Genomic DNA, 143,295 nt, shown 5'->3' on the forward strand with positions numbered 1-143,295 from the left:
CTCTGGCTGACCACAACAGCGTGTTGGGGGACGCGTGTCGGGTTCACCAGTGTGGGTTTGAGATCATTCCCATGAGTGTCATTATACTTACTACATGACTGCTTCCCTTTTCTCTCCTCCTGCTCTTAGAAGACCACAGGAATGATTCAGTATCCTTTCTGCCATGCAGGTTGTGCAGCACATTAATGCAATCCATTTTCTATTTTCGCCGAGTGCTTCCAGTTACGGTAAAGATGGAAAACTGGTTTCCCATCCGGCTGAACCATAGCCTGTTTGTGCAAACGCGGATCAACGTAAACACAACTGGTGGAAATGAAGTATGTTTACAAAAGTGATGCATGTTTGTAGTTTAAAGGAAACATGAAAGAAGCAGTCATTTAACTTTACCAGTCTATGGGCTTTAAAGACCAAGTTCACTCGTTTGCAATGGTCTCTGGTATAAATGAACGCCACAGACTTCTTTGGTGTGTTCTTACTGTGTTTAGTTTCTAATTCCATTTTTGGTTCTTTTTAAAACAAAGGAAAGGTTTTTCTTTATCTTGCTGACGTAGGTTTCGTTTGCCGACTGCAAAACATCCTCAGAGCTGACGCTGATGGTGGCGTCACTTCCTGCTCTGTTTATCCTCGGGCAGCAGAGGACGCTGTCGCCCTTTGCTGCCCGGAAATCAAATTTTGAACTAAAAAGGAAAACAAGAAGCAAAAAGCACAATAAAGAAGTCAGCCGTAACAGATCAGTGCACAAGAGAAAACCATGTGATGGACTGGGACAACACGAGGATCATAAACACCGAACAACAGAAATACAAAAGATGGATAAAAGAAGCTATAGCGATAAGGAGACGTGGATGTGGGACCATGAACACAGACGATGGAGTTTACTCGTTGGATCGCGCATGGGACTGCATCAACATCCTCTGCTGCGCGCGGAGAAACGGAGTAGGAAGTGACGCCACCATCGGCGTCAGCTCTGAGGATGTTTTGCAGTCGGCAAACGAAACGTACATCAGCAAGGAAAAGAAAAACCTTTCCTTTGTTTAATAAAGAACCAAAAATGAACGCCACAGAGTTGTTCTCTGTGGGGAAAAAAAGCTCTGACGCTCATGTTTCAGGACTAGGAAAGAGCCAGATGAGAGGTGAGCTGAAAACAGCATAATGTAGAGTCTAACCTCTTGATATTCTGACATCTTGCCTCTGATTGGCTAACTGCAACATGACTCTACCATTGATTCTATTAGCTTTGCAACGTTGGTTTATCTCCACAAATAACACAAGCCTGGAGGACTTCTGCCATGTTGTGAAGTTGCTAATGCTAATGGTTAGCTTCTACTAGCCAAGATGTTCTATGCTTTTTCCTGGCTGCTAAAATCTACACAGCCTTCCTCGCCATGAGCCAAGATAAATGAGTGCATCGATGCTAATTTAGCATATCACGTGGAACTGTGTGGCTTGCTCTGATCCAAACCATTCCAAGTAAATTTTCTGTCGGTGGCTAATGCAGGAAATGGGGGTAGAAGACTATTTTTATCCTTACCTTACATTTTAAACTCGGTGATCATTCATCTTTCAAAAGTAGAGAGTAAAAATTGGTTTCTCAGTGAACTTGGCCTTTAACATTTCCCCACATATTCCTGTTACAATTGTTATTTGCAAAATATGGAGTAAAATATGTATATATGTCATGTGACTAGCCAGGTGGGTGGTTAAAACGAGATTTAAGTGTCGCTGGGTGTTTGCTACTCTCCTGCTGTGAAGCAAGTGTCCATAGCATGCTCAGTTTCTGAGAAATGAGCTGAGCACACGTTGGGTGATAGCTGCTAATTTTCTCTGCAGCACTTTAGGGAGCTGCATATGCTAAAGGCTGATAAAGGTGAGGTTTAATTCTGACAAAAGACCTGCAGAAGCAACAATTGCACTGCGGAGTTCCTTAAAGATTTGACCAACCTGCATAAAAAAAACCTGCTGGAAAATGAAGCTGCAATTTACATGAGGGGCAGAGGGTCATAGAAAACAAAAGTGTAGCAGCTGTTGTGGGTATTCCAGAAACAATCCAACAGAACTTCCTGTTCCTTGCATAAACTGGAGCCCAGGGCTACATTGGTATCAGCCAGTCCCACTTCCTTTCCCCCTGCCTGACCAGTAGCATGAATAAATTATGATGCATATTGCTGGGAAAAATAACCATCTTAATCTATTGAGCTACAGATGAAGGGTGGGACAAAGTGCTCAGCATGAACTAATCATTAATGATGCAGATTCACTTCCACGCAGCAGCCGGATGGGTGGCTGGCCGACTGCTGATGCTCAGAAGGTGAGCAGAGCATTTCAACGGCCACAGGCTGATTTTCACGGCCCATCGAACCAATCGAGAGGACGGCATGAAGGGACTCCTGTCGGGTGCCACCGAAACCTTTGTGGCCTCTCTGCTGAAATGTGGTCCAGTTCCACCACACTCATCCGTCCTCCACTTCAAAGCAGAGCCAGATTAAACTTCTTCACATCAGCATTAAACCACTTCTGGGCCAAATGGCTGTAACGGCACCAGACGTGGCTCGTCTTCCGGTTCATTCTACAACTTTTCTGTTGTGCAGCAAAAAATAAATAAATAAATAAATAAAAATGCTGAAGTATTTTAAGTGTGTCTTCTCCTCAGGGGCATAGAAACAGGATGCGTGAGTAAGTCATGTGAATATTTACTTTCAGATGGTGGTGAGTTAATACTTCTCAGAATTTCACTGTGCTGCCTACTCATTAATTATTAATATTAATGATTCATTCTTCATTTTAACCCTTTAAAGAGTTCATCCACTCATATTTGTAATACATTTGCAGTGGTCTATAGGAACAAATATCTTGTAAGTCACACTCTGGGGGGGGGGGGGGGGGGGGGAGCTCTAGTGCACCTGTTTCAGCACAGACAATTCAGCTGGAAGAGAAAGTAGCTTCATTTCTGATATTTGGACATGTCGCCTCAGGTTGGCTAACAGCAACACGACTGCTCTACCGCTGACTCTGCTGTGCAACGTTAATGTTTCATCTCCTCAAATAGCACAAGCCTGGAAGAGTTCTGCCACGTGGCGGAGCTGCTAATGCTAATGGTTAGCTTCTACTAGCTGATATGTTTTCTGCCGTTTCCTAGACGATAAAGCAACAGCCTTTCCCGTCGTGAGTCAAGATGGGTGATTCCATGAATGTTAAGTTACAGTGTGACGTAAATCTGAAAACCCCTAGATTCACCGTCATCAGAGGCTAATGGGCTCGACACACGGGAGGCCACATCGCCTCTCCTCCATTCATTTTCAATCAGACATGCGCAACAAAGCGATAACCGCGGGTCTCCCTCCTACCAAGCGAAACGCGACAGAATGTGCTGTGTGAAATTTTTCACTCGTGCACGTGTCGTGTACGTGTCGTGTACGTGTCGTGCACAGGCGACCCAGCGACGCGATCCCAGAGAGTTGAAATATTTTCAACTTTTCATCGCTGTCGCTCGGACGAGGACCAATCAACGGAGGTTTCATTCACTGACCGATGAGCGGACAGGATGCTCCGTACATCTCCGAGCAAACATGAAGAAGTTGATTGTTGTTATGTTTTATAGTAAAATCAGAAGTAAGATTTCACACAACTCTAGCAGCACCTTGTGAAACATCATATCTACCACTTTATTAACTCTGGCTGTGTCAGGTTGGAGGGAATTAAGGTTATTTAAGCGGTTCAATCAAAACAACGGAAGATTCGATTTCGCCATGGAACAGAACGCATCGACGGCTTTGCCGCTGGCCGCTGTCGCAGGCCGCCTCACGTGTGTCAGGTAATAAAAGCATCAGCGACGAATTTCGCTGATCGCGGTCGTTTGTCGCCTCCCGTGTGTCGAGCCCCTAATGCGGGAGTTAAATGTAGGGTTTTCACGTTCAGCCAGCCTGTTAAACTCAGAATGACCGATCATTTTCAAAAATAATAAAAATGGTTTCTCTGTGAAAGACCTGCTCTGAAACATGCTTCCATCATCTGCACACCAAACGCCCTGCTGACGAATCTGTTCGCCAGCTGTGTGCACGCTGTGATGACCAGCCGTAGACGTCTGCTGTTACCAGAACTTTATGTATATGCTCAGACCTGAGTGTTCCCTGTGCACCAGCGCATGAGAACATGCACTAATCCAACACAGTTTTATCCACTGAAACATCCCCAATGTGAGTTGTTCACGCAGGTGCTAAGTCTGCAGTGGCAAATGAAGGGTGAGTGCAAGCCCAAAACACTGTGGTGGGTTTCTGCATGCAGAGGATGGAGTGGTACTGCATCTTGAGGGTTGCACACTTAAAAATTAGTCAACACTTTTAAATATTTTCTGTCTTTTTTTTTTGTATTAAACCAGGATGTTCAAGTTCAACATCTTTTTTTTAAGGCAGAATGACTTAGTGAAGCTGGCACATCCAGTATTTTATTTGATCATCATTTAATTTTACACAATAAATAGAGTAAATTAATTGTCGCATGTTCAAGATTAGCAGGGACTACAGATCAGCTTTGAAGTATACAAAATTCTTCCATTTTTTATCACTTATGTAAGGTTGAGTCTTGAAGAGCATACAGCCCAAAATACCTTATAGACACTCTGCAGCTCCTCTTGGGAGATCCGTAGGTATTTTCAGGTCTGAGAGAATATAAAACACCTCTGGGGAGTTTTGGGTCTGCCCAGAGATTTTCCAGTGGGACATGCCTCCAGAGAAAGGCAACCAGGAGGCATCAGATGCTACCACCTCTGCCCTGGTTTGTTGTGGCTCTAGTAAAAACAAATCCTACTAAAAAAAACACTTGGAGGGAAGCTTGAAGATTAAAAGCAGGCTACAGGAAGACAAGAACTGAATGATGAGTTAATGAAACCAATATGTTTAAGCTGCAAGGACGATTAGTGAACGAGGACAGCTGGGCAGACTTGTGAAAAACAGATGAGCATGTTATTTACGAAGCTGGGCGGTTAAAGAGTAAGGGACACAGGAAATAAAAAAACCTGGAAAAAGGGATTCAAAAGAAAATCATGGCAGCCTATAGGCCAGTTCAAACGACAGGATAATCATGCCGATTTTTGACCAACTCCTTCTCCTCACAAGCTTAAGCAATTACATAACAGTTTCAAAGATAATCTTATGAGATAATCCTGTCATGTGTGGTGAGTTACTAGTGCTCTGGACCACTAATTCTGAAAGTTGAATTGTGGCTGCCTTTCAAAATAACCAATAGCTTGTAGGTGAAATTGAAAACCAGTGAAGGGAGACGAGGCAGTTTTGGCACCCTCTAGGGTCTGTTTGTGGAACCGAAAGCAAAATCTATTTCCTTGCTGTGTCTTCATCTTTTTAACACCTTTATCTAACAGCTCCTATGTCTCCTATAGGAGTGATTCATCACTAAATTAATCAAATCAGCTGTGTTTATGATCTAAAACAAGCAGGAAACATGCTTGAACCAGACAGCAGCGCCAGGTATGTCAGCCCTTTTTTTTAAGTCCCAACAGAGCGCCCGCCATTCTGAAGTTGCAACTGGAATATTCTGGAAACAAGGGGCAATAGGGGCTGGGTGGCCTTTCATTAACCCTGTAAAGGGTCATACTGGCTCAATAAAATTATTTAAAAATAAGAAAAAGCTGCAAATAAGCTGTTATGTGAGATAAATTTGTCCTCAAACCCAAAGACCCTCATTTTTATTTTGTCTAAGGATCGGAAAAATATTCAAAATGTTGCTGATGCTTTCTTGTTGCAATAAAGGACATATATGGATTATTTATTTTATCTGATCACGCCATCTAGTGGCTGGCCAGCGTATTACACCACAACAGCTTTTATGTTTCCGTATATACGTCCGAAAGCAGCGCCTCTCGTTGATGAACGTGATCCTCTAGCTGACAAACAGAGCTATAACACGTTGTGTTGTGTTTTCATATATTTTTATTTTAAAGACTCGTTCATGAGAAAGGTCACCAACTCTGCATCAGCTGAGGTACGTCCTCAATCGTTCGAGCACGCTCTGTGATTGACATTTGTATGTAAGGTTATTTCACCAGAAACGCCTTGGTCAATGAAATTATTAATGATTTCAAATACTAATCGTCCCCAGTGAGAGTTGGACTCCGCCAAGGCTGCCCTTTGTCACCGATTCTGTTCACAACCTTTATGGACAGGATTTCTAGGAGCAGCCAAGGTGTGGAGGTCATCCATTTTGGTGGCCTGAGGATCAGGTCTCTGCTTTTTGCAGATGATGTGGTCCTGTTGGCTTCATCAGAACATGATCTTCAGCTTTCGCTGGAGCGATTCGCAGCCAAGTGTGAAGCAGCTGGGATGAGAATCAGCTCCTCTAAATCTGAGACCATGGTCTTGAATCGGAAAAGGGTAGAATGCCTTCTCCGGGTCAGGGATGAGGTCCTACCCCAAGTGGAGGAGTTTAAATATCTCAGGGTCTTGTTCACGAGTGAGGGAAAGCTGGAGCGTGAGATCGATAGGTGGATTGGTGCTGCATCTGCAGCGATGCGGGCGTTGTACCGGTCTGTCGTGGTGAAGAGAGAGCTGAGTCAGAAGGCGACGCTCTCGATTTACCGGTGGATCTACGTTCCTACCCTCACTTATGGTCATGAGCTTTGGGTAGTGACCGAAAGAACGAGAACGCGGATACAAGCGGCCTAAATGAGTTTTCTCCGAAGAGTGGCTGGGCTCTCTCTTAGAGATAGGGTGAGAAGATCGGTCATTCAGGAGGGGCTCGGAGTAGATCCGCTGCTTCTCCACATTGAGAGGAGCCAGTTGAGGTGGCTCGGGCATCTGGTCAGGATGCCTCCTGGACGCCTCCCTGGTGAGGTTTTCCGGGCACCTCCAACCAGGAGGAGACCTAAAGGTAGATCCAGGACACGGTGGAGGGACTATGTCTCTCACCTGGCCAGGGAACGCCTTGGGATTCCCCCGGAGGATCTGGCCCAAGTGGCTGGGGAGAGGGAAGTCTGGGCCTCTCACCTTAGGCTGCTGCCCCCGCGACCCGACAAGCGGGTGAAAATGGATGGATGGATGGATAATTAACCATATAATTGAATTGAATCACACATCATAGTGTGACTGGGGTTACTCTATATTTACTGTCTGGTAAAGGCTAGTTTTATTATAAAAAATACGGTACTTCAGGTCATGATAGCAGCTTGCATAGATTGCCCATCAAGCTTCTCTCAGGGGTGAGATGGTCTTCTTGAGAAAGCTATTTCCCTAACAATGTGGATGCGTTATATAAAACTCTTGTCCAAATGTATATTTTCGGCACAGATGCAATGTTCTGAAGCTGAAGCAGCTCTGGATGAGTTAAACTTACACCTCTTTTCGCTACCGCCAGAAAGGAGAGAAAAAAAAATCCAATCACCACCTTGGAGTCACAGGTACTAACAATCTCTAGCCTTCCAATCTCGGTGGGCTGGCTCACAGTCTTGCCAAATTAAGGACCTGGGAATTACTCCTGGCATGGAATAATGATGAGGCGGTCCCTATCAGGACAAGGAAGAGTGTTTATAATGAGATCGTAAACATATGCTCGTGCCAACACAGCAGCTTCCCGTCAGCTTAATTGGCTCAATGTGAAATTTTAGCTCTTGTTGGTCCTCTGCGGAGGAGGAGGGGTGTGTGTGGAAGGGAAAAGTGTGGAGGTGTATTAAGTCACTGGTGAGAGGCTGACGGAAGGACACAGACACAACTGCAATGGCAGTGTGTGATGCACAGATCGAGGTTTTCACAGGCATCTGCACACATTCAGAACGGGAATAGCATTTGTGTGGACAATGGTGAGGGCAACAGACCATTGTGTATTGTTCTTGCCTTTTGTGAGTCAATGTAATTGCTAAGCCAAGTGGGGTGCAGTGTATAATGAATTGGCACAACAGTTGACCAAGTATGATTTATGCTCATTTCTACGTGTAATCATTTCAATGGAGGCTGGAGGCTGGTGGAGAGAACGGCAATGAGCAAAGGTTAAGTTGCACTAACCTCTGTCTGTTAAAGAGCTAGTGGGAACAATTTGTAAGTCTGGTATAACGTAGATGTCATTAATCATCATTGTATGCATTGCACATGTGTGGGTACACACTTGATTCTTGCACACAGTAAAGCCTGAACTGTCCATCTAACTCGCTGGAAACACGCCTAATGTCACCCAGCCATGATGAGTTGAATTCATCCCACGTTAAGTCTTTCAAAATATTTGTCGTTCTGGCATCGTTTGGGCCGGTATGGCGCTGGGCTGTCGGGGAGCAGCAGAGTCAGGGTGTTCAGTCTCAAGTGAGTCACAGGCACCAACTCTTGAGTTGCTGGAATTTTGAACTAAAAAATTTCAAGACATATTTCCTTTCAAACTGCGCCATCTTTGCAGACATTGCAACTTTACTGGGACATTACTGAAGCACTGGACACACAAGTGTTGCATAACATCCACAAAGCACAGTACGCAGCTATTAGCCACCGTTCCAGCCGATGGGTGCGTTTCATCTGGCTACAAAGTGGAGCGTTTCGGAGGCGTCCCAGAACAATAGTGTTGCATCGCTACGCAACATTTACACTGCAGGTTTATGTTTTACTTGCTACACTTCCAGAATATGTCAAGCTCCAGCAACCTTCAAAGTAAAATGCATGAAATAACATAACATTATTGACCAAAATGTTCCCGATGGGAAGGGACGCGCTTAAGGTTGCAGGGAAAGTATGTCCGTTATGTTACATGCAGCTAGCATTATGCGCTGCTAACATTACTCGCCTCTAATGCGAGACATCGGTGTCCATCAGCCAGAAAATGTGTGCAAAACCAACTTTGCTACAAATTTGCAACATTTAAAATTCTAATTCTAGACTAAAATGAGAATTTGAAATTATGAGCATGAGACACGCAAATGAGGATGAGCAAAAACAGCAGAATCACATGTCGTCTATATGATTAATTTTATTGGACGTTTTGACTTACTCAATCTTTTCAACTAAAAACTCACATTTTCTAACAGTTTTGGGTCTAAAACTATTTTCCAAAAGCCATTGAACTTCTGGCTCTCTGAAGGAGTTTAATATTTGGAAATTTAAATCAGAATCTTTTTTTTATTTTGTTTTTGAAGTGATCTTTGGAAGGCCCCTTCACACTAATGGAACCAAAATAATAACAGTAATATTAATGAAAGCAAAAATCAGGCTGACATAGTAAATGTGACACACTAATGTGTAGTCCCATTAGAAATGGTGATTTAAATGAGAGAAATTGACACTGCGAATGTCTTTCTTTTGGTTGCAATTACACCACCAGGCCACAGGGTGGCAACGTGATGTAACGTTATGGATATGCTATTTTCTGCCCTTAACAGCTGCCCTTTGACACAGTGACAGTGTGCATAAATTGCAAGGTCGTGTGCTTGCTTCTGATGTTTACATTCTAGCAAAGAAGACAGAAGAAGGACGAAGAACGCTTTTCATTAATTAATCAAAGAACTTTATTTTTAATAAAGCTAATCAAAACAAATGTTGGTCAATAATAATCAGGTGACCGATCTGTGAAATCACAATGTATGATTTATGTGTTTAATGAATAACAGGACTAACTGAGCTAGACATCCTGACTCACATAAGGTAAACACATGACACATTGTTCATCCAATCAGAACTTCCGTTCTGTTACGGGGCAGAGTTCTGTGGTGTTTACTTAATCTGTCCACTCCGGTTGGCTAAGATTCATAAACATCTAAGCTTAATAAAACAGAACCACGCCATTTTAATTCAGTTCCACCGTAAGTTTCAACTTAGTTCCAACGTGAGCTCGACCAGCTCTCAAATCCACCATCGCTAAGTGAAGTGCAGACTGGCCAGCTGTATTTTCTACTTTAAGCTGAGAACTGTCAAGCTGGAAAAACTCTGTTGTTTTATCAACAAGACGACGGTTCCTTCAGAATAAAAGTTGAACTCTCTACGGGACGCTGACACCAACACACACAACTTGGAGGCTAGGTGCATTCAACCGATATTATGTTTTCCTTAAGTTTTCTGGAATTTAACCTCCCTTAAACTCGTGAAGCCTCCACCTGCTTGTAGTGACAGGGAGCCGATGAGCCTGTGAGCTCATTCCAAATGTTAACGGTGCCTCGCTGCTTTCAGGGTTCTGGGCTTGAGTATTATCTCTAACATCCATGTTTCATATACATTTCCCGCCATCAATGCGAGCACACTCAGCTTGTTGAATAAAAGTGTGTATTTGGTTGGAATTTGTGTCACATTCAGGAAAGCAGCAAGTGGATGAGCTGTTGATTTAACTACCCACGAAGCGTTTTCTCACTTCGGTGAAAGACGAGCTGCTTTTATGGTGCATTCGTGTAACTGCCAGGCTTCTGCGACCATAACATTTGTTGTTTCTAATAAAATAAAAAAGACGGTTTATGTTGTCACCTGCAAAACACCCCTTCTTGAGCTTTGAAATGCATCGTGACTCAACTGAATCACACCTGTCCCTTCACCCACAGCCGCCTCACATCCATCTGCGTGGTTTAATACTTAAAAATAATCCCAAATTGAGTGGATATTAAATAAAAATAGCAAAAAATGACATTTTATTGCGGTTTTAAAGGTTGAAGGGATTTTTCCACGCGTGAGATCGTCATGGTCGAGTTTACAGCTGGTGGTAAAAAGATGATTGAATGGCTATATAACGTTGCAGGTGAGTGTGTGGGGCTGGGCATGATAAATGTGAAAGCTGAAAACAGAATCCAGAATTTATTTTTTGCTCTTTCATGCATCGTCACATGGATAAGTGGTAATCCCGAACATAACATTTTTAAAGCACACTTGTTAAACTTTGCCTTTTTGCAACCAAAGGAGACAATTTGCATTCTTTTATGGGACATTCAATGGAAATCTAGTGGAAAGAGCCTCAAGCAGCGGATGATCACACGTGGACGCAACATCAAAGAAGCTGGAAAATTAGAAATTGATTTGATTCATCAATAGTAAAATTAACTGCTCCCTGTTGAATAAAACCCAGTAATGAAGCCTGTACTTAGCTCATTTGAGAGAAAAGACCAACCAAGTCACATGTCTACTAACATAAGATGCTTTGGGTATGTAAAGTGAAAGTGTGTCGTATTACCTAACAGCTGCAAACTATTTTCTTCCCAGGGGTTTAAATGGCTGCTTCTTGGTCAGGAGCCTCCAGCGTCTGTGAGAGAGACAAATGAACTCACGTCTGTTATTTTGCCTTTTTTTGTTTGATGTTTGATTAGAATTAGGCACCAGAACTACTTGGTTAGGTTTAAAGAGGAATCACTCTATAATATCCCACCTTAAAATGGAACGTTGTGAAAATTTCCACACAAACTACGGCTCCCCAACCACACATCTGCGATTCTGAGGAGTTTCAGCAAAATGTTACCTTGGATTAAGGACACGCAGCAGTTTGTCTTCTCTCTCTGATGCTTCTGACAATCTGAGTCAACTTTCTGCTCAATAGCAGCTGGATTAGACTCATGAGATCCAAAAGGAATAAAGAATTCAGAGCTTAGACGCAAGTCGGTAGAAAAAAAAAGAACAAGAAAAGGGAAAACAATCCTTTTTGAATGAGTTTTAACCACCCTAACAAAGCGCCATGCATCAAGAGGCGCTGGTGCTGAATTCCCTGTCAGTGTTTTTGTTGATAAGTGATACAGAAAGAAGATCAAAAGCGAGATGCATAATTAATGAAAAGATGGAGCACAATACATGTATTTTGCAGGATAATCAAAGCGACAGAAACTACCAAACAACAGGGGGCTTGGAATGAGTCACGTGTTTACTTCTGCATGAAAAACAGAATGATGGAAATGCAAGTTGGCGATAGTCCAAGTGAAATTTCAGTTTCTTTATTTTTGCATTCAAAACTTTAGTTGACCTTGGAACATAAATGAATGTGTAATGAATCAAATGGGTCACAGGAGCCTTTCATGCACGCCAGAGCTGCAAAGCCAAGGTTACGCCAGCTGGAGGATCCAGGCACACAGATCAACCTTTTGCTCACTTATTGTTCTTCAGCGTTGACATAAATAAACTGTCAAGGTCTCCCGCAAAAGCCCTTCTCTCTCTGCTAAAAGTCAGACTGCTGGATTCCTCACTCTGAATAAAAGTGAATCCACACGAATCCTACAAGACTTTAACGCTTATAAGTTAAATAATCATATGTGATAAATAAACAAGATGTTTAAACCAAATGTTTGAATAAGCTGTGCTTAAATCAATGAATTTGAAATGAATATTGCTCTTTCAATGATCCATTTCTATCACAAATCACTGTGTTTGATTTAACAAGTTGATTATCTACACTCATGCACATTACATTAAGATACAAATTAAGGTTAAGATTCACCTCACATAAGCGTTTCAAGACATTCTCATTCAGTGTTAAAACATCCTTTTCTCTGAGGACGGCATGGCTTTCCGAGGAAAGCCTTCCAGACATGGCACATTCCAATTTGCCAGAATGGCCAGAAATCATAACAAAGTAGTTTAATAGAACGGGAATTACTTCCCGAGTAATTATGTTTCTAGCAGAGTTCCAAACCGGCCAGTTCGGAACAAGCATCCTTGAGACATACAGTCAAAACCTGTTTGCACGCTGCAAGCTGACACAGCCAGACGGCTCCCTAGAGCCACACCCACTTTGACACAAACAAGCATTCCAGCTACTGTTGTGACCCGGAGACATCTCAAGACCGGACGGTCGTATCGGAGTTTAATTTACGAAATCCCGGTGCCGTGAGGTCCACTCGACTTCTTACAGTCCGGATCTGCTGGGGGTCTCCGCCAGGGTTTGTAGACACAACAGATTGCGTCGGATGCTGTTTTAATAATAATCAACTCTCTAGTTTATAGCGGACAACAAAATCTTTTACACCTGATTTCACAATTTCTTTCAGATACAAAGATTCTGATAAACATCTAGCTTACATCACACCACCTACACTTTCAGCCTTCTAGGCCGTAACTTTTTTAAAGTGAGGCAGAGGCTGAGGCCTTTCTTAGTGCAAGCAGGGAGCACGTCGCTATAGTAGCACTGATGGTTCATCTGATACACGTCCCTAATTATTCATAATTTCACGTTTTAGTTACGTTTAATTAGATGAGTTACAGAAAAATTCCACCACTTGAGAAATCATGACGATAAATTTGACCCGCGAATAGTGATGGGTACCGAAATCTGTACTTTTTAAGGACGCTACCGACCGAATTCCATAGTACCGACTAAGCACCGATTCACGTCATTTGAAACGGTGCCTCGTTTCGGTACCCGTCCTTCACAACGAGAACTTGCCTAGTCAGCTGCGCATGCACAAGAGCGTTATGTCGTCGGTCGCTGCGAGCCAGTTGTAAACAGAGCAGCATGGTAGATAGAACGCACGCTAAAGCTTGGGTCCACTTCACTAAATGTGATGGGTAACTGGGTGATGATGAAACCAGCGACAACGATCTAAGTGAGACATCCTCATCTTAATCTGCTCCGGTAGGTTAATATAATTAGCTTGATATGTTAGCTTCCGTTTTGCTAATGGTGCGTTAGCTTTCTCCTTGGAATTCCGAATCTCCGGTTAGAAGAACATGAACGCGCTCTAAAGTTTGGCTTCACTTTACTAAATGCGACGGGTGATTGGGTGAAGATGAAACCAGCGACAACGATCTAAGTGTGAGGCATCATCGTTTTAATCTGCTCCAGCAGCTACATAAACTGTTTAAGATAACGTTAGCTTGATAAATTAGCTTCCATTGCCGCCATTGTTATCAGCTAATGGTGCGTTCGCTTTCTCCTCGGAAATTCTAACTTCCCAGTAAGAAAAATCAAATGAAAAAGGACGGCAAAAGGAATGAAGATACACAGTAAATTTAGTTCACAGTAAAGATGTTTGCTTCAGTTTAATTATCAGCTTATAAAACTACAAGGACAATGTTAAAATACAAACTGTTGTATGTTATTTATCGTGATATTTATCAAATATGGGTATATATTGAGAAAAATATATATTTAATTATAAAAGAGAATTAAAATGTTAAACACTCAAAAGTATCTAAAATTGGTACCGTTAAGTACCGGTATCGATTCCTAGGTACCGGGAATTAGTACCGAATCGATTCAGATGTCAAAGGTACCCATCCCTACCCACAAAACATCTTTTGTGAATTCAGTATGTTTTTCTTCTAAATGCTTTTTAAATTCATTTTTTCAAACACAGGAAAGGATTTTTTTTTACCTTGCTGACAGTTTCGATCACTCCTGCGATCTTCTTCAGAGCTAGCCGCTAATGACGGCGTCACTTCCTTCTCGTTTATCCATGGGCAGCAGAGGATGGTGTCGCCCTCTGCTGCCCGCCGATGACACAGCTCCATGCATGATCTAATGTGTGGAACACGGAACCATGAAAAGAGACAAGGGGGTCCCAGACATTTAGATATTTAGACTGAGATTCATGCTAAGCATAAGCTATTAAACAATAGTGACAGAGTTATCATCTTTGCCTTCAGCTCCAAATTCTTTAATGTGACAAGACTGTGGTTTGTTTAATCACTGACACGAATGTCAGGAACCAGGAGCCTTTCACAAATGTTGCTTGACTCTTCAGTGTTTAAATCCTACTAGAGGTATCAGTAATGGTATTCATATATTACGTTGGACATATTTTGCATGCTTTAGCTGTAGAATTTGGTTTCCTTTGTAAAAGAAAATGCAAAAGTTGACCTCTAACTGACGAATCCCCAGCACCAGGACTCACATAGTCAACATTAGTATGCATGAGTGAACAGACAACAGCGGTATGAAACATTTTGACTTTGATAAGAGAAAATTCTCTCAATTGTTAAAAAAATATGTTTAATATAAAATGCATGTAAATAAAAAATTAGCTTCCTGATAAATTCATACAGTTCAAAAGGTTGCACTGCTCTATGAACCAAACTATCTCAAATCTCCCCTTTTTTCTACAGTTTACTCATACAACACTTCAATGGCTTAGCAAACAAGGAGCACAAGTTTATGAAAAAGAAAAAAAATCGAATATAGTAAAAAACACATTTACACTGAACCAGTTTAAAATGTCAGCGTCAAAGCAGTTGGATCAGCATCCATTACGCAGCGTGTGCAGGACTATTTCTTATCACTGCCATTTGTCAATAACTTATTTTGCTTGGTGTGTGTGTGTGTGTGTGTGTGTGTGTGTGTGTGTGTGTGTGTGTGTGCGTGTGTGTGTGTGTGCGTGTGCGTGTGCGTGTGCGTGTGTGCGTGTGTGTGTGTGCGTGTGCGTGTGCGCGTGTGTGCGTGTGTCCTCATGGCTGGAGCTCATGCAAAAGCAGTGGATTCTTTGGATTAAACCAAGTTAAATTCCAACATGACCATTTTTCTTTCTGATAATGTTAATATTAAAAAAAATGTTTTCTCATATATTACAAGAAATGTTCTTCATATTGACCTTCACCAATATCAAATCCGTTAATTCACTTCAATTCAAGTTTATTTATAAAGCGCCAAATCACGACAAGAGTCGTCTCAAGGCACTTCACATAATAAACATTCCAATCTAGGTCAGGTCATTAAGCCAATCCGAAATAATGTTTCCTTATAAGAAACCCAGCAAATTGCATCAAGTCACTGACTAGTGTCTAGTGACTATACAGCAATCCTCAAACTAAGCAAGCATAAAGCGACAGTGGAGAGGAAAACTCCCTTTTAACAGGATGAAACTTCCAGAGGATCCTGGCTCAGTATAAGCAGCCATCCTCCACGACTCACTGGGGATGGAGAAGACAGAGCAGGCACACACACACACACACACACACACACACACACACACACACACACACACACACACACACACACCAAGCACTGTGTCTATGGTTACATTGTGATTTCTTAGTAAATATTAAATTTGGTGAGAGATAAACTTTATTGTATTTATCCTAGTGGATCTGTAATTAAACGGATAAACTAGCAGTAGCACATCCAACGTCAAGGAAAGTAAAAAGTTATTATCAGGAGAGGGAGAATGTTTTAGTGGTTAGCAGCAGTGTGCTAGACGATGGCCCCCTCCATGAGGCCACCACAGCTCAGCAGAACATCGTTGTAGCTTCTTCTGGGGAGAAAAACACTTAGAGAGAAAATAAAGTTAACAGCTGAAATAGCAGGAAATAATACAGTTAAAGAGCAGATAGTAGAAGAAAGCAGTAGAGTGTGGAAAGTGGTCAGTGTGTCCTCCAGAAGTCTAAGCCTATAGCAGCATAACTACAGAGATAACTCTGGATAATCTATCTTATTTAGATGGAGGCATGCTGGAGGCAGGGCAAGGGAGAGCCGTCTTTACCGACTGTACACTCCACCTCCCTCTACTCCCCCACTTGTCCAGATCTAGGCTAACATCAGATTTTAACCATAGGCCCTATCAAATAAAAATGTTTTAAGCCTATTCTTAAAAGTAGACAAAGTGTCTGCCTCATGGTCTAAAGCTGGGAGCTAGTTCCACAGGAGAGGAGCCTGATATCTAAAAGATCTCTAATTTCCCTCTGGGATTAATAAAGTATCTTTGATTTGATTGATGATCTGCCTCCCATCCTAATTTTAGATATTCTGGGAACCACCAGTAAACCCGCAGTCTGAGAGCGAAGTGCTCGGTTAGGAACGTATGGAACAATCAGGTCACTGATGAATGATGGAGCTTGATTATTAAGAGCTTTATATGTGAGAAGAAGGATCGATTCTGAATTTAACAGGTAGCCAATGTAGGGAAGCTAAGACAGGAGATATATGATCTCTGTAGGAGCCAAATATGTTGTTTCCTTTTCTTTGGTCTCAATGTTTTAATTGATATGTGGGCGTGTCATTGTTACTGGTTGGAATAAAGGTAGTGATGTCATTGTTGGCGTCAGGCACTATTCCGGAAGGAATAACAGGTTTTTGACTGCTGTGGCGTGAAGACGTTTGAATGGGAAATTAAGCAAATTGCTCCTATCATTGTTTAACCTGGAATGCTACCAACAGTAACCAAGAAGCATTATCATAACAATTCCACCCTTAAGGCTGTTTTTTAAGTAATTTAATTAGTCAACATCGGATCAACACAGAGTATCAACCAGGTCCCGGTTTAGCAGTCTCAGAAGTTCGAGTAATGGACTTGACTTCAACAATCTCTCTTTTTAATTCTCATCAGAACTCTAGCTGCAGCATTTTGGACAAGCTGAAGACTTTTAACTACATTCTGTGGACTTCCTGAGAGTAATGAATTACAGTAATCCAGTCTTGATGTAATAAATGCATGAACTAGTTTTTCAGCATCACTCCTGGAAAGGATGCTTCTAATCTTAGCAATATTCCGAAGGTGGAAAAAGGAAATCCTACAAACCTGTTTAACGTAGGATTTGAATGACTGTCCTGGTCAAAGATAACACCAAGGTTCCTTACTTTGTTCTCGGAGATTAATGTAATACCATTCAGGTCAGTTGACTGACTATACAATTTCCTTTTCTGGATTTCTGGTCCAAAGATGAGAACTTCCGTCTTGTCTTAATTTAAAAGCAAAAAGTTTAGAGTCATCCAATTTTTTAGGTCCTCAAGACAAGCCTGTAATCTACCCAACCGATTAGGTTCATCAGGGTTAATGGATAAATATAACTGAGTATCGTCAGCATAACAGTGAAAGTTTATCCCATGCTGTCTAATGATTTTACCAATTGGGAGCATATATATATATATATATATATATATATATATATATATATATATATATATATATATATATATATATATATATATATATATTAAAAAGAATTGGTCCAAGCACTGAACCCTGTGGTACTCCACAAGTAACCCTGGAGTGTGAAGAAGATTTGTCATGTACATTTACAAAATGAAATCTGTCAGACAGGTAGGATTTAAACCAGCCTAGCACTGTTCCTTTGATCCCTACAACATGTTCAATACAATACAATAACTCAGAGACATCCTAGTACAGAGAAATTAAATCAGGTTTAGCAAGCCACGAACACCAAACAGCTACACGTAGTGCAACACTGAAAACAGGAAAGGAAACACCTTACCGCCAGGGAGCGTCAGCAGTCCACATAACCGGTGCTGTTAGATCAACGTCAGCTAGCGGCTACTTAAGCCCAGACCAAATGGTTCTATTTAGATGGATTTTTTTGTAAAAAGCTATAATTTTATTCTTTACACAAAAACACATTTCAAACCTGCCAACCAATCTTTTAAATCAGTATGAAGTACAGCAATTACCGTGTTTTCCTGAGTATAGGTCGCTCCGGAGTATAAGTCACACCAGCCATAAAATGTATAATGAAGAAGAAAAAAACATATATAAGTTTCATAAGTCACATTTTGGGGGGAAATTTTCCTATTTTTCTTACAAAATCTGAGACCAAGCGTTTCATGTTTCAAGACAAGTACCGGTAACAATAACAGAATAAACAATCAGGGCGCAGCAGTGCGCCACGGTCTCCAGCAGGTGATGGCGGGGCAGGGGAGCTCATTCCTGGTCCGGAGCTGGCCCGCAGCAGCGCGGTATACATAATTTGTTATGCAAGTAATTTTGGTATATAAGTCTCAGGACCAGCCAGACTATGAAAAAAGTGTGACTCATAGTCCAGAAAATACTGTTCGAGAACCTTAACTTTCTTTAAGTTCACCAGAATAAAGCAGATTTTATATTAAAGAACAAACCCCAACAAACATAAGCTGTGTCATATTTATTTCATGAAAAATTTTTATTCTACATCTTATTTGACTCCTTGGTGCTTTATTTATTTGTTTAAAACACATTCATTGTTTATGTTGATTTTCACCTAAGTACTATGTGTGGTCAACAAAGTGTTTTTTAAAGTTCTGTATTTATTGAAAGTTTTCAACAAAAGTCTTTTGTAACAAATTGCTCGCCGTTGCATAACGTAGAACCATATTTGGAGCCTGTCGCTGTTTTATCTTTGGTTAAACGGGTACGTCGGGACTGGTTTCTCTGCGGAGACAACATGTCTGAATGCAAAGCTACTCCTGACTGTTGAAGGAGAGTACGTGCACACACCCATCATGTAGAAAATGCCACCAATATGTCAAAATTGGGCCACAGTAGAATAAATGAAGGCAAGAAATGATGAAAATTTGCCCCAGGCAGTCCTGCAGGCAAAAAGATCAAATGCAGCATCTACAGTATTTCCCCCGTCATGTTTCGCCAGTGAGTTGGAAGAAGAAGGCAGAGAGGTATCAGGAGGGAGCAGTCAGAGGACTTTGTCACGTGATTGACTTGCTCATATGTGGCCGATTGCTGGGATAGTTAATTCATGGGAAGATTAAATAATTGATTTGTAGAGTAATTGGTCCATGCATTTATTAATGATGTGAATTTCTGACACCGCGGTGTGAGCCAACGCTACCCTGGGGAGACCATTTGTGATGTTCGCTCCAAATCATGGAGCTAGCTCCACACCACTGTGTGTGCAAAGCTTAAGAAAATAGATAAAAGCAAAGTTTATGTGCTGTCAGCAGCATAACACCTCGACATATAGTAGCTTTTTTTTTTCAGAAATACCTCCAATCTGACAATTCCTCCTTCCATCCCACACCTAAACCCTGTCTGTCACTGTGCGATGAGCAGTGTAAGATGATGATGAATTGCTTTAGCACCTCTCCGAATTCAAAGCTTGTACTTTTACCAAGCTAAACTTTGCTCTGTATGTGGCCTGGCGCTGTGCCAGTCAGGCTTTATAAATGTCCAACTGCTAAGCCCGAGGCTGGTAATGAGCTAGTAAGCAGTGGAATCCTCATTGGAGAGCAAGACGGAGATGAATCCCTGGACTTCCAGACTGAGAACACCCACTCACATCTGCAACATCTGCTTTGTTGCTTAGCTGAAATCCCTCCCACCCACCCTCCCTCCCCCACCCCCAGCTGCTCATCCTTCTCTCTCCACCCAAACCTGCACACCCACGCAGTCCCGATATTCACTCACACACCACAGATGCTGTCAAAAGCCTAAATGCCAGACCGACTTCCACCTGCCGGCTGCAGAGGCCCCCCACCTCTCTCTCACACACAGAGGAAGTGAGGGGAATACAGATTTACAACACAAACATGCTCACACACACACACACACACACACACACACACACACACGCACACACACACGCACACACACACGCACACACGCACACACACACACACACACACACACACACACACACACACACACACACACACACGCGCACACATTTGTGGAAACTGACATCCAGTATTTTCTTCTCCCTTTCTTGCTCTGCTTCTAAACTGTTTGTCAGCTTTAACATCACTTCCCACAGCAATAGATGACCTTTTATTGTTACTCCTACGTGCAATAGCTTTGTTATTCCTTTTGGATCCATTGTTAATATTTCACTGGTGTGAAATTTTATGAGTGGCTGAAACAAACAAAAACAAACAATTAATGCATTCACAAGTATTCAGCTAGTATTTGAATTTTGCATTCAAATGTTAAAGGTCTGCTTTGTATCATTAAACCTATTTAAATTAATCAGAGGATAGTTTTGTCAATGTGAAATATGAGTGTTTCATGCAAAACAGCATCCTGGACAAGCCCCCAAATTGTCATGTTGCCAGTTCGCATGTTTAACCTCAGCTTTCCACCAGGTGGCACAGGAGTTAAGTGCTCGCCCCGTAATCGGAAGGTTGCAGGTTCGAGCCCCGCTCAGTCTGTTGCTGTCGTTGTGTCCTTGGGCAAGACACTTAACCCACGTTGCCTGCTGGTGGTGGTCGGAGGGACCGGTGGCGCCAGTGCTCGGCAGCCTCGCCTCTGTCAGTGCGCCCCAGGGCCGCTGTGGCTACATCGTAGCTTATCCCCACCAGTGTGTGAATGTGTGTGTGAATGGGTGAATGACTGATTGTGTTGTAAAGCGCCTTGGGGGGTTCCAGGACTCTAGAAGGCAAATACAGACCGTTTACCATTTTACCATTTACCACACGTGTATTTGTCTCGTTACATCAGCAGCTAACACCCGCCATTTTGGCCGATGGGTTCCGAGAAGCTTCTGGATGAGTCCCGGGATTGTGGTGTTGCATGGCTCCACCAAATTCACACTTCAGGTTTATTCGTTACGAGCTACGCTTCCAGAACATGTTGAGCCCAGCAGTTCAGATCGGGCCAGCTAGGAAGTCAAACACAGGAGCAGATTAAAACATCCGGACACGTTTAAAACAAAGCAAGTGTAGATTTTCCAATGCTTAACTGGTAAAAATAAAGTACATCATTCCCAGTGACACCTCTGTGGCAGAGGTAAGAATAACCGAAAATAAACCACAGATCTGCAGACTTTCTCCTCCTTCGGTTTCGCGTGAAATGCCATCACCGCGTGTGATCTTTCAATTGTCCAGTAAATTTGTGACCTCACAGCATCAGCTGCATGGAACATGTCTGCTTCTGAAATGCTCCGTAGGTTGCAGAGAAAACGCATCTATCACATTTCACGTCGCTTTTACGTCTGGAAAGCCAAGGTAAAAGATCTAGGGGTGTAATAATGTACTGGAAAAGAGACAAAGGGTTTTTATTCCAAATATTAATGTGAGAGACTAAAAGAAATAAACTGTTGGTAAGAAAACAGTAAAAATGTAGCTTTTAGAAGGAGTGAAAACTATCATTAATCACCCCCAACCCAACTGGCACCTAGCGGGAGGCACATGGGCATGAGGAGCCATAAAAACCTACACGTAATTAACATATAATGAGATAAACAAAGTCCATGTTGGGTCTTTATTATATTGGTTTATTACTGTGGTTTATTTATAATTTTACTGTTTATGACTGTTTCTGGGAATTCACATTCCATTGATCAATTTATTAGTTTAGAGGAATTACTAAATAAAATTCAAATGTTACAAAAAGTCATTTTCTAATAAAAATATGGATATTTTAACCTGGCTTTTGTTCAGTTTTCTAACTTTTACAAACATGATGAGTTCTTCTGAAGGTCAAACATTTGAACTTTAAGGTCATAAAGTAATAAAATGCTGGGGGGGGGGGGGGATATCTAAGACAAGATAATGCAAATGCCAGTCTGTTCAGGATCCTCACGGATGGATGCTGTTTTGCATCTTCACCACACATGATGAGTTCAGGAGAGGTTTTCAGTGAATTCCCTCCAAGTGTTGATAGACACCCCCAGAATGAATGGGGTGCATTTTGGATCCCAGCATCCATCACTCGTGACGCATGGCCCTGCTTCATGTCATGATTCACACGTTCACTTGGACACTTACTGGATGTGACCTGGAAAACATTCTTTGTGCATCAGTTCATTTGCCAGATTAGAGCGGTTTAAATTTCCTCGTGACCCAGATAACGGAGTGGACCTGCTTCTCGGTCGGTACTGGAGCTGATCGGGCAGCAAATCAAAGATGTTTTGAACTTGCTACGTACTTCGGTGCTTCATGTAGCATGAGCTGCTAACTGAGAGCTGCATAAATACATGCCTGCTTATAGTGAAGCATATAGGTTGACAGACTGCTGCATGCGGCCGTTTGTAATGGCAGCAAGGGACTCATTTCCGCTAGGTGTTAGAATAGATGAGATTATAGCGTTGTGTGTGTGTGTGTGTGTGTGTGTGATTGTGTGACAGAGGAGGACGAGGAAAGGGGGCAGCGCCATTAAAGCTGGATGGATTAGTGGAAAAAAACGACATTCTGTCATGTGAGACAGAGTTAAGAGGGGAAAATGTGATGTAGGCGAGGGTGTGTGTGTGTGTGTAGCTCGTCTGTGGAAGGGGCGAGTAGCGGGGCCCCTCGCTGAGGAAGACCAGCAAACAGCTTTCTACATCCTCCCTAACGCAACTCAAGGTCAGCAGTGCTTTGTGCTGCTGAGGCTGGAATCTGAGCCGACTGCTGTCCTACCAACATCTTTAGTTTTGTGTTCATTGTCCATCAGGACTGTGTCCCTCAATCCTCTGCAGTGATTAAATAACTGAAAGGGAGCGTGAATTGGGATGATAGGATTGAGAATGACACAAAATGATGTGCAAGCCAGCGTGTCCTGGAATATTTTGAGGTTATGAGTGGAAAACAACAGAGAGGCAGATCTGCAGACAAAGATGGATGCGACTCCATTTTCACAAGTGCCTCTGTTTACCTTTTTTGGAATATTCTTGTTCGTCAAAGCTACACCTCGTTGCTTCTTGCCACAGGAGCTGCACTGATGTCGAAGGCATCCAGGAGGGGAGGAAGGGGGGTTGTCAGTAAAGGTTCTTTGTCGAGGAGGACAGAGAAAATAGAGAATCAATCAAAAATGTTTTGGCACAATCAGTGATCTTAAAAGTGTGTTTTTAAGATAAATGCACACTGCTGCTGCATTGCTGCTCTCCACTGGGTTCCTCCTGGACAAAGATGCTCAAAAATATTAATAAAATAATCCTAAGAGCTTTCTTCCTTTTGTTTCTGCATTAACCCTCCCTCTGTCTTCATGGGTGACCCCGCCAGGAAAGCTGACCATTGAGCAGGGTTGATGGTTTATCCCTTGGGTCCATGTGGCAGGGGTGAGGAGTGAGCACCACCTCACCCCTGCCACGTGGACCTCAAGGGATAAACCATCAATCCTGCTCAATGGTCAAGCCAAGGTGCTGTCTGTTGTACCGGTCTGTTGTGGCGAAGAGAGAGCTGAGCCGGAAAGTGGGCGACGGTGGCACAGGAGTTAAGAGCTCGCCCCGTAATCGGAAGGTTGCAGGATCGACCCCCGCGCAGTTTGTCGCTGTCGTTGTGTCCTTGGGCAAGACACTTAACCCACGTTGCCTGCTGGTGGTGGTCGGAGGGACCGGTGGCGCCAGTGCTCGGCAGCCTCGCCTCTGTCAGTGCGCCCCAGGGCAGCTGTGGCTACGTGGTAGCTCATCCCCACCAGTGTGTGAATGTGTGTGTGAATGGGTGAATGACTGATTGTGTTGTAAAGCGCCTTGGGGGGTTCCAGAACTCTAGAAGGCGCTATATCAAATACAGGCCATTTACCATTTACCAAAGTGAAGCTCTCGATTTACCGGTCGATCTACATTCCTACTCTCGTCTGTGGAGATCGCGGATACAAGAGACCACAATGAGTTTCCTCCAAAGGGTGTCTTAAACATAGGGGGACGAGCTTGGTCATCTGGGAGGGGCTCGGAGTAGATCTGGTGCTTATCCACATCAAGAAGAGCCAGTTGAGGTGGCTCGGGCATCTGTTTAAGATTTTCAGGCAACCAGGAGGAGACCTAAAGGAAGACCCAGGACAGGCTGGAGGGACTATGGTTGGCACAAGTGGCTGTGGAGAGGGAAGTGTGGGCCTGGTGGTGACGCCACCAGCATCGTCAGCTCTGAGGAAGTTTTGCAGTCGGCAAACGAAACTGTTAACAAGGTGAAAAAATACTTTTCTGTTTTAAAAAAAGAACCAAACATGGAATTTGGGGAAATAATTGCCATATTACATTTGAACCATAAAGTAAAATTAATAATAATAAGTTAAAATCACTGTAATTTAATTATGTTTGATTCTTTATTCATCTTGTTTTGTTGTGTGGTCCTCTTTTTCCAGAGAAGTTCAGTTAAAGCAGAATGCATGCTGACGACAACAACAACAACAACAACAACAACAAATCAGACAGGTGATCGGAAAAGAAGGTCGAACTGTGTTAAAACAGAAAAAAGTCACCCTTCAGCCTTCCGTACTTTATGCAAGGTCAATGCACTGCAGCATCACGACACACACACACACACACACACACACACACACACACACACACACACACACACACACACACACACACACACACACACACACACACATCATATCCTCACATAAACCTTTGGAGCACAGCTGGAACATTTTCATCATAACCGTTTTGCCTGAAGTGGGATAAAACAATAATATTACAGTTGAACTGTTATTGTGATTATTAATACACACACACAGCAGTAAATCCAGCACACAGCTCCAATCAAGAGGCGATAAATTTGATGTTGATTTTTAAGATGAAGGGACAAGCCGGCTGTGGCCCGTGTGGGACACAGGAGGACTGAGAACAATGGGCGTGAGGGAGATCTGTGAAAGGGAATTGTTTTCTGGAGACAGATTTGTAAACCGCTGCAGCAGCTTGTAAGCAGCTTTCACTCAGATGAAACAAAACCGACAAGACCAACGGAGTCGTACATCTGCCGGCTTGTGAGAGCTTTCGGTGGAGGAATTTGTTGAATTTAGCACTAAAAGTTTGCATTATCTCACTTCTTTTTCCCGATGGAAGTCAGAGATTCCTCCTGGACGGCCTGACTTGATGTGCAGCGCGGGCCCTCTGCTGCTCATCGGAGCTTACCGAGTGTCTGGGTAAGATTTGGGCATTAGCAGAGTGTTACCCGAGAGTTGAGGGAGCCGCGCGGTGCAGGCAGGTCTGCAATGATGATCTTCACTGTGAGTGATGATGAGCGCTTAGGTAATCCCCGCCTGGGATCACGAGCAAAGCACACAGACCTAACAAACAACCCAGTTTGGCACAGGGAAGTACAAAATACCACCAGGATCATTCACAAACACACAGCCCAGAGCACTTTGCATGTGTCTTATCAGCCCGGCTTCTGAGAGCATGCTGGGAAATCAGAGGAGCACAATCAAACCCCCATCTTACCAAACTCATAGCACCCCGAAGGTTGTTATGATGATAGTCCCCCTTCTGCTCCTCCTCTCCATCTCCTAACAGCTTCACTCTTTTATCACGCAGGCAATCAGATAGATAGCAGTGTTCTGAAACCCGTCCTCCAGCTCAGTAATGGGGACCGCAGACCGCGGACCTCGCTAATGCAACCCCAAGCCCCGGCCGTGTCAGCCGAAGCCACCCCTGAAAGAAAAGAGAGAGGGAGATTGCGATAAAAGCAGGTAAGCGAGGAAAGACGATCGCTGGAGGTTTGTGGGAGCAAAACCGAGGGGATGACAGCAGTCGGAGGTGTGTTTCCAACCATGAGAAAGTGTGTTTCACACGTAGAAGGGAGACGGAGTTGTACTTCCCCAGATAAAAGGAAATATTTTCCCTGTGTGTCTCAAACGTGTCTCTTTAAATGAAAGCTAAATCCATCACATCAAAAGGGGAGACATCTTGCTTTCACCCCCCACCCCAAGCTGTACATCTTCTACCCCACCAATTGTCATCCCTTCCCCATGACCACTAATTCTCCATCTTTGATCTGATTTTTTTCTCATCACGTCGTCGGGGGAAGAAGATAAGACGCGCGTGTTTGAGTTGGACCACATGACACCTAATGGGAAGTCACGTGTGTCTGTGTGTGTGCGTGTGAGTGTTGCCCAAGTGTCCCCGTACAAGTGCGACAGCAGTCTTCCTGCTATGCTTACGAATAAAAACGATATTAATCCTACAAACATGGAGGAGGGGATTACTGTGTTTACTATGGGGCATGTCTGCAGGAACCCTCACCATGGCAGGGTGGTACGTTCAGATTTCCATGAAGCTTTATGAAATTAAATAAAAGCTAAGTGTGTGTGTGTGTGTGTGTGTGTGTGTGTGTGTGTGTGTGTGTGTGTGTGTGTGTGTGTGTTCATGCAACGCTGCCATATGTCGTTTAGGTTATTAGAGGAAAAAATAGGAGGCATAATGGATATTGCTGCTCTATTTTTAGCACAAGGCTTCATCCCACTGCTGCTGCTTCCCTGCTCCAGCAACTTGCCAACGCTTCATCCATCTTCTCAAAACCCTCATCATGATGAGAGAGAATTTGGGAAAGAGAGAGAGAAAGAAGTAAAGAAACTTAGAAAAAAATCTGAGAAGCCAAGCAACCAGTTCTCCTAAATGGGTCGGTTTGAAAGCAGAGTGAATTTTCATACAGCTTTTTCAAAAAGGGGCTTTTTAGGACTGAGGATTTTAGGAGAGTAGATGCTGCTGAGGGTCTTTCTCTCCACACTGCTGGTTTGAGGTTCAAGGGAGGGCCTTGAAGACTACTACTGCCCCCTGGTGGTTGCCTCAAGGAAGGTGTGTTTTGTGGTAATGCATGAAGGGTCTCACCTCTGAGCATTTAGAGTTTTAAAACGTGTGGGTTTAGTCTCCTCGTAAAGGCTTCCTGATCACGGCTTTGAGTAAGACGTGGGTGTCACTCGCTGAACGAATGAGATGTCTGACCCCCCCACCAACCCTCCCCTCTCCAGCCGCCCTCTGCAGAGCCTACACAAACACAAATGGGAGGGAGAAATCAATGAGGATGTGCCAGACTTGGCTCTCTCGTCCACAGAATCGGAGCTCTTAAAGGCTGCTACCTCGCCTCAGTTCAACCTCAGGTTGTGTAACAACAGAGGAGAACTCTGACTCATCACCCTAAAGCGTGCAATTATGCAGATATGGTTTAGAGTGGGATTAAGTCATTTAAAGGTGTGGAACACTGCAAAAATGTTTTTTATTAATATTTCTGATTATAATCGGTCACTTTGAGCATTTAGTTCTGGCTGAAGATAAAAATCTCTACACCTATCTCCTGCACTAGCTTCTGAATATTTTCGGTACGACTTGAAAAGCCTGACAGATCTATGTCACACTGTCACTGAACATTCATGGACTCGCCCACCTTGACTTGCAACAGGGAAGTTTGTTGTTTGTCCAGGAAATGGCAAAAAGCATCTCGGCTAGTAGAAGCTAACTGTTAGCATTAGCAACACCACCACACAGCAGAACTTCAGGCTTGTATTATTTGTGGAAATAAAATGTTGCAGAGCAAACCATCAGTGGCACAGCCGTGTTGCTGTCAGCCAGTGCGAAGCAAGCTATCCTAGTTCTCCAAATACTGTCGTTTGAGGCTCAGCTCTGATGTGGCTTACTTCTGCGTAGTTCCTGAAAATGGTGCACCAAAATTCTAAGCCAACAGCCAGCTGGCCACCATGGATGAGGGCCTCCTGACCAAACCCCGACAAATGGGCATACCTCCTCTCCCAGACATACCCACAACGGCCCCCAAGTCCCACAGTCAGTTGCACCAGACCAAAAGAGGGAAGAGGGAAGAAGCAGCTGGGATGGAGCGTCCACCATCACAATCACTCACTGATGGAGCAATGTTGTGTGTACTAATGTAGGTTGGTGTGTAGTGATGTATTTGTCCAATATGCATTAAAATTGCGGGAAGTGATCAAAATAGAGGGGTGCTTGCAAATAGCAGAATCCCCCATCCTATGGAGTTGTTGAGTGAATAGAGTAGAGGCCACTCTGTTACTGTGAATATGGAAGTCCTTTGCGATCCCCTTAGGGGCGCCTCCAGAAAATGTTGATAGGGGTGGCCAGATGGGGCCAAAGAAATATTTGGGGTGGCACACCAAATTGGTCCTTGTGGTAACTTTGGTTGAATTTAGTCTGTGGCGATGTGCTGCATTGCGCCTTTATTCGTTATTATTTAAAAAACAGTTCGTATCCAAAACGTTTCACTTAAATTTTACAAACACAAGCATTTTAGAAAAGTTCTTGTCAGTTATTTAAAATGTTATCCCAAATTTCATTTAAAAATGTTTTTCTGTAGGTTAATTCACCTGTTGCTGTGTTCACAAAAAATAAATAAACAAAATGTGTGGAAATAAAAACTTTTTTAAATGGCGAGCTGCAGAAACATATGTATTGTTTTATTCTGATTATTTATTTACTCATTAATTGTAATATTTTTATTTCATTTTACAAATATGTCTTGAATAAACAAGATCAATTTATGGTTTGACTGAACATTAATATGATTTGCTAACACTGCTTTTTCCTGGGGGTGGGGGGCATTGGGGGGGGGGGGGGGAGCAATTTTCTAGGCGTGGCCACCCCTTGGGGGTGTCCTTGTATCCCCTCAGCTGAAATAACGTAGCCAAGGTGGGTCGAAGAGTGTTGGTGGATAAAGCTCTTCTCCAGCTGGACATGGCCACCTCCAACTTAACCCTCTGGAGGCAAGCGTTGCGGATTAGCAACGTTAAACCCTACCTACCTGGTTACTCCACATACATATTTCATGAGCATTTTTTAGCTCTGAAGTACCCCTGAAGGACTTAGTTGTTCGTCCTTTTATCAAAACTCATTTTGAGCCTGAGAGGGTTAAAGTAAATGAGGACATTAGTAAATGAACATCCAATGGTCCAGCATGCTCTAGACTGGCTGGCAGCAAATTTTCTGCTGCTGAATGATTTTAAGACCGAGTTTATTGTTTTTACTCCTAATGGCTCGTCTTCCTCCGCTCCTGATTTTTCTGCTCTTCCTTTTAAAATTAGTCAAACAATTGTTAATCTAGCAATTAAAACGGATGCAGCTCTAAACATGGATCACACTGCCTGGCCTGGAGAGATTAATATCTTCCATGAAGCCATCAGGATGTCCTGATGACATTGTACCAGCCAGACTCTTCCGGGAGGCTCTTCCAGTGGTAGCCCCTTATGTGCTCAACATTATCTCCAGCCTTGTTTCGGGAATTATACCCTCCTCTTTTAAACATGCCGTGCTTTAACCACTATTGAAACAATCTGGCCTAGACCCAACTGTCCTCGGGAACTTTTGCCCAATTCCAAAGCTCCCCTTCTTGTCAAAAGTGATGGAAAAGGCTGCTTATAATCAAATGTTGCCCCATCTGAACAATTTTGGGGTCTTGGATCAATTTCAGTCTGGTTTTAGACGATATCACAACACAGAATCCGCTCACATCAGGGTTTTTAATGATATTATTTTAGCCACTGATTCCGGTTCCCATGTTGCCCTGGTGATGTTGGACCTCTCAGCTGCATTCGACACGGTTGACCATGACATTTTATTGTCCCGCCTTGAGAATTTGGTCGGCATTAAGGGACCTGCGCTTGACTGGTTCCGCTCCTATTTCTACAACAGGTCTATTAGAGTTAGGATGGACGATTGTTCATCTCCTTCTGCTGCTCTTCCTTGGGGAGTGCCACAGGGGTCTATTCTCGGGCCCTCTTTTATTTAGCATTAATATTCTTCCTGTGGGACTGATCTTTAGGAAGTGCAACATTAACTTTCATCTTTATGTGGACGACTGCCAGATTTATATTCCACTGAAGACTTTTACCTCCATCCAGCCGCTCCTTGATTGCCTGAGTGAGGTTAAAGACTGGCTGGCAGCAAATTTTCTGCTGCTGAATGATTTTAAAACAGAGTTTATTGTTTTTACTCCTAATGGCTCGTCTTCCTCCGCTCCTGATTTTTCTGCTTTTCCTTGTAAAATTAGTCAAACAATTATTAATCTTGGAATTAAAATGGATGTGGCTCTAAAAATGGACCCTCATGTTAATCACAGGGTTAAATCATGTTTTTATCAGCTGAGACATCTTTCCAAACTAAAACCCATTCTGAATCGGTGACACCTCGAGACAACCATTCACGCTTTCATCACCTCATGGTTGGACTACTCGAATGCAATTCTGTTTGGTATTTCAAAAGCTGCATTATCCCGCATTCAGCTGAAACAGAATGCGACAGCAAGATTTCTGACTAATTCGGGCCGTCGGCAGCACATCACTCCAATTTTAGCAAGACTTCATTGGCTTCCTGTGCACTACCGTATACGTTTTAAAATGTTATTGTTTGTTTTTAAGGTGCTGAATGGCTTAGCACCACCTTACATATCAAAGTTACTCACTCCTTATGTGCCGGGCAGGACTCTCCATTCAGGTGACCTACACCTACTACAGATTCCCCGTCTACGCTGCAAAACCCGTGGTGAACGAGCTTTATCTGTCTGCGCTCCTAAACTCTGGAATGATCTCCCATTGGATATCAGACTCTGCCCCTCTATTGGGGTTTTTACGTCCCGCTTAAAGACTTACTTTTATTCCCTTGCTTTTACTGCCAAGCTACTTTATCTAGGTTTATTTACACTTTTTTAAACCTATTCTACTGACTTCTCTTGTTTGGTTCTTTGTGCTATGCTCTAGCTGTTCTACTCTTTTATATTATTCTTTTAACCTTATATGTTTTTACCCCTGTACAGCACTTTGGTCAGCTCACATGCTGTTTTTAAATGTGCTCTATCAAATAAATGGAATGGAATGGTAGCATCTCTCAAGATGAAAATGACAAGGTCCTTCAAAAGAACAAAATATTCTAATTATAGAACATATTTTCATAGTTAAAAATATGGTTAAAATGAAACACAAATTATGATTAAAACATTCAAGGAAAGTGAAAGAGAAAATGAATAGGAAAGACGGAAATCAGTGGATCCCGGAAAAGGCGTAATGGGTAGAAAGAACAGAATAAGGAGAGGGTGGTGATGAAGGTCACACCAAAGCCTGAGCAGGTAAGTTTTTGGCTTTTTAAAGGAGACCACTGAGTCCACTGATCTCAGGCCTACTGAAGGCCTGGTCCAAAGCCTTGGTGGTACAGGTCTCTAATTTCTTGGTTTGAGTCAGGGAGAGGGAGAATTGGCGTGGATGGCCTAGATGGAGATGGACGGAGAAGGAGTCTCTGGGCGCCACAAGGACCTGACAATCTTCATGAACATGAAAAAGACTTTTCCAGCTCTACAGAGACATGTTTCTTCGAACACTTTTGGTTAATCCAGGAGACTCTGCAGATAAGCTGGAGGTCTGAGGCCCTGTCCACACGTAGCCGGGGATCTGCCAAAACATAGATATTTTTCTACGTTTTGGCCTGTCATCCACACGAAAACGGAGTTTTTTCACACGAAAACGGATCTTTTTAAAAACTCCGGCCAAAGTGAAGATCTGCGTTTTCTCCGTTTTGGGTGTCTGCGTGTGGACGGACAAAACCGGAGTTTTAAGGTCCGCAACGTCACTTTCCGCGACAAAAAATGCTGACATCACGTGTGCGACCTGTGTTTACACTAGCCGACAGCATGGATGCCCTCAGAGCTGCGCTCGCTTTATCAATTGTCCAAGCGCTGTTTGCTTGTTTGTGTTTGCAAGCGGGATTACTGCTCCTTGCGGAAGACCACAGACGAAGGACGAGGTTAAGAACGGGGGAAGTACTGCCGCCTACAGGTCTGGCATGTCCTTAACAACGTATTTATCCAGGTACGTGTGGACAGAGTTTGTTTTTAAAATGAGGTGGTGTGGATGCAAGTTTTTGGAGGGGCGGATATTCGTTTAAAAAAAAAACGGCTACTTGTGGACTAGGCCTGAGAAGGTTTTTTTGTACTTCTTTTGAAGGCTGATTATTTTTAAAGCCCGCTGTGTGAACAACAGGCTTTATATGTTACTTTCTCACAATGTAAAAGGAAACTAAAGGTTGTGCACAAACAGAAGCAGCTCTGACGGCAAAACACAAACACAAATAGGTTTATCAATGAATTCAATTTATTTTGTAAATGACTGAACTTTGTTCACCTCCTCTCCTGCATCTGGTAATCAATCAATCAATCAATCAATCAATCAATCAATCAATCAAAGCTTTATTTATAAAGCGCCTTCCGCAACCCTGTCAGGAAGCCCAAAGTGCTGAACATTGTTCAGTTGAAGGTAAATATATTGAATAAATCAAAAATCAAAGCAATTCAAATTACAAAATAGGTGAAACATTCTAGTACAGGACAAATGTGTAAAACAAGGGATTTAGTGAACCAATGAAAACCGTGGAATGGATTCAACATAAAAGAGGGACAAAATCAAACATGTTCAGGGAACGCCAAGCGGAGGAGGTGGGTTTTTAGACGACTCTTAAAGACTGGCAGAGAAGGGGACAGCCTAACTGAGGGTGGCAACTGGTTCCAGAGTGACGGTGCTAGGACTGAGAAAGCCCGGTCCCCACGAGTACGACACCTAGAACGAGGGGCAGCGAGCAGGCCTTGGTCAGAGGAGCGCAGAGCGCGTGATGGGGAGTGTCTGTTCAGGAGCGAGGCTAGATAGGGGGGAGCACCACCCTGGGAGAAATGATAAACAAAGACGAGGATTCAGAAGTGTGAACGATAGCAAATCGGAAGCCAGTGCAGGGAGGCCAGAACCGGACTGATGTGGTCCCGTTTCCTGGTCCCAGTCAGGAACCTGGCTGCGCTGTTCTGCACAACCTGTAGGTGGCGCAGTGATGACTGACACAACCCTGCATAGAGAGAGTTGCAGTAGTCAAGCCTAGAAATAACAAAAGCATGCAGTACCCGCTCCAGGTGGGCTCTCGACAGCATGGGCTTGATTTTTGCAAGGCGTCTCAGGTGAAAGAAACTGGACCGGATCACAGAGTTGATGTGAGCATCAAATTTAAGTCATAATTTAAAAAATCATTTTTTCTCTCTTTCCAACAGAGTCTATGGGTAACTCATTCATTCACAGGCAGATTCTGGACTCAGAGGGCAGCCACATACACAATCAGCTAAAATAACTGTTCTCCAGCATGAAAGTCAAAGCACCACTTTTAAATTTTGTTTCTCGGCTGATTATTATTCCAGAAACAGGAATAACAACATGAAAACATTGATTTAATTTGTTTTATAGACATGTAGAAGGACAACAAACTGCTTGCTCTGACAAAACTAATGCATGGGTCACAGAGTGCTGTTATGGATCATTTTCCCACACAATAACTTCAATGTTTTCATGTTAATTGATTTTCTCTCTCTTCCTTTTTATAAGAGCAAGGACAAAAAGTCGAGCACTAATTTGCAATTGATTGCTGGGAATTCCCTTTGAATTTCTGTGCTGCACCAAAAAAAAAACAAAAAAAAACCCGAAGATGCTGAATAAACAAGAGATTAGACCTTTGAAGGGCATGTGCAGATCTCTGAAGCTGCTGAGAGCACTGGTTCTTTTGTGACTCTGATGGATCTGTTCAGGATGCTGTTTGAGCCAAGGTGACAGTTTAGAAAGGCTGCAACTTTGAAAATAGATGAAGCTGTTGTCTCCAAAAATTAAACAATTACAAATCCAGAAAGGCCTTGACTTTAAGCTACATAGACTTTTGGTATTTAAATACGTTTTCATACATTAACTCGTTCACGGCCAATGACGACCAAAGTTGTCATTTGCATTTTTTTACTGTGTGGGGATCGGAACGAGCCCCCGCACCGCGAGAACAAATATCCCAGCTCTATCGCTTCTCGGCCTTTTGGCTAGGATCAAGTGTAGTATCTGTTCCTATCAGTTTAATGTCTGATACGTCCCCTATCCGGGGACAATATTTCTAATTGAATTTTGGAGTAGGGAGATGGAATAGGGGCTTGCTCGTCCACTCCACGCATCGACCTGGTATTGCAGTGCCTCCAGGAATGGTGCAAAAAAGGAAAAAAATACGGAAAAAAAAAAATAATAATTCCAACATCTCAGCTCTAAAGCCGATCTGCATCCACGTACGTCACACGTCACGCGATCAGGAAGCAGAGCATCCATGTGTTAGGAGATCGTTTTGGGCCGTTCCTGTAAAAAAAGTGAGGCGCGAACCGGAAAAGCTTCTGCCGATCACAATTCAACAACGGATTATGAAAGAACGGATAACACTAGAAACGGGCGAATTCTTCCTGATGTAAGAGGTGAGTCTCTGCTTTGTTTTGGTTGTTTTGGCGTCGACATCATCCTGGCGCGCAACGTTCTGTCACTCATAAAAAACAGTAAAAACTGTGAGAAACGCTGGCAGCGAATGAGGTAAGATAAAAGGATAGAGCTGGCCACGCCCACCCGCGCCATGCTCAGGCTGCAAATAGGCTGAGAAGCTCTCATATCCAAGAGGGTATGACCCGACCAGGATTAGAACCCCAATCTCCCAGTCCCAGGGCGGACACGCTACCGCTAGGCCATGTGCTGGATGACACCATCTATAGGCAACAGGCACGGCAATCCCTGTGAGTTCTCTGACAGCCTTTATCAAAAAGGATGTTGGACTCAAGAATATGGATCTCCAGCCATGTTTCAGTAAAGCACAAAACATCCCAATCTCAGTGTGTCTGCTGTGCTTCTTTTGGCTTTTAACATGCATCCTTCAAAACAGTCATGGGTAGAAATGTTTTGTTTTTGCCCTCTTTGCTCTGTTTCGTTCCTGTCGACATATCTGCTGTATGCCATCTGGAGCTAGAAGCAAAAGTAGTTTTGCAGGTTTTCATGACCGTGTTTGAGAAATGTTTATGTTGTAGATATCTAAAAATAAAAATCTTAAAACAGGAACATTGTCCTCCCGACCCTGCAGATGCTACGTAATCTTTATTCTCTGTAAACATTGCTTTCCTTTATTCTGCCCCGGTTGTGGATGTTATTTACTGTATAAAGCCAGGACTGGATTCAGATGCAGGCAGGCATGGATGAACACTCGAGCAGAAACACACACCACCTTGTTTTTCCCTCCATACAACAAGCGCAATCCATCCTGTGATTGGGAAATGTTCTTTTTTCTATTGAAAGAACAGGTGGCCATGAGATAGTGGTCTCATTTTTCACCGCTGTTGCACTCCATGAGTCCAAACTAATGATCAAAACACTGAATTGCTTGAAATCATCTCTCACCCCTTAGTGATAGATCCAGGAGCTGATGGGAAGAGGGTAGATGTGTGAGTTTCAGCAGGTGCGTTTGTGTAACCGCCCAGTTTCACGTCTGTATGTTTTTATCAACATGTATTCATAAACAGGTCCTCGGGAGTTAGATGTAGGCCCTATGTGTTGAGAGCTACCTTGGTAATCAGTGTCCTCTAGAGGAAGCAGCTCTAGCCAGACGCTGTGATGGATGTTTGCTCTGTTCCTTCTCTACACTGATGGTATTCTCTGAGCAGTTTGCTCTTTCCTCTTTAGCACACATACAGAGAAAGCCCCCCATCTTGTTCGTTGTCTTTTTATTTAGCTTTTTTTTGCTTTAATCTAGGCTTGTCTCGTTTGTGCTGTGCCATGCTCAGTGGCGGTTTTACCATTTGGCATAGGTGGGCGGCCGTCTGGGGCCCCCTTATGTTAGGGGACCCCCTAGCCCTGACTGCTGGCACCCCTCTGTTAATGCCACAATGGACTGTTCCTTTAAGACGCCGATACACAAACAGGAAGTGATTGGTATTCACTCCACTCCAATCCAGTTGGTGGCAGTAAAGCTTGGTTTATGCTTGACACATTCACTTTCCGCGCGGTGATGCGGCTCGCGGATGGAACGCGCTTCACAACTCGCAGCGTTTATGGTTCATGCGGCTCATTTCTGCGGTGAGCCAATATTCTCCCAAACTGTAGGGGGCAGCATGGAGCTCTACGGCATGCATCCAACACTACACCATAGTAGAAGTAGAAATTACTGTTTACAACATGGCATTCCAGCATTTTTAACAGCGTCCTCGTCTTTTCCGACAGTGCGAGCTATTTCTCTCCAAGAATTATTAACAACATGTTGATCACGGTGATCTCTGAGAGCTGAATCATACAAATGTCTGTATTTACAAACCTCTGCCATACTACTTCTCGCCGGTCCGCCATGTTTTTCCGCGTCCGTCCGCGTGGTTGCGGAAATTCTGGGCCGTGCGGAGGCGCGGTGGAGGGGCGTGGTTGTTAAAATGACTCAAAATGACGCCTTGGAGTACCGGCCTTTCTGTCATTCTCCAGAATCCACAGATGGCTAGTTCGCCCCTGCTGACGCCCAGGGCTGGGTGCCAGATCTCTGGACCTCTTTGAGACTGAGTGAAAACATTTGGTAGGTACTGATATCAGAATAAAAGTATTCAAATGTCCCATTGTGCGACCGCGGGTCACATGACTGAACCCAAGTCATGTTAGGAGTGGAGGAGACGCTCTCCTTTCAACAACACTTCTCTGCAGTTTGCAGATGAAATGCTAAAAACTTCTGCGGCTAAATGCACCACCAGCGAGAAGATTTGTGCAGCGAACAACCAGTCACATGATCTGTTTACGACGTGGTTTCGTGTCACAGTCGACGCGCCGGAGTCATAAACGTTTTAAAGCGTCTCCAAATAGAAACGCTCTCCTGGTGTCTGACTGTCTGTGGACGGTCCTCTTTAGGTGGAGAGTCGTCATCGTGGAGACTTGCAGACCCAACCAGTTCTGACTGGTGACAGATTTCAGTCGGAGGACAAATGTGTGTGTCCGTCTGACAATCCTGAGTAGGATCTGTCTCCAGACTCCCCACAGGTGTGTGTCTGGTGAACTCCCTTCAGAAGCAGCCTGGAGCTCAGAGCAGAGACGGTCTTGGAGCTGCAGTCTCAGGGCTTCAAGCTCTTCTTCATGCTGCTCATTGATTCTGACTTTCTCCAGCTGAAGGTGTGTGATTGCTCTATGGAGGCTGGTCTCTGTGTCCTCCATAGTCTGCAGCTTGCTCATGGGGTCTCCGTTCTTCTTCTGCAGATCTCCTGTTTCTTTGTCTAAACTCTGATGAGCTGAGTCTTTGTGCTGGAAGTCTGGCTCTAACTGCAGGCTCTGCTGGTTTAAACGTTCCTGCAGATCTTCACAGAGACTTTCCTTTTCCTGCAGCTCCTTCTGTAAAGTCTGCAGTCTGTTCAGTCTGGTTTCTGCGACATCCTGATAATAATCCAGTCCCTGCTCTAATTCATTCATTTCTATCAGTAACTTCTCCTTACTGGCGTCTTTTTTCTGCTGTTTTTTCTCTAACTGGACTCTCCGCTGCTTTTCTTTGTTAAAACATTCTTGCAGTTTTACACAGAGAGAAGATTTCTCCTCCAGCTGTGCAGACACCTCATCCAGCTTCTTCTTCATGGGGTAAAAATTCTCCATCTTGGTTTTAAGATCTGTGTTTTCTTTCTCTAATTCTCCAATTTGCTTCTTGAAGTTCTGATTGATTAAATCTTTGTTGCAACAGTTCTTCTGTTGGTCTTCTAGCTGGCGTCTGAGGTCGGGCTGGTCCTCTAAATGCTTTTGGAGATCAGCACAGACACCTTCCTTTATCTGCAGCTGAATTTCTAGCGCCATAATTCTTTTGTGCTGGCTTTCTGCCTCACTTTGATGGAAACCCAGTCCCTCTTCCAGCTTACTGATTTGTTTCTTTAAGTTCTCGTTACTTATGTCTTTCTCCTGGTTCTTCACTCTTTGGTGGACTCTGATCTGAGATTCCTGTTTTAAACGCTTCTGGAGAACTTCACATAACTCTTCTTTCTCCTTAAGTTGAATATTTAAAGTTCTCACGTTTTCTTCACGGGTCTCTGATTTGCTCTGGTAATAATCCAGTCCTTGTTCCAGTTCAGTCATGTCTCTCTTGTAAGAAGCACAGTCAGACTCGGCCTTAATTCTGTTTTCCTTCTCGGTCCTCAGAGACTCGTTTGCACGTCTCAGATGCTTTTTGAGTTCACTCACCTGCCTCAAAAGTTCTGCCATGTTTTCATGTTTTTCACAAGCAGCTGATTCCTGCTGGACGTTTCCAGATCCAGGAGTCTTTTCTAGTGGTTTCATATCATGTTCGGAGCTTTCTTGGTCAGAATCTCCGTCAGAATCAAAATTTATTATCAGATTGTAATCCACTTCTGTCTCTTCGAGGCACATCTCATACCAAGACAGTTTTGTTTTACTAGAGACGTTTTTTCCAGGCATTTCTGGGTCTTTGTGTAAAATATTCTTGTGTTTGAGAGAGAAAGTAAAAAACGCGATGGGTGGGGCCAGGCTTCACAATGAGCTCACCCGAAACTCTGGCTGAATAGGACCCACACCCACCCTCACACCTTGGCTCATGTGTTTATGTAGAAGATCATCAGGGGGTCTTTTGTTCCCTCTTCGGGGGGAAACTCCCACTGGGTTTAAATCTGGGACTCTCCACCATTTGACCTTAGAACTGAAGAAGCCTCTCGGATGAGAGGCGAAACGTCTTCAAGCAACTCAAAGAAGTCCAGACGCTTTTCTTTCAAAGCCCATTAGACCACCGGAAGGAAACAAACTGCTTTTAAAACTCTCTGAAGGAAATTTACAACATAAACAAAGCTCTGGGCTAAAAAGGAAACAAAAGGGTCATCCAAGTCCTGGGAATCTATAACAAAAGGAATTTCTGATAAATAAAACGATATTCTAATAACAAAAGGCGCAGCGCAAATATGGCTGGAATAAGGCTAAATGGTTAAACACAGAAGCTAGACCAAAAGGGTGAGCAAAGTCTCTCATTCAACGAGGGCACACAAACTACTATTATCAATATAAACACAAAATATACCACTCAGGTAGCGAAACAAACAAATACCACTCAGGTAACAAAACTAGGACCACTAAGGTGTCACACAAACAAACCGTTCAGGTAATCAAACGAGACTTAACGTCTTTATATTGAGGAGAGGGAGAAAGAGGAGAGCAAACACCTCCGTGCCAACGCCCATCTGTAAACTCCCCAGAGTGACAGGCAAAGCTCCCTTTTAACAGGGATGCTCAATCAAACTGACAGCCTGCAGCTGCGCAGGCAGAGCACTGAGGGCCTCTAGCGGCCAGAAAGTGACAGTGTCTGTCACCCCCCCCCCCCCCCCCCTCAAAACAACAACTAAAAGGAAACAAATGACTAAAGTTGTTGTTACTGAAAAAAAAACTAATGAGAACTCCCGCTATCTAAACATACAAACAAAACTACCTAGCTAACTTTAAAAGCAGTTTGTTTCCTTCCGGTACAAAATCTTCTTTACTCCCTCAAACACCATCGTGCTCCTAGCGAAGCTGGGGGATGTAAAAGAGTGGGGGCTCATCCGGGATTTTTGTTATTTATTACATCTACAACCCATATTTTCATTTGTACTGTGTTTGGAACTAACCTTTTTATTATTCTCTTAGAGGCGAAGCAGAAGCCATGTCTACCTTTGACCGCTCTGTTGTCGCTTTATTGAGTTTCTTTGGCTGGGGCATTTCTCAGTTTTCCCACCAGTGGGCAGTATTACCCCTTGAGGTTTGTTGCTTCTTCTTTGGTTGTTTGGTGTGCGCTACACTGCCCCCTTTGGGGATGTGTTGTAAGCAGCAGGAAAAGTCAGGCAGTGTGAGAGAATGAGTGGAGCAGAAAACAACCCGCACAACTTTAAGCCCAGTTTACGTCGTTGGGGAGTTTGTTGAACCATAATCTGTAAGTAATCACCGTGTAGCTTTGTTTTCTGGAAGATTTGTTACTTTCATGTTACTTAAAAGCTTATTTGAATGTATAAGGATGGTGAATGAAAGCATAAGGAAAGCTATGTTGCTAACCTGTTTTTGGTTACAAAATATGTAAATACTGATGCTTACATGTTACTTTACTGTATGTTCACAGTCTTACAAATTAAAAGAGGAAAAAACGGTCTTCAGAAAAAGACAAAAAGACAAAGCGATGTGTCCTGTCGTTCCTGGAACCATGTCCTCTTATGTTAAGCTCGCTGCATAGCGTGAATAGCCATACATTCACCCGAGGGCAGTAGAATATATATATGTATATATATATGCATAAGGGGTTGAATCAACTAGTCGACTAGTTGACTTCACTGCTCTGTAGTGACTTTTTATGCCTGTCATAGACTAGTCGCTGTCACGTGATAATGACCGACAAGATGCAGTCCTCAGAAAAGACAGCAGGTGACGAGCCCCTGCACATTGGGAGGCGACGCGCTGTGCCAGAGCGTCGGTATCTGACGCCTGCGATAAATTGGACATTTGACCAAATTGTGACCTTTACCCTCTTGCAATTTAACCTTCCCCTCACCCCCATCCTAACCTTAACCAGCTTGCGCATGCAAAGCTCTGATTGTTGACGCGCTCCAGACATCTGCGTCTTGAGCACGGCCACATTAGGAGTCGCCACCTCAAAAACAAATTTAACACCCGATCGTTCATGTCGGCTCATTTCCTTTTATGTTTTCTGTCTTTTATTTGTGCCTGATGCGTTTCGCTGCTGTGGAGCGGAGCGCATCACCTGTTTCGTCCTCCGGTGACGCAGCTCACCGATGCGGCCGGCGCATTATAAATTCTATATATAAATATACACACACACACACACACACACACACACACACACACACACACACACACACACACACACACACACCAACTTGTCCATTAGAATTTTTGACAACGCTGCATCTGTCTAGGTTCAACCACAAATGCTCGTACACACTGATTGATATGTAAGTAATGTCTAACGCTATTGGCTGATGCTGAGTGATGCTCAATACAAACAGCATGGGGGCTGTTGCCTACATTATATCACAGTACAGGGTAAGACTAGCACTTTTATGGATTTCTACAAAACAATTCACATAATTCTTGAATCTCTGGATTGCTGCTTTATTTTCATTGTGTTTGGTCCAATATTATTTTACTAACCTTTACACTTGAAAAATCAGTTGTTACTTCTGAAAAATATTAAATTGTTGCTGTACTAGAACCCTGAATGCTCAGAGAAATAAACATTTGCAGCTGGCCACATTTATCCTTGTAAATAACCACAGAGTTCCTAATAAAAAACACAACACTGGCGAGTTTGTAGAAACTGGTTTAATAGTTTGGAAATTGATGCTGTTTTGGACTACAGCAGTCCACGTTGTGCTTGGACTAGACCAGCAGCTCTGTAGGAGGTCAAATATACTTCTCCAAACAACTATTTTGAAAATCTGCCAACGACGAGTAAGGTAATTATTATTTATAACTTTTACACATAAAGAAACTTCAAATGGCAAAAGAAAATCCTTTAAGAGAAAAATATAAGAGGCCACAGCCACAGTAATTGTTTTTTCAAGTCTCTGTTGACACCGACACCTTCACATAGTTTATTAAAACTCCATACAGGCAGTGGTGACAGACTGAGTGAAATAGGGGAAAAAAGTCATTTTGGGGATGTGTTAGGAAATTTGATATTTTATTTATTTGCCTTCTCCCGAGTCCTTTCTGTTGCAAAAACTGTGAGAAATGTCAACGCTCTGCCATGAAATCATTCTCTGGAGACTGCAGTGATCTCAGTTTGATGACACTGATGGAGGTGGCACGAGGCGAAGCTTTGATGTGTGAAATAAAAGAGTTTCACGTCATGCAAACTTGACATTATGTACATCATAAAACATAACCCTCTCTTCGCTCCTGCTCTCTTGATTATCTGCACTCCTGCTACTCTATATGGGCCGATGGGATTAGTGATGGCGGCTCCCATCTGTTATCTTTACAACTCATTTGTTTACTCACTGGTTCACATCGGGGTTTTACGGCTGCCGGGGGCTTTTTGTCACCGTGGGACTGGGCCTGGGCTGCAAGGTTAACTCAGTCCAATGATTCATCACACATCCCACTAAGTACTTGTGATTTGCAACATAGATTATTTCATTGTTGAATATAATAAATTAAATAGTAAGACAGAAATAGCCCAAAGGGTGAAAAGGAAGAAAACAACTTTGGTTTTCACAAACGATGCATCATTAAGATGATTTCTAAAGACTTGCTGTTCGTACTTTGGGCCCACGTATCCATTTGAAACCAATCATATCAACTCTAGCTCACAAGACGGAGATCGAGGCTAAATTATCACAAGTTTAACAATCTGTAAATGTCTGAAAAGAAGACATCCATCAGTGGCCACGAAGACTTTCATTAAGCTTTATTACCTTAAAGTACTGTTACTTTACCACTTTGCTTAACTGAGTCATTTCAAGCTACAATGGCAAATCTGCGGAATACGTTGGTTTAAAACATTTATTTCATGCCAGTAAAGTTCTAATATAGTACATCTGTAAAGTTTTGTTGGGGTTAAAATAAATTGTGGTTCTCAGCCAATAACACGGCTCGGTTCAAAGCCAATGATTGGACCATCCGATTGCGTATCTCACCAAACCGCTTGCACATTTTGCGACAGAACACCAGTGGTGTGAGAGGTTCTCCACTCAACATTATCAGAGAAGAAGAAACAGCCACCTGACACCACTTCAATGTAAGGATGAACTACCAGAGTCCCAAAAAGAAAAACACCATCTGAAACAGAAAACAAAATACATTTGGACCTAGAAAATACTGACTGGTGTTTTGTGCTTTCTTGTTTATTGTTGCAATGTGCGTTCCAGTATCAGGCAGGCGTGGTCTTCAGCGATAGCCAATGGAAGAGGTGAGAGTTCTGTGACTCTGTTTGTTTCACAGCTAGCTTGCTTTACAGATTAGCCATTGCAGCTTTAAAGACTGAAATCCAACGTGTTTTTGATTTTATAAAGGCTTTACCAAATTCTGTGAAGATCCGTGGCCTTTCATCTACTATCGTGTACAATCCCAGTTTTCCACAACGATGGGCTCTTTTCTCCCTCCTTTATGAACTACATCCACATGATTGTTCTCCAAAAAATCTTTGCAATGACATTGTCAAGTTTGCAGATGACATTATTGTTGTTCTTGGTTTGATTTCCAACAACATGGACAGGAGGGGGTTGAGGAGCTTGTTTGGTGTTTGTCAGCAGCCTAAGCAGCAATGTAGCAAAAACAGGTGAGGTGATGGTGCACTTACCTGGCTCTTTATTGGATGAGAAATTGTGGAGCTGGTAAAACTTTTGATTTCTTCTATCGGTGTGTTGTAGACGGCTGTAATGGTCTGGAATGTGAATGGCTCTGAAGCAGATAAAAAGATGCTGCAAAGAGTGCTTAGATCTGTTCAACAATGCCCATTAGCAAAGGAAACCATTTAGGCAGAAGTTTGAACAGCTTCAGAGTTCAGAAAACACTCGACAAGCTTGTTTGAAGTTTGTAGTTTACATTGTCCTTTACCAGAACCAAAATACCCCCATATTATTTCCTTTAAAGAGATACTTAGCAAACTTTTCATATTTTTAAATCATTTTCTGTAGCCAGTATGAGCTAAAATGACCCTTTTACAGCGGTAATGCAAGGCCACCCAGCCTCTACCGCCCCCCTGTGGCCAGAACGTTCCGTTTGCAACTTAAGAGTGACCGGTCCAGTCTGTTGGGAAAAAAAAGAGTTTTCATACCTGGCGCTGGTCTTCTTCCAGCACATTTCCTACATGTTTTAGATCATGACCACGGCTGAATTTTGTGATGAATCACTCCTGCAGACACTAATGAAGGCTGGGAGACGTTTCAGCTGTTATGGGCTCGACACACAGGAGGCGACAAACGACCGCGATCAGCGAAATTCGTCACTGTCGCTTTTATTACCTGACACACGTGAGGTGACCCGCGGCAGCGGCAAAGCCGTCGACGCGTTCTGTTCCATGGCGAAATCGAATCTTCCGTTGTTTTGATTGGCTGTGTCAGGTTGGAGGGAATTCAGGTTATTTAAGCGGTTCAGAGTTAATAAAGCGGTAGATATGATGTTTCACAAGGTGCTGCTAGAGTTATGTGAAATCTTACTTCTGATTTTATTATATAAAAAAAACAGAGAATGGGTTCGTCCCATATTACAAACCAGGAGAGGGCTACTCTCTGTCTATCAAGACATGCTTCAGTTTATCACACGGTTTGGACCTCACATTAAGATGAACACAGTCACAGAAGGAGAAACAGAGTCCATGTTTGCTCGGAGATGTACGGAGCATCCTGTCCGCTCATTGGTCAGTGAATGAAACCTCCGTTGATTGGTCCTCGTCCGAGCGACAGCGATGAAAAGTTGAAAATATTTCAACTTTCTGGGATCGCGTCGCTGGGTCACCTGTGCACGACACGTGCACAACGCAAAGTTTCACACGCACGTTTTTCGCGTTTCGCTTAGTAGGAGGGAGACCCGCGATTATCGCTTTGTCGCGCATGTCTCATTGAAAATGAATGGAGGAGAGGCGATGTTGCCTCCCGTGTATCGAGTTCATTAGATTGAGGTGCTAAAAAGACGAAAGCACAGCGAGGAGATTGGTTTTGGTTTTACAAACGGACACTTGGGGGTGCTAAAAGCAAGCTGAAGCTGCCTATTGCCTCCCTTACATTATTTTCTTTTTCAAAGAACTTGTGTCAGCAACACGTTTAAAGCCCAGCATGGTTTCATTTGTTCAGACCAAAGAGATTTATCAGAGTGTCTTTCCAGCAAGCGCGTTAAAGTAAATATTTTTTCATTAAATATTCAAGAACAACCTGACAGACATTTATCTGGTGATTAGTACCAACCAGAGAAGTGCCAGCTTTGTTTACTTGGTCTCCTGTAATTACCTGAGATCTTCTGTGTGCCTTTTTATACGTTACCAATTATTTTCACCAGCAAAATGTCACAATCTTGCAGAACGCTAACAGCCCTTCCTCCTGATTTGACATTTGAGCCTTGCTCGTGTCAGACGATGTTATTAAATATTGACAAGATGTCATGTAGTTAGACTCTGCTTGTCATTCTGGCTGACCACGTGGAAATACTTTTGAAATGATGGTGCAACGTCAGAAAGCAGAGTCTCGAGGAAGTCTCCACTCCGGATTCAGTTGTTTGCAGAGAAGAACCAAGGGGTCACGCCCACACACAACTCCCTGTAAGTAGTGCTGGCTGCAAAAGCCGCAAACTACAATCCCCTGTTGCTGCAGTTGCAGTCTGAGGGCAATCAGCACACAGTTAGTGAAGAATAACACTGCCGCTGCGACTGAGACTTTGATGCAGCTCCTGATTGTTTGTATAAAATAATGAAGCGAGGAAAGAACGCTAAAGCAAAACAGTTTCATAGAAAAAGGGACCGGAGGATTGTGAATTTTCCTTCTTCATCTGGAAGGTTTTAGGATTCAGTCTCCAACTTGATTTTAACAAAATGATGTTGATGCCTGAGAACTCATGGACAGAAAAGAAGCTTTACCATTATCTCAGCAGCGAGGATATAACTTTGGCTTTTGAACTGCATGTGGAGGGCATGGTTTTCTGTAATCTCTGTTTGCTGTCAACAGATAAATGTACATGATACTCTGGGGCGGCTCAAAGCCACTAGATTCCTTCCTGTCAGTTCATGTTCTGGCACACAATCCCCGGTTAGAGCTCAAGTAGCAGCTGGATAGCAGCAACAAAGCCAATCCATTAATTTTACGATGCAAAAACAGAATCTTTTTTTTTCGCAGAACAATCAAGCTTCTTTATTTAGATCGGGCATGTTGCTACGTTATATAGCTGAGCTTTGAAATGTAGCAGGAGACCACAAGCAAACAAGGACACATGATCCCTCGGATCTCTTTGCCATGAATTTCTCCAGCCTTATGGACTCCTTCAGCTTTACCCAGCATGTTTCTGGCCCCACACACACCAGGGGACACACTCTAGACCTTGTTTTTACCCTGGGTCTAAATGCTGACAGTGTTTGTCCTGAGGATGTTTATATTTCAGATCACCATTGCATTTTCTTTAACTTGTCAGTTTCTGCGTCCCCACCTCCTGCTCGCCGTATGGTTAGTTCTCGTTTTCTTAATGAGAGCACAGCTAGCTAATGTTCTGCTGCTTCTGATCCACCCTGTTCTTCTGATAACGACGCAGATTCCTTAACTTCTCAGTTTAACGAGCACTGCCTCTCCATTCTGGACAACATCTGTCCTGTCAGAACCAGATTCTTTCCAGCAGTGAAACCTACTCCCTGGTTTAATGACAGCCTTCGCAGCCTGAAGCGCCAATGCAGAAAAATTGAGCGTTTGTGGAAGAAAACCCATCTCCACGTCCATCTGCTGCACCTAAAGGATCTTCTGACATCCTTTAACTCTGCAGTCAGAGACACCAGGGTTTCCTATTTCTCCAACCTGGTGTCCCAGAGCAAAGGGAACCCCAAGGTGCTGTTTAACACCATCAGCAGCATCGTCTCTCCTGCCTCTCCTACAGCCTCCATCCACTCTGTTGCAGACTGTGAGAACTTTCTGTCTTTCTTTGTGGACAAAGTCAATAAGGTTAGATCTAGCATCTCTCCTTCAGCCTTATCGCCGCCTCTCCTGACTCCACCCAGGCCCATCATCCTAGATAGCTTTGCTCCTGTTTCTTTGCCTGAGTTAACCAAACTAGTTAACTCTATGAAGACCTCTGCATGCCCCCTCCACCTCTTACCCTCATCTTTGTTTAAAAGTGCTTTTCAGTCCATCGGTCCCAGCGTGCTCTCTATAATTAATGCTTCTCTGGTCTCTGGTCAGGTCCCTGCTTACTTTAAGAACGCTGTAATCCACCCGCTTCTTACAAAACCGAGTCTCGACCCCTCTCTCCATAGCAGCTTCAGACCCATCTCTAAACTTCCGTTCATCTCCAAGATCTTGGAAAAGGTTGTGGCTAAACAACTCACAGCTGCTCTTGATGAACATAACATCTATGATAGCTTCCAGTCGGGTTTTCGTAGAGCTCATTCTACTGAAACAGCTCTTCTTAGGGTCTCTAATGACCTTCTGACTCACAGTGATGCAGGGGACTGTTCTGTTCTGGTCCTGCTGGACCTGACTGCAGCCTTTGACACAGTTGACCATCACCTGCTACTGGAGAGGCTGAGAGACTGGGTAGGCCTATCAGGATCCACTGATTTCCCTCTTTCCTGTCCACTCTCTCTCTTTCTTTACATTTTTAATCACAATTGTCTATTTTTGCTCATTTTAAATATATTTTTAAACATTTTCTAAATGCTTTTTTATATTTTTACATTATCTTTTTGTTTTTTTGTGAAGCGCCTCATGTTTTTTATCTTGAGAGGCGCTATATAAATGATATTTTCTTCTTCTTCTTCATATATTTAGTCTGGTTAAACCAGCAGAAAACAGAAAAAATAACTAATTCCCTCACTTACAAGGTTAGAAATCATTCCAGTAAATTTACTAAATCTGACTTTAACACCTGAAAATGTTAAAATATGAGTGATAATTGGCTACTTTTGACTTGGACCTACTGGAGATTAGCCAGTGATGCGTCTTCTAAATCAAGCTGGACAGAAAAAGCGCCTCAGCCCGCTGTGAGATGGGATTTTGTAGTTAAATGTAAACCCAGAGGCACGTTTTAAATTAGAAGTCGATTTCTTAATTAAACCAATAGCACGGAGCCACAGTGACAGCTCTGTGGTGCTCTGCCTCAGTAGAACTCAACATGCTGCCAAAGTTTCTTCAGAGTAATGATTAATGCCTCCAATTTCTGCCATCTGCAATGAATGAAGCATCATGGGTAATTAAATAACTGTCTAAAAAGCACTGACAGCACTCGTAAAATCACAGGGCCATAATTCCCATGACGCCTGGATTCCCCCTGACTTAAACACTAATTAAGCATCAATAACTTGGAGATTTATGTTTTCTAGAGAAATCAGAAATAATCAAAACACAAGTCGTCGTCTTCAGTGCACATTTTTTTATTGAACAATTTCTCAAGTAAGTCCCCAGGATTAACAAACCCCCATGCTTCAAGCACATGTAACCCTGTTTCAATATTTTAAACATAATAAGGCACAAGAGACAAACATCAATCTTAATTATTACTTTTTATTTCATCTTAACGTCTGCCGCCAGGCTCGGCAGGCGCCTCCACAGAACTGAACTCACCTCACTGACGAAGAGCGTAGCTTCTTCTAGTCGGCATCATCACAAAAGCATTGCACTGTTTCAGGAAGAGGGATGAGGGACGCGCTGCAAGGTTTATGCTTCCTCCATGATTCATAAATAGGTGTTGTTCCAAAACAGGGAATACTCCTTCAAGCACAAATTTACGGAACAGAGGAAGAAATCCTCTCAGGGTGGCGAGTGGCTGAGAATATAAAATTAAAACGCCCACAAGAAAATGTTTCCTTTGCTACAATTTAAATCAAGCCTGTTATGTTTTATTGCCTTTCCTCTCCAGGATAAATAGGGTAATAAAGAAAGATGCCCATCCCGGTCCCGTTGGCATTTCAGGCGGTCCTTTTGGAGCAGTAAAGATGCCCACTTGATGGATGCCACAGCTCTACACACTACGGGCCGACAAAAATGAGAAAAGCTCATGGATGCGACGGCTGATAATTGCAAAATAAATAAATAAATAAATAAGGACAACTGCAACACACAGAATGAGTGAAGGTGGCTAAAAATAATACAGCTCCATGCAATCCATCTGTTAAAAAACAGCAAACTCTAGGACAAGTAAAAACAGAGAGAGATGGAGGAGACAGCTGCAGCAACCTGAGATGGAGAGCTGACGGATGCTGAAACAGAAAAAGAAAACACCAAGAAGCTGACAGACTCTCCTCTTCTGGGTTTTCACTACACCGGTCTGTAAAGAAGCTCCCCAGAGACGAGTCGGCGTTTCAGCTCCTTCCACAGCAGATCTCTCTCTTTTTGTGCACCCTTCATGAAGCCACGGTTCTCCTGCGCTCGTCGAGACAGGTAGGGCATCACTTCGCTCACCGGACCGTAGGGGACGTACTTGTAGACGGGAAAACCTGCCCGGCCTGGGATCAAAGGAGAGGGACGGACAACGATGACTCCCTTCATCTTTGCTGCTTGTCTTTCTTATGCTCAAAAACTTTCCATAATAAAAAACTTCCACGTTCCATTTTAGATAAGCTAAAAGAAATAAGCAGGACAAGTGGATCTATTTGGCTTTTTTCTCTACAATCCTCTTAAGGCAAGCCTGCAACACCAACATTCTCAGTGTGCTGCTTTTCTGTCTGAAGAGCTGCCAGTCCAGCACACAGAGACCGTTTCCCAAAGCTCGCTTACTTAAAAGAAGAATAAAAAAAACCTTCTGAACTAATGCAAAACATCAAAGAAATAAAACTAAACATCCACGGAGCCCTCCCGCCACTAGCATATCTAGAAAGAGAATCATGAAAGTAAAAACAGCACATTTGGTGCATCAGTGACTGGCAAATAATAAAGATCTGGGTTTTAATCTGTTTCTTTGTTTTGGGGATGCTCTTTCCCAGCAGATGTTGAGTTCAGTACCGATCTACTAGCCCGGCCTGCCAGACTCGTCCTCTGTTTAACTCTGCACAGAGAGAGTCTGGTCACTCACAGGCAGAGAGGCACATGAGGGGCGGGACTAGGCAGCTCAAAAATGACCAATCAGAAAAAAGACGGAAATCCCGACTGCCGCACGACGAGGTAGATCTCTGGTTGTAGTAAAAAAAAATAGCGTCTGGCAACGGCTCAAACGTCTTTTATGTTTTTAGAAGAAATGCTTTTAGCGCTTCTACTTGTTGTGGTTTTAAAGACATCTGGGTCAATTAGAGCAGAGGAACGAGCCGCAGCGAACTCCGCTCCAGTCGCCATGTTTATGACAAACTCTGCGCTGTGGTGTGTGACGTACGATAATCAGCGCTGATTTATTTTTACCTTTCCAAGGTGTGCTTTACTGTGTCCTCGTTGTGTGATGCCACCATTACGTTGGCCTTTTTATTGAGCGCCATCTCTTCAGCACATAGTCCAAACACCTTCCAAAGATTCACAGAAAAGGAGACTTGGCTATCAGTGAGTGGGTGGTCCCAACATTTCTGTTAAACTGTAAAGCATCATAAAAAATCTAATCGAACTAAAACAATTATCAGGTGATAGACGCTTTAAAACCAAGCTATTGTTTTCTAAGTAGATTTCAGTGATTTTGTAGGTAGAAACTTTACAGACTTCCCTCTGCAGCCCTCTGCTGACCACATTTCAACAGTTTTGTTGGACGGGTAGGTGCTCTCTACCTGCTTGTAGACCTGTATTTGTATAGCACATTCTTAGGGTTCTACAACCCCCTAAGGCGCTTCACAACACAATCAGTCATTCACCCATTCACACACACTGGTGGGGATGAGCTACGATGTAGCCACAGCTGCCCTGGGGCGCACTGACAGAGGCGAGGCTGCCGAACACTGGTACCACTGTTCCGTCCAACAACCGCCAGCAGGCAAGGCGGATTAGGTGTCTTGCCTAAGGACACAACAGCAGCATTCTCTGGTTAGAGCCAGAATCGAACCTGCAACCTCCCGATTAGTGGACAGCCCGCTCCACCTCCTGAGCTGCTGCTGTCCCCTTTTTAGTTTGCCGACCATCAATAAAAGATAGAAGAAGTAGAAAAGGAAGAATTTTGCTTTTTGTCGGGATCATCGTAGAGCCTAGAGCAGGCCTATTCAATTACTTTCCCTACTGGGCCAGATTTCAAAATCGTGGATCAGCTTTGGGCCGGATACCCAAATCTTTATTATATATTTTACGGACAATGTTTAAATAATACATTTTAATATGTTGACTGATATTACCTCTACCACTAATACAACGACAAAAAAAAGCAATGCACAATGTCTTTTATTGCTTTAATGATCTGTATTAATTTACCAGCTGCAGAGCTGGTAATACAAACATTTGTTTTATTAACCTCCAATAACTCCGTCGCAGCTACTAATTAAACATTTACAATAACCATAGCTCGACCATTATTCTTGCAACTTTAGTGCGAGAGGTGGCACTTTTTGTTTTGAACAGGAAATGGAATATTTGGCTCATAGGAGCTGAGTGTAATGCACAGACAGTAGTGCAGAAAGGATTCAGTGAGAGAGGAGCGCAGGTTTGTTTTGATTGCATTCATATGGGAAAAGCTGGATTCACAAATATAGGTGGATCCAAACATACTGAGAACAGTCACAGCTACATTCCTGAGGTTTGGGAACTGATGGGCATTGATCTGACTCCAAAACTTAGCGGGGCCATTTGTGCGCAGCTCTTGTGGCATCATAAGTGATGACTGCATGTCCACCAACTCCAGGAGGAACTGTCCCTCATCGATAGAAGAGACCACTTTCTTAGCTTTGATGGACAATGTTTCCTCAGCGATGGCAGGAAATGGATCTTTCGTCAATTGCATCGCCTCTGTAGGAAGTGACAGATCCTCCAGGCCACTGGTGAAGTTGTCCTTCATTTTCGCGACTAAACCAGTCATTTCTGCCGTGACTTTCAGAGGAGAGGTGGCTTTACAGAGTGTGGGAAAATGTAGCATTCTTCCACCAGTCAAGTCAGTTGCGAACATGTTTAGTTTTGCCTGAAAGGCGCTTGTTTGCTCCACAAGCTGGGCTGGGTCATTGCTGGGTCACTGCTAACATAGACATGAATATGTAGAAGCCACACTATGGCAGCTCCAGTAGACAACACCAGTCCACGGGGCGTCTACGTATATATGTCCCTGATTGCTAAAATGGTGTTGTGTTCAAGTGCAATATCAGTGTGGGAATTTAGAAACTTACATGCTTAAACTGTTTTTCAACAGTTTTTATTCCGTTGGTGGTTGGGGGATTGGGTGAGGTGGGCCAGCTGGGTAGGGCCCGCAGGCCGGATGTGGCCCACGGACCGCCATTTGAATAGGCCTGGCCTAGAAGTAAAATGATGAGTTTTGTCTTTGGAGGTGAAGCAAAGCAGAGAGAACACCCACATGGCCTACGCTAGCTTGAGGAAGCAGAAGGAAGTTATGAAATCATGCAACATACGCATAAAATCACCTGACTTTGTCACTGGATCTAGCTGTTCTACTTCTACGGAGGGAAAAAAAGCCTAAATGTGTGTTAATTTGTGGATAGAGTGACTAAATTGATCAAAAACGACTTGTGTTTCAAAGATTAAGTGCACTAATGCTAAAAATGATATGTGCATGCTTGCAGTAAATTCTCTATTTGATTGGCGATTACCTTCACTAAGGTGTCTAGACGCAGTAAAATCCTCTCCAGCTGTTTCTCTTCCTCCGTTGTGAATTTCTGCAGCAGAGGCTCCAGTTTACCGAGCTGAAGCAGCAACACAGAGACTGAACTGTGAGACGCTACAAAAAGAACCAGATGTCAGACAGTATGCTGCATCTTAGTGTCAAACCATATTCACCGCTTGAATACGTTGAGTTTAGGATCAGCACACAGGGATAAGTCATAGTGTTTAAACCACCTGTCTTCTACATCTTTTAAGCCACAAAATCCAGCTCTAGCACGTTGGTGTGTAGAGATATTTGACCTGTGCTGTCTGGAAGTGGATTTGTCAGGCCCTGCTGCATGTGGGATGAAGGTTTCATGACTTGCACATCATTTGCAGGCTTTATTTGGAGTTTTTGGGGCCAGGATCTGTATTGTGTATTCTTAGAATGATTCCTGAGCAGATTTTGAGTCAGATGTTTATATCTAAACTAAATACATATTTATGGCAAAAACCTTAAAGTCAAGCAATGTTTATTTCACCTGTCAGTAGTTCTTATGTGCTGCTCAGTTAAAGCACTTTTTTCCATCAATCAAATTCAAATTTAGCTTTGAATACTGATAAATGTGTCCAAGAGAGAGTTTATTTTATTATTTGAAACTGTAGTTGGAACACTCATTGTGCCTCCCTGAATATAGGCACGAAGTAGGTGGATTTCTTTATGAGTTACGGCTTCTCGCTTGAAGTCTTCTTCATAGACTGATGAAACAATCACGTAATGGACTGGGACCACACGTGCATGGTGGGAAGAGAAAGCGACAGGTACAACAGATGGACAACAGAAGCCATCAGCATCAGAGACCACGGAACAGCAACCATTAACAGAGACGAGGGGGCTCATGGACTAAGAACTTGGGACTCAATCATCAAAGGCACACCACCAAGCGTGCGTGGGAGTGCCCGTGGATCTGACAGCTCCACCTGCCACTCCCACGTGACGCGCACCGAGGATACCAGATTTAATCCACGTCATCGCTCCAACAGATGACAGCCCATGAAGACTGCTTCAAGTGGGAAGCCAAAACTGTCGGCAGACAAAACAATGCACCAGCACTTAGTGCCTATTAGACACAATCCCCTGTTATATTCTTTGAGCCTCTCTATACTTTTAACATCTCTTTATTAAGAGGAAAAACCCTTAGAGATAATTTGTAGAAAAATGAGAAAATGACTGTCCTGCTGGCTGACGTCCAGGTGCTGCGGACAAATGAGGAAAACGGCAGGGAACGCAAGCGGTGGATCTCTCTGGCGTCCATTAGTAGTCTGGATATTCCAAGTCCATCCTGGAACGTGAGTGATTCAGCAATCTTTGTTGTTGCTTTCCTCTTGTCTGACAAAGACATTAGCAGTAGCTCAGGCTAGCATTATCAGTAGTCAGGCTAGCGTTAGCAGTAGCTCAGGCTGGCGTTTGCAGTAGCTTAGGCTAGAATTAAGAGCAGCTCTGGCTAGCATTAGCAGTAGCTCTGGCTAGCATTAGCACTAGCCCAGGCTAGCGTTATCAGTAGCTCAGGCTAGAATTAGCGGTAGCTCCGGCTAGCATTAGGAGTAGCTCTGGCTAGTGTTAGCAGTAGCTCAGGCTAGCATTATCAGTAGTCAGGCTATAATTAGCAGTAGCTCTGGCTAGCGTTAGCAGTAGCTCAGGCTGGCGTTTGCAGTAGCTTAGGCTAGAATTAAGAGCAGCTTCGGCTAGCATTAGCAGTAGCTCTGGCTAGCGTTAGCACTAGCTCAGGCTAGCATTATCAGTAGCTCAGGATAGAATTAGCAGTAGCTCCGGCTAGCATTAGGAGTAGCTCTGGCTAGCGTTAGCAGTAGTTTGGGCTAGCATTGTTCTCCTCACATGGGACAGTGCTCCGCAAACCTCTGCTGACCAGAAACAACTTTTATCCATTTAGTGGAGCAGTTAGGTGCCCTAGAGGGAGCTCCTTACCTGCTTAATGACTGTTAGCTACTGTCTGTGCCATAGCTAATATAAAATCCAGCAGTTAGCCTTTTCAGTTTGCAGACAATCAATTTAAAAAAAAGAAAAGAAAAAAAAAGAAGTCTGCATTGTTGTTGAGATCATGGTGAAGCCTGGAAGTAAAAGAAACCGAGATGCTTTGGAGGCAAAGCAAAGAGCTAAAACCAGAGGGAACATAGGAGTGGCTTACATTCATTTGAGGAAGCTAAAGGAGGCTATGCTATCACAAGCTGGTGTTGACCTGGCTTTGTTGATACTGGACTTGTAAGGAATAATATTTTTTGTCCATCAGCGTGGATCTTTTTCACTCGTGTTAGCCTGTTGTTAGTGCTAGCTACAGCAACCTGCTGCAGGGTTGTTTATGAAAGCTGTAATTCCACTTTCAACCAGTAGGAGCAAGAATCTGGAAACTCCTTAGTGTTACTTTAAGGGTGTGTCTAAGCTTATGACGTGTTAAACCAGCTTTTCCCAGACTGAACCGTTTATCTGTGTGTTACGTACGTTCGCCACTAGATGGCCCCCGCAGATCCCTCCTCATCCGGTTCCCTTCACAGCTGTTCTCAATTTAATCATCACCTGGTCACTGTTAAAAGGCTCGCCTCTCCTTCCATTCAGGAAGAAAGTCCAGGGTAGGGTAGACTCCTAGAGTTTATACTATTACACTATTCTCTTCTCCTCGTATGTTTTGGCAAAACTCGTCTCTCTCGCTAGTCTTCGGATTTCGAATATTTAGGATTTGACAATTTGGCTTCTTGACTTCGGAACATCCTTGACTTTGACTTTGGATCTCCCTGAGCTTTCCTGTTTATCAGGACTGCTCTTCTTATTGGTATTTGTACCCGTTCTGGGTTGGCGTTTTCCGTTCTCCCCTTTGTATATAGTCCCTTTAGCTTTATATATATATATATATATATATATATATATATATATATATATATATATATATATATATAATTATTATTATTGTTGTTGTAAATACCCTTTTTGTAATAAAATCTTCCGTTTTAGCGACACAGCACTTTGTTATTATTTCACCCGCACACCTCTTTTATTACTCCCTCTTCCTCATCACTCCTAGAGAGCCGGGGACGTAATACTGTGGTTATTACATCATTACTAATTTACGTATGAGAATAAGTCAGAGAACAAAGGCTTTTAGTACGCTACGTTAGACACCTCAAGCTGCCTATAATCAAAATGGATGTGGTTTTAAATTCTAGAACACCTTTAAGTTCTAAAAATAACTAAAAGCTAAAAAGTGATTAAAAATCTAAACCAAAAACTAAATTTTTAAATTCTCTGACACAATGCATTTTATCCTGCACTTTTCTTGGTCTGTGCAAGATTGAGGACAAGTTTGCAAGATCAAAAACATCAGAGCTAACTGAATGAGTTCCATTTTGGCTGTAGCAACCATCTTGAATTGTGTGGACTTCTAAAGTTTACCAGACATTATGATTTACTGACCTCCACATTAGGAGCGACAAGTAGATCTGGTGCCTTTGATCTGTCATCTATAAGGCTGTTCCAGTCAAGTATGTCGATGTGCCTGATGGGGACAAGGACAGAAAACTATTCAAATAATGTCATACCCTTAAAAATACTTTAAATAAAATAAGAAAGTATATATGTATGTGTATATATATATATACACAGTATATATATATATATATATATATATACAGTATATATATATATATATATATATATATATATATACAGTATATATACTATATATACAGTATATATACTATATACACAGTATATATACTATATACACAGTATATATACTATATTTTTATATATATATATATATATATATATATACTGTATATATATATATATATATATACAGTATATATATACTGTGTATGTATATATATATATATATATATATATATATATACATGCCACCTATATATTTAAATAAATTCACCACCAATCTTCAACCTTAAAAAAAACATTAAAAAATGTGTTCAAATGTGTAATGTTTCAGTTATTTTATGTCTTTAAACTTTTGTTTTAGATGAATTAAACTAAAAATGTGTAAAAATAAAAATCACATGATTGAATGATTATATCAAGTATCCTCACTGCTGATGTCAAGGTTTTTTGATACTATTGTTGTTTTGCTTATTATCCCAGAAGTAAACATCATCTACACAAATATGTTATTTTCACTGCGTATATATGACATCCATCCTGGAACTCCGTGTTCTTGCTTACCCCGTGGATTCTGTTTTCTTTCCCGTAAACCAACCACAGATGTCTCCTTTTGCTCCGAGTTTGGTCAAGAATTCCTGGAATGATATAAAGTCCCAGGGCCTCATTTATTAAACATACTGCGTAGGATCCACACCAACATGTGTGTTGCAGTAAAAACATGACAACAGAGACGCTGTGGAACAAACGTGAAACACGCAAACCCTTAGATAAATCTTTTTTTATAAACAACAATCCGTTTGAAAACTTGCCCAGTTGGACACACTTTATTTCCAACTAATAATCAACTCAAAGCGCCGCAGGGAAGCTTTTGCAACGTAACACTGCAACGGATCTGGGGCTCCTGGTGCTAAATCATGCAGCTGGGAGGAAGATGAAAATATTTTTTCACCTGCCATCAAACTGGTTACGGACCTGTAAGTATTTATCGTTAGAGAACATTTGTTCCCGCTTATTCTTCAGCTCATGCTGTCTTCTAGCAGCTCTGTTTTCTCCTTCATTCAGCACGATGCACAAGGTTCAAACTAGTGTTTATATGTACGCAATAAAAATACTGATTGCTAAGTTAAGACTACCGAAGTGATTGCAATAGCCAGGGGAGACCCTCAAGCTTGAGTATTGTTGACGTAGAAGGAAGGGAAAACTATGTTTCTGGGGTACTTCGGTTTGGCTAAAGCAATTATTATGAATAGGATTTAATGTGAATGTGGATTTATTCAAAGGCTACGCCAATATTCATCCATTTTTCTCCGCTTATCTGTAGTTGGGCAGCGGAGGCAGCAGCCTAAGCAGGGATCCCCAGATTTCCCTCTCCCCAGCCACTTGGGCCAGCTCCTCCGAGGGAATCCCAAGGCGTTCCCTGACCAGCTGAGAGACATAGTCCCTCCACCGTTTCCTGGGTCTTCCTGTAGGTCTCCTCCCGGTTGGACATGCCTGGAAACCTCACCAGGGAGGCATCCAGAAGGCATCCTAAGCTGGCTTCTCTCGACATGGAGGAGCAGCAGGTCTACTCCGAGCCCCTCCCGGATGACCAAGCTCCCTATCTCTAAGGGAGAACCCAGACTCCCTGCAGAGAGAGACTCAATCCGGCCGCTTGAATCCACATTCTCGTTCTTTCGGTCACTACCCAAAGCTCGTGACCATAGGTGAGGGTAGGAACGTAGATGACCGCTAAATCGAGAGCTTTGCCTACAGACCTGTACAACACCTGCATCACTGCAGATTTGGCGCTAGACTCGTTTTCCCGTCATGCTTGAGCTATAAATGATGCTCTGATTGACTCACGCTGTAGCAGCATATGGAGACATCTCTTCGTGCTGTTCGGCTGACATTAAGACTCGTGTGTGATGCGGTTAAATATCACTGAAGCTAACGGGTAAGTAGAGACAAACACTACCTGCAGCTGTGCCAGCTCCAGTCTCTGCTCCAAGGCTTCCATGCCACCTTTTCCCTGCTGTGATGCCAGGAATGTGAACAATCGCTGCCATTTCACGAGGACCTCTGAGAACTGGAACTTGTTTTTAAGAGAAGAAAGAAGGCTCTCATTCTGTCGCACTACTGCTGTTATACTTTGAGCTTAGATTGTCACGCTGAGCTTTTAATCATCATTTAGAGCCTACCAGAAATTGGGGTCGCCCTAGTGCGGTCATTTTGATGGCAGAAAAACCGTCCATCCTGTTCCCACCTATGGATGGAATCGGTATTTCATGACAATGCAAAGGGTTCAAAGGTTAATAATTCATAAAATAAAGAAACGATCAAAAAGGAAAGCACGCTCATGGATGAAGGAACATTTTTTCACCACCATATGATTCAACTTAAGCGTATGACTTCACAATTAAACAAGCGTTCTGGAAATGTGTTCTGGATTTAGCTCAGGTTCTGTTTACCCACCAGATGCTTCGATGCATTTTATAAAGGTTTCCATATGCTGGTCACATTTGGCCTCATCAGCGTAGAAATACGTGCAGGCCCGGTTCCGTTCCCCGTGACTGTCACCCAACTGTCTGTGCGCTCCGGAGTTCTTCTGTTTGTAGTCCTCGCCTGGGGAGGAAAACACATTTGCATGCCTGTTTCTTCTAATTGCGTCATGAGCTGCGTACACAGACGAGAACAAAGCAAGGCGGCTTACCTGTGCTTTCTTTCCCTGCAGCAGAGACACACGAGCTAAAATAGGAGGAGAGTGAGAAGATACAGATCATTTGCTCCGTATTGGGGTCATGTTATAAAAGCGAGTTGCATCAGAGTTTGCGACCTGAACTTAATCTGTGAACTTTCGGGCCTCGTGGCGTCTAGTCACCCTAAACAGTGCATCAGGCTGAACTGCTTTACTGTTTGCTGCTGGCCCCACTCCCGTCTGGAGCATCACTCCACACTTGGCCTGTCTACCCCTCATCGTGAGGCTCTGGGGAGAAAACAAACAGCCGACTAAACGGAAAGCGTCTAAAATGCAGGAGAAGTGTTTAGAATTATCTTATTTTAAGCTGTTTGTCCTTTTTGACGGAAGATAATGGGATCATGCTGAAATGCAATCTAGCCAACAGTTTGTGAATTTGTGCTATTTTTAACAGATTTTGGTATCTTGCATACTGTTGAGAAAAATCTTTTAATTTCTTTAGATTTGCTGTTTTATGGTTCATTTGAAGCTCAAAACCTGATTAAAAAACCCCACAAAATCTGGTCTAGAGAGTAAAAACAAATGTTTTAAAGACACTTGGCAGCTTTTTCATATTTTTGAATTTTCTTGAGCCAGTATGTGCTAAAATGACCCTTTGCAGAGTTATTGAAATGTCACTCAGACCCTACCGCCCTCTGTGGCCAGAGTACCACCCTTGCAACTTCAGAGTTGCGACGTGTTGGTGGATGGAGCTGACATCTGCTTCCAGCACATTTCCTGCATGTTTTAGATCATGAACACAGCTGATTTGTTTGATTTAGTGATGAATCATTCCTGTAGACACTAATAAAGCCTGAGGAGCAGTTAGATTAAGGTGTTGAAAAGACGAACACACAGCGAGGAGATAAAGCCTAATTTATACTTCTCCATCTGCGTCGGGACGGAGACACGCGATGCCGTTACACGTCGACGCAAGAACCCTCCAGCAGGCTCACAGAGGAAGACAGAAGCAAGCCTCAAGTTTTAACGATCCGTCGAAAAAGAGAGAGAACGCAGGGTTGTGACTGGTGAGGATGCTGCTTCCGGTAAATTCATCAACAGCACCGTCTTTGCCGCTTCAAAAGACAAAGAGGTATTTAGCGGCAGACATGGCACAGATTGAAAAGCGCATCGCAGAAAAAGTCTGAAAATAGGAATGTTTATCCACCCGTAACTGAAGGAATGCAGATATGCGGCAAGCGTTTTATTCGTGGACAGAAAAGATGAGAAACGTGAGTTTGGAGGTGCCGATGACATGAAGAGGTGGAGGGAATGAGGGATAAATGTGTTAAAAAGTCTCCAAAATACATTAAAACAATGTAAACACACAATCGTGGGCCAGATACGTGACTTTAACGGTGGCGGGACACGCTACGCCCTCTGCTGTCTTTGCAGGGAACTGTTTTGCAACACCACCCAGCTGACGAAGAAGTCTGAAAGCAAAACGTTTCTGTCAATGCGTGTGCGTCTATCCCTCGTGGAGCCGACGGAGGAAATACGTTCCACTTCTGCTTTGAGCACAGAGCATTAATAATGGACACTAGGGGGTGCTAAAAGCAAGTAAAACTGCCAAGAGAGCAAAAATTTAGATGTTTTTATTTCAGAGAGCACCATCTAGGGGCAGAAAGTATGTACTGCATCTTTATCCCTTCTCCTTACTTTAGTGATTACGTCTGGAAGCAACTCCTTTTGCTCATGAATGCACCTCTAGCTGGCCAGCAGAGCTAAAACACATTGTTTTACATACATGCACACTGTGATCGACATCTGTTCATAAGCGGACGTTGAACGCTACTGGCTAATGCTGAGTAGGGCTCAATTCAAATTATGTGGGGCTCTACAGGACCAGAGGCGGGCTTAGTAAAACTAAATTGTTCTTTATCATTTCACAGGACAGGGTGAGGCTATCACTTTTACAGATTCCTGAAAAAAATCTTGCACATTGCCTAAAAGGGTGATGCTCTGAATTTAGACACACAATTAAAGCCTTTTGTCTTAGAAGACGTCACATTTTTTCCAACAGAAATTGGAAATGGGATGATACAACTTATACACATTGGCTGTGTCTCAATTCAGGGTCTGCATCCTACGTCGGCCGGTTACGTCACAGCGCCGCGACTCGGCCTGTCCCAATTCGAAGACTCCTTCAAATGCGGTCGACGAATGCGGCCTTCTTTTCGCCTGAATGAAGGATGGGTCAGGTGTATCCTTCAATAGGTAGCATTTCCCAAATGCCTTGCGGGCCGGCCGGCAGAAAAACTTAAAAACAATGGCGGACAGTGAAGCGGGAGCTGTCGGAGAGGATTGGGCATATACATGTCAGTATAAACTTGAAAACTGTTAGGTTAAGGACTTTTGGTGATACATGAACGTTATTTTAGTTAGAAATGTTACAGTAAAAGTGCTTGTATTGCGGTCTCGGCTCGTATGTTCGGCCGCTCGGTGTCGTACTTCTCCCGCTACGTTTCCCCCTGATTTTAATAGAAGTTTGTATTTTAGGACCAAAAGAGAAAACCAGGGAATTTATTAAGCTTAGGGCGGAGATGGACCACATGATCACCGGAGCAAAGTATTCGGCGGCTGTGGCATGGAGGTACAATAACATCTCATATTTTAAAAAAACTCGTTTGAGTTTATTTTTTTCTGCGAAAACATGAAAGGAATAACCCGTTGTCCTCTTTTCTCTTCCTGTTTCTTTTCTTACATGTTTGTTAAGACTATTCTGGAGAAAATGGGCATCCAGGGGAAGGTGCCAGCGACGACCAGCTTCTGGAGCTGATCAGGGAGGACATGAGGCTGCAGAGGGAGGCAGAGCTGCAGAGGGCACAGGAGAGAAGGAAGAACTTTGACAGCTTTTTACTTTGCTAGAAAAAATGGTTAAGGAAGATTAAACATGTACATGTAAAAGAAATATCTAAATAAAATCAGTTCTGCATTAAACTCTTGAATTTTATTTTGGTTTACAAATGAGAATTGTTTAATATTACAGGGTATCTGCTGGGCCTTAAAGTCTTAAAAGGTGATAAATCGGTTTTGGTCAAATTAAGACCCTTAGAAAGTATTAAACACTATTATCACATCTTTGCTCAGGCTCAGCTAGTCTAAAGTATTTTCTCTGAATTAGCTCTCCAACAGTCAAGGAAATGATTAACCCCCAGAGACCCACGTTGTAATATTACAACATCAGATTTAAGTCCACAAAAATAAACCTTCCCCATTTTTTTTCTTTTTAAAACCACATTTACATTGCTAATAGGTCCTATTGTTCAGTTCTGCAACACTATTGGCTGTTAAAATGTGTAAATAGGCCCGTTTATCTGGCCTCCTAGAACAACATGTGAAAGGTTAAAAAAATATTTTGCAGTTTTCTAAATTTGGGTTTCTGGGGGTTAAAAAGCTAAATAAAACGTTGAGCTCCATCGTTTAAAGTTCCTTCTCCCTTCTGCCCAGCGGTTCCACGGTTGCTAGGCGACGGACCGTTCGCCGAGGGAGTTCATGAAGGCTAGGCCTGTCCAAATTCACCGCCGTTAACATCCGGTCTACCCAGCCCACGTCGGCCGGGTAGACTGGGTCCTTCGAAGGATGCAGACCATGAATTGAGACACAGCCATTAACTGATTGAAGATTTGTTGGCTTACAGGAAATGATAGAAGCATAAAACTGGAGAACATCCTCTGCAGTTGCTGGGCGCTGCAGTCAGCTGTCGCTCTACAGCAACTCAAACGTTTACACCATGAAAGCTTTTAAATTTAAAACATGTGACATTTCAAAAACAGTTCTATAAAATGTAAAAGGTCATTGCTTAGGAAATGCTAAATATATCAGAGATTTTTATTTTACTTCTAAGAAATAATCATCAAAAATGCTCTTTATTAACTGTGAAGCTGACACGAAAATGGGCCACAATGCCTATTTTTTATTTTGAGCTGTGAGATGTTCTAATTAGTCCAAATGCATGAATGCTCAGAGCTGCATGAAGTAACTTTACTGCTGCCACCGTCTCCAGAGAGCCTGCTTGCATAAGGTTTGCACTGTTGTCCAAGTTTACATCAGAGAGCAGATCAAAAAGCTGCTGCCTTGTGCGGCCCATGTGACGAGATGCCTAACAAGCGATCTGTAATTATAGCGGCTCATACCAACTCACACAAACATATAAAGCACCTAAAACCGCTAACTTCTTTTTTTTTTTTGTTGCATATGTATAGAAATAATGCAAATGTCATACTTTATCTCTTGATTCTCATTTCGGCTGATGTCTTCCTCAACGCTGTAGTCCAGGACCGAGCCAACACCAAAAGCCTGGTTCTTCTGGATCAGAGGCTTGATGGCCACGTGGTCCTCTCCAGCAACAAACTGGCCGTAGAACGTGATCTTCATGAGCTGATCAAAGGCTTTTGGACCTAGGATCTTCTTCCCTAGATCCATTATCTAAGAGGGATAGAGGACGCCTAGAATAATCAGCTGGGGGCTCGACTGGCACATCACAAACCATTAAAGTCTCACACTGAATGTTGAATTATTTATTTAAGGTTAGATTTTCCTCACTCGTCGTTCCAAAGATCGTGGCTTGCCATGTTTTGAATTGACCAAATGAAACAGGAAAGCTGATCTTTCATAAAGCAAATGTCCTTTTTTCTAAGGACTTGCAAAGGAAACAAATTAAATGTTGGTCAGAGCATCAGATCATTGCTTACTGTTTAACGTTTGTTCTTGCTACGTGCTTTCACAACCACAGTCCACGATTCCAGCTGTTATACAACAGGCTCACCATGTGTGCATGCATTTTATGTTATAAGCAACACACCAGGTGTAACAACATAAACGTGTGTTATTAGGAGCAGTGCCTGAGGAGATGCACCAGTTCTGCTATCAAAGATTGATGCCATCTTTAGATGCTGGTACGACTCTGACCTGCTGATATAAAATCTGTCTGATTCTCAAATTTAACATTTTATTTGGTTTTTGTTTTTGGGTAAAGTAGGAAAATCAAGATTTTCATCTGAAAAACCTTTAAGCAGAAGATCAGCTATTGCTAGTTTTAATCTGTGATTTGTAGGGTTGTCTAAAATGATTGGCTAACCATTCTTATTAGATGATATTAGCATTAAAATGTACTATTGACATTGTTGTTTACTCTTTTAATGACCCAACCTTTACATACCATGCACGTTTTAAACATCAGCCTCTTAAGCTATGTCTTCTCTCACTTAAAATGTCAAAATTTGGCAGATCTGAGATTTGTTTTTGATATATTTTTGTTTGTGTGGCACAGCGGGCCAAACTGAATGTGAATATGTTTGAAAAACAAACAAATTTGCTTCCCAAAAAAGCTGTGAAGCAACTGCAGCTTGTTCAGAATGCTGCTGCTAGAGTCTCAACAAGAACTAAGAGAACGGAGCACATCACTCCTGTTCTTAGATCCCTGCACTGGTTACACTGGTCCCACTAGTTTATAAATAACTCAGTGGCATGGGACCAAAATACATGTCAGATCTCATTCCTGTACCCCCAACAGGGCTCTGAGATCCTTAGGAAACAATCAGCTGGGAGAACTTCGGGTCAGAACCAAACAGGGTGGAGATGCTTTTAGCTACTGTGCTGCTCAGAGATGGAATTAGCTTATTAGTGTTATTTAAAACAAAACTTAAAAACCTAATGAAATGTTTCCTATGCTGCATCGTCTCCACTGTAATCTGTGATGTACTTGCTCATCCTTAGTTCAGTCTTTTCCTTTCAGCTCTGAATTCTGTTATCTGTGTATGTTTTTAATTAATGTTCTCGTGTTTGTTGTTGTGCCGTTTAATGCTGACTGTAAAGCACATTGAAGTGCTCCTGTGTTTGAAATGTGCTCTATAAATAAAGCTGCCTGGCCTTGCCTAAACTGTAGTAGTTGCTGTTTTGCACTGATATCGTTTAAAGTGTAAGTATGCAGGAGGTACTTGATGTTGGTTACCTAAAATAGTACTTTTCTTTATGAAATGGGGACCCCACATATATTGGTATTATCAGTATCGGAAATGAAGCGTTACTATGTGTGTATAGTGGTAAAAAGCTAATATCAAACATCTTTAGTGCCTTGCAGTACGGCATTAACAGACCAAATAGTCAGTGAATGCTTATTTTGCTTACCAATTAATGATTTGGTTCACCTCAATTTTGAATTGAATTGTACCAAATATAAATGTTTATACTAACATGATCCAACTAATAAACATATTTATATGCAACATCCAACTGCATGTGAGCACGACAACGACGCTGAAACTACCAGTGGACCTGCACGGCCAAAATCTTTTAGGTTGGCAGGAAATGGAGCTGCCAAACAAGTTTGGTGCTCACAAAAAGTGTGTTTTTGGCACAATCTCCATCCCATAGATAGCTCATTACACTACCACAGGAGTGGCATTTGGCTGTGATGATGCGACACAGATGCACTGAGGTTGAAATGAAAGGTTAGACAAAAACAGGCTGTAACTTGATGTGTGGTAGTGCAACAAGTCTGCTGGTGGCCGATGGGCTGCAGACTGCAGGCAATAGGTGGGGCAGCAGTAGCTCAGGTGGTAGAGCGGGTTGCCTCATGATCAGAGGGTCATGGGTTCGATTCCAGCTCCCGCCAGGGTTGTGTCCTTGGGCAAGACACTTCACCCAACTTGCCTGTGTTAGTGGTGGTCAGAGGGGCCGACGGCGCCAAATGTCAGCCTCGCCTCTGTCAGACCTCCCCAGGGCGGCTGTGGCTACAAGTAGCTTACCATCACTAGCAGTGTGTGAATGTGAGAGTGTGGAAGCATCTTTGGGGGTCTAGAAAAGTGCTATATAAGTTCAATGCATTATTATTATTATTATTATTATTATTATTAATAGAGTGTTCTTATAGCTGCAGTTAGTTCATGATTTAAATAAACGGACTAGAAAACCTACACGTTTTATAAATGTTTCTGGATGAATTATGGTTTATGAGCTGTAGCCCTGCATGCCTGCTCTGTTTGTTGACAGCTGTTATCTGGATTTTACAGAACTGGCATAATACCGTTAATCGTGTTGTTTGACGATACGTTAGCGTCATTATTTATATATCGAACGTGTGTGACGCTTTATTTTCAAACATCATTACCTCCATATTGTTATCAACCAGGAAGTCATAGGAACAAAGTTTGAAAACCAGCAAACTTCTGAGCAGCTCTGAGGAGGCTTTGCTCCTGTAAGCCTCCCTGGTCCGCTCAAAGTCTACGGAGGTCTTATTGGCACTGGGCGGAGAGCAGGTGCGGTCTCCGCCTGGCTTCCTGGGAGAAGAGCCGCGGCGGCTTCCGTCCGAGTCTGACCGGATCGTCGAGGTGGGTCAGAAATCGCTTCGAGTGCCTCTCTGCAGCCGCCCCAGAGAGGGCTGACACAGTCCTCCTGGCGCTGAACATCCAGAGGAAGAACCCGACAACGCACGGAACTCAACAAACCACCGTTTTAGCTTCGTGCGCGCGACTGTGTAAACAAACAGTTCAGGCTCGCAAATTAGAGCCACCTGATTGGTGGAGAGGTGGTGACGTACTGCTTCCTGCCTAAATAAAGAGTAGAGGAGTTTTCTGTGACTGGGCGACCGAGCGAAAGGGGGCACAGCGGATGTAATTTTGGGGGGAACAGGGGGGACATGTCCCCCCCACTTTTTCCAAAGTCAAGTATTGACCCCTGCACTTTTTACCATCCAAAAACAATATTACGCTATATTAAATTGACACTGGTTGAGCTCTAGGACCAAGGGGAAAACAGTCAATTGTGTTGAAGCCTGTTTCCCATTAGAGCATACTGTAAAGATACCCCCCCCCCCCCCACCCACCCACCCCCCCCCCCCCCCCCTCCGTGTCCCCTGCACTTCTAAAGTGAAATTTACGTCCATGGGCACAATAATTAAAACACACATCTGATCATGTTGTTTTCGTTCTGTTTGCAAATGTAGCATGTTCCTGGACTCAGGCCCTCATAGAGCTTCCTCTTCATGCAAACATCGATTATCTAATCCTTTATTATCTGGGTTGTTGAGAATCTGGCCTCTTCAGTTTGCTTTCATGCAGCTTCAGCTCTTTAACCCAGTCCTATTTCCGAGATAAGTGCCCCCAAATCAAGTATTTCACTTGTTAAATGACCTTTATGTCAGTGACAAGGAACGTGCCATTCATTTTAAAGGGCTAAATACTAATCATTAATTACTTCAATAGAACACATGTTCAGTTATTAATGAGAAATGTTGCTGACTGTGAACATAATCATATAAAAAGGAGAACACCAGTACTTCTGCTGATGGGAGTGAACGGGGAGTATTATTGTAGCTCAGTGTTTGTTATCTAAACCCAACATTTAAATAAGTCTCCTCCCAGAGCCAGAGGAGAAAACTTTGTCCATTTGTCATTTCTCAGCTGGAACCAGAGGGGGGAGCTAGAGTCCCACATGTCCTCCGCAAAGACAACACGCTTCTGTTTTCTCTTCATTCAGGAACTAAAGTCTGTTAGAAACTATTTTAAAGGAGTTTAACATTTTATGAATCCATCTGTTATCAATGAATGCATTATTTTAGGTTAAGTGAGCTGTGCGTGCGCGTGCGTTTTTCTCCATTCACAAACTATTCCTCAAAAGATTTTGCATCATAGTGCTCCTATTTAATAAAAATAATGTTGAAACAAAAGTCCTGTTTTTAAAGAAAATAAATAAACGACTGACCCTTTCCGACCATCAGAGCAGACCGTGCTGCGCAGGCCTGTCTGTGCAGATTTGGTGGCGGAGGCATGGCGCACAAAGCCAAAGATAGAGTAACAAATCAGGAATTTCCCTTCTGCCACTCCTGGGAGCGAATGAGAGGACCTGAGGTGAGGAATGAGCGCCTCTCCAAAGCGAGGTCGTCTTCATCAACTTTCTGAGAGTTTACCAAGAGTTTCATCTGTCCAGAAAAGTTGTGGGAGACATTTTAAAGTTTTTTTTTCTCCCGCAGCCTGAAGTCATCTGACCCATGGATTCACACAGAGTCCGTTCTAGAAAAGCGCAGTGCAGGAGCATCGAGACAGCGGACTGAGTTGGAAGTTTGGACCTTTTTATTTTTAAGACAAAAAGATGTGGTTGGAATCGCTGCTGGTTTGTTTTTGCTGCTAACGTTTTGCTCTTGTTCTGAATGTTGGCCCAACCTCATCTGGAAGGAATAAAAGTTTGATCCAGAAATGGGATTACGCGCGTGAAGAAAGTGGAATAAAACCAACGAAAACGCCAGTTTGGATACGGAAAATGCGGAGAAAAAGCTGCGTCTAGAAGGATGCTGCTGCGTTTACAATGGAAGTGAAGAACTCGTTTGCACTTTCTGTGGTGGTTTGCCTTTACTTTTACTCTGCTTTTAGCCAAGAACTCAACCCCAAAGGCAAGAATGTGTGCAAAGCACCTGGGTAAGAACCAGAAAATCGCAGTGTGCCAATTTTCTACACGTTTTTATTTATTATTACTATTATTTTAGCATTTGGCGACTTTCTTCCCAATAGTCCAGATAGTGTGTGAATGTCGTTACTTATGTCGCATTTCTTTGCAAACAAAAGCGCATCTTAGACGCAAAAGTTGCGCTTTGTTGTTATCTTCAGCCATTGGTTTTGAAGTGAAAACGCCTGAATAGTGAACTTTGTGCAAACTTTGCTGAGATACTTTTCTGCACACTGACCTATTTTTCACGCATAACGCTGCAGCGGTCCCAGCAGGAGGAGGGGTCCGTTGAAGAAAGCAGCCATGCAGATGTTTAGCCGACATCTGTTGCACTTTTCAAAAGCAACCTTTCTAGACTAGAGCAAGCCTTTAACTTCTGAAATGTGGCAAAAGTCCACTGTTACACTTACAGCAACGTTCAAGCCTGCTCAACCCCCAACAGTCAAGAATGAACTGATTTCAGACCAGAAAGCGGGATTTTAGGGTTATTTTCTCTCATTTGCTGATATTTGGTGTGCTTCATTAAGTGCATCCCTTGTTTCCCATCTCCACTTGGATCAAAGTGATGGAAGCTTATCTAAAAAGCCACGCACTGCTACTTCCTGTGCATTAGAGAAAGTTACAGCATCCCAGAAGCTGCTCTTCAAATGATATATGTTTAGTGACATCAGAAGGATCTCTGTTGACGATTATGTCTTTCCCATTGTTGCTCTAAATGTTTGATGTTTGCACTCAACATTCATTTATGACGACCTCTCCACTCACTCCTTTTCCTGTTGCTTGTTATGGTTTTATCTCATCCCCTGAATCACATGAATTAGGACAGCATTTATCACAGCGTTGTCGTCGTGTTACTGACTCGGCTGCAGCTGGAAGGGAGACGTGGGATGTGATGTGCATGCTATCCTAATATGTTTGGCAAAGAGTTGCAGACGTAAAATACAAGTTGAGGTAAAAAAAAAAGAGCAGTCATGTGAAACGTTCAAAAAAGAAAAGAGAAATGACAAAGGGCTCCTGAAAATGGGACAACAAAACAAGTTGTTGTTTTTATTATCACAAATGATGAAAAACCATCCCGATATTATGACACGTCAAAGAGCAGAACGTGGATGGATGTATGATCTTAGACACGTGGCTGCTTTGTCAGGATAAAAAACAGTCCTCCTCCCTTTGAAAAAAAACACCATCTTCAAAGAATTTGGGGGAAGCTGACGTGTTGCAGGGGCCTAAAGAGGTCGCAGGCGTGAGAGGAAGAGGAGACACATCCGTCCTTTCCTGTCAGCCTGAAACTGTCTGCAAAAAATGACCATTAGGTATTCATGCTCTCTCCCCAGAGGCTGTGGAGAGCCGGAGAACATGATAAACTGCACACATTCAGAGGTTAAGCCCTTCAGAGCGCGTTTATCTCATGCAGTCCTGGAATTACCCAACACTGTCCCAAACAGCTGCCTCGTGCATGGTGCTTTGCGTGTCTTTGGAGATGTCAGCTGCATGATGGAGAGCTTGTGAAATCGAAGAGGCGTGATCTGGGTGTGGATGATGCCTCTTTGATATGCATTTGTTTTGTTTGTTTTTTCTCTTTTTTGCCCCAGCGCTCTCCATCTCTGCCCTCTCATTCTGTCTCGTAATGTTTTCCAGGTCATTGGGATGGCGTTGCTGCAGTGGATGGAGGCAGCAGGGGGATGAATGTGTGACACGTACGTGCAACAGTGCAAACGTTCATCACAAACGTGTCAAATGGCTCATTGTGTACCACAGACGGATAATTTGGCTTTTTGTTTTTTCACCTCAGCTCTCTGTGAAGGCAACTTCACCTGCAAGGAAAACGAGGTGTGTGTCAGGCCAAATGAATGCCGTTGCCGTCATGGTTACTTTGGAGCCAGCTGCGACACAAGTAGGTTTTCCTGTTCTTTCCACTCCTTTTAAACACAGAGGTTCCGTGTTTTCATTTTTCATGGCTCATGCTTGAAGACCGAGTAAATTGCACGTACATGGTAAAGGCCGTTTAGTCACTACTTTTAGTTGTGACAAGTTCAAGTGAGCGATTGGACCAGCAGTCCCGGCCCAATCGCTCCAGCGTCTATGGTGCCTAACGGATACTCGCTGTGCTGATGAACGTTTGATTTGTCTGCTAACTCTGAGCGAACAACGATGAATCGACTGGCCTTTAAATTCCAACCTCCCTATTATGTTTGTAATTGGCTTGATCTCACTGGAACCAGATATCTGTAAAATGAGATCCCTTGTTGCAGTTTATGCATCAATAAAGAAATGTTTGTAATCTTGTGGTGAAACTAAATGTGTGCAGAAGACAGAAAGCACGGTCAACATAAAACGTGTCTGATTTTATCGATGCTTTGTGTCATTTACATTCTATCGTGACAGCAATAACACCATTTAGGGTCATTTCTCATATTTATGCAATTAGCACTCAAAGCTGTGGTCCATAGCGTGATGTCATAACTCGTTCGCTGCCGGCCGTTTCCTGATCGCTAAAGCCCTCCGCTGACAGCGTTTCTCACTGTTTTTACAGTTTTTTTTAAGAGTGACAGAACGTTGCGTGCTAGGATGACGTCGACGCCAAAACAACAGAAACAAAGCGGAGACTCACCTCTTACATCGGGAAGAATCTGCGCGTTTCGAGCGTTATCCGTTCTTTCATAATCCGTTGTTGAACTGTGATCGGCAGAAGCTTTTCCGGTACGTGCCTCACTTTTTTTACAGCAGCGGCCCAAAACGATCTCCTAACACATGGATGCTCTGCTTCCTGATCACGCGACGTGTGACGTACGCGGATGAAGATCGGCATGTTTGTTCTCACGGTGCGGGGGCTCATTCCGATGCCCACACTGTAAAAAATGCAAATGGCGACTGTCGTCATTGGCAGTGAATGAGTTAATGAGCAGGTTCACTGAGAAGCCATTCTTTACTTTTTAGTTTTGATAACAATCAGTCTTTGTTTAACATGCAGGCTGAACATGAAAGTAGTCTCCTACCCCTATTTCCTGCATTAGCTTCTGATCACAAAGACATCAAACTCTGCCAGATCTACATCACACGTTCACTTTAAGTCTCTTTCTGGCACCATCTAGTGGCTGACAAGCATATCACACAAATGATTTCTTCTTGAGTTTTTTTAAGTTGGCGACTTCATGTTTCTAGTCTATTTATGTCTTCCTGTAGCAGACAAACAGCTAAAACACGTTGTTTTACAAGTATTATTCTCATGTCATGTTTTCATATATTTATAGACTTACTTGTCTTTGAAAAGTTCATCAGCTCTGCATCGGCCGAGGTATTCCTTAAATTTAAAGCACGTCAGCGGTAGTTTACCGCTATTGGTTAGTTCTGGTCAGTGCTCAGTTTCCTATTGCAAGGAGCTCTGCGGGGCAGGGGGCGTGCTCAGAAGAAAAAATTGACTTATTGCTTACATTATGTTACAGTACATGCTGAGATAATCACTTTTACGGATTTCTGAAAAATCGTACATCATTTCCGAAAGGGGAAAACTCCGGAAAGAGACTTTAACATTCATAGACTCACCCGTCTTGACTCATGATGGGGAAGGCTGTTGTTGTCTAAGTGTCCAGGAAACAGCAGAGAGCATCTCGGCTAGTAGAAGCTAACTGTTAGCATTAGCTACTCCACCACATGGCAGAACTCCTCCAGGCTTGAGTTATTTGTAGAGATAAAACATCAACGTTGCAAAGCAAACAGGGTCAGATGGAGCTGGCAATCCGCTGTGGCGGCTCTCCTGCTGTGCTGTTAGCTGACTTTATCAACTCGTTTAGCAAGTTCAGTCCTTTCTTTGGGAGATTCCCAAACCAGGTTACCCGGGTAAAACCCAAGACAGACTCAGTCAAAGCTTTGCAAAACGTTTCCATCACTGATTCTCTAATTTGCAACAAGATGGTTTTCTTAAGCAGTTCAGCCTTTGGTGGCCTCTTACGTACATGTTGACCCTGCCCAGTTACCTGTAGGAGTCTACCGATTCAATACTTTCTCCTTTAATCCTCGTTGGGGTACACATTGTTGTTGTATTACGTCAATAGGTTTAGCTCCAGGTGGAATTCCTCACAACAAGACACGCTTTTGTGGATACTTAAATCTATTGGTCAGCTGTCTAGGCTCGCATAAATTATTTGTTTCGCTCTGGAGGCCGGGTGAAGGACTTAGGAGTAAAATAAATTAAGAGTGATTACCCATTTTATATCATATAAAAATGTAATCATTTTTGGAGTTACTTTAACATGTTTAAGCTAAACTGCCATAGTTCTTGGAAACTATATCCTGTCCCTGAGGTCACAATCCTGCATGTTTTTTATGTTTCTCTGCTCCAACACAAGGGATGTGAGTGACTTTTATTAACTGGCTTTTGTAGATTTCAAGGGCATGCTCAACTTCAACCATCAGTCGGGTGTAAAACACGTAAAACCTCCAGCGTAGTTGGCCCTTGAGGGCCACTGGAGCTAACTGCTTTAGAACTTTGTATTTAAAGAGTGTTTTTTCTTTTTCCACTTCCTGTTTACTTTCTGTTTTAACAGAATGTCCTGCCCAGTACTGGGGCCCAGACTGCAAGGGAAAATGTAACTGCTATCCTAATGGCCAGTGTGACGACGTGAACGGGAAGTGTACCTGCAACCACAACCGCTGGGGAACTAACTGCGAGAAGGTTTGTCTTTGCCAAAAAGGCAAGTGTGACCAAGAAACAGGGAAGTGCATCTGTCACCCTGGAGTGTGGGGCCCGCAGTGTAACAACAACTGCTACTGCAGCGTCAACTCCGTTTGCGACGTGAACACGGGGCGATGTCTGTGCAATCCTGGCTGGACGGCGAGAAGCTGTGCAACCCAGTGCAACTGCAACAACTCCCCATGCGACCAGTACACAGGGCGCTGCCAGTGCCGGGAAAAGCTGTGGGGTCCACGGTGTGAGAGGTACTGCCAGTGCATCCACGGCAAGTGCAACCAGGCGGACGGCTCGTGTACCTGCACTCCAGGATACCGCGGGAAGTTCTGCAGGGAACCATGTCCTGCTGGATTCTACGGTCAAAACTGCAGGAACAAGTGAGCGACGTGTCTGATGTTCTGTTTCCTCATCTGATTTATGTTGTCGCACAGTTTTAGGGCCGTGATAGAACGTGCACTTAGCTATGTGCTGCAGCTGAGGACTGTTAAGACTGCTGAATAACACTTAATGGAACAAAATAAACTGAGATTTGGAAGCTGTTCTTCATGTCATCCATAATTATTGCACATAAAAGCCATTCAGATGAACTTATTTACCTTCCATAGCCTAGCTTATGCTCGATCAAAAAAGAAAAATACACTTTTGTCCAAAAGATTCATGTTAATTCCTTGTCTGGTTTCCTTGTTTTCTACCAGGTGTGGACACTGCAAAGGCCAGCAGCCTTGTAAGGTCACGGAAGGACACTGCATCACCTGTGAAAGAGGCTGGAATGGGACACGGTGTGATCAGCTTTGCTCTAAAGGCTTCTTTGGGGAAAAGTGCCAAGAAGTGTGTCCTGCGTGTAAGGACGGTTACCACTGCGACCCCATCCAAGGCAAATGTGCTCACTGTAACCCTGGCTGGATTGGAGACAGGTAAAGAAAAGTTGCAAACAAAATGTCTTGTTTGATAAGTACTTAGTACTCTTTTGAGGTATTTGAACTATGGTTGCAGCTGGACATGACCCTCTGGGCGGGTTCTCCACAGAGGCGGTTTTACCTTTAGGCATAGGTCGGCGGCCGCCCTAGCCCTGACCGCCGGCACCCCTCTGTTAATGCCACAATATTCTTATTACCAACCTGTGGCCGCAGACGGGATTGGACATGCTTCTCATTACATAATTCCTGAACCGTTCAAGATATCATTAAAATTCCAAAAGTTCTGAAAAGATTAAAAATGGGGCGTTTCGTGCATATACAATACATTACGGTATCCACCGGGATTCCCTGTCTTGAGCGCAACGAATCACAACAGATTCAGAGACGTGCTGAGTTTGTCATCCAAAATGCTCCATTTTATAACTTTTGAATGGCTGATCAGATTCAAAAGATCCCAATGGTTCCTAAAAGTACATAAAAGCAGCTTTCCAACGATCTATAGCATGAAGCAATCAGAGTTAGGGAACATATCGCTACGAGGGGAAATCCTGCTGTACAGCCTGATTGAAACGGAGCGCAGCGCTGCGGTGAAAGCGGATAACGGAACGGGGAAGCTAATTAGCATAAAAACCAGCATGAAATTATGGAAATGCCTCAAAGAAAATCAACACGATCTATTAGGTGTCCCAGAAGGCTTATATCTGAAGACAGTGACCCTGAAGAAGGACAGATCTCCGGTGAACCAGGATATGAATGTTTGTTCAGTCTTTATTTGTTTTTTTTCTATTTAAACAACCCTCAACTATTTGCTAATTGTAAGATTCAGCTTCATTCCAGCATTATTTATCTTTTTACCATAAATAATTATTTTTGATAAAACAAAAGTTTTTGGTATAGCAGCACGGTGTGCCAGAGAAGCACCCCATGGCAGTGTGAGGTGCGCTGGACTCTGCCTGCAGCTGGAGAGAAACTGCTTCAAGGTCTACCACATCAAATAAAAACGTCTGAAAGTTTACAAAAATAAATGGTTGTAAAAACTGCTAAAAAAGATACCAAGGTTCAAACTTTTTTAAGATTTGATGCATTTCAGTTCAAAGTTTAAATTGTTTGCTCAGTAATTTTGAAGTTCCTGTTCAGTAATAAATGTAAGAAATTCAAATCCGTTTTTTGATTTTTTCACTTTTAAGCTGATTTTTTAATGGCTTTAATAGAAATAAATTCTAAATACAAACCATACACTGAAAGCTGAGGTTGTTCTGAAAAAAGGAGAAGAGTTACACACACTTTGTACTTTTTATTACAATTTTACAGCCATAAGATTAAAAACATACCAGGCGGCCCTGTTATAATTATGGTCATAACAGGGTTATTAAGACGGCGATGCACAACCAGGAAGTGATTGGTAGTCATTCCACTCCAATCCAGATGGTGGCGGTAATGCAGCAAACTGTTGTTTGCCAAGTGCTATAAGACCACAAATAAGAAGAAGAAGAGAGGTGGGAGCGTTCGTAACAAACTCAAAGCGATAGTCAAAACATTAAGCATGACATGGAGTTATCCTAGTGGCTCCAATAAGAGAAAGAAGCAGCATGCTTCATAAAAGCTTTTATTTTCACTTCTGAAAGTGACGTCATTTTTTTATGTAAACATCAAAGGACGCAGAAAGGAAAGACAATGGAAAATGTTTAGAGGGAGGAAAACATCGAACAAAATGGAAAATAGAAAAAAATATAACTAAGGCTAAAGCACAGGAGCGCTGACAGGAAGAAGAAAGCAGAGCAAATATTGAAAGCGCTCAAAAGGAGAGAAATACAGGAAAAAAGAGGAGGACTAATAAAAAGGGAAAATAACTCGTGTCAGAAGAGGCGGCAGTTTCGCAAATCCAGTTAAAGGTAAGAGTGTCAAAAATTTTGTGTAAGGGGCCCCATGTCTGTGTTCGCCTTGGGCCCCATGTCTGTGTTCGCCTTGGGCCCCCAAATTGCTAAATCCGCCTGTGGTTCTCCAGTCATTGGAATGTTGTAGGTTCGATCCTGGCTCCCACCAGAGGATGCAGCTGTTGTGTCCTTGGGCAAGACACTTAACCTTAACCTGCTTTGCCTGGTGGGGGTGTTCGGAGGGACCGGCGGCGCCAGTGTTTGTCAGAACATTATTTTTAATTATTATTCCTGATTATAATCGGTCACTCTGAGTGTTTCAGCAGAGAATGTCTCTACTAGAAGCTAACCATTATCTGTAGCAGCTGCACCACACAGCAGAACTCCTCCAGGCTTGTGTTATTTGTGGAGATAAAACATCAATGTTGGAGAGAAAACAGAGTCAGTGGTGGAGTTTTGCTGCTGTTAGCCAGTCAGAAGCAAGATGTCCAAATATCAGGAAATAAGACTCCAGATTCTGTCGTCTGAAGCTACTTTCTCTTTCAGCTGAATTCTCTGTGCTGAAGCAGGCACACCAGAGCTCTTTTTCCCTCAGAGTACGACTCACGAGGCATCCATTCCTATAAGAGTTGAACTGAAACTCATTATTTTGCTGCGATGTGATTCACTTCTATTCAATTCAAGTTTATCTATAAAGCACCAAATCACGACAAGAGTCGTCTCAAGGCACTTCACATAATAAACATTCCAGTACAGGTCAGTGCTTTAAGCCAATCAGAAATAATGTTTCCTATATAAGGAACCCAGCAAATTGCATCAAGTCACTGACACAGGCGCACCAGAGCTTTGTTTCTCCTGAGAACAGGTTAAAAGGCATTCACCCCTTCTATAAACCACTGCAAATGTACTGATGAGTGAACCACACCTTTAAAATATCTAAAATAACAATTCTGGAACGGAAACCTTTCATTCATGGTGCTGGAAACCAAAATTTGATACCTATTTGGTACCGGTAGCCAGGTAGCGCTGTTCCTTCAGCTGCTGCACGCCACGTGACTGGGGGATGCTGCTCTCTGGAGGACTAAGAAAACGAGGAAAAACATCTACATTTTGTCTGTATTTTATGAAAATAGACAGCAACAGAGCAAAATGTAACATCCAAGATGAAATTTGTGTCACTAAATGGCATCAATATGTGAGCCAGAACATGCACTGTCTTTGTTGCTCTCTTCATTTTTATACGTGTGTTTATTTATTGATTTATTTTTTATTTTGGATTTAAACCTTTTTATTTCAGGTTTTCAGAGTAGATGTTTTAAATTTCTTGCACCAAAGGATAGATGTTTGTTTGCTGTATTTTGTTTTGTTAAAACTATTAAAATACCTTTCTTCTATTGAAAATAGACCTGGTTACCACAAACTAGATATAATTAAAGTGCTAGTATAGGAAAATAAAATCTAAATGCATCCAGCCTTACTTATTCAGAACTTCGTGGTGAGTTTACGGATCGGTGAAGAAGTTGCATGTGTTGTTGCAGCTTAGTTATGATGCAAGATGACAAATATTAAACCTTTTTGAATTTTTTGGTCCAGATTGGCCAATCACGTATTCATTTTGGGTGACTTAATTTAACACCCGTGTCTTTCTTATGCATTTCTGCGCAAAACATTCTTTAACGGATGGTGGGGGAGACCAGGCAGGCCCAAACGTATCGCAAGGGTCTGCTGGGAACGTCTGGCAGAGTCTCCTGTCAGAAGGAGCTTCAATTCCCACCTCCGACAGAACTTCCAAAATGTTCCGGGGGAGGCGGGGGACATTGAGTCTGAATGGACCCTGTTCCGTGCCTCCATGGTTGAGGTGGCCGACCGGAGCTGTGGTCGCAGGATCGTCGGTGTCTGTCGTGGTGGCAACCCCCGAACCCGCTAGTGGACACCGGCGGTTAGGGATGCTGTCAAGCTGAAGAAAGAGTCCGATCAGGTCTTTTTGGCCTGTGGGACTCCAGAGGCAGATGACGGGTACCGGCAGTCCAAGTGGAACGTGGCTCAGGTGGTCGCCGAGGCAAAATCCCTGGCATGGGAGGAGTTCTGTGAGACCATGGAGCAAGACTTCCGTACGGCTTCGATGAGATTCTGGTCCACCATCCGGCACCTCAGGGGCGGAAAGCAGTGTGCTACCAACACTATCTATAGTGGGGACGGTGTGCTGCTGACCTCTACTCAGGACGTTGTGGATTGGTGGGCAGAATACTTCGAAGACCTCCTCAATCCCACCGACACGTCTTCCAGTGAGGAAGCAGAGTCTGGGGACTTTGGGTTGGCCTCTCAAATCTCTGGTGCTGAGGTCACTGAGGTGGTTAAAAAGTTCCTCTGTGGCAAGGCTCCAGGGGTGGATGAGATCCGCTCGAAGTTCCTTAAGGCTCTGGATGTTGTGGGGCTGTGTTGGCTGACGCGGCTCATGGACATCGGGGGCAGTCCCACTGGACTGGCACACCGGGGTGGTGGTCCCCCTTATTTAAAAAGGGGTCCACAGGGTGTGTTCCAACTACAGGGGGATCACACTCCAGAGCCTTCCTGGTAAGGTCTATTCAGGGGTTCTGGAGAGGAGGGTCCATCGGATTGTTGAACCTCAGATTCAGGAGGAGCAATGTGGTTTTGGTCCTGGCCGTGGAACACTGGACCAGCTCTAGACCCTTAGGGGGATCCTGGAGGGTGCGTGGGAATTTGCCCAACCAGTCTACTTGTGTTTTGTGGATTTGGAGAAGGCGTTTGACCGCATCCCTCGGGGGGCCCTGTGGGGGGTACTCCGGGAGTATGGGGTACCAGGCCCTCTGATACGGGCTGTTAGGTCCCTGTATGACCGGTGTCAGAGCTTGGTCCGCATTGCCGGCAGTAAGTCGGGCTCGTTCCCAGTGAGAGTTGGACTCCGCCAAGGCTGCCCTTTGTCACCGATTCTGTTCACAACCTTTATGGACAGGATTTCTAGGAGCAGCCAAGGTGTGGAGGGCATTCGTTTTGGTGGCCTGAGGATCAGGTCTCTGCTTTGTGCAGATGATGTGGTCCTGTTGGCTTCATCAGAACGTGATCTTCAGCTTTCGCTGGAGCGGTTCGCAGCCGATTGTGAAGGAGCTGGGATGAGAATCAGCTCCTCTAAAGCTGAGACCATGGTCTTGAGTCAGAAAAGGGTAGAGTGCCTTCTCCGGGTCAGGGATGAGGTCCTGCCCCAAGTGGAGGAGTTTAAGTATCTCGGGGTCTTGTTCACGAGTGAGGGAAAGCTGGAGCGTGAGATCGATAGGTGGATTGGTGCTGCGTCTGCTGTGATGCGGGCGTTGTACCGGTCTGTCGTGGTGAAGAGAGAGCTGAGTCAGAAGGAGAAGCTCTCGATTTACCGGTCGATCTACGTTCCTACCCTCACCTATGGTCATGAGCTTTGGGTAGTGACCGAAAGAACGAGATCGCGGATACAAGCGGCCGAAATGAGTTTTCTCCGAAGAGTGGCTGGGCTCTCCCTTAGAGATAGGGTGAGAAGCTTGGTCATCCGGGAGGGGCTCGGAGTAGATCCGCTGCTCCTCCTCATTGAGAGGAGCCAGTTGAGGTGGCTCGGGCATCTGGTCAGGATGCCTCCTGGATGCCTCCCTGGTGAGTTTTTCCGGGCACGTCCAACCTGGAGGAGACCTAAAGGTAGACCCAGGACACGGTGGAGGGACTATGTCTCTCACCTGGCCAGGGAACGCCTTGGGATTCCCCCGGAGGAGCTGGCCCAAGTGGCTGGGGAGAGGGAAGTCTGGGCCTCTTGCCTTAGGCTACTGCCCCCGCGACCCGACTCCAGATAAGCGGATGAAAATGGGGCGATGGACATTCTTTAATGCAGTTCCGTTCAAGTCTCATGTTCCCAGGTCTGAAAGCAAAACTTTAGCTTTTTCTTTTTTCACGTGACAGGTGTGAGGTGCGCTGTCCCAACGGCACCTATGGAGAGAACTGCGAGAACAACTGCAGTCACTGTTTTAACGGCATCTGTCATGTTGTCACTGGAGAATGCCTTTGCGACCCGGGCTTCTATGGCATCTAGTAAGTCACGAGACCCATAAAGGAAAAGAAACTGCATGTTCATGCCCTCAGCTGTTTAAGCATACAGAGTGAAATGATTTGATAGTTTCACATTATGTTTGACTTTTTATGGCTTTAGGACTTCAGGTAGAAACATTATTTGTGTTACTTGGGTAAAAAAACATTAAGCGCTTTGCTTTTGTCTCTTTTCTCTGCTCAAGCTGCAATATGACTTGTCAGCCTGGTCAACATGGCGTCAACTGCAACCAAAGCTGCCCCTGTCATCACAAGAGCTGTGATCCTGTGTCTGGTGCCTGCCATCTCCGTAAGAAACTCCTTTTTTATGGCGTCCCTGTACTTTGGATGTAAAAACTGGTATTTTTCAAGGAAAGAAAAGTGCTCCGTACAAACTGAAGCACCTCAAATTCATGAATGACAGCAGTTGCGGTTGCGCCTGAAATGTCTAGCGGCTGGCTGTACATACTGTGGAACAACAAATGCTGCTATTCAGGTCAATGTGTCTGTTGGGAGACTCTGGGGCCCTGATAACATTTCCAGACCTAAACCGGTGTCCTTTTTACGGCTGTGTTTGTTGGCTTTAGTCCTGACCAGCCAGTGTGTGTGTGTGTGTGTGTGTGTGTGTGTGTGTGTGTGTGGGTGGGTGGGGGTGGGGGGGATGAGAAACTGGAAAGAAGAAGAGAGATTAGAAAACCTGAGGGTTTGTTTGGGATCGAAGCAGTAACACACACAGAGATGCCTGGGATTCTGGCCAGTGGTCGTGATGAATGGTGGCAGGTTGGTCAGTACTATTGCTGGACCTTGTCACTCTTGCATCACCGCCTCGCTTGAAAGTTGGTAATTACAGCAGCTGCCACACCCTAACTGCTCAGCACGATTTATGATGGTTACCCCTTAAATGAAGAATTTACTTCACTTCTAATTCCCATTTGTCCCTCCAAGCACAAAATATTGTGCATGATTAGGCAATGCAGTTTTTACTATATTATATCTGGGGTGTGTTCCACTTAGGAGAGGGAGGGGTGTTAATAAATCATCAAGGACTTATGATGATGATGGGAGTTTGGTGAAGAGGGGGTGAAAGGAGGAAGCTTATTGCAGGAAATTTACAATAAAACGGAAAGTGGTTTTCAGTCTTGGCTCAATCATTTTTTACAAAAGCCATCGCATAATAAAAATCATGTAATGGAGGGTTTCAACCCTAAAACTGTACAGAGATCCAGTTTTTAAAGCTAATTAAGGTTAAAAAAGGCAACTTTTTCTTTTAAAACTGGCATTCCCTGCAGAAGTGGCACACCCAGCACTCCCTGTATTTTATCTTTCAGAGCCCAACCAGCGGATGGGTGTGATCGCCGCTGGTTCCCTGGTCTCCTTTTTACTGATTGTCCTTCTTTCACTGCTGTTCTGCTGCTGCCTCTGTCAGCACAAAGACAACCCCAAGTGAGTGACAATTAACAATTAGGCAGATTTATTCTCTACAGGCATGGTGCCGTTTAATAAAACACCATGATGTGTAAGGGGTTTCTGCTGTGTGGTCAAAAATTCAGCTTCCTGTTTGGTTTCTTTTGTGGGTAAAAATAATAATAATAATAAAAACGTGTTGTAGACAGCCAAGTTTTAAATGCCTGTTTTAAATGGTTCATTTAGATTTCCATGCCATCATCCCCTTTTCAGCATTAACTAAGAAAACTCTCCCAACAGCAAAAAAGCCAAACGGATTTTGTGTGGACGATTCAGCAGAATCAGCACCAAACTTCCCCGTATTCCACTGAGGAGACAGAAACTGCCCAAAGTAGTCGGTAAGACCCAAAACTTCTCTGATATCTCACCACATCGCTTCCTGAAGCTTTAGCTAATGTGTTTGCTCTTATTTAGTATGTTACTGCATATAAAGTGTACTTTTTCTGCTTCTTTAACAGCTAAATAATAGCTATGGTGTAAAACTCTAATCCAGACCTACAATTTGACTTGTTTAGAGACAATGACGGCAATTAATGGCAGTTTGTGCACTCAGTGCAACCTTTGTCTGCTGCATAGATGAGGAACGGGGGTGAAGAGTGTATGGTGGCTGCCAGGCGAGGAGGGGATTTCATTTGAAAGGAATGCACTGGTTTCAGACCCCCCTTATTATTCTTGGCACTTTCAAATGCCATGTGTTCATATTATTACATCTCTAAACGTGGTGTTTTTTTCTTGACCCATTTCCATCATTCTCCTCTCCACGTTTTTTTTTTCTTGCACTGAGAAGGAGGCTATGTTATTAAATGTGGTTGTTGGGGGGCCTGTCTGGTGGTGAGTGACGTTCTATCAAAGGCAGCACTGTTTGGGTAGATGCTGCTGCTCCATGCGGAGGTCTCGTGGTGTGTGTGACAGGCCTGACTGTGACCGCAGTCTCTTTTTTGTTGTAGACAGAGGAGATGAGCTGATCTTTTAAACCCCACAGCAAACAGTTCATCGTGGTGGTTTGTTTCATATCTTTTATTCAGAATTCAAAAATCCTTTTATAGATTACAAACCTTAAGAATTTATTGTTCTTTACTAATACCGTAATTACATGAGAAATAAGTTTTTTGTCATTTTCAAACAAATTACTACACGCCATGCTGTGGCAACACTTTACACAACAAGAAAATGATATTGTAATGCGTTGCATATGTAGCGTTGTGGTTTTAGGCTCTTTTATGAAAGAGGAACCATGCTACGTATTAATTCGGAATATTAATTTTTAATAAACCAATAACCAAATTTTATATTGTTAAGAAGACTCAAAGGTTGTTTTCATCGATAAACTGACGATAATATCTGTGTGTCTGTGTTTCAGTTCAATGAACAAACAAGTTTGGGAATTAAAAGTTTTAATTCTTCAAACTAGACTAATGATTTTGAAATTGACAAACATGGGAATAACAATCAACATTGGCAACTTGTGGGACAATCGTTAACAGTTGATATGATCAAATAGACCTTGTGGTGAATTTATGAAGATTGAGAATGTTGTGACATGAATGCGTGTGTGAGTCTGATTTTGCTTCAGGAAGAAACAGGTGTCTGAGTGAAGTGATGGTTTGGATAAACTTAGGTCTTATCAGAGAACTGCATCAAACGCTAAACACCGTGCTCTGTCTCACCGAACTCTTGTGGACCCTCTTTCGGATCCGGGCCGTGGAGGATGGTGATGGTTCATCCAGATGACACCAGCGGCTGACAGGGGAGACGTAGGTGTCGAACGGAACCGGTCCAGAGTTGCCCTCGGTACACGTTGATGGTAAAGCGTTTTGTCGATGCGTTTTCTTAAGTTAATTCACTCAGAAATCAAAGACTCTGTATGAGCCTGCGTTAGAAGTTGCAATTCAGCTGTCCTGTCTGGCTTGGCAGGAACAGCGTGAGGGGGGGGGGGGGGGGGGGGGGGGGGAACGAGCCAACCGGCTCCCCCCTTCGGTTTCTTCAGGTCCTCTCTCTTTCGTTGTCAAGCACGAACTGCAATCATAAGACTGAAACTTACCAAAAGCCTTTCTCTTCTCAAAGCAAACGTGTGCGTCAGCAAATGTGTTTTGGAGTTTACTGTGAGAATCTGTGTGTGGGTGTGTTTGAGTGTGTGTGTGAAGGTCAGTAACAAACATCCTCAAACATTATCTAATTAAGTGTGGATTCATTAATCCATTATAATTACCCAAAGCATAAGAATCCTTCATTTGATTAAACACATTTATAATGAGCAAAATGATAATGATTACTTTAACATTAAAATCAAGAAACAAAGTTTTAAGACTTGTTATGACTACTTGTCCATGAGAACTCCTCCTTCTGGTACTGCAGGTGGCAGATGTTATGGTTTCCTCCCAGACTCGCTGGCGTTCAGGTCTTAATCTGTGGGTGAAAGTTCTCAGCGACCCAGCTTTGACCCAGCTGAGTCCAACACCACCTTTGTGACAGAAAACCCATATTTCCTCACGTTGCACATATCAACAGCAAAACAGATTTCTGCATTTTTATTAGTTTTACTGCAGATTTTTCTTATTTTGCACGAATAAAATCATATTGTACAACATTTTAGAGACTTTCATGTAATCAGATGTAATGCATCTGTCAGATTGTCCCACCGACCAAAACAAAGGCACAAAAATCCATCATGGAGCAATAGAAAACAATTAACTTTTGTCTAATTTTGTCTTAAATGGATAAAAACAAGATATAATGCCAAATAAAGTATTTATATTCTGATTTTAAGACATTAGCCTCTATATTATGATTAGCACTCTCCACTGAAATCTGCTTTGTCAAAATTGTCTTCCTCCCTCTGGTGGTAGATTCTGCAGGTGCTGAGTGACAATTTAATTTATTTTTATTATTTGGATAGAATTAACTAATATTACCCCACAAAATTTCTTTATTTAACTTCAACATTTTTTCCTGATGGTTATTTAATTGATCAAGCTTTAAAGACTAAGTTCACTCTTTTTTTTCTTAATACATTTGCTCTGGTCTCTAGCATAAATGAATGCCTTGTGAGTTGTTTCTGTGGGGTAAAACCTGCCCCCGGGGCAGAAAACAGCAGAATTAGGAGTCTTACTGTATTTATGATATTCGGACATCTCGTCTCTGCTTGGCTAACAGCAACAGGACTCTTTCACTGCCAGTGTTCGCTTAGCAAATTTGATGTTTTACGTCCAACAAAAAACACAAGCCTGATGGAGTTCAGCCATGTTGTGGAGATGCTAATGCAAACTGTTAGCTCTGCTCTCTCTTGGACACTAAACCAACGACAGCCTTCCCCGCCGCGAGCCCAAAAACGTGACTCCATGAATGTTCATTTAGCAATGTGACGTGCAGTTGACTGGCTTTTCTAATCCGAGCGTTTTCCCGTCTGTTTTCTATCAGTGGCTGACTTTGGTCTTTAAAAAGTTGAAAAACAGAAATAATTTTACCACTCAAATCCATGCAAATTTGGCTTGAGCATCACAATAAACTGTATGTGGAAGCTTAAGACATTATTTAGCCTTTGGTTTGTTTTGGAGTTAGTTTTAATCCTGATCACTTTGTTTTGTACTAACTAGGACAACTTATGCTAATATGGATATTGGAAGGGGGTGGACTTTAAAAGTGGGATTGTTAAAAACTTAGTTTTTTGCTTCTCCCTGTGGAAGAAAGTTTTGCATTTTCTAAAAAATAATAGCCAATAGTCGACATAGTTACTTTCTGCACTGTAGCAAAAATAAATAAATAATTTAATAAATAATTTGAGCTGCCTTTCGGCCTTTCTTTGTCCCAACCCTGTTACCAACAAAGTTTGAGTCTCAGTTAAAAGCAGGGGCGGCGTTAGGCCCGGCTACTTGAGCTCAAGCCCCGAAAGTTTTATGAAAAGCCCCGGATCTAATTCGTGGAAGTAACATGCAGTACCAAAGTCCAACAGAGAGGGAGCAGCTGGCAGTAGTTTGTATACAGCCTGCCTGAGCCTCCACCACTGAAGAAGAAGCCCTTCAGCAGCCAGCTTCTTCTACACTCTCTGCCTGAAACGCATGAGTGAAGATGGACATAAGGACGTTTTTTAGACCAAAAGTACGGCGACAGAACCCCAGCTTTGATGAGACTGGTGTTGACTCAGGTTTGTGAGTCTTATTAGAAAATATTTGTTGTGCTGCTGGTTTGCCTAAAGTTAGCTTACTATCAGGTAAAGTTGCTGGAGAAAGGAAGGGAATATTTACAATCATCTCACACTAAACACTAACAGGAACAATACTCTGCCCTGAATATGCTTCATATGTAGCTTCAGATTAAAAATTATGTGGTACAAGACATATATATATATGATGTTGACTAGTGTGTGTCATGTGTGTGTTAAGCCCCGGATCTTCTTCAGTCCTAAATCCGCCCCTGGTTAAAAGGATAAAATCGGAATGGTCTCCCTCTGTATTATGAAATGTTATTAATGTGGATGAAGATATTTTATTGGTTGGAAAAATAAATTGTTTTGAAAACCATCTGGAGTAATGTCGACAGGGTCTGAACTGTATGTTCCTCTTCGCTCTTCCAGCTGTTTTCCTGTTTCAGACAAAACCCATCATTTTCATCTCAGTTGAACTAGAAAGTTAAGTTGATTTTTGATGGTATGAAATCGTAGCGATATAATGATTTAAATAAAATGTAACATTTTTGAAGTGCATCTTAAATGTTCTTTAAAATGGTGGAAAAACATCATCTGAGATCAAAAAGTTACTTTGGTTACCCTTCCTGGTTTTCAGATAACTAGCAGGTGTTTAAAAATACTAAATCAAGAAAAGTGGGCAGGCTTCCCAAGAAACGTGCAGTTTTGGAGTCACGTGACTCGTTGCGTACCTCAAGGAAAACTTAGAGGAAGACGTGCTTGACTGGTTATTTTTAGTTGCTGTGGTAACACCGATCCAACTATTTTAAGGATGGTTAATGTTTGTTTATGTTGGGGTTGTACTCCTGTTTGTCTGGACATCGCGTTCATCGACTTCTACAACAGGAAATGTATATGATAAGCATAGAGATCATATAAACGTAGACGCAACATGCACTGGGGCTTTCTATTGACACTGGTGTAACTGTGGGCCGCCATGTTGGATGGGTCAGCAGTCGCCCCCAGTGCATTCATTGGGCTAGAAAAGTCAGTAATTCCACATAATCTGTTTTCAATAGTATGCTGGTTGTTGGAACCATAGACTGCACAAAAACAGACACAGTTGCTCACTCAGCATTGACTCCGATTAGGTTTTGGAGAGTGAGGGACCCATCCAATGTGGCAGCGAAGTGGTTATACTCCAGCTCATTGTCGTCTCTAGGTATTTTGTTTTAATTTCATCTTTTTCCCACCTTTTGGGGCCACTAGCTGTTTGTTGCATAAAAATAGTACATTCATACTGATTTCAAAATTAAAATTTCTTCTTCTAAAGTAGACCTGCTTTTTATTCCATGAGCTGAGCATGTGCTAACGGCCAATCACCGGATACACAGCAGCGTTTGAAGCTAATGGCAGCTCGTTAACAAACATCCACAAATAATTAAGACGCATTTTGACCTAATTTATCTACTGACAATGCAAAAAATAATCTGGTAAGTATAACTCACTCAACCTGGAGGTAAGTGGAGAAAATTTAGAAAGTTTACATAACTATATTGATGGAGTTTTTGAGTTTTTCGTTATGGGTCCAAAGAAATCAGCAGCTGAGCCTGAAACACCTGGGACCAAGAGGAGCCGTCCTCAGGACTCGGCTGAGGCCTCATCTCCCCGTAAGGACATATTAGAATTATTAGATTCTATAGATAAACGGCTTCTGGGATTTGAGGGGCGACTTCATCTGCTTGAGGTTCTACAGCAGGAGTTTCAGAACCTCCGAACATCTTTGGAGTTCAGCCAAGAGCAGGTTGAGCGACTCGCTGCTGAGAATGCGTCTCTGCGGGAGTCCGTTTCTTCCCTGGAAGAGGGAATGACGCGGATCACCCTGGACAGCAAGATTCTGAAGGAGATGGTTTTGGACCTTCAGGCCCGTAGCATGAGGGTTAATTTGGTGTTCGGAGGCCTGCCGGAGCAGGCGGGAGGGGCGGAGAACAAACAATAAAAAACTTTCTACAGACCCAAATGAAGATACCCGAAGAAACGGTAAAAAACATCACCTTTCACTGGGTACATCGCCTTGGAGCTAAAAGAGTGGACAGCAGAAGACCTCGTCCTATCGTGGTTAAATTTGAACATTTTAAGCAGAAGGATCTTGTTAAAAGCCACGGAAGAGAGCCCAAAGGAAAAGTCTTAAATAACCCCGTGAATGACCAGTTCCCTAAGGAAATCCTGGACCGGCGCCAAGTCCTCTTTCCGCTGCGCAAAAAGTTTATCCAGGATGGGAAGAGGGCTGTCATCTCGGTGGATAAGCTTTATGTGGACAATAAACTTTACAAGGAGCGAGGAGTGACTGACTGGCTATATTAGCCCAACATCAGGTCAGACATTAGTTATTCTTATCAGGATTAACTGGGTTTGAGCACGTCAGGAATAAACAGCTGCTAAATCCGTATTCTAGATGATATCACCTGTTCATCACCTTTTCTTTTTAGTTCTTTCTTCTTCTTTAACCTGTATAATTCTTTCCTTTCCTCTCTTTACCTGCTTCTGTACCTGTACATCTGTATAGCACAACCACACAACTTCCCAACACTGCGTCAGACTCAGCGCGCGTGCGCACGCACACACACACACACACACACACACACACACACATATATATATATATATATATATATATATATATACATATATATATATATATATATATATATATATATATATATATATATATGTGTGTGTGTGTGTGTATATATATAAAATCCACAGCACAATATCATAATTTATGTGTCTATAATATAATAATACAGCCTCAAACACGATTGGATCTTTATTATTATTATTATTATTATTATTATTATTATTATTATTATTATTATTATTATTAACTTTTCTGTTATTTATTAACATACTATTTTATATATTTAGTTACTTATTCCATCTTATTCACATGAAGGCGTCATATTTTAGCTACTCACACACATCTATGGGTGCACTAAGGTTTGTCTCATGGAACGTACATGGAGCTGGCTCCAGAGAGAAAAGATTAAAGATTTTTGATCAGCTAAAGAGAGTGCAAGCAGACATAATATTATTACAAGAGACTCATAGATCTGCCATATCCGCAGATGAACTTAAAACACCTGAGTTTCCCAGCATGTTCCCTGCCTGCTATAACTCTAGGCAAAGAGGTGTAGTTATTTTAATACACAAAAATATCAATTTCACAGTATTGGACACAGTCTCTGATCCAGAGGGTAGATTTATAATGTTAAAAATATCTGTACAGAACCAAAGCTTATGTATCGTCAGCATATACTGTCCAGATATTGATGACCCTCCATTCGTTCACAATTTTTTCTCTGTACTCTCCGAACACTTGGACTGTCCACTTATACTTGGAGGTGATTTCAATTTTTGGATGAATTCCTTAACAGACAGGCTCAGTGCAGCTGGGACTCAGTGCAATTGGCAATCCACTAACATAGTTAAACAGTACATGAGTGATTATGGACTTTGTGATGCATGGCGATCTCTTCATCCTCACCGTAGAGAGTATATATTTTTTTCTCACACGTCCATCACTCTCATTCACGTTTGGATTATTTTCTAGTCAGCAACTAATTGTTGGCTGACCTTTCAGACACTGAGATACACCCCGTAGTTGTCAGCGACCATGGTCCGTTTTCTTTAACTCTGGTAAACAAGAAGACAATCCCACCAAACAAAAACTGGAGGTTTAATACATCACTGCTTAAAGATGGAGGTTTTATAGAATTCTTTAAAAAGGAGTGGGCTTTATATTTAGAACAAAAATGGTAAATGGCCTGTATTTGATATAGCGCCTTCTAGAGTCCTGGAACCCCCCCCAAGGCGCTTTACAACACAACCAGTCATTCACCCATTCACACACACATTCACACACTGGTGGGGATGAGCTACGATGTAGCCACAGCTGCTCTGGGGCGCACTGACAGAGGCGAGTCTGCCGAGCACTGGCGCCACCGGTCCCTCCGACCACCACCAGCAGGCAGTGTGGGTTAAGTGTCTTGCCCAAGGACACAGCGACAGCGACAGACTGAGCGAGACTCGAATCTGCAACCTTCTGATTACGGGGCGAGCACTTAACTCCTGTGCCACCATCGCCCATAATGACCTGCCTGGAACATCAGCATCTTTTCTCTGGGAGGCAGGAAAGGCAGTGTTGAGAGGTAAAATAATCTCTTTCTCATCACATAAGAAAAAAATTCAACACAGAGTACACTATACAGGTCATTGGATGTTCAAGTTGGGGTTTGTATCGTCTGACACCTGTACACACTGCACAAACAACATTCCTGACAATTACATTCACGCACTGTTTTCCTATACACCTGTCCAGGGATTTTAGGGTAGAGTATGTGAAGGCCTGTCAAAGTGTCTGAAATGTCATATCCCAACCACCCCCTCTCTTTGTTTACTGGGAAACCTGGACGATGTCCTGATTGAAACATCTTTGGCTCACGTGGTTCTGACTGCCTAATGCATTGCCAAGAAAACTGTCATCTTGAATTGGAAAAATAGAGAAACTCTTTGCATTAACCAGTATAGAAATCTTTGGTTAGATCATGTTACACTTGATATAGCCTCTGCTTCTACTTCAAATCAATCTCTCTGGGCTCCTGACGGGGGACCATTGATATTGTCCTGCAGGATGATGTGGGTGAGGGGGCGGAGGGTCTGAGTTTGGGGTATCGGGGGGGGGGGGAAGTAAACAAAAAAATAAATAATAATTAAACTTTCTTCTTCTAAAGTAGACCCGCTTTTTATTCTGATCGCTGTTTGAATGTGGGACTACTTTGTTTTGAGTGTAATGGGAAAGTAGTAAAGTGGCTTTCACGTTTTAGACCAATGCCTTGTTCGCGTTTAGTAGACAGGAAGCTAACATAGCGGTGCACTCGGATTCGGAAATAGCACCAGTTGTGATTTAATGACCTTAGAAACTTGGAGAACAAAACATATTTTTAAAAAATGTGTTTGATGTAATAAGTGAGGGGACAAGTTTCTGTCGAAATATATTTAAATAAAAAATGTTCTTACCGGCTAGTGTTTCCGAACCTGTGTGTATTTTGAAGTTCCCACGTTTCAGCAGCTCTTTCACCATTTAATATATCCCTGTTCCCATCAACTCTTGCTGCTGGCTCAAAACTGTAAGGCTGTGCAACTGAAGTATTTAATATAAATGTACATTTGTGTTCAGAATCTGGAGCTTTTTTCTGAGCAGAGTCAGGGATGATTCCTTGAGCGACGTCACGTCCGGTTTCCAACAAGAGGCGCTGGTTTCAGACGGATGAGTTACAGCCTAGCTGGAACAGTAATAGAACCTTTTTTTTTGAATATCTTATAATTTATCATAAAGTTTAAACATGTTACAATAATAGGGCTTCAACATGTGTTTAGTGTGGAAAATGACCTTTAAAACACAAGTTTACGGTTCAGATTAGTAGGAAGATGTTCAGGGTTCTTTGGTATTCATTTAATAACAATCACTATTAATATAACAAAAGCAGACTGGTAAACCAAGTTGAATCCATTGCAAATCAGCCTTTCTTCTCTCCTTGCAGGCTTGTTGTATCTAACACCTTTCCATTCTGTTGGGCTACCCACAGAAGCGTGATCTGGCAGCATTTAGAAACCAACTCTGTCAGGAGCTCAACAGTCCTGAACACATGCATTCCAGAGGGGGCCCAGTGGGGCTGGAAACAGGAAGTGGTCAAATTTACTCCAGCTAGTGTCAGAGCGGTGATTTATTCACACCAGGGTCAGTGTCAATAAATGTGGCAAGAAGAAAAACTAAAATATGAATAAGGGTCAGGCAATAAGGGAGAGAATTCAACGTTTACTCTTGCTACACAGTTGGCTTCCAGAGGCAATTAAAGCAAATATTTTGCCGCCTATTGCCCTTATGGAAAAACTAAGACTGTTTACTTGATGTTTGGCATTCCAATCAAAGCTTATTTACTCCACACCCGGCGTATCCATGTCTGTCCAGCATTCCTTGCATCCTCTGTGTCTAAACGCTTCCTTGTGAATTGGTGCTAAGAGCAGCACCATCTGTTTTTTCATCTTTATTTGTCCAAGAAAAGTTGGCTGGAGTTTAAATGGTTTCACAGCATCACTGAGTGAAGTTGAGAGCTATGTAATAAAGCAGGAAAAGGCTTTCTCACATTCTAAATTCAAACATAAAGGCAATGTTTTTGATGGACAAGTAGATCAAATTTTGGTGATAAGAACTGAAGATCTGTCTGGCTAATTTGACCATTTCCAGATTTCCAGACCTGGATAAAGTATGAAATTAGGGGTTTTCTTCACAGACACAGCCTCTCTAGAGGCTACATCAGACCCACAGAACAACTGTTGCATTGGTGCTCTGCAGCTGTGATGGCCAATTATACTCTGTTGTGTGTAGGGTTTCTTGCAGGGAGGGATCACAGTGGCGTCAAGTCTGCAGAGTAATCTGTCTCTCCAGACCCACAGACTCGAGGGAATAGCTTTCAAGGGCAGTTGTCCAACACAGCATGCATGCAATGCTGCAACAGGCAAATGTGTTTGCTTACTCATGTGCATGACTGATTTCTTTGCATAAATTAGCTACTCTACACTCTTCAGTTAGAATTTGAAGCATGAAAAACTTGACATATTTTCTGAAATGTATTTGTTTATTGCAAGTTTATTACTTCAAGGTATTTTAAAATGAAAACATTGTCTTTAATGTTAAGATTTCTTCTTTTCTGACCTTTACAATTTGCTATGAAATTTTAATGGCACTAACTTAATATTTTAGCATTAAGTTCAATAGAAAAAGATTGTGCCAGCATTACTCTGTTCCTGAGTGCAAATCCCGGGCAAGCCCCTACTTTGTCATGACCCGGCTCAAGGCCATGGCAAACACTAGATGCCGTCACTGAAAGCCATTACAAGAATCTATTAAATAATATGAGCAAAAGAAAGTAAACGTGGAGCTATCACAGCAGTCGGGCGACTGGGAGTTGAGCTGTGGCATGGGTGACTAGCCTGGCTTGCTAGACTCGTCTTCTATTTAATTCTGTACAGAGAAAGAGTCTGGTGACTCACAGGCAGAGAGGCACTTGAGGGGCGGGACTAGGCAGCTCAAAAATGACCAGTCACAAAAAGACGGAAATGTCGACTGTACCGCTGTAATTTTTTAGCTGTAAAAAAAAAAGATGTCTGGCAATGGCACAAACATCTTTTATTCTTTTAGAAGAAAGGCTTTCAGTGCTTCTACTTGTTGTGGTTTTAAAGACATTTAAGTCATTTAGAACAGAGGAAAGAGCCGCAGCAAATTCTGCTTCAGTCACCATGTTAATGACAAACTTGGTGTTGTGGTGTGTGACGTACGCTAGTCAGCGCTGATTGGCTCGGTTAGAATTCTCACGGGGTGGGGTTATTTGAATAGGAGAGTTTCCAGACCCTTTCTCTATGCAGAATTAAACAGAGGATGAGTTTAGCGGGCCAGGCTAATGCGTGACTTCCCAGATGTGGAAATGCGAGCGCTAGGTATCTGGGAAAACCCGAGCGCTAGCAGAAGTGGAATAGGAGTGTGGAGCTATTCCAGTAAGTAAGAAAAGGCACTTACTGGGTGTAGAAGATTTGTTGGGAGAATTGGCTGGTTGATTACTCTGATCATAGGTTCGAAGAAACGATGACTGAGTGGCGTGAAATGGGAGGTGATTTCCATATATAGTCATGATTGTTGACGTAGGTGGGGAGTGATGAGAATCCCGGTGAGGGGCTGCTGGGAGTTGTGGTCCTAGGCAGAAGCCGGTTGGCTGGAGAAGGATGGTCTGGAGGAAGAGACTCTGACAGAGAGCCAAAGCTCCCACACCAAATAACAAATATGTGCACGAGAAAGAGAACAGGGCCCGGGTATCTCCAACCATCACCAGTGGGCAGTCTGCTCCTAGTCCTGCAGCACGAAGCTGGAACTCAAAAGCCTGACGAACAGGCCGTCACAACAGGACATTTGAACCGTCTACAGGTGGTTCAGAACGCCTATGCTCGGCTTCTGACCAAGTCCTCCAAACACACCCACATCACCCCGCTTCTCCTCCAGCTTCACTGGCTGCCAGTCAACTTCAGGGTTCATTTCAAGATCCTGGTTCTGGTCTATAGGGCCTTACATGGACAAGCACCATCTTACATTGGTGATCTTCTTAGTCCCTACACCCCCAGCAGGTCCCTGAGGTCCAGTGACCAAAGCCTACTGGTTGTGCAGCACCAGGCTAAAGGTCAAAGGTGACAGATCATCTGCTGCTGTGGCCCCCAGACTCTGGAACTCTCTCCCCCTGAGCCTGAGACCAGTGGACTCAGTGGTCTCCTTTAAAAAGCAGCTGAAGACTCACTTGTTCAAGCTGGCTTTTGTATGACCTTCTTCACCTCTCTCTCTTTATTCTGCTCTCCCCACCTATTCCACCTTCCTCAGGATCCACTGGTTTCCCTCTTTCCTGTTCACTCTCTCTCTTTCTTAACATTTTTTCATCACAATTGTCTATTTTTACTCATTTTAAATATATTTTTAAACATTTTCTAAATTCTTTTTTATATTTTTACATTTTTTGTTTTTGTGAAGCGCCTCGTGATTTTTATCTTGAGAGGCGCTATAGAAATGATATTTTCTTCTTCTTCTTCTTCCTATTCCTCTTCTTTATACCCTTAAATCAAAGGTCTATATTTTAAAATAGTGTCTACTTTGAAGTATTTTTATACTTTTTCATGAATTATAATTGTCTACTTTGCATGTGTTGACCTTCAATTTCAAGGCAGTTCAAGTTTTAGCGACTAGTTTCCCCCTAGAATGTCAGAAACACAAATAATACTGATTGGATTTATGGAACTATAAACTTATGTTTACTTGTCTAACAGCTGTTGGAACATTTCTAAGATGATGTCCAGCCGAAGATACTTGTTGGCTGTGCTTTTTTCTGTTTCATAGAGAAACTCAGACCAAGATCAATATTCCATAGATGTCTGCTTTTATCTGTTCTTCAGCTGTCAAACAAGCTTGATAAATTAAAGCTTGGCAGTTTTTCTGAACACTTCTATTGTAAATAAATAATCGATTCAAAAAGGAATTGTGCTTTTTCTTTTGACACGGTCTCATAAATGGGAACAATGCAGCAGCAGATTTCACACATTAGTTTGTCTTTTTGTATGGTTGCTTTTTTCTACTTTATTTTTGGCCACAAGAGGCTAGAAATTAGTTTTGGACAGATCTTGAAACGCTTCCGCTGAGGGTTTATCTGAAGTTTAAACAAACCAATGGAGCCTTGTGTCATCGGGCATGTAAACAGGAGCATCAGATGTGGTTGTTCATGTCGGGTTGCGACACTGGCCTAAACGGCACCGTTCACACCAGATGGAAAGATAAACCCCAAGTATGTCTCAAAAGCCGGTGCTGTCCTCAGAATGAAGAGTCAGCAGAATGCTGATGGGGGCAGGAAGGACAAGAGGGAGACACTGAGAGTGAAACTTATACATGAAGAATGGATTGACTAGCAGAAGGTTCATGTTGGTGCAAAACAGAAGGCAGTAAAACACAATATAACGACATTAATGTTGCACAACAGCAAAATCCAACTCTTTGTTTGGACCGTATATCAAACTGTCCAGTTTATGGTTGTTGGAACGAAAGATTGGCAACTGTCTCAGTTCAATGAATTTTGAATAAAACCTTTTAAAATATACTCATTGTGTGCAGATGTTAGACGTTAAAGATTGAAGCTCACCAAAAGAAATGCAGCTAACCATACTAATGAATGCAAATACCACTGATACGTAGGAATTCTTCAATTCTTACCACACGCACGCACGCACACACACACACACACACGCACACACAAGTTTTTAATGGGAAATCAACTTTTTTCCAAAGAATCCAATAAAGCCCAAGCTTTTATCAAATCAATTGGATCACTGAGTGAGAACAGACTGTTGTTTTTAAAGCACAGAACAAAACCCTCTAAATGACCTTTTGGTTTCTGCGTTTGTTTTTTGTTCTCAGTTGCACACCATGACCCAGAAAACACCTTCAACTGCAGCTTCATCGAGCCGCCGTCCGTGGCCGAGCAGCCGTCCCCCTCCTCCTGGTCGTCCCAGGAGTCCTTCTCTTCCTTTGAAAGTGGAGACGAGGGGCCAGTTTACTGCGTCCCTCATGAAGGTTAGTCACCACATAAATAAATATGTAAACAGCTGGTTATCTTTAATGACCCACCTACATTCTTTGGCATTAGGGCTTTTAGTGCACACACACACACACAGAGAGAGACAGTGATCTGTACAAGTTTCTAAATAAGTCAAGGTCCCTTGTGCAACCGTGCAGTGACTCATGTACTTCTGTAAATCTCCTTTTTTGAGCTAGATGGCTTCTAATCATGTGCCATCTTGGCCCCGCTTTTCCTCTGAGAGTGAGCCAAGTATAAACAGGAAGTGGATTTGTGTAGTCAGCATATGGCGCAGATTCATACAATGACTAACCTCTTGGAGTTTGCTGGAAAACACCGCTCCACCAGCTTCTATTTTGAAAGCATGACATCTTGAATTGTTTTTTATTAGAGGAGATATTTTTGTATTTGTTTGACATGGCGCCAACGGAGAAGTTTGGGTCACTTCTCAGGACTGAAACATTGTAATCTCAGTAAAAACAATCCCTCGACAATGAATGCCAGTCAAAATCAGTATTATGAGCGTTTTTTAATTATTCTTGTATGATTCAACAGACCATCTAGTTTTGCACAGTCAGTCTGTAAGTGGACTAAACTAACAACTGCTCTTCTGCGTATGACCAACAGAATCTGCAAGTGAGAGCAAAGAGAAGCCAATCCCTGCAGCAGAAAAGCTAGAGGATGGCCTCGATGAGGAGGATGCAGGGGAGTACACCACCCTGACAAACACCAGTGTTAAACCAGAGAGCCGTGAGCAGTCCTTAATCAAGTCCTCTGACAGCGAGGGTTCCAACAGTGGCTCTGAGTCTGCACCTCACTACGCCTGCATCAACCGCTCTCCCAAGCATGCAAAGGAGGATGACTGTACTCCTACACCAGAGGCGAAGCACAACGGAAAACCACCACCTTCACCCGGTAAGCCAAAACCACGCCCACCAGATCCGTCTACCAAGCCTAAAGTCTCATGGATACATGGGAATACAACAGGTCCCCCACAACCAGAGCAACAAGGAGGAATCAAGGTTCTTGCAGTTTCAAAGGAGAACAAGGGAAAAAGCCAAGACCAACTAAAGAAACACGAAGGCAAAGCGGCAGATTCAAATGGCTCCCCCGGCAAACACAAACCTCTGCGAGGCAAGAAGTCTGGGGATCAGCAAAGTAGTCCATGTCACAAGGTACACATCAATGGTGTCGTTCAAAATGCCCTAAAGAAGATAAGTAACTTCCGTGGCTCCTCACCTGAGAAGAATAATGTTGAAAATCCAAAGCAGAGCACTAAGGAGCCACCCAAGAGCCCTAAAGTGATCCATCCTCACATGAACTCAGAGGCTGCCACTCTGCTTGCTGCTCAGCTCAAGGAGAAAACTCAAAGCATCAACAGGAATGAGGGGACAGGACTAACAAAGATTAATGGTCTCTCTCTTCCAAAGGGTGACCATGAGAAGCCAACACCTCCACAGAAAGCCAAGAGAACCAACTCAGGTGGACTTAGCCAGCAGGGCTCCACGAAGCCTCTGCTGCCCACCTCAAGCAGCCTCCAGAAGATGGTGGCGCCTGTCACCAACAGCTTCGGGACCCCCGAAGCCAAGGGCCCGGAAAAGCAGGACTTGAACGGCTCCAGAACAGGGGACCTGTTGGATTCTACACCAAAGAAGACGCCCATGAAAAAGCCACCTAGGAAGAAAGGCAAGGGGGGTACCTTGGATCCCCCTGAAAGTAAAACACCCCAGCAAAAGACAGCCATTATGCCACCACAGGTGGTGAAGTGAAGTGAAGTGACGTGCTTCTAAGGAAAATGCACACGCTTGTGATGATTTTTTCCAGAGACTGACATTTAATTTGACGGTAGCGACCACATAGTCTTTCTATGAGCGTGTGTGCTGTGACTGAAGGATGGACGTTTCAAGATCAGTACATTCTTTTAAACTAAAGGGTGCAATTGAGTCATGGTGGGGAGGTGTATTATAAAAACATTCATATACCATTATATTACACTTCAAAAATCCTGTTTTGTATAATCAGTATGTATCAACCTCATGCTACACCTATTTGTAAGCCAAACACAAGTGACGCAAAGACATTGTCATCCATCTCTATGCAATTCATTCATTCATTAGCTGTTGGATACTTTTACAATGCAAGTACAACACAAATAGATGTTTAACTCCAAAATTACAAACAGCTATTTCTCCACAGGTACAAACCATAAGCAGAGTGCCAGACGCTCTTATGATTGCAAGCTATTATTTTATTCTTACTTTTAGTTTTTTTCATTTTCTATCGCGTTCTACGCCAAAGCCGCCTTCGGGGACAATCCTCATTCTCTCGTTATGGATGGATGTTTGTTTGATTGTTAAAAATAAAACTCAAGAGTTTCTGTCAGATCTATAAGCTGTCGTTGTTTTCAACATTTTTCACCCTCTAAATAATTTAGATTTTCTTTTTTTGTAATTGAAAATTAACTCATTCGCTGCCAGCGTTTCTCACCGTTTTTACTGTTTTTTAAGAGTGACAGAACGTTGCGCGCTACGATGATGTCGACGCCAAAACAAAGCGGAGACTCACCTCTTACATCAGGAAGAATCTGCGCGTTTCGAACATTATCCGTTCTTTCATAATCCGTTGTCGAATTGTGATCGGCAGAAGCTTTTCCAGTTCGCTCCTCACTTTTTTGTACAGCAGCGGCCCAAAACGATCTCCTAACACACGGATGTTCTGCTTCCTGATCACGTGACGTGTGATGTACGTGGATGAAGATCGGCTTTTGAGCTGAGATGTTTGTTCTCAGCGCAGGGGCTCGTTCCGACACCCACACAGTAAAGAAAGGCAAATGACGACTTTAGTCGTCAATGGCAGTGAACGAGTTAAAATGTAAATTTCAACAGTTTAAAGGGTGAGAGTGTCAGGATTTATTTTGAATCTTTAATTCCTGAATAAATGTTTCTGCTGATTTTTAGTCTTCTGAGTACAGTGGCAGGACTCATTGTCCTAATCCACCCTATGCATCCAGACGTAAATTCTGCAAGACAGACGTGTTTGATAGCTGTTACTCTTGATTTCTTCCCAGATCGAGTCATGTAGGGACCGCGTGTAAAAACAAAGGAATCAGGTTCAGTGTGGAGTTGTAGGCTTTTGCGAGATTTTATAAAGTTGAACACAAAGCTGATTAAGTTTGAGTTCATTCTTTATTACCTGATTAATGTCAAGAGAAAACCTTTTTTCTGACTTCTACACATCTGTTTTTTTTTTGTGTTACTGTTTTATTTACAACATGTTAGGAATACAGTGCATCAGAAAAGGGCCGTAGGTGGTATCTTGTGGGACCATAAACAACTGAACAAGGATATTTTAAAGGCTGAAACGTTTCCATCAGCTCGAGTGTGGAGTCGAGTACACATGTTGATGGAGACATTTTCCTTTCGGACTTCTCCGTGAACTGGAGAGCGTTGCAAAGTTGGACAACAGAAGGCATAGAGCTTTTCTGGGGTATCCTGCCACCATTACATTCAAGTCTCCGGTCCAAGATGGTGCCTTTCCTATTGTGTTTATATTGCTTTAATGTACTTCAGAGACTTTTTAACACGGACAAATTTGTCCCTCATTCTCTTCCACCTCTTCATGCGGTCGCCACCTCTAAACCCACGTTTCCCGTCACTTCCGTCCACAAATAGATGCTTGCTGCATATTTCTGTACTCTTTCAGTCACGGTGATTAGACACTTGATGTTTTTGGACTTTTTCCACGATGCATACTTCGATCTGTTCCATGTCTGCTGCTAAAAATCGTTGTTTTTTTTTAATGGGGAAATGGCGGCGCTGTTGACGAATTTAAAAGAAGCAGCATCCTGACCAATCACAAGCTTGCAATCCCTGACCCTTTCAATGGATATGGTAAATGATAAATGGCCTGTATTTCTATTGTGCCTTCTTAGGGATCTACGACCCCCCAAGGCGCTTCCCAACACAATTAGTCATTCACCCATTCACACACACATTCACACGCTGTTGGGTATGAGCTACAATGTAGCTACAGCTGCCCTGGGGTGCACTGACAGAGGCTGCCGAGCAGTGGCGCCACCGGCCCCTCCGACCACCACCAGTTAAAAAGTTGGGCATATCTCCGCCACCCTCTGTGAGCCTGTCGGAGAGCCCATGTGCCGGCACATATTGGCGTACCATTTCTCCGCACCAACGCAGATGGAGAAGGATAAATCGGGCTTAAGGCTAACCATATTTCTGCAGGGTCATGTGCCCTCTGGCTCCGCCCCTACATCCACCAAACCACAAGACTAAACCATAAAACACCAAACCAATTAGTGTTTTCACCAGGATTTTGCTTTAATTCACATTGAATTCACTTTCTTTTCTTTTACTGACGATTTTTTTGTTTTTTCCTTCGATCGCTCAACAGAAGCAATGAAAGTTTTCAGACTTCAAAAACAGTTCGTCAGAGTTGAGTGATTTTTGTGAAAGGTGTGTGGAAAAATGTTCTGCCATTTCATGATAATGTCAATCTAGCAAACTCATTCTAAACTAAGAAAAATGCTTCAGTCGGCTTGTTTGGGGCTAAAGTTGAGACTAAATGGTACTTTTGGAAATACATGTGCCTCAACAGTAAATCAGTTGGGCAAAAGTAACTTTCTGATCTTTTCACCAGTGGGTATTTCTAGTAATCATTTGAACCCTTATACGACCTTAGTGTTCAAAGGACAAAAACGTTAGAAAATTAAAGGGTTATATAAGGGTTAAAACAGTGTGGGAAGCTAAAGTTGGACTAATTAAGCTTTTAGAGAGGGAAAATGTTTAGTAAATGGGTATTTTATAAGAAGGTTTTACAGAAAGAGTTATAAATGATGAATGATAGAAAGAAGTAAACTCGTGTTTGGAGAGGACAGATTTCACATTTTCTGACACAACTTGGTCTTTTATTGAGGTACAGAAGATTTCTTGGTTTTTTACTCCTTGTATACACTGTGTACTTTTTATTATCTGTATAAGCTGTGCTTATATGACTCTTCAGGTTCTGTTTTCTTTGGTGTCAGTAAATGGCTTTCATGAGGTATTTTGCTTTTTGGGGTTTGTTTTTCTATGCTGTTTATTTTGAGCGCTGAAGCAAATCAGCAGTATGAGTTCTTCTCTTCTGTAAAGTTTACATTGGCTTTGTGATTGTTCTCTGTTGATGTTATTGTTTGTGTAACACTTAACTGCATGACGCAGAGTGTAATTATATGGCATTATGGCTGGAGAAGAAATCTGTAACGTTCCTGTTGCTTTCGTTTGTTATTGCTGCCTCACGTGAAGTCTCATAAATCAATATTGTACAATGCAAACACAATACCACTGTTCAAACAATTACAAATGCTTATGGTCATGATATTTTGTAATTATTATAAAAAGTTAAACTTTGTCTCAATGGTGCTTGCTTGCTTTTAAACGTGATAAGATGCAATTTTTTGTTTAAAAGGGCCTGAAAAACTGGAAATCACCAGCTGTAAGGAATTTTCTGTGATTTTTACATTTTTTGCAAATTTGAAGGCACACTTGCTCGTTTAGCTTGCTTTTAGCACCCCCACTTTAGTAGAATCAAAAGTGTGGCCCCCGCACACTCTCTATTGGACGCTCCTATAGAGAAACCTTACATAAACAAGAGCGTGTACACACACAGGTGCTCACATGGTGCTCTCATAAGTATGGACTTGGGCACATTCAACACACATCTTAAGGCTGTGGTTGGCACTAAATGCACTGTGGTTTATTATCGTGACTGTTCAGTAAAACAGAGATTTTATATTTCCTCATCAGGTTGACGCAGTGATAGCTTGCTCCAGTTGTATTGCTATGTGTCCCTTTTTCTTTTTTTCTCTCCTTCTGCAGGTCTAGAAGCAGACTTTTGTTCATCATTGATGGTTTGTTTTTGTGGAGCCCTCTCCCTCCTTTTGTCTCTTCCTTTCTCTTTCACCTCTGTCTCTATGTCCGGTCGAAATTACAAGCATTCAAAAAACAATAGCAATAAAGTTGTAAGTATCAGGCGTGACATTAAAAGCAGAAGCTGTGATGCTCCACCTGAGAGTAAATCTGTAAGGCTTGTCACCAGCATTCAGACATTAATGAAAAAGGTAAATAAAATAATTAAAAAAAAGAACCAAAAGCGAAACGTATCTCCTCGCTGTTCATTCGTCTAACTGCTGAAATGTCTCCTCAGCCTTCATAAGTTTCTATAGGGGCAGTTCATAACTAAATCAAATCAGCTGTGTTAACGATCTAAAATATGCAGGAAACATAGCCTGGCCTGTCAGACTCATCCTCTGTTTAATTCTGCACAGAGAACGGGTCTGGGAACTCTCCTATTTAGTTAACCCCACCCCCTGAGAATTCTAACCCAGCCAATCAGCGCTGAGCATTACACACCACAACGCCGAGTTTGTCATAAACATGGCGACTGAAGCGGAGTCCGCTGCGGCTCTTTCCTCTGCTCTAAATGACTTGAATGTCTTTAAAAACACAACAAGTAGAAGCGCTAAAAGCATTCCTTCTAAAAAATAAAAAAATAAGATGTTTGCACTGTTGCCAGACGCCTTTTTTACCACAGCTAAAAAACTACTGCATCGCGCGGTACAGTCGGCATTCCGTCTTTTTTCTGATTGGTTATTTTTGAGCTGGCTAGTCCCGTCCCTCATGTGCCTCTCTGCCTGTGAGTAACCAGACTGTTTCTCTGTGCAGAATTAAACCGAGTACGAGTCTGGCAGGTCAGGCGACAGGAAACAGACTGCAGCACCAAGTATGTCAGCTCCATTTTTGTCATAGTCTTAACAGACCAGACTCTGAAGTTGCAAATGCGGCATTCTAGCCACAGATGGCGTTGTGGTCTGAGTGGCATTTCATTACCCTTGTAAAGGGTCACTTTAGCACATACTGGCTCAAGAAAATGATTTGAAAATATGAGAAAGTTGCATAGTATGGCTTTAAATGTTAAACTGATGTTTTCTCATTTGGTTCTTGAAAATCAAACTAAAGATTAAATGCAGCATATTTAAAGCACAGGTTACAGATTAGTCCTTATCTTTTTAACGTTATCATAAAAACTCCTCCCCTCTTTTCGCTCATGGGGTCAGGACCTTTGTGACCTCATTTCTCAGGTGTGAAAGGACATTTAATGAGTCATGCCAAACACATCTGCTGAGTAATGCATTAAGTTGCTGACTGATACTTGACCCTTTCTTGTCTCGTTGGACTCAAATGGCCAATTCTCAGGGATGTGTACGAAGCCCTTAGGTGTTATTTCACTGCAGCTCTACAGAAAGCCTGGAGGAACCAGGAGACTGTTGATTGGCTCCTTCAAGCTGCAGGACAAGAGCTCTTTTCATGGACCTAAAACAGTAGAAACTTTGTGCTGAGACCCTAATCACGCGCAGCGTCTGTGTCCTCTTTTGCAAGGGAAGTATGAAGTTTTAGCAGAGCTGGGCCACAAGGTAACAGAATGACCAATCATGGATTGATCAATCGTGATACACAATTTAAATCACAAAGTGAAGTGGTTTTATTTCTGATTCTACTCCTTCAACATGCACCACTTATGTATGTGATTATCTGGAGTGTAGGAGTGCAAAAAATGATCCCAGTGGCCAACGGGGTCTTTGAAAGATTGCTTAAGGCTTTATTTGGTGGCAAATTCAAACTATTCCTGGACATTATCACCAGTTTTCATGCAATAACATACTAAACCCCAAAAATCAACCAATACCCATTCAATCTCACTCAGTTTCAGTTTATTCTTCCTCCAAGAGATACTGCACTGGCTGTTCAGTCTTTAATATAATAAAACTGTCTTTTTATGGTTCTGTCTTTTCAGATCCAGCAAATATTTCTGTCAGTTTAGTTTGAACTCATCAAACCCAGTTTTCCCCACCACCGCCTCCTCCCTAAGTGTCAGATGTTTCATGTGACATGTTGAAGTCAGATTTCTTCCAGGAATGGAGAGGAATGTTGACACAACTGCCTCCATCTGCTCATCCTCAGCTCGCAGATGAAGATTCTCAGCTGAGCGTACCAGCACATGTTCCCTAGCTTTTCATCCTCAACATGCTGCGGGAAAGCCAGGAGACTGAAAATGTTCCCGGTGTGTCGAGCGTGGAACATTTCAGGACAAACTATTTGTGAATAATTTCTAGGACTTTTGATGGATAATTGCTCCTTTTATTCGCTGGTTGACAAAAATGGATGCGAGGCTTGTGAAAATATTTATGGTAATGATCTCTCCGTTCTGCCTCTGCAGTTGGATAACAAACATGTTGGCTTGTTTGACTTCAAGAAGAAGAAAATATCACAACAACTCAGCTTTTTTGAGACTTTTCCTTTAACGGCAAACATGGGGACGGGGAATCGGGGGCACCAAGACTGCCGGGCCAAACATCAGCTGGTCCTGAGGTCTCCTCCGCGTACCGTTGTCTGCAAAAAAAATAAAAATAAATAAATCTTCACCAAGGATTTCAGACTCAGGACCTATGAGTCAGCCAAAAGCACTAGACTGCAAAAAGACTATTCCAGTCTCTGTGTTTCCATGGCAACAAGAACAGATTGGAACCACATCTGGTAGCCATTTCAGTCCCTGCAAGCAGAGGAAGAAAGAAATTTATGAGTGAGGGAGAAAAAGACAAATATTTTCTGCAATGCAAAGCAGAAAAAGAGCGGAGTCGAGTTATGCTTGATGGTTGAGAGCGAGTTGTGAATGCCCACCGTTCAGCAGAGTAAGATGAGAGAGACGAGACTCATTGTTTTATAAGAAAATGACTTGTCTGTATCTAGTTTTCTGTATGCATGCCACTACTTGTGCCTTAAACAACCTTAATATAGATTTGATGTTTTGCAAGTGAAAGTGTATTTTGGTAGAGGTTTAAAATAAAGATTTGTTATCTTGCTTTTGTTCTGATTGCATGTCCAGAGGCGATATATAATAAAAGATCCTGTTTTCATCTTCTACCCCAGTCGACGCCGTGTCTGCGAGAAACACCGTCTAATTGCAGTCCTTCTTACACGATAAATGTTGTTTCTCAGCCCTTTGCAAATGCAGAAACTATGAAATGACATTTACTGGAAACGGAGCTGCTGATCTAACCGAGCCAAAACCACCAAGAGCTGAGGTCAGCCTCCAGCCAGAATGATGGGGGAGCAGCGCCAGGATCAGTTGTGTGTTCGTGGATTTCCAGTGGCATCTGCACACACTCTGTGATTTGAAAAACTCTCCCCATGAAAGACACAAAGCTACGTCGCGTTGGCACATGGCTAAAATAGGCCGCTCTTATTGTACAAATTAAAGCGGCCACACAGCAGCCTGACCTCCCAAAGGCACTCCAATGAGCTCGTGAAGGAAGCCCTGACACTGGATGAGCTTGTTTTGGATGAAGAAATGTTTCAGCACGGTTTGAAGAGTTATTTATGAGACTGTAACAATTGCTATTTGTGCTTTTTACCCTTTTTTCCTCAAGTCCCTTTGTGATGAACTGCATCATTATTTCACTGCTGTTAGAGAGGAAAAAAAACATTTTTATTTGTTATTTTTTAAATGATCGGTCACTCTGAGTTTAACATGCAGGCTGAACTTGCAAATAGTCTCCTGCATCTACCTCCTGCATTATCGTCTGATAGAGAATAAACGGTGAAACTCTAGGATTAGAAGAGCCTGACAGATCTACATCACACTGTCACTTAACATTCATGGACTCATCTGCACTTGCGACGGGGAAGGCTGTTGTTAGTTTAGCATCCGGGAATCAGCATAAAACCTCTCTGCTAGAAGAAGCTAGCAACTCCACCACACAGCAAAACTCCTCCAGGTTTGTTATTTGTGGAGATAAAACATCCATTTTGCAGATCAGTGGTAGAGTCACGTTTCTGTTATTCAATCAGAGGATAAATATCCAAATATCAGGAAATAAGAGATGTCGTCTGAAACTACTTCCTCCTCTGGCTGCTTTCTCCATGCTGAAACTAATGCACCAGAGCTTTATTTCCCCAGAGAATGACCTATAAATGGTCTGTATTTGATATAGCGTCTTCTAGAGTCCTGGAACCCCCCAAGGCGCTTTACAACACAATCAGTCATTCACCCATTCACACACTGGTGGGGATGAGCTACGATGTAGCCACAGCTGCCCTAGGGTGCACTGACAGAGGCGAGGCTGCCGAGCACTGGTGCCACCGGTCCCTCCGACCACCACCAGCAGGCAACGTGGGTTAAGTGTCTTGCCCAAGGACACAACGACAGCGACAGACTGAGCGGGGCTCGAACCTGCAACCTTCCGATTACGGGGCGAGCACTATAAGGCATTCTTTCCTTCTAAAGACCACTGCAAATGTATTAAAATTTTGAGTGAAGTTCCACTTTAAGGGTTCTGGAAACATGGAAGTACAAAATAATTGAAAAACCACTATTGGAATCTGATTTTTGCTTTTTTTTTTATTCCAACCGAGATGCCTCTCCTTACATGGACAAATGTGCAAATGGGAATTGAAATTGCCCTGGATTTTCCCACTTTGTCAGCATAATTGCAGTGAGAGCATCAAGGGAGGGAGCTGGATGGCTAATAAAAAGCAAATCAGTCAAATGCTGTTTCTCAAGCTTCCTTTCTTATCCTCCCTTTCTTCTTTTGTCTCTCTTTCCTGCAGCCCTTTTCCCAACATTCACTCCTTCTTTCTGTCTATTTATTTCCTTGCACACTCACTCTCCCTGCACTAAACCGGGACTTCAGTCTTCATAATGTGGCTTATGGTTTCAGCTTTCACATTATTCCACACGTTCACCCCGTTTTTCCCTCTGCCTCCCCTGCTCCTCACTCACTCCATCCTAAAGTAGCCAGAGGAGAGATACTGGGATGGAAAACGATCACAAGGCTCGATGTGTCTGCCCAAACTCAAGGAAAATAAGCAGATGGCTTGTGTTTTTATGCAGTGAACCCCAGCTGTCCCAGCGCTCGGGCCAGTCTGTGGCCAACCAACTGTAGCTTACAGCAGCTTTGTTATCTGAGATGCAAACTTTTTCTCCAGTAGCTTGTAGCCAAACGAGTCCCTGAAACACATCAGTGCTGTTTACCAAAGAGAAAACACGATCAAGTTTAGTTTTATTTAAACTTTGGTTTTACTTTTTCCGTTAACTCTCTTGTCTTGAACATGTCTGTCCACATCCCTGATGTGGGACAATTTTCCTGACAGAAGTGTTCATGAAGGCCAAGTTACTCCTCCGAGCTGCGGAGCCATAATGCTGCTGGTGATGATTGTGTTCGTGTGTACTGTGAACACATCGACAGTATGCTTCCTGGATGTGACCCTGATGACATATTCCACCACCCACATCAACGCTGGAGCCATTGTGGGAAAGCCATGTGTTTATGATTAACCAAGATCTCTGACCCTGGGTGGCACGTCACTCCAAATATCCTGATATCAGGAGTTAGCCTTGCAACTATTGTCTTTGGGCAGGACCTCCGCTCGTCTTGCCTGGTGGTGGTGGTGGTGGTTGGAGGGCCATGCGGAGCAGACTTTGTCTATCCCAGGGCTGCTGTGGCTACAATGCATCTGATCACCACCACTGCTGGAAGGTGTAAATGAATGGGTGAATGACTGATGGGATGTAAAGAGGTTTGGAGTTATTTTTCCTGAACCAGATCAAAGATGTCTGCAAACAGAACCAAATCTCCATGTTTCACAGATTTGGTACAATGTTCTGTTCTTCTTGAGCTTTGTGTTTCAACATTGAGCTGATGATGCACACAAATAATAATAATAATAATACATTCAAATTGTTCTCCCAGAAGCTTTGATGCTTTCAAAAGTTGCCAGTTTTAAAGAGCAAGTCACCCCCTACCAGAGTATTACTCCACTCCCACTTCATGTTTGAAAAATGCAACAAATGCTGTTGCCTGGCAGACAAAGAAGGAGGAGCTGCTAACAAATACACACACACACAGGCTCACGACAGCATTGTGACATCATAATGTACCAGTTTACATCATAGCATACCTCTTAGCCAATAGCGGTGGCAGATTTAAATTAAAATACAGTGCAGAGTTTTTACCTGACGACGGCACAACACTGCCAGTTTTAGGCAGAAAATTTAAATTTTAACTAAGATGCACTGAAGTTCCAAATTATTGACGACACATGTCTGCAGCACGATTAGACACTCGTTTATTTAGTTTATCAGCAAAAAAATGTTTATTTGGGGGTGACTTGCTCTTTAATCTATCTAGGGGTACCATCCTTTTTGTCCAAACCGGTTTCATTTGAATGTTTTTGAAAACCACTGACTCACAAAAACAATCAGTCCGATTTCCTTCTGTTTATTATTTTTTTTATTTCGTATGACGTTTGTCATTTTGAAGTCATTTCAGAAACCATTGTGCATTTTTGTTTCTTTAACGATTTTAGTCACGCCTGCACATGTGACCCTCACATCCTGGTGCAGCTCTGGAGCCATCACGGGAAGCCATGTGTTCATGATTAGTAAAGACAGCGGAGCAGTACTTGCTGTCTGTTGGCCCCCCAGCTCCTCTGATGTGACCAGCAACTGGACATTCATCGGTGCAAATCCCATCGTACCATTCCCACCTCCGAGGAATACCTCTGTCATTGGTGCCCATCAACTCATTCCATTCCCCAACGACGAGTGCAAACACTTGGATTGTCGTCAGTGAAATTATTTTTAATCGACCCGCATGCCAAACCCAAAGCTGTCACTGCCGCACTTTTCAGAATGCTCTCTAGCCGCTAAACGCAGCTGTGGTTCTGTCATGCGACGACAGACGACAACAGTTTGGTGTTTGCTGTTGCTTTAGCAATCTGATCCGTATGAGACCTCCACAGGGAAACAGTTTTCTTGATTCATCTCCCTCAAGGGGAGTCAGTCAGGGTCACACACAGAACAGTGCATGATGGATCAGCAGTGTGACTCTCTGTTTTTACCCTAAACTCAGACTGAGGAGCTGGATAGCTCACCCAGCGGCCCACAGGCTGCCCAAAATAAATGCACAAGAAATTAGTTTCCAACCTAAATCAACAATACGCAAAATGTGATTTTGTTTTATGTTTCAATGCAACTCCGTTACTTTATCAAACCCCGAAGCATGGAAGTGATAAAACATTCAATTCTGTTGTTGACAAATAATTTTTCAGTTGGTGTTAGCAGGAGCAATTTCAAGTTTTTCCATTTGCGTTTGTGCAGTTTCTGTGTGCAAATGTGCCTTTTACGCACCCATCATTCGTGAGTTTCTGTCGAGATTTTCATTATCGCTTCTAATGAGCCAGATGGTGTTAAGCAGGAAAAGTCTGCTTGGCTTCAGACACTGACATATATTTTCATGAAAAGAAAGTTTAAGTCTGTCCATCATCACTCACTTGCTCGTTACTCGTATCCTTCAAGAAAGTTACAGATTAGTAAGACAAGAAAAAAGAGGCAAAGCGTTTCTCAAAAAGCAAACGAGCTTTCCTCCTTGACTGCAGGATTAGATCGGATCTCCCAGGACAACAAAGTTCTAAAGGAGACGGTTCTGGATCTCCAATCACGCAGCATGAGAGATAACCTGGTGTTCGCAGGCCTTCCAGAGCAGACTGGAGGAGAAGCGGAGGATTGCGAACAAACCGTCAAGAACTTTCTCCACACCCACATGAAGATACCTGAGGAAACAGTTAAAAACATCACCTTTCATTGGATACATCACCTTGGAGCCAGGAGAACAGACAGCAGAAGACCTCGTCCCATCGTGAATAAATTTGAGCACTTGAAGCAGAAAGATCTTGTTAAAAGCCGCGGGAGAGAGCTTAAAGGTAAAGACTACAGTGTAAACGACCAGTTTCCTAAAGAAATTCTGGATCGCCGCCGAGTTCTCTTCCCGCTGCGCAAGACGTTTATCTAGGATGGGAAGCGGGCTGTGATCTCCGTGGATAAACTGTTTGTTGACGGTAAGATCTACAAAGAACGAGGAGTAACAGACTGGCTTTATTAGACAAACTCCAGGTACAACTTTATTATAATTAACAGCACTCACTGGGTTTGAACATGTCAGGATTTATAGCTGCTAGATCCGTTTAGAAATGTTTACCTGTTCCCTCCCCACCTCACACCCACAACACTGTTTCTTTTCTTTCTTCTTTTTTCCTTTTTTTAACCTTTATCATTCCTTTCTTTCCCTTTTTTTAATCTGCTTCTGGGTCTTTACATCTGCATGGCACAATTTTTTTTCCGTTTCCACACTGCAGCACACAACTTGCGTGTACACACACACACACACACAGACACACACACACACACACACATACACACACACACACACACACACATACACACACACACACACACACACACACAAACACACACACACACACACACACACACTGACTCCATACGCAGCCACACAGATAAGTAGCCTAAGGCGTTTCATTGCACAATCAAAACACTGTTGGGCTTGTCTTGTTATTATTATTATTGTTGTTGTTTATGTTATTTATTATTATTTATTTATACTTTATCATTATCAGCATTAATATTTTTATATTAGTGTTGTAGGCATTTTTTTATTATTTTTGTTGTTGCTACTATTATTATTATATTTAATGTTGCAAATGATTATAGTAATAATTATAATAATACCCTTATTATTTACACTCTATTATTTACTATGAGATTAATGTATGCGTTTAATTACTTATTTTATCTCATACACATGAAGGCGTCATATTTTAGCTACTCAAAAACACATCTATGGGTGCACTAAGGTTTGTCTCATGGAACGTGCATGGAGCTGGCTCCAGAGAGAAAAGATTAAAGATTTTTGATCAGCTAATGAGAGTGCAAGCAGACGTAATATTATTACAAGAGACTCATAGATCTGCCACATCCGCAGATGAACTTAAAACACCTGAGTTTCCCAGCATGTTCTCTGCCTGCTATAACTCTAGGCAAAGAGGTGTAGCTATTTTAATACACAAAAACATCAATTTCACAGTATTGGACACAGTCTCTGATCCAGAGGGTAGATTTATAATGTTAAAAATATCTGTACAGAACCAAAGCTTATGTATTGTCAGCATATATTGTCCAAATATTGATTACCCTTCATTCTTTCATAATTTTTTCTCTGTACTCTCCGAACACTTGGACTGTCCACTTATACTTGGAGGCGATTTTAATTTTTGGATGAATTCCTTAACAGACTGGCTCAGTACAGCTGGGACTCAGCGCAATTGGCAATCCACTAATATAGGTAAACAATACATGAGTGATTATGGGCTTTGTGATGCATGGCGATCTCTTCATCCTAACCGTAGAGAGTATACTTTTTTTCTCACAGGTCCATCACTCTCATTCACGTTTGGATTATTTTCTAATCAGCAGCTCATTGTTGGCTGACATTTCAGATGCCGAGATACACCCCATAGTTGTCAGTGACCATGCTCCAGTTTTTTTTAACTCTGGTAAACAAGAAGACAATCCCACCAAGCAAAAAATGGAGGTTTAATACATCACTGCTTAAAGACGAAGGTTTTATTGATTTTTTTAAAAAGGAGTGTGCTTTATATTTAGAACATAATGACCTGCCTGGAACATCAGCACCTATTCTTTGGGAGGCAGGAAAGGCAGTGATGAGAGGTAAAATAATCTCTTTCTCATCACATAGGAAAAAAACAGAAAACAAACGTATTCAGGAGTTAGAGGAAATCATCAAGTCTTTAGAGGCATCCACAGAAGAAGAGGCAATGAGCAAATTACGTAAAGCTAAATTAGAACTTCATGAAATTATTGAAAAAAAGACACAATTTTTAGCACAAAGACTACGAATAGAAAACTTTGAACTTAGTAATAAATCAGGTACATTTTTAGCTAGCCAGTTAAAAATAAATAGAGAAAACTACCATATCTGCTGTTAAAGACTCAACCGGGATTATAGTTTATGACCCTGACAGCATAAACAACACCTTCAGAGACTTTTACCAAACTTTGTACTCAACACAGATAAACCCATCAGATAACGAGATCAACGAGTTCCTTGACAGGATAACACTTCCTAAATTATCAGACAGCCAAGCTACAGTCCTGGACTCACCACTAACCTCAGCGGAGCTCCAGGAAGCCCTTAAATCCATGACTATTAGGAAAGCTCCAGGTCCAGACGGGTTTCCAGCAGAGTTCTACAAAGAATTCTGGATCATTCTGGCTCCAACATTTTTCAGAATGGTGAGGGAAATCGAAGAGAGCGGCAGATTACAACCAAACATGAACTCAGCCAATATTAGTCTCTTGTTAAAACCAGGCAAAGACCCAGCATTTCCTACCAGCTATCGTCCAATTTCTCTTATTAATGTTGATCTCAAAATAATTTGTAAAGCCCTGGCCAAAAGATTAGAGAAGGTAACCCCCTTCATAATACACCCTGACCAAACTGGTTTCATCAAGGGTAGACAGTCATCCAGAAACTCACGTAGATTACTTAATTTGATAGATTTCTCTTACAGTAGAAACATAGAAACTAGTATATTATCTTTAGATGCAGAAAAGGCTTTTGATAGAGTTAACTAGAAGTTCTTATTTGCAACTTTACATAAATTTGGTTTTGGGAACTTCTTCATAAACTGGCTACAAACATTATACAGTTCGCCAACTGCACGTTTCAGGACGAACGACCAAATATCAGCTAGCTTCTGTCTTCAGAGGGGGACCAGGCAGGGATGCCCACTCTCCCCCTCACTGTTTGCTATTTTTATCGAACCACAAAATAAACAAATAATGTATTTGCAATTAACTTTCACAAAGTAATGCAACACAAATACAGCTAAAACAACATAAAGCAAGCTTTGAAGTCATTAATGCTTGCAGAAGAACGTCTGCAGAACTCCTGCAGTCTTTCTGAGTAGAGAAAACCTCACCCTACCCATTTTTTTTATTTTAAGTTTCACAGTAACTAGAGCATTAATCCACCTGGGTGTCTTTTCTCGCAAAAGAGCCGCAAAACATTTTTATAGACAAATCCAAGCACAATATTTAGTTTAAGGTGTTATTTTTATCAAGTTTGCATAACATTTTGAAATGATGATGTTGCAGTTTGAATCTAAAGCTTGGCGACAATTCACAGATGAGACTCAATGTGCTCCATGCAATGGACACTAAGATGACTTTTTAATTTATGTGCAGACTGAAGCACAGCAGGCTTTGAGATACACACACACACACACACACACACACACACACACACACACACACACACACACACACACACATTCTTGTATTTGTACACACGTTAGGACTTTGTATTGACTTCCATTTATTTTAGTGAGTCCTCTATGCCTAGCCCAAACCCTTACCCTAACCCTAACCAGTGCATTCCTAAAGTTATCTGTAGCAAAAACTCGATTCACATCGTATCTGTTAACCTCACCCCTAGGGACTACTCCGTTTTAGGACAGAGTTTTGGTCCTAACAAGGACCATTGGTCTTAAGAAGAGTAGTAAATATCCCAAATCCGGTCTTCACAAGGGTACAAATACATGCACACACACACACACACACACACACACACACACACACACACACACACACACACACACACACACACACACACACACACACACACACACACACACACACACACACACACAGATAAATCAGCAGCTAGCATAACCTATATTTTGAAGAGCTTTAACACTCCAATAAACAGCAACCCTACAGGGCCAAAGACACAAGTCAAACATTTCTCACAAACACTCACAGATGATTGGGCACATCATAGAAAAAAGCCACACAAGCTAACGTCCCGCTGGCTGGTAAAAAGCATCCGGTGCTTTGGAGAAACAGGAAGTGTGCGTCTCTTAATAACAAGCCCACTAAAGTGAGTGAGATCTAAGTGAGGTGTTCAAGCGTTTGATCTTTTTCCAGCTGTGAGTTTTACAAAACTGCTGCTGGAAAAAGTTGCTCAGTAGTTTTCATCATCTGTTTCTAAAGTCTTACCCGTCTAGTTATAAATGGCTGCAGTTTCCCTTTGTCAGCACATTAATAACAAACACCCTTTTTTGACAGACACCACGTGATGTGAGCTGAAACATGCTGATTGTGAGCACATATGGAACACATCCACACATATAGACTCGGCACCCCACCCCCACACCTCGTTGTAGCTGCTCTCCTTAAACACAACTGCTTTTTCCCCTCCTGGATGCTTTTAGACTGAACTCAAACCGTGAGAAGGACTTGAAATTAGGAGCCATGATGAAAATGTAAACTCCAGAAGGGCAGAGCGATGAAGACGTATGCTCTCATAATAAAACAAACATGTTTTTATTGTCTTTACACACGTTTGCAGAAGAGTGAAGAGTCTGAGCTCAAAAACTGCGTTTCTGGAAAATAATAAAAAAAAAGATGAAGATAGCGAGATGGTTTAGCTTCGTAATTCCAGGCATGGATGTTTATTTTTGTTGGAAAACCTAACTGTCTGTGGCTAGAAATTGGAAGTACATTTTATTGGCCAAACTGCCAGGAAGTTTACGTGCGGTTGTTACCACCCTCTTGTGGTGACCTACTGCATTTACTTTGCTCGCACAGCTCTGGAGCAATGGAGTAAACTTGGAGGGGAGAGGTGTTGTCCTCTTTCAAAGTGTTGACATACAACGAGATGTGCAATAGTGTCAGAAGGTTTGTCTTCAGGCAGGGGATGGATTCTGTGCTCTGAAACAGAAAAAGAATGTCTTACAAACAGGATGTAAACCAGCAGACAGGCTCACGTGTATACTGTGGGATATGAGCGGTGAATTCAGAAAACTAATTAAATGAAGTGAAAATTGTCAGAGTTGCAGATTAACCGCAGTAAATAGAATTATTCGATGTATAATAACATGTTTATTAAAATTACATTTGAACATTTTAGTTGTTACTGTTATTTTTTTTAGGTTATAATGTTTTGTTGCTGGTTTTTTATTTTTATTTTGTTTATGAGGTCCTAGAAGTAAACAAAAACAAAAAAAGGCTACATAAGATAAATACACCCAAAAAAACTTTTACTAGGTTACACATGAATACTGATCCAGTTTAGTAATGTAAATGCTCATTTGTTTTGGACTTTTTTAAAGACATGTCTTTTCTAAAGGGTTTGACCAGAGATTATAAATTTAATTGTTCCAATTTTAGCTTAAAGGGAACGTTTTATGCCAAACTTTCCTTTTCTGATCTCCTATCACGTGGGTCTATACTGCCTGTATAAACACTCCAAACTTGATACAAATCCATCCATCTGTTTTCTATCAGTGTCTGGTTTTAGGAATTGTGTGCCTAAAATGAGCCATTTCAAGAAATCCCCATTTGTGATGTCACAAACTGGGAAATTAGACTGGAGCCACCTCTCATGTGTAAGAAGGAGCTGCTGGAGGAGCAGCGGCTCGACTCCAAGCCCCCCAGATATCTGAGCTTCTCAGCTTATAGCAGCCTGAGCAACACGTTCTCACACCTGAAGCGGCTAAAACTGACGCGGGGGTGACCAAGCGTTTGTTTCCGACGCGTTGGGGCTCCCAACGTATCGTGGGGTGATGCGCTTTGCCAGAGCGTCGCTTTCCGACGCCTGCGGTAAAACGGAGATTTTACCAAATTGTGACCTTTACCCTCTTGCAATTTAACTTTCTCCTCACCCTCATCCTAACCTTAACCCACTTGTGCGTGCAAAACTTTGTTTCTAGTTGTATCGTCCATCTCAAACACAATTAACAACAAGTTTAGAACAAGAAACTGGGTTAAGGTGAGGATGGGGGTGAAGGGAAGGTTGAATGGCAAGAAGTTAGAGGTTAGATGTTGGTGAAATGTGCGTTTTCCCACGGGCGGCAGAAAGCGACGCTCTGGCACACCGCATCACCTCCTGATGTGTTGGGACTCCCAACGCATCGAGAACAAACACTTGGTCACCCATCGTCCTTTTTAGCCACTTCGGGTGTGAGCACGAGTTGGTCTGAGAGTAGGGTGTGTGGGCGTGCCCAGCTCCAGCTGGTTATCTTAAAGTGACAGAGCACTGAAACGGTTCATTCTGGATTCATTTGGTGCATTCTAGTGCTGAAAATAACAAGAATAAAACTGTTGAAACATCTTTTTATTAGACTTATTTTTTTGTTGCAAAGAACACGTTTCGTAGCAACCATTAAACAACAACTTACGATTAAACATCCACATCTCTTTAAAAGCCTAAAACATCCAGTTCATAATCATGAAGTTCCTCAGAAGAGGTAAGCATCTTCAAGAAGCAAGAAAGTCAGCTGTTGTTTGTTTATGACACTGTAACTCAAACAGAACCACTACAAGTCAGAAACTAATTCATGTATTTATATTTTTATCTACTTGTCATCCCACCAAAACCATCCATGCAGCACAATATCTCAATCCAGAATGACTTCCTATCTCTGGCTCCTTCAAAGGCAGTTCGAAATCTGGGTGTTGTGATTGATGAACACCTGACCTTTAAAGATCATGTTGCCTCTGTTGCCCGTTCATGCCGCTTTGCGCTGTATAACATACGAAAGATCAGACCATACCTAACACAACATGCCACCCAGCTCCTGGTGCAATCTACTGTCATCTCCCGCCTCCATTACTGCAACGCCCTTCTAACTGGTCTTCCAGGCTGTACTGTGAGACCTCTTCAAATGGTCCAGTGGTGCGTCTGGTCTTCAACCAGCCAAAAAGAGCACACGTCACCCCTCTGTTCATTGAGCTCCACTGGCTACCGCTAGCAGCACGCATCAAATTCAAATTGCTAACACTAGCATACAAAGTCCGAGATGGTACGGCTCCCATCTACCTGAATCCTCTTGCAAAGGCTTACGTCTCGGCCCGGCCGCTCCGGTCATCACAGGATGGTCGGCTAGCAGTGCCTACACCACGCTCAGGACAATCCAGACTCTTCTCATGCATCGTTCCACAAATGTGGAATGACCTTCCAAGCACTACCAGAACAGGAGCTTCCTTTTCAATTTTCAAGAAACTCCTGAAGACCCTGCTCTTCAGAGAGCATCTTCTAAACTAGCACCCTCCCTGCACCCGTCCCCCCTCTCTACTGTCCACTCCTTGTTCCCTCCTCTCCATGACTGATGTCAAGTTGTTGTTGTTGTTATTGTTGTTAGCCTCAAGGGCAACATGCCAATTATCACTTGTAAGTCGCTTTGGACAAAAGCGTCTGCTAAATACATAAACATAAACATCTTCATTATCATTTACCCAACAGATAATCTTTATGGATTAAACACATTCTTGCCCTTCAGCAGGCTGTGGCGAGCTTCAGAAAACATTTTAACTTTTGTTTTTGCCACAATTCTAATTTAGATGTTTCAGTAAATAAAAACCTAAACATGAAGAGCTGATAACACTTGTGGTGCAAATCTAGTCTGAAAATAATGTTGATGTTTTTTATAAACACGATTGTTTAAGAGGTTCTTAAATGTAGCAAATAAACACAATAAGGAGTTGGAAAATGCTTCAATTTATGCTGAAAATGTGAAAGTGCATTCAATGTTGGATTAACTAACATGTTTTCATATAATTCATCACTAGCCATGAAAATGGTACAACTTCTTTCAATACAGCAATAAATAGGAGTTTAATGTTGGACAAAGAAGAAAAAAATGTGTAACGCTTCCTTTTACAGTCCCCTAATTACTAAATACTAAATACATGGTAATTACATAGTACATTAGAGTGTATTATTGTGTAATTAAAGTGTATAACTGTAATAAAGTGTTATTTCTGTGTAAATCAGTATTTACTGGGAATGATTCATAACGATAGAAACTAGAATTAAATCTTAGTTACATGGTAATAACTGTTTAAGAACTCAGAAACAACAATACACTTTAACTTACGATGTAATTAACATGTAAGTATTTAGTAATTAGGGGACTGTAAAAGGAAGCGTTACCAAAAAATGGATTATTTTGTTTTCAGACATGTTTTTTTATTAGTTTTGAGACACAAATGAGGAAAAGTTCTGTTATTCCTAACTCAAGTCTGCTCTAAGTGAAGTTTGGGTGTTAGCGGATGAGAGCATCTGGTTGTGTCTCAGAGGACACATCCACTTGAAAACACACTGTGTGGGATAAAGTGATAAGTGAGCAGATGTTCTGTGGATTCTGTGGAGTCTCATCGACTTCTGACGTGGAGGAGACCATGAACTCTAAAACCGGGGGCGGTTAGATCATCAAACATGGTTTTATTAGGCACGTCTGTAGCAACGTAACTGTATATGTTAAACAGTTGGGGAAAACGACAACTCACTTCTCAGATGGGAAACATTCGACACAAAATCAAGAAGAAAAAAATGGAACATTTCAACTTATTGGAGCAAGACTCCCCCGTGTGAAAGTCTCATGGACCTGTCCATCCTCACAACCTGGTCAAGTGCTTAAACGGTTACATATTCTTGCTTTTTACCTGGGTCAAGCCCAAAAAGTCCACTTTCTTTTTACAATGTGGGTCTTGCTGGTGCTCGTGTTGGCCCTTGCTGCAGGAGCATCAGAAACCAACGACACAGCAGCTGAGAGAAAATCAGTCATAGCTCGAGGTAAACTCCTGGTGAGTACAGATGCAAACCTGACAACTTCAAAGGGTCATCACGACAGCTCAGAGTGTCCACCGGACATGATGTCTCTGCAAAGGGACAGGAAGAGACAGAGGACACATGAAGGGGGGAAACGGGATGAGTTGTCTGTTGTTGTGTCAACTTGCGAAGAACAGTGAACTTAAATCTGCTTAAAAAATGCATCTGTTGTTCCTCCTGCAGGCTCCTAGTGTGGTCGGATGAGCCATAAAGAAAATGCCGGAGCTCCAACACTTTCTGCTGGAGCGATGGGCTTTGTAGTATCCTTTTGCTCTGAAACGTCCAGAAAAAGGAAAGATGCACAAAAATAAAGTTCAGAGCAGCGTAAGAAAAACGGAAGGTGTTCATACGTGTAAGTGAACCAGTTTTTCCTTGATCTGCTGTTTTTTTATCCTCCGTTCAGCCACAACTTGGAATACGATTCATCAGAGGAGAAAAATCCCCGTCTGATATTTTATGATGACAAGGATACAGTTGTACAGGTGAAGGTTCTTTCAATCTTCTAACAATGGCAGCATCAGATGGATGTTCAGTTTTGAAAGTACTGATCTGGTGTCAGACACAAACATCAACATCAAGGGAGAAAGTTAGCTTGTTCCATGCTCAGAAACATGGAATTTTATAGGAGTGTTTTTGCAAATAAATTCTTCCAAGTGTTCATTCTTTGTTAGTTTTCCATCATGGAGTAATAAAAACATGTGAGAGTGCAGATTTTAGTCTACCAAACACACTCAACACCTAAATCCTCCAATCCTGAAGCCACTTTCTCCATCCTCCCACCTTCTCCCACGTGTTTGTGTGCTTCCTGAAACATCAGACCGTCCCTGTGGACAAAATGAAGGCAGAAGAGATCAGCAGCCTGCTGGACTCACTGGGTTTCTACAAGAGGTCCCAGAAAGGGGAACAGGTACCAGAGGAGTTCCAGAACTTCCCCCTGCACGCCCCCAGGGACGAGCTGTGATGACCCCTCCTGGTCAAACCCTGCAGCTGCACCCAGACCGCTTAATGACGAGTGGGGCTTCAAGGCTGCACCTGGAGCCAGGCTCCTCTCTGAGGACTCGCTGGCTGTCTGCAGCTTGCAGGGTGTTGGTCATCAGAGATGCATCATGTTTGCTTTTAATACATCAATAAATAATGCAAAAGAAACCCGTTTTTTTTTTAGCAACACGCAAACACCACAAATGGTTTCATTCTCTACTAATTAATTAATCGTCACAAATGGCCACTAACAGATAAACTGTTCCTAATCCTCATCCCGCCTCCTCCACAATAATCTGATTAGCGGCCGAGTGGAGCTGCAGCTCTTTGTGTGTCTGCACTTGTGTCTTGATGAGACTGAGGACAACGGTCATCAGCAGAAGTTCGAATTCTGTCCTCTGTGATGATTCTTACCCACAATGTCCGTCTTTTACTCGCCTACACCGGAGAACCTGCAGACGGGCCTGGCCTACATGAGAGGCTCTGTGTTCGCCAACAACAGGACGGCAGACGTTGACCTCACCAGGGAGCAGGAGGATGCAGCGGGTTGGTTTTCTTCTCACTTATAAACAAAATCACTCATTATCTTCATTTTGTTTTTGCTGTCTGCAGAAGCACACATCTCAGCTAGTATTTATGCAGCCAAGCGGTTTGTTATTGTCTTTTTGGCACATCTGTAATATGTTTGTGGAAACAACTCATTATAATTTATTTAAATTTTCAAAGATGCGGCCAAATTTTGCACCTATTTAACAATCTTCACATGCACTTAACATCTGACACGTTCTGTTTATGAAATGTCCAAAATATTGTAGTGTATAAACGGCAAGGGTAATAATTTTAGGTTGTGTAAACCTTTATTCAGGCTCATTTTGTGTTTGTCTTGTTCCATTAAAAGGTATAAAGTGTTTCTATTTACTGTTATTTATCTTTCAGTGGCCAATGAGTTAGTTTCTCACCTTCCCCTTCAAATGCTGCTATACTTCAACATGTTTTACTTTCCATGCTGGTGGTTTTCTTCAGTGTTCATGTTAGAAGTAAAGGTAAGTCACGGAAAATGCATGGAGGGGGGGGGGGCAAAATCTTTATTAGTTCTGTTTTTATCTGAAAAAAAAAGCTGCAGCCAGTTTAGTATAAAGACTAAAACATCTGCCCCATGAGCAGGTTTAAATACATCAAATATTACAAAGTTTCTCGTAATTAAATAAATGTCTGCAATCGAGACAAAAGCTAAACATGAATCCAAGACTTTGGCGCCATCTACTGGTTTCCAAGCAAACATCTCTTCACGACTTTTATTCTATACGTTGTTTTAAATAATGGATTCATTTCATCCATTTATCCTGTAAATAAATAGCAACAAAAATAAGAGTTAAAGTTTAAGATTATTAATTAATAAAACAATAAAAACTATATAATAATAAGAATACATCTGACTACTATCGACACTATCTGACTTCAGGACTCCATTCTGCCCATCAATCTGTGCAATATCCAATATCTACATGCTATCGACAATAACTGAAATGTTCAATATGTATAAAGTGCAACTTTGCACCATTTGTTTATTTATTGCTTTTACTGTTTCTGTTGGACTGCAATAAAGGTGCTGCTTTTAATGTCATTCTACTTTCATATAGTGACAATAAAAGGCAATAATTCATTTTGTTCGTAAAGGGGTTTTATTTTCGACGCTCAGGTACACGGTGACAATTTAACTAATGATAATAAAATCATTTTACTAAACAGTTGAAGTAGAGGAGAGACTTGCTTCAGGCTTACTCACATCCAGCTCTGTTCTCTTCCCAGTTCCACCACCTTGCAGGGTACTACCAGGCTCTGCTCATAACTGGTCTGGTTCTGGTCACCGTCGTTGAAGTGATTCGGCTTTATCTGGGCTACACTGGAAACCTTAAAGAGAAGGTGACGCAGACTCAAATCTACACTGAACGCCACAGAGTCTTATTAAAACATAAAAAATGCTGTTTTGTGTTCTTTTTGCATAACAAATGATTTGTGTTGATTCATCGCTGCAAATGTGAGAGCAGCTGAAGCTTCTGATGGCTCACTGCTCTGAACTCGCCCTACTTTCCTCCCTGTCATCAGGTGCCAGAGCTGGCAGCCTTCTGGCTGCTCTCCTTCACCTTCCAGCTGCCAGTGCTGCTCTTCTTCGTGACCGATGAAGGAACTATCATCCTGCCTCTGGAGAGAGCCATCCACTCCATCTACCTCCTTTTCCTCTTTGCTCAGATCCTAGCATCCTTCTTGGCTCTCAGGGCCATGACCCGAAAGCTCACCCTTCTTTTTTACCTACGCCAGTTTGGTAAGGTGGAGAGCCTGCACCACCCAGAGATGAGCCCCGTCTGTGGGCTTGCCTACAACCGCAGCGTGCTGCCCAGTTCACCCACTCCTGAAGTCTACCATTAAAGACCAACTTCACTGAGGGTTAGGCTAACCCTAACCCTAACCCTAACCCTTAGCTACCAAATGAAATAGCCAATCGTAGGAGAGCCCTTCTAGCCAATCAGAGGTGAGAAAGGCAGGACTTTCCTTGGAAATCTTACTATTTCAATATCCGTGCACCAGGGCGGACTGACAGAGATGAGGCTGACATTTGCACCATCGGCCCCACTGAACACCACCAACACAGACACGTCGAGTAAGTGTCTTGCCCAAGGACACAACAGCAGAATACCCTGGCAATAGCTGGGATTGAACCAAGCCCCCACAATGAAGCAAAACAGGAAGTGAGAAAAATTGCAGTTCCACCCTCATCCACTAGGGGCTGGTGTCAGAAGCGAGCAAATCCTCATTGACTCCCATGTTAAAAATACCAATTTCACAGCAGAAATAAACATGTTTACAGCCTGGTACCAAAACATGTTTTAGGTTTAAATGATCTAGTTTACACTCATGACAACTCTGAGGGGGTGAATGTTTTTCTCACTTTTCTGTTTAAGTGTATTAAAAGCCTAAAATTTTGTATAATTAATGAGCATCAGACCCACGTGACCACAGAGCTAGCTCCGTGGAAAGGCCTCAGTAGAGCCTCGGTCTGGCCTGGAAAATGCTCCGGGATTTTGAGTCTCTGTGTGTGTGTATTCTTGTTTGGATATTTTTTGTACAATTGTTGGACAAAATGACTTGCTGTGGCATTAATTGCACTAATAGAGCGTCCAAGGAGTCTCGACTTCATTTTTTTCGGTAAGTAAAATTATATTTATGTATTTTAGGTCACTGCCGAGCTGAGCTTAGATTTTAACATGTACTGTTTAACCATGAAATTTAAATGTAATAGGGTAAAACCCAGTGCATTTAACATAATGCTGCACTTTAGAAAATGGGTTGAAATATAACATGTTGGTGGAGCTGGGTTCCCACTATCGGTATGGTCCCCTGCCCTCAGCGGCAGCTCGGCGCATCTCTGACCGCAGCGGCGCCTGTCTGCTGTGCGGCTGCTGGCTTGTGGAGGTCTCGGGAGACCTCTGTCTTCTACCACTTCTCCCCAGCGGTCAGCCCGGCGTATCTCTGACTCAGAACCTCTGGTGTTGTGCACAGTTAATTCCTGTTGTTGCTAGGTAGCAACCTCTGTTAGCTTAGCTCCCACCTCCGCGTTAGCTTTGGGTTAGCTTGAAGCTACATCGTTTCAGTTCGGCGGGTGTCGTTATTTGAGCCCAGCCTTACAGCCCCACCCTCAGCTCCACCTCTTTTCCCTTTTATGGAATTGTCTGGGCTTGACGGAACCTGTAACACGGTCAAAATGGCGGTGGTGGCCACCTCCCATTTTGGCACAAAAACTTATAATTGGAGCCTACGGACAGGAATTGTCCAGTATATATGTTGATGGGTTGAACCTGCAGTCTTCTACTGATACTGGGAAACCCGTTCTACCTCCAGAGCTGTCGCTGCTCCAGTACTTTTCACTATACTTGGGAACAAATTCATTCCCAGAAGTTATTCATCTCCTAAATGTACACAGAGGAGCCACTTTTTTTTTCTTTTAATATTTTCAACAAGGTTGAGAAGAAAAATTAGGTCAAAGTGTCCCACACATAAACAGTTTCGCATTTTAAAAGCTCCTCTTTTCCTTGATTGAACACATCCCTGCCTTGTGTTGGACATTTCAGCTTCAGAAAAAATGGCTCAGTAAAAAACTGTCAAACATTTATGACCACAGAGGGGCAGTCAGTGACCAGAAGAGGGGCGAGAAGCTCCTGACAATGCTGCAGAGCCCAGCCAGGACAGATTATTATGCAGCACGTGTCTGGATCGGGAAACCCTCTGGCAGAGGCATAAAGGTTAGACCTGTCTATGGCTGAACATCGCGTATTATTTAATGATTTATGACGCCAGCTTTAGCATACATGGAAATCAATAGCATCATTTGTCAAAAGGCTGTTTTTCCCCTCAGCCAAACACAAAATGTTGATGTAGGTTTTACAAGCTTGTAATGTGAGGTATCACGTCTGAGGAAACTCAAGCCTGTCTTACATTCAGAAATAAGCTGCAGTAAGTGCTGCGCCGGTAGCTGCCTAACAGAAAATAAAAAATGTCTATAAAAGGAGGTGGAAAAATTCTACTTCTCATTTTGCATAGAGCAGAAAAAAATAACCAAAACTCAAGTTTGATTCTCTTTCATGTCTAAGAAGGCATGACATCTGTCGGGCATCACGCAAGGCTCGGTGTAATTCATCAGTAAATGTGGCTCGGAAAAGCTAAAATGGTTCAGCACAATCACAGCAGCATTCAACCTCATCTGACTTTCATTTGTGTGACCTTTACAAAACCAAAAGCTCGTTCGGAAGATGAGTCAGGTAGGTGTTTAGCTACAGTCACAAAAATCTTTCTTTTTGCATTTTAAAAACTTGAAAAGTGTAATTTCAAGTTTCAAATTTGAAGAGATGATCCACATGGAAACCGTTTTTTCTACTTACTTCTTATCTCCTGGCTGGCTCGCCATTCTGTAATGATTTAGATTACATGTTATTTAATGAGCCATAAGGCGTAGGATTCCATAGGAAATATGAAATCCACCTTACGGATCTGTGAGGTTATTTAAACCAGAAGATTGGATCTTTTTAATGCAGGGATTAGATAACCGCTCGTATTCACTCAGAGACAACAGAAGAGAGAGAGTCAAGTTTAAAAGTTAAGAATTTTATTACTAATAAATTAATTTAGACTGACTTTAACACTAAAAGTGTGGTGTAACTAAGGTGAATGAGACGGTGAATGGGATGACGTGTGATGTTGCTCTGAACCAGCAAATCCGAAGAAGCGATTAGTTCTGATGGGAACTGAAGGTGATGTCTTCGCATTAAGCTTTGGTTAGGAGGTTCATAAACACATTCAACGCCATTTGTCGGTCTACATACCCTGAGTGGAAGTCCCCGTCTAGATCAGGAGGTGTAAAGGTCCAGCTTGACCTTGTGGAGCAGGAGCCTGTAGAAGCAGCCACGGCAGCCGACCACCCGTCTTGAGATACTTCTGGGTCACGACAATTTGTTGGCGTCTGGTGAGACCCGAACCTGGGTCTTGATGGTTCAGCTTTTATTCTGAAAGGAACCGTTGCGGCAGTGGGAACAGCAACAGATTTTATCCAGCTTGTCGTTGGTTCTTTCGGCTGAAGAGGAAAGTTATGGATTGGCCACTCCGACAACTTCTCTAGAACGCTTTGAACTGGCGTTAAAGATGGCGAGGGCATAGTTTTATACTTCGTATGTTTTGGTTTATGGTCGAATGAAAAGATGACAGATTTACCAAGCACCACCAAAACCACGCCTCCGTCAGATCTGGCAGATTCTGATTGGATCAGTAATGTGTCATGTCTTTTAACGCTAAGTGAGATCAGTCCTAGTGGAAACATTTAAAGTCATAGTACCTTTATATTCTATAGGATCATAATAAAGTAATTAATATTTTCATTTCACAGATCGGTCACATCTTGAGCTGAAAATAAGCAGGTTAGAAGGAATGCATGAGACCTTGAGGCCACATCTCATGCAGATAGTTCTGTGTCAGAGGAGGGGGGGGGGGCAGTCATTTCATTCTGTTACAATAATCAGTCACTCTGAGTTTAACATGGAGCTGAATGTGAAAATAATCTTCTACCCCTATTTCCTGAATTACCTTGTGATAGAAAATAGACAGGAAAATGTTCAGTTCAGAAAAGCCTGACAGATCTATGTCACACCGTTAAACAACATTCATGGACTCACCCATCTTGACTCATAACGGGGGAGGATGTTGTTGGTTTAGCGTCCAGGAAACAGCAGAGAACGTCTCAGCTAGTAGAAACTAACCATTAGCATTAGCAACTCCACCATACAGCAGAGTTCCCTCAGGCTGTATTTTTGGAGATAAAACATCAAAATTGCAGCGCAAACAGAATAAGTGTTGGAGTTGCATTCCTGTTAGCCAATCAGAGGCGAGATGTCCAAATATCAAGACTCCAAACCCTGCCTTCTGAAGCCACTTTCTCCTCGACTTCTCCGTTCTCAAACAGGACCACCAGGACTTCCCCCCAAAGAACAAATGACAAGGCATTCATTCCAACTAGAGACCACTGCAAATGTATTACACATTTGTAAAGTGACCATTGAAGTTAATGTATTAAAAGTACAACAGCAATATTTTTATACCAGTAAAATTAAGAAAATATTTCCAAACCTGCTAAAGTATGTGACAGGATTTTTTCTGCTGTGGGTTCATGGACATATTTACATATCCGGGCATAAAGATTTGCATATATATTGTTCCTCACATCCTCTTCTTCCTAATCTCTGTGGAATACTGATTGCAGAACCTGCTAACTTAATATGTATTTAAAATAATATGGAGTGCAATGATGAAATGTGATTATCTATGCTACTTTTCAAGTATTTTCTACGTTATTGGTAAAATAAGAAACGTTAACTCATAAACAATACACCTAAATAAATTGAACGTGTGTGATGAAATGTAAAATTGTTTCATGAAATGATTCACAACACTTGTTGTTTTTAGGATATTGGTTTATTTTGAAATAAATTATAAATTCACATTTGCTAAATGTCTTCAAAGGACAGAAACAACTGAAATGTAAGTCTTATTTTATAGTTCCATTTGTAACAAGTGCCTTTCAAAGCGATACACATCCACAATCCCTACTGGTGGTGTGTCAAAGTCCAACTGGGCAACAGCGATGAACAAAAAGGTTACAGGAAGGTCTCATAAATAAAAATCATGGTAAGAGTTCAACATTTGTTGGACCTAAACATTAAAAAGTGGAAAAACCTGTAATTAAAGACCAAGTTTTAAGGGAGAAATAAATTAAATTCTTAGGCCTGAAGGTGGCGGCACGCTCTGTAAAACTTTGCTCCATTAATGGAAGAGATTTGGAAAATAGGGGTGAAATTAAAGCAGAAGTGAGGGAAACTCTGTGAAAAAAGAGATATGACTGAAGCTCGTCTGAGCAAATGAAATGCTCTTAATTCCAGACAAGACATTGGTTTGTACCTGATTTGGAAAAGAGAGCCATGAGGTTGTAAAGTTTTCTTGACGATAAAATGTTATAAAACTTCACTCTTTAGATCAAACGTGTCAGACACAAGGCCAGCGGGCCAGATGTGGTCCGCCACATATTTTAACGTAGCCCGCGAGATTCAAGTGTCTTAAAATAAGTCTTTGCTGCTTCAAAGCACACATTGACTATAAACTACATTTGTCATAATGCGTGGTGATTGTGTTTCCAGTGCAGTGACTCGCCACCAGGTCACAGTGTATCCACTTCCATGTTTAATTAATGCAACAAGTGAAAATAACTGTCGGCAGCAAGTGCACGAGCAAAATACTGTATTTGTTATCTCCCGCTTTATATTAAACAAACTGTCCACCCGAGCTTTTGCGCTGCACACTTCGCTGCCTATGACTTTGAACATCAGTTGAGAGTGGTTGAGAGTCAGACTTATGCAGACTGACCAATGAAGAGAGGCCCGACCGCAAACATAGCGGAGAGCGCTGCGCGTTGACCGCACCGGTGAGGTGGTCACTGGAGGATGAAACAGGTGATGCGCTCAGCTCCACAACAGCAAAATGCATCAGGCACAAATAAAAGACAGAAATCATGAAAGGAAATGAGCCGACATAAATGATAGCGTGTTAAAGATGTGGCGACAATTTGATAATGTTACCGCGGCCGTTCTCAGGACGCATCTGTCTGGAGTGTGTCAACGATCAGAGCTCCGCGCCTCTCAGCTCTAAAAAATCCCCAGAGAGTCCACATAGATAATGTAATATTACCAGGATCGTTTTTGGGCTAAACAATGGCCTACAGTCCATCTTCCCTAATGTATTTGTGGCCCTGCGGATTTTTCTAACTCTACCAGTTACAAGCTGTGAAGGGGAAAGATCATTTTCACAAATGGCAAGAAGAAAAAATGAACTGAGAACAACACAAACTCAGCAGCGCCTCAGTGCACTGTCACTGATGGCTATTGAATCTCAGCTTGTCAGGAATCTGGACTTTGATGACAATGTAAATGAATTTAATAACAGAAAGGCCAGAAAGCAGTTTTTCTGAAGGCAAGCGAGGAGACCAACAAGAGGAGACAAAAAGAGGAGGAAGTAGCCAGGAGTCAAGAGGAAGAAGGAGATAGGAGACAAGAGGAGGAAGGAGGCAAGAGGAGGAAGGAGACAAGAGGAGGAAGGAGACAGGGGACAAGAGGAGGAAGGAGATAGGAGAGAAGAGGAGGAAAGAAACAAGAGACAAGAGGAGGAAGGAAACAGGAGACAAGAGGAGGAAGGAAACAGGAGACAAGAGGAGGAAAGAGACAGGAGACAAGAAGAGGAAGGAGACAGGAGACAAGAGGAGGAAAGAGACAGCAGACAAGAGGAGGAAAGAGACAGGAGACAAGAGGAGGAAGGAGACAGGAGACAAGAGGAGGAAGGAGACAGGAGACAAGAGGAGGAAGGAGACAGGAGACAAGAGGAGGAAAGAGACAGCAGACAAGAGGAGGAAGGAGACAGGAGACCAGAGGAGGAAGGAGACAGGAGACCAGAGGAGGAAGGAGACAGGAGACCAGAGGAGGAAGGAGACAGGAGACCAGAGGAGGAAGGAGACAGGAGACAAGAGGAGGAAGGAAACAGGAGACAAGAGGCCCCTAAGCACATTGTGCCCAGGGGGCCCTGCAATGATAATCCAGCCCTGATCATCCCAAAATGTCCAGGAAGAGAAAGATTGGTAGAAGGAATGTTTCAACAAAGATGGAACATGTTGATGCTTCAAGGAGAAAAACCGGAATGCCTTTACAGTCCTTAGTGTCCATGCTACTAGCATCAGCGTCTGCAGCGTTACCTCCCCTGCCTCGGACAAATTGAAAACACTCCTCTTACTCAGCACCAAGGTTACTCAAAAATTAGCTGACTTTGAAGCCCAGAAATGGATTTTACCAGCTCAGTAATCTGTTTGCTGCTGACTTAGAAAGTGCACCGACCAACTTCCAGGCCAAGATAATTTAACTCCAGTTGAGCGACACGCTCAAGTCACTATGACTCTGGCTGCTGCAGCTTTTATCTCCCTCCCCGACACAACTGCATGGTCCAGATGCTCTCCATGTCCAGCAGCACAAACGTGTGTGATCAGCTGTTTCTCACTGATGAACTCCTTCCTCAGCTCAGAGCCCGACCCCACAGGTGCAGGTCTGGCTGGAACAGGTGAGCATCACAAGAAATCAGAGTGGAGAAAACTGGGATTGAATTATTTTCATTTTATTAACCTTTTCAGCTCCAAAACATGAAAGTTAATAGGTGAGATTTTGCATTTTGATTTAAGATAATTACTATTTTTATTTATGTTGTTTGCCTGTGAAAAAAAAAAGATTTCACCTACTTTTTAAACAGGAAATATTACAGATTGATGAATAGAAATAAAATAGAAAATCCCTTAATTGTCTCTCAGTGGGGAAAGCTTGGTGTCACAGCAGCAATAACATTCATTACAGGAGCAACAAAGGCGAGTAAAAAATAAAGAATAAACAGGAAAACATAAAATAGAAACACTTAAAAGATTCAAAAGATAAAAAATTAGAAGAAATTGAATATATGCAGATTTTAAGGAATAAAAATATTTAAACAAAATTGAGACATAAGTAATGAAAACCACTGATGTGTACTTTATTTAAAACGGACTTGCTCGTGTGTAATTTGGTTATTCCACATTCAGTGTTGCTGCAAAACTAAGTTTGTTTCCAAATGAAAAGGTTCAACTGTTCACATCTGCAGATAAAGGAAAAAGTGCACATTTGCCGTCACTTTTTTTTAAAATATTGAGTTTGGCCCGCAACTTCGTCCCACTTTTTCATTTTGGCCCAGTGTGAATTTGAGTTCGACATCGCTGCTTTAGAGTATTAACATCATTTTATTTGCCTTTCTTTAAGTTGACAACAATGAAAACGTCATTGTTTAAATTCTTTTCCAAACACGGCACAGTTGGTGCCATGTTGGTGGCGTTACTTCCTTCTACATTTATTAACAATGGATGGATTACACAGAAGGAATGTACAAAATATGTTCAGTTAGTAAAAATGTTTTAAAATAACCTTCGTTGTGTATTTTTCCCCCATCAGTGTTCTTTCACACACACCCCTCTCCAGCCCAGACACTTTCTGTTCACCCACCGAGCTTTTCCTTGTCTCCATATCACCATCAACTCCTTTCCACACAAAGATGCAGATTAACCAGCTGGAGGGGGAAAAGAATAATACAAATGTTCTCTTTAGATGCAGAAATCACATCTGTAGCACAACCTCACATCTTCCCTGCCTCATCAAAGTGCCCTTCTCGGGTTTGTGATGAACTCCAGTCGTGTTGAGATAGTCCACCATCTAAACTTTAGTTCAGTTTGACTTTGCCTTCCTGCAGCAGCACAGCTCATAATCATCTGGGCTTCAGTGAGCTCCTCATAAGGTTAATTAGGACTGGGTACAGCTCAGAGGTAATCACAAAATGTGACCGTTGAGGCTGCGCTAAGAAAGCAATATCCAAGACATCCTCACGCCTTGTTTCTGTAATCCTTCATGGTGGCTTGCCAGTGCCATCAAAAAGTCTGGAAAGGCTCCCGTTCTCTTAATCCTAGATGGGAACACAACGAGCGCTAACGCTGCTGCAGTTCACAGCCATTCGTGAACCGTGATGACAAGGAGCCGATACACACCGTCATTGTTAGAGGATTAGTTAAAAACATTAAGCAACATTTCCCTTATTTACAGTAGGTGTTTGCAGATAGATCCACTTTGAGTTAAAACAGTCAACTGATCTGTCTGCTATGAGCGGTTTTACATCCTCTGAGCGAGACATTCATTCATTCAATCATTCATGCAAAAACATTCAAAATAGCTAAAAAACCTAAACTTTTCTACTTTCCAAATCACCGAGAATGGACAGAGAAGAAGTACTTGTTCTTTAGACATGAGGCATGTCTACAAGTTGACCAAATCCATGAAAACTAAACATCATGCAGGATCAAAGGGACATGCTGCAAGTTGCAATGCATGGATAATCGATAATAAATGAATAGAAATAACCCTAAACAAGTCCTGCTGTCAATTGTTCAAGATTCAATGGTAGTTTGTTTGTTTGGCCAGCTCTACGTGAGTCTTATGGTGCAAAAATAAATAAATAAACAACCTCAGTTGTTTACTTCCAACACATCTCTGCAGCCTCTTGCTAAACTATAATAACTCATTTCAAGTTACAACTGACATAGAAAACACTGATGAGTAGTTTTAGAACCTTTTGGGTTTTGTTGTATTTCGGTGAACGGTCTAGGACATCGCGTAATCTTTCCGCCACATAGACTTGGCAGCAAATAGCACTTGCAAACAAGTAGGGATGTAATGTCTACCTTGATTCTGAGAAGCCTTTCCTCTGACCCAGCTGCTGCTACCACTCATATCACAACCAGCACAAGTGCCTTTTAGGGATACGGAATACATTTTGCCCCAATTACAAACTCTAAACGATACTGAGCAATGAAATTCAAATCTCATTCATAAACCCCTTATGTAGCCTTCACCTTTGCAGCCATAAAAATATGCAACATCATCCTAGCAAGGCAGGGCATATTGAAACCTGAACTGAAAGTGGCAGCGAGAAATTTTCAATTTGTGTCTGATTATCTTGGTGAGAGGGGAATAGCAGGCCAATCCACTTCTCCCAGTGGTTTAAATGGGTATTCGCTCAGTAGGGAAATGAATATTTTATCAGTGTCAAATCTGTACCACTCTATGGCACATGAGAATGTAATGCTTCATATTATTTAGTTTATGTTGGGTGTTAACTGACAGGAACTGAAATTATGTGCAAAGTTAACCAAGACGGCTCTTTTCACCAGCGTTTGTTTAACGCTTTCTGTTGGTTTGCCACTACAAATGCACAAATGTCACACCTTACCGAAACAGACGAACCATCTAATCTGAAAGGCTTTGAAGTAGCAGTGTCATGTTCTGTGTCCCTTTGTTCCCCAGCCCCTCCAGTTCCCACTCCAGGTTCTCCTTTTGTGTTTCATAGCGCCCTCATGTGTCCTTTGTCTGTGTCTCTGTGTTCCTCATTTGTCCCCTGGTCTTCAGCCTTCCAAATATATCTCTCAGGTCCTGTGTTCCTTTAATGCCGGGTGGCCACTGTGCGACTTTTTCACTTTTTTGAGCCGATTTTCCAGTCGTGCGAGAATCCACGACATCGGGGCGAGTTTAGCGCCGAGCGGTCGTGTAGTGTACAGGGGGTTACGAGAGGCGATTAACACCACGTGACCAGCTGCCGATCAGCAGTCGTGAGCTCGCACGGACTTCTGGCGTGTTTAATATTTCGCTCGTCCCTCGTGAGGGTATCACACTGTTGAAGCGGCGCTGCGAGCAGCTGCGACCCAAAATGTATCAGAACCGCTCACGGCGCATGCGCAATCATGCATCAGCGCCGCTCCCCCCTGTTTCCCTAATAACACACGCTGTTCGTTTTTGTTTCTACACGTTTTTTTACTCACAAAGATTGTCAAGAAAGCGTGTTTGTCGTGTTCATGTCAAATTAAACTGATCACAAAACACAGATTTACTCTCTTTATTTCGTTTTCCTCATCCAACCCCCATAAATCCCTGTGTGTCTCCCTGCAGCACTCCCGAAGGACAACAGGCAAAACAAGACAAAAAAGTCTGACGTGTTGTGTAAAAACTGCTATTTTTAGCATATTTTTAGGTCCGACGTGTTGCTACCAGACCTACAGTGTGAGCAGTCAGGTCGCATCCGAGACCTGGGTCGTGCAGTGTGAGCACATGACTCGTGAGATCTGCCCTGCGAGGAAGTCGTACAGTTTGAGCTGAAGCTGAACGCTGCGAGTGAAAAAGTCGCACAGTGTCCGCCCGGCTTAAGTCTTCTCCAGTCATCCCTCTGCAGTGTTTGTAGTTTCAGCTTTTCATTTTATTAGTCTCTTTTATATGTTTTGTCCCACCAGTCTTTGGAGTTCTCCTTCCCTTTAGAATATTAGTTATGGGGTTGCTTTTCTTTTTTTAGGTTTTTTCTTAGGTCATGTGAGTTCCCTCCCTGATTAAGTATTGCTTTCACCTGGTCCTCTCCCCACACACCTGCAGCTCATCTGCCTCCCATCATGCCCCAGTTTATTTAAGCCCTGTCTTGTCTCAGTGTCTTGTCGGTCCATTGTTGTTTGTCAGTGGTCTTTTGGTGGTCTTGTCAGTCTCGTCTCGGTCCTGTTCCTAGCTTCCAGTGTTTCTAGTTCTCTAGTGTTTTTGATTACTCAGTTTAGATTTTTGATTTTTGGTTTTTGGCTCCCTGCTTTTGGATCACTACCTTAATAAAGGATTTTTACTTTATCCTCCACCTCTGCCTCGTTCATCTGGTATCTGCATCTTGGGTCCTAAAACATCCTCCTACACCAACTCGTGACCAGCAGAAACCGTAAAGAACCTTGGAGCGATTATTGATAGCGACTTAAGCTTCACCAGCCACATGACGGCAGTCACAAAGTCAGCTTTATATCATTTAAAGAAGATTGCAAAGGTTAAAAACTTCATATCACCTGTAGACCTAGAAAAGCTCGTCAATGCTTTCATCACGAGCAGGGTGGATTACTGCGACAGTCTTTTCACTGATCTCCCTAAAAAAACAATAAAACCTCTTCAAATGATCCAAAATGCAGCTGCAAGGCTATTGACCAGAACCAAAAGAAATGATCACATCACACCAATCCTAAAATCTTTGCATAGGCTAGCAGTAACTTACAGGATTGACTTTAAAGTTCTTCTACTTGCTTTTAAATCATTAAATGGACAAGGATTGCTGAATATAGCAGAGCTGTTTGAAAAGTATTGCCCTTCAAAATCACTTAGTTCAGCAGAAAAATCCCAACTGGTACAACCCAGAGCCCGCACCAAGCACGGAGAGTCTGCCATTAGCTGCTATGTGGTCCGTCTCTGGAACTGTCTTCCAATAGACATTAAGACCTCTCCCACCATTTCCATTTTTAAATCCTGATTAAAAACTAAACTTTTTTATGATGCCTTCCATGAACCTATCTGTGGTCTGCTAGGTTTTTATCTGTGTTGTTATATTTATTCTATATCTGTTTGGTACATATGCCTAGTCTGTGCTGCTTTATTGTTCTATAATTTTTCTGTAAAATTTTTACTTAATATGCTTTTATTTTTGTGTACTATGTTCCGTATCAGTACTCCTTGATTTTATGACATAACGTGATGTGACATTTAATCTGTGATTCTTTTAACTATCAACCGTTTTGTGTGTGAAATGGGTGAAACTTGACTTGACTAATATCTTAATTTCATTTGGTTTGTAAATACAAATTTTTCATCTTACAAATCAAATCAAGATTTTTTTGGCACACAATCCTCCTGCCTACTGTTGCACACCTTCTCAGGCCTTTTATTAGAAGCATCAGAGCTCACCGATTCCCCATTTAGGAAAGTGAGAAAATCACAAAGAAACAACCGTGACCTTAAAGCAGCTTTACCTCTGTACTATTTTGGGGATTTCAAATTCAAATTCAATTCAATTCAAAGATACTTTATCAATCCCAGAGGGAAATTAGAGTTTCACTACACACAATTCTGAGATCAGACATACATACATAGACACGTGACAACAATTGGTGACTGTGGTCATTCGCAACCCGAGTCACGTTACCTTAATAGTGATCAGGGGGGTTTATATGAGGACTGGGTCAGGTGGAGGAAAAAACGTAAGTAAGTAATCGCTTCAGCCTCACAGGCTCAAGGGCACCAGAATCAGATAAGAAATTGTTTTGGGGCCAGACAGAGATCATTTCCTCTCTGTCTTAAAGTTCCACTGGTCCTCAACCTCTCGAAATCCTAATAATGGCGTAAATTAATCTATCCCAATCTGTGCTGATTCGTCCACTTGCTCCTTGATGGCATCCATCTTTTGTGCCAATGCATGAATCTCAGCCAAAGTTCCAAGCTTACGACTCATCTCGACAATTATATGAGTTTGTGCGTTCACAGCGCGGTGCAATCCATCCCTGAGCTCCGGGAAAGAGCCAATATTCCTCGACAGCTTGTTAATTTTCCGGCAAGCCAGGTAACCTCCCAGGCCAAACAGATCCGCCTTTAGTTGTTTCCTTCTTTGGAACCCCGATTCCTCCGCCGGGTTTGGGACGGGGCGGGGCGGGGCAGGACGGGGAGGGGTGGGTCAGCGTTGGCCGGTGTGGAACGGGTCAAACTTTTCTATCAGAGTTTGGGCTGGAGTCTGTGACAAACTTTTTTTTCATTGATCCTATCGTCTAATCTCACAGCTGGAACAAGCATCCTTAATAACCTGTGGACATGGAGCTTACCAATGCTGCAGTAAAACAAAAGGTATAATTTCTTATTAATAAAACCTTGTTGCAGCACTAAAGCAGCAGAAAAATGAGATTTTGCAATAAATATGCAAAATATTTACATATGAATTGCTTTAGAGCCTTTTTGCTGAGAAAAGCTGATATTAATTTTAGCTCTTCACCTGGGAAAAATAATGCATCCCAACGTGGTTTGTGTGGTTTTGCCATAGTGTGACGTAGAGCTGGGCAATATATCAAAAATGTATCATTATAGAAAAGTCTGACTCTTATCGAGGTAATTTTTCCCACGTCAATACATTTGATAATAAAAAAATGAAAAGATGTGTGTAGGTTGGCAACGTTCATGTCCCTTTAAGAAGCTGTACCACCTTGAGTCACATAAAACTGTGACTAAACGTACTACATGTGACAGCCCCATCGAGTGGACAACTTTTGTTTCTGCGAATACCTGTAGTTATCGTCCATTTATCGTTATCGAGGTTAAATCCTCAATATATTGTGGTATTGATTTTAGGCCATCTCATCCAGCCCTAGTGTGACGTCATCGGTAGGCATAGATCTCCTGTCCTCCTTTTTGGAAATGGAAATATGGTCACCCTAGCTTTACTTCACGTCCCGGTTCAGTCAAAAACAGTTAACAAGAGTGAATTTATGTGTGTTATTAACCACATTCTTCAGAGCTTATTAGTTATCACCTTATTACTAACCCAGAGCAATGTGTGTCTTTATTGGCTATCCAAATAAATAATTTCCACTTATGATACCAGAACCTCTTTGCATGCATGGTTAAAGCGAAACTGGTAGTTAATTTAGGAATAATCATAATTAATTCATGAAAATAACAATGATGAATACTCTGGTGTCCCCTAAAAGCTTTTGTTTCTTGTGAACTCTGTGCTCCGTGTTTCCTGATTAAAGCAGGAGGCCGCTGAGCTTCTGAGAACTCAGGAACCGGCGGGAAAACAAGCTTCAGCTGCGATAGTTAGCCAGACGATTGTGCTGCCTCCAAGCTCACAAACAGTTGTGGGAAAACACAACAAAGGGTGATGAATGCCTCTCGAGCTCCTTTTCAACCTGGTTGTTCTTCACGTGAAACCAGGCAAATCAAAAAGCTGGAAATGATCGAAAACATGTAGAAAAAGAATATTCTAAAATAAAAACGGCATCATTTATAATCGCATAAACCCCAGTTTACTCAGCCTCGCTCAGCAGTGAAATATTGTGTTTATATTTTTTTAGCATCTGAATTCAAACCACTCGAGTCAGTGTCAAAGAAGAAAAATTTTGTTTTGATATTCAGAGGCTTTTAACCTCTTTAAAGCCTCCAGTTAATGCATCCTGACCCAACTCATACATATTCTTAATGCTCTACTCGGTATTTTCTACCCACGGGCCACTGGTAGACTCCAGGGGAGACTGCGGTTTCAATTCAATTAATACTGGAAGTTCTGTGAGTCCCGATCCAATCAAGGTCCTGGCTCCAGTTCATAACATGACAAGAATGATAATGATGCTGAAGACAGTTATGCAGGCAGACGGGAACACGACACCGTAGATGTGGTGGACGAAGGTTTATACCAGTTTTCTAAGAGCTCCACTTTCAGTTTAGGAGTTCTGGTTCAGTTTGAGAAGGAAGTAAAGCTGAATACTGTTTTGTCATGCTTGGTGAAAACGGGCATGCAACATTGACTGATGTCTGGGAGGAAAGGCAAAGATCTAGCATTTACTGTGGAAGACATGTAAAAAAAACACCTAAAAAGTGGTTTAATTCGTTTTCTGGTTTTTACCGTTGTGCTTTTGAGCTTCAAAATTTTCACAATTCATAGACCTTCATAGAAATTATAATTAATTTTTTACATTTGATAACGTATTGTTCTTTGTATTGGATAAAATAGCCACCATATTGGGTGGGTCTTCTCACTCTCCAACCCAACTGCAGTCAATGCAGAGAGAAACTATGTCCGTTTTCTGTACAGCCTACAGATGCAAAAGCCGGCGCACAGTTAAACGGTTCATGTGGGACTCCTCTGAGACTTATCTAGCCTATAGATTTCTATTTTAAAAATTTAAATACAAATCCTGGGTCCCGGGTCGCTGGATTCCAGGCTCGGCCGGCTAGGGGGTGGGAGGATGGGGCGAGCCTGTGGGCTTGCCGCTGATATCTCCCAGGACTCTGCCGGCTGCTGGTTGCTGGCAGGGTTTATAAAAGAGCTATTGTAAATCCTTTCAGTCCTGCAGTTTCTTTCTTGTAATTATCATATATTTTGTTTGTTATACTACTGCTGTTGTGTTCTTAAAAGTTTTCTACCTTTTATTTGGAATTGGGTGGAGATGAAGATGTGGATTTGCTCTGAGCTAAATCTTTCCAATCTTAACAGAAATGTTCAAATGTTTCAAACCAAAATGTAAAAACTGTGAAATCAGTGAGTTGAATTACTTTACAAATCTCTGTAGATCTAGCTCCCACTACACCAAAAATGTGCAGCGGCAAGACTAAATTAAAGAGCAGGTTCACTGAGAAATAGTTTTTTACTTAGTTTTTTTAAATGATCAGTCACTCTTGAGTTTAACATGCAGGTCGAAAGTAAAAATAGACTTCTAGTCCTACTTCCTCATTAGCTTCTAGTAGAAAGTGGAAGGAAAAAGGCTCGGTGGAGAAAATTCTAACAGAAATACGTCAAGCTGTCACTTGCCAAGCTAACCGTTAGCATTAGCAACTCCACCACACAGCAGATCTCTTCCAGGTGTGTGTTATTTGTGGAAATAAATCATCAATGCTGCAGAGCAAACAGAGTCAGTGCTAGTCACACTACTGTTATCCAGTCAAAGGTGAGATGTCCAAATGCCAGACTCCAAATCCAGCTGTATGAAGCTACTTTCTTCTCTGGCTGAATTCTCCGTGCTGAAACAGGCGCACCGGAGCTTTTTGTCCCCAGAGAACGACTCACAAGGCACTCCTACTAAAAAGCAACGCAATTTGTGCAAAATGAAAACAGAAACGTCTGGTCGTTGTGTTTGATGAGCAACACTAGTTAGTGCTTCAGCTGCTTTTGTCAGGCTCTGTGCTGACAGCCTCACGTAAGTCCCAAGATCCTGACTCGTGAACCCAAATTGGCTTTGGCCTCCAGGTCAGCTTGAATGGGATTTCTTCTGGGCAAGAAAAATAACATTTGATTTCCTTGAAATCCAGTGATTACTCTTTACCTCCTGAGCTGGGACTCTTTTTTTGTGTGGATCTTGTCGAGATCAAATGTTTTCTCTTCGCTGCACAATGCTAAATCACTGCTGCACTTTCTTACTGAAAGCCTCAGAGGAAGTGGCTCCTCTGTGGTAAAATTCAGCAGTTTTGTGACGGGGGGATGAGAAACGGGGTCGACAGTCTTTTTGTTAAAATATATACTGCATGTTGAGGCGATGGTATTTTAAGGTAGCACGTACACACAAAGCAAAGCATCTACTCTGCAAAGATTTGCATTCATTTATGACCCATAGTAACCCACTCAGAGCAATTTCTCCCCCTTAATAAATTTTATTCTTGTGTGACAGATAATAAAATAGCTTGAAAACATTTTAAATTGTTCCATCTCACTAAACCTTGATATTACGTCCCCCAGGAGTGATGGTGATGGAGGGAGTAATGAAAACGTGTGAGGTTGGAATAATAGCAGAGTAATGTGTCACTAAAACAAGGACTTTATTTACAAGCACAGAGGGACTAAAGGTATTTACAATAAAACGAGAACATCTATACAAGAAACAAAAGAGCTATAAACAAAAGGGTCTAACTGAAAGCGCCAGCCCAAAAGGGGCGTGGAAAACTGAACTGAAATAGTCCAGTTAAAATCCTCAACAAAAAACAGGAGCAGTCCTGATAAGCAGTGACGCTCAGACAAAGACAAAGCCAAAGTATGATCCAAGTCAAGTTTACCAAAGAAGCTAACAAAATATGAGCCCGCGACGAGAAGAGAGTTGTGAGAACACCTCCGTGTCCACACCTCCCTGTACCTTCTCCCTGCTTCAGTCCAGGTGACTGATCTCAGATCCAGGTTCATCAGTAATGGATGAGAAATATCTCTATTTTTTGCTGTTACTGCTGTGTGAACCAGCTATTTTAATCACCTCCTCATCGTGGGAAAATGCCGCTGCCTGAGACGACTGCTGATGTCTCGGCTGAAAACGGTGCTGCAGAGTGCACTGGTACTAATTTCAGTGGTGCAGTTTCAGAGAGCTTGCAGCAGCAAAGCTCTCATCAGTATGCAGTATGGGCGGTACAAGTTAATGGTGACCGGCAAACACCACTGTTGGTCTGACAGTCGAGCTGGACGGAGCAAATGCTTCTGACTGAGCAGTGGAAATGATCAGTTCTGTACCTGCAAGACAAAAAATGTCTGAATTATAATAATAGAATTTGCTAAAACACACAAGTGAAACTTTTAATTGGCAAACTGAGTTTTATTTTGAGTAGTAACTGGAGAAATGTGCATGCACTATTGCCATCATCACACGAATGCAAAGTATGTGTCTGGTAAACAATCAATGTGACATTGGGTTCATTAAATGCATAAATCTTGTCTTCGCCTGATGAAAGAGGAGGTCTCCAGGATCGATGTTAACTCTGTAAATGATTCAGTTGGCTTTATTGTTATCAATTTCAGCTGAAACCTGCATCTCAGGTCTCGAGAAGAAATAGTCTCCACAGAACATGACTGTTTTTACTCATCAAATTCAGGACATTGGGCTTTTATTCTGTGAAATTATGTACTTAATTATGTTTTTTACTTCAAATTAATCAGCAAATATGTTATCTGTAAAAACTCAACTGCAGGATTTCAACAGCAAACATACAACAACTGAGACGACCGTCTTGTGACCCAAGCCAATCGTCACTCAACTGAGTTGACACCTCACTGTCATGTGATCAGAGAAGTGTAATGTGACTGGCTAAAAGCTGTCGTCGTTGTCTTCCTTTTCCTCCGGAGGAAGAGGAAGACGACGAGACGTGGCTAAAAGCCACCCAACTCAATCGAGTCATAGACATGAATACGTAGACACCCCATTGGGCGCTTAAGAGCATGACAGGGTTAACAGAGTCAACGCGGAGTGAGCAACTGTCCGTTACTTTACGGCCTGCTGTTGCAACAACCAGCGTATTAGTGAAAACAGACCACACGGGATTACTATTGACTTTTCTAGCCTACCTGATGGGATTTTCTATTTTATTAAATTTATATTTTGACTTCTTTGCCATACTATATGTCTGATTTTGTGAAAAAGCATAATTAACTGCGTATTTTAGTTGGGTAAGCACCTTCCTGAATAAATATAAATGCACCAGGGGCAAATGTAGACCCATCCAAGATGGAGGCCAGCCACTACAGCAGCTCCAATCGGCAGCAGCAGTCCACGGGGCGTCTACGTCTAGGATTTCTGTAGACTGAGTGACTGACTGCTTTAGCTTGGGTCACAAGGAAGTAGTCTCAGTTGTTGTTGCATGGTTGAAGTTGAAATCCTGCAGATTAATTTTTACAGATAAAATTTTTGCTGTTCCATCCATCCATCCATCCATTCATCCATCCATCCATTTTCATCCGCTTATCTGGAGTCGGGTCGCGGGGGCAGTAGCCTAAGCCGAGAGGCCCAGACTTCCCTCTCCCCAGCCACTTGGGCCAGCTCCTCCAGGGGGAATCCCAAGGTGTTCCCTGGCCAGGTGAGGGACATAGTCCCTCCACCGTGTCCTGGGTCTACCTTTAGGTCTCCTCCCGGTTGGACGTGGCCAGAAAACCTTACCAGGGAGGAGTCCAGGAGGCATCCTGACCGGATGCCCGAGCCACCTCAACTGGCTCCTCTTGATGTGGAGGAGCAGCGGGTCTACTCCGAGCCCCTCCCGGGTGACCGAGCTTCTCACCCTATCTCTAAGGGAGAGCCCAGCCACTCTTCGGAGAAAACTAATTTTGGCCGCTTGTATCCGTGATCTCGTTCTTTCGGTCACTACCCAAAGCTCATGACCATAGGTGAGGGTAGGAACGTAGATCGACCGGTAAATCGAGAGCTTCGCCTTCTGACTCAGCTCTCTCTTCACCACGACAGACCGGTACAACGCCCGCATCACTGCAGATGCACCAATCCTGGTGATCTTTAAATTTAAAAAAAATGTAGTGAATAAAAATTCAATATCATAAAGTCATGTCTAATAAATAGTCATGTTCTTTTCTTCTTCCGTACAGGTCTCAGGTTATCGTTACACATGGTTTATTTCCTGTAAAAGTCTCACCTATTCTCACATTCAAATCTTATTTTGTCAAACCACAACTTCTTAGAGAAAACAATCTTTTTAAAATTGTTTTTTTTACCTGCAACATCTGTAAAACTGTGACAGTGCAGCAGCTCGATAACAAAAGTAATTTTTTTTGGATAAATCTGTTTTCTCTTTTATTATAAAAAGGCTTCTGATTTTAGGGAGCCATAATAACTTAAATACTGAGTTATTCATTTCAGCCTCACAGGGATAATGTCTTCTCTTTCTTAAAGTTCTGCTGGTCCTCAACCTCTCAAAATCCAATAATGGCGTAAATGAATGAATCTATCCCAATTCGTGTTGATTTGTCCACTCACTCTTTGATTGCATCCATCTTTTGTGCCAATGCATGAATCTCAGCCAAAGTTCCAAGCTTTCGACTCATCTCAACAATTATATGAGTTTGTGCGTTCACAGCGCGGTGTAATCCATCCCTGAGCTCCGGGAAAGAGCCAATATTCCTAGACAGCTCGTTAATTTTCCGATAAGCCAGGTAACCTCCCAGGCCAAAAAGCAGGAAACCCGACACCAACACCACGAATATCCAGACGTCTTCAGAATCCTCTACAGACAGTTGAGATCAGGTTCCACTGTTTCCAGGAGTCCATGATATACCCAGCTGGCTCTGTCCCAGAGGAGCACCCGGGAGCCCCTTCTCCCGTTCTCATCGTCTTCGTCGTCTTCCTCTGCTTATCCGGGTCCGGGTCGCGGAGGCAGCATTCCAACTAGGGAGCTCCAGACCGTCCTCTCCCCGGCCTTCACCACCAGCTCCTCCGGCAGGACCCCAAGGCATTCCCGGACCAGATTGGAGATGTAACCTCTCCGACGTGTCCTGGGTCGACCCGGGGGCCTCCTGCAGGCAGGACATGCCTGAAACACCTCCCCAGGGAGGCGTCCAGGAGGCATCCTGACCAGATGCCCATTCTCATTGTTGAGAAAATTTTGTCAGTCGCGTTGAGAGACCAGCTGACCAGGTCCATGTTTAATCATTTCCAGTTTCCAGAAAAAATGTAGAAGCGCCGTACACCCAAAGACAGACAAAGAGCCTTGGAGGTAAGGTAGGGAGGAGAGCGCGGGCAGCAGAGGGCGACCTCATCCTCTGCTGCTCGCTGGTAAATGTAGAAGGAAGTGATGCCACCAACAGCGGCGAAGCTCTGAAGAAGACTATAATGATAGTCACAACGTAAAAATAAATATTTTGTTGCGTTAAAAAAAAAGAACCAAGTAATGCCGTTAGATGAAACGCGCACAAAGAACGTAGAAAAGAAGTGATTTAAAAATATTAACCTGTGGGAAGTCCAACATGTACGCAGTCTACGTTGCTGTAAACAAGAAAAACAGATTCTGAAAGCAAACTGCGCATGCTTTGCTGGGAATGTCGTCTCTATTAATACGTCATAAATTACCATAAGCATGATTTCCATAGCTACGTTACCTCTTCTTTAGTCAGTGTTGTTATTGTAAACATTAGCTGCAGGTTGCTAGTAGGCCTAGCTTGTAGCATTAGGTTTAGCAACACAAACGAGCAAAAGGGAGCCAAGGCACATCATTAGCTTTATTAAACCTATGGTGCTGATTAGCTTGTTGTTAGCCGAGGCTTGACTGATATGTTGCTGCAGATTTGAGCATTTTCTCGTTCCAGTCGCATCTTCTGATAGCTTGTAACCAAAGACGTGTTGTTTGACTTGAAAGGGGTGCGAGTCGATGGAATTCTGTAGAATTTGTGTGCTTTGTTGTTTTTATCAAAGCGGTTTGTACAACCAACTACACCACATGACTGTGGCTCTTTCTGCTGCCGACATGCACATTAGCAGCAGGTGACATGACTCGATAAGGGGTCTATTAGCTGTAAACGTAATATAAAAACTATGAAAGAATGCGGATTATGTTCACCTTCGATTCTTTTCTTCATTTATTTGCACTTTTTAAAAACTTGACCCTCAAAACACTAATATTATTATCGGGGGGCTGCTTTACACTTCAAGACATAACTGAGTGGT

At 42.6% G+C, this 143,295-nt stretch overlaps 4 protein-coding genes and 1 non-coding gene across 6 annotated transcripts; 4 read left to right on the plus strand and 1 right to left on the minus strand.

Moving 5' to 3' along the window:
* Window positions 1-34,051: 34,051 nt before the first annotated feature.
* Window positions 34,052-34,241, plus strand: LOC129152562 (U2 spliceosomal RNA). Its single transcript, XR_008559143.1, has one exon. It is a non-coding gene; the product is annotated as a U2 spliceosomal RNA (small nuclear RNA).
* Window positions 34,242-47,718: 13,477 nt separating this feature from the next.
* On the minus strand, window positions 47,719-67,548 carry prodhb (proline dehydrogenase (oxidase) 1b). Its single transcript, XM_070555225.1, has 17 exons — window positions 67,482-67,548; window positions 66,165-66,251; window positions 65,890-66,092; window positions 63,004-63,206; window positions 58,755-58,789; window positions 58,517-58,666; window positions 58,243-58,307; window positions 58,020-58,136; window positions 56,627-56,700; window positions 55,868-55,949; window positions 52,359-52,484; window positions 51,954-52,103; window positions 51,365-51,751; window positions 50,536-50,646; window positions 50,068-50,225; window positions 49,686-49,720; window positions 47,719-49,181 (listed from the first exon to the last, which is right to left on the minus strand). Exons 1-17 carry the CDS (start codon window positions 67,546-67,548, stop codon window positions 48,994-48,996), a joined length of 2,238 nt encoding a protein of 745 aa, XP_070411326.1. The 3' UTR covers window positions 47,719-48,993.
* Window positions 67,026-100,963, plus strand: scarf2 (scavenger receptor class F, member 2). 2 transcript variants are annotated; one of them, XM_015960559.3, is made up of 12 exons: window positions 67,026-67,627; window positions 67,750-68,191; window positions 69,858-69,916; window positions 70,012-70,113; window positions 72,764-73,283; window positions 73,602-73,820; window positions 79,634-79,762; window positions 79,963-80,066; window positions 81,085-81,199; window positions 81,461-81,558; window positions 95,398-95,553; window positions 96,185-100,963. In XM_015960559.3, exons 2-12 carry the CDS (start codon window positions 68,082-68,084, stop codon window positions 97,324-97,326), a joined length of 2,754 nt encoding a protein of 917 aa, XP_015816045.3. In that variant the 5' UTR covers window positions 67,026-67,627; window positions 67,750-68,081; the 3' UTR covers window positions 97,327-100,963. The 2 variants fall into 2 exon arrangements, with proteins under 2 accessions (XP_015816045.3, XP_015816044.3); XM_015960558.3 differs by having other exon boundaries at window positions 67,026-68,191.
* A 16,864-nt stretch (window positions 100,964-117,827) lies between these two features.
* selenoe (selenoprotein e) lies at window positions 117,828-119,296 on the plus strand. Its single transcript, XM_015960557.3, has 4 exons — window positions 117,828-118,135; window positions 118,344-118,420; window positions 118,564-118,642; window positions 118,978-119,296. The coding sequence occupies exons 1-4, from the start codon at window positions 118,031-118,033 to the stop codon at window positions 119,119-119,121; spliced, it is 405 nt and encodes a 134-aa protein (XP_015816043.3). The 5' UTR covers window positions 117,828-118,030; the 3' UTR covers window positions 119,122-119,296.
* A 169-nt stretch (window positions 119,297-119,465) lies between these two features.
* zgc:112294 (transmembrane protein 17A) lies at window positions 119,466-126,477 on the plus strand. The gene is made up of 4 exons (XM_015960556.3): window positions 119,466-119,684; window positions 120,075-120,181; window positions 120,948-121,061; window positions 121,245-126,477. The coding sequence occupies exons 1-4, from the start codon at window positions 119,558-119,560 to the stop codon at window positions 121,563-121,565; spliced, it is 669 nt and encodes a 222-aa protein (XP_015816042.1). The 5' UTR covers window positions 119,466-119,557; the 3' UTR covers window positions 121,566-126,477.
* The last annotated feature ends 16,818 nt before the right edge of the window (window positions 126,478-143,295 follow it).

Source organism: Nothobranchius furzeri, chromosome 10, assembly GCF_043380555.1.
Source record: "Nothobranchius furzeri strain GRZ-AD chromosome 10, NfurGRZ-RIMD1, whole genome shotgun sequence".
Lineage (NCBI taxonomy): Eukaryota > Metazoa > Chordata > Actinopteri > Cyprinodontiformes > Nothobranchiidae > Nothobranchius > Nothobranchius furzeri.

Coding starts and splice junctions, on each gene's coding strand:
- scarf2 (XM_015960558.3), top strand. CDS start 68,082: ATGGAAGTGAAGAACTCGTTTGCACTTTCTGTGGTGGTTTGCCTTTAC. Junction 81,559..95,397: donor GAAACTGCCCAAAGTAGTCG/GTAAGACCCAAA, acceptor TTTTGTTCTCAG/TTGCACACCATGACCCAGAA. Junction 95,554..96,184: donor TTACTGCGTCCCTCATGAAG/GTTAGTCACCAC, acceptor TATGACCAACAG/AATCTGCAAGTGAGAGCAAA.
- prodhb (XM_070555225.1), bottom strand. CDS start 67,548: ATGCCTCCGCCACCAAATCTGCACAGACAGGCCTGCGCAGCACGGTCT. Junction 55,950..56,626: donor AAGAAAACAGAATCCACGGG/GTAAGCAAGAAC, acceptor TGTCCCCATCAG/GCACATCGACATACTTGACT. Junction 52,485..55,867: donor TTGTCGCTCCTAATGTGGAG/GTCAGTAAATCA, acceptor TTGCTGCTTCAG/CTCGGTAAACTGGAGCCTCT.
- zgc:112294 (XM_015960556.3), top strand. CDS start 119,558: ATGTCCGTCTTTTACTCGCCTACACCGGAGAACCTGCAGACGGGCCTG. Junction 120,182..120,947: donor TGTTCATGTTAGAAGTAAAG/GTAAGTCACGGA, acceptor TTCTCTTCCCAG/TTCCACCACCTTGCAGGGTA. Junction 121,062..121,244: donor CTGGAAACCTTAAAGAGAAG/GTGACGCAGACT, acceptor CCCTGTCATCAG/GTGCCAGAGCTGGCAGCCTT.